Source organism: Oncorhynchus gorbuscha, linkage group LG15 (assembly GCF_021184085.1).
Source record: "Oncorhynchus gorbuscha isolate QuinsamMale2020 ecotype Even-year linkage group LG15, OgorEven_v1.0, whole genome shotgun sequence".
Taxonomy (NCBI): Eukaryota; Metazoa; Chordata; class Actinopteri; order Salmoniformes; family Salmonidae; genus Oncorhynchus; species Oncorhynchus gorbuscha.
The window spans coordinates 32,389,980-32,534,158 of NC_060187.1; the positions used below are offsets into that span (position 1 = coordinate 32,389,980).

At 42.2% G+C, this 144,179-nt stretch overlaps 4 protein-coding genes across 8 annotated transcripts in view; 3 read left to right on the forward strand and 1 right to left on the reverse strand.

The window, feature by feature from the left end:
* LOC123997365 (RING finger protein 11) overlaps positions 1-2,339 on the forward strand; it is a 43,719-nt gene extending 41,380 nt beyond the window's left edge. The window contains exon 3 of the mRNA XM_046301509.1: positions 454-2,339. Within this exon, the coding sequence (XP_046157465.1) occupies positions 454-625 (172 nt within the window). The 3' untranslated portion in view covers positions 626-2,339. The remainder of the gene's footprint in view (positions 1-453) is intronic.
* Positions 2,340-11,909: 9,570 nt separating this feature from the next.
* cdkn2c (cyclin-dependent kinase inhibitor 2C (p18, inhibits CDK4)) lies at positions 11,910-16,611 on the reverse strand. Of its 5 annotated transcripts, none has more exons than XM_046300574.1 (3): positions 16,486-16,611; positions 14,943-15,069; positions 11,910-13,287 (listed from the first exon to the last, which is right to left on the reverse strand). In XM_046300574.1, the coding sequence occupies exons 2-3, from the start codon at positions 15,066-15,068 to the stop codon at positions 12,928-12,930; spliced, it is 486 nt and encodes a 161-aa protein (XP_046156530.1). In that variant the 5' UTR covers position 15,069; positions 16,486-16,611; the 3' UTR covers positions 11,910-12,927. The 5 variants fall into 5 exon arrangements, with proteins under 5 accessions (XP_046156530.1, XP_046156529.1, XP_046156528.1 ...); XM_046300573.1 differs by lacking the exon at positions 16,486-16,611 and adding an exon at positions 15,869-16,449; XM_046300572.1 differs by lacking the exon at positions 16,486-16,611 and adding an exon at positions 15,852-16,449.
* An 18,699-nt stretch (positions 16,612-35,310) lies between these two features.
* faf1 (Fas (TNFRSF6) associated factor 1) lies at positions 35,311-117,161 on the forward strand. Its single transcript, XM_046300831.1, has 19 exons — positions 35,311-35,597; positions 37,781-37,849; positions 43,719-43,765; positions 47,407-47,642; positions 48,253-48,344; positions 48,562-48,653; positions 53,016-53,121; positions 70,176-70,262; positions 76,795-76,890; positions 76,981-77,107; positions 77,201-77,264; positions 77,365-77,446; positions 91,668-91,822; positions 97,224-97,360; positions 97,551-97,639; positions 101,750-101,830; positions 102,123-102,200; positions 108,941-109,156; positions 116,316-117,161. The coding sequence occupies exons 1-19, from the start codon at positions 35,550-35,552 to the stop codon at positions 116,397-116,399; spliced, it is 1,986 nt and encodes a 661-aa protein (XP_046156787.1). The 5' UTR covers positions 35,311-35,549; the 3' UTR covers positions 116,400-117,161.
* Positions 117,162-124,644: 7,483 nt separating this feature from the next.
* dmrta2 (DMRT-like family A2) lies at positions 124,645-132,246 on the forward strand. The gene is made up of 4 exons (XM_046299762.1): positions 124,645-124,737; positions 127,434-127,551; positions 129,616-130,086; positions 130,416-132,246. Exons 3-4 carry the CDS (start codon positions 129,639-129,641, stop codon positions 131,258-131,260), a joined length of 1,293 nt encoding a protein of 430 aa, XP_046155718.1. The 5' UTR covers positions 124,645-124,737; positions 127,434-127,551; positions 129,616-129,638; the 3' UTR covers positions 131,261-132,246.
* The last annotated feature ends 11,933 nt before the right edge of the window (positions 132,247-144,179 follow it).

Consider the following 144,179-nt stretch of genomic DNA (forward strand, 5'->3'; position numbering starts at 1 on the left):
AATGTAGTTCAAAGCCCAAAATATATTTTTTCTAACTTTTTCTAACCCCATTCTATCTGCAGACATATTTGAATCTTAATTCGGGCATATTTTTAAGAGTTTTTGTAAAAACATGGTCGCTTAAAAACATGAGGGAGATTTTACCGTAATTCTGTTACCAAAGTTGGCACCTGTACATTTCTTCCACAAAATTTGTTTTTGTAAAATATTCTACGGAAATTGATCAACGTAGTTGTATGGTTTGTTAAACTTTGAAATATTTTTTGTTTGTTTGTCATACATTTTAAAGTGAAAAAACTGGTAACGTAATTCTGTTACGGTGGAATTGCCCGATACATTACTGGTGCTGAATGTCAATTTGTAATAAATGAAAATACTGCATAGGATAAGTAGGTAGATACAACTTCTTTCTAAATCCCACATGATACAGACGTTGTCTCCCCATCTGTGCAGGTGTGTGATTTGCATGATGGACTTTGTGTATGGAGACCCCATCCGGTTCCTGCCCTGCATGCACATCTACCACATGGACTGTATAGATGACTGGCTGATGCGCTCCTTCACCTGCCCCTCCTGCATGGAGCCAGTGGATGCTGCGCTGCTCTCCTCCTACGAGACCAACTGAGACACAACAGCACCACCGCTACCACCCCCGCACACTGTTTTGACTTACTCCGGCATTCCACCTATGTGGCCCCCTCCAGCATCCCCATGACCCACAGACAGCACCTCCAACATGGGGGAGGGTCACAGCCTCTGGGAGCAGTTGAGGGCTGTGTGGTGGTGTTGAAGGGTGCTGTGGATGGCTAACACAGAGAGGGGGCCTCTACCTTCTGGCCTGGCCTGCTGGACAGGAAAGCACAGGCTGGGGGAGGACTGTGGATACTGGTGACCAAGACTGTCTCTTACTGTCATATATCACCCTCTGTCCACAGCCAACATTTTTAACGCGTTAAAACTCTCTAGAAATACAGATATATGCAAAGATCTCTTGCAAGGAGGTGATTCACTGGCTTTCCTCTCCTTAACATTGTGTTCAAGTCGGAAGCTCTGTTCTACCAGTTCTCTTAAGGGCTCATTGGATTAGTTTTACTAATACAGAGGAGCAAACTATAAATGCACATGTACACAAATCAGAAGAACTTCCACTTATTTTCTAGCCCCAGTGGAAGAGTTCAGCATATGCTTACAAAATATTTGAATAGAAACACTTAATTTTCTCATATTCAGTAACCGCAACATGATTGTTTCAACCCAATGGTAAGGTTTGTTTTCCTGAGGTTGACACTCTATCCTTATTTGGTGAGTTTCTTAGACTAATGATCAGTCAAAAACTGATCATATTGGTCTGCTAGGGGTTGGTCGCAAGGTGTGTTCAATCAAAATACTCTTGTTTAGCACAGTCTTTCTAGACTGCACATCAAATCAAATCAAATGTATTTATATAGCCCTTCGGACATCCGCTAATATCTCAAAGTGCTGTACAGAAACCCAGCCTAAAGCCCCAAACAGCAAGCAATGCAGGTGTAGAAGCACGGAATAAATTAAAAATACTCACGTTTCATACCAGAGATATTCAACCTTCAATTCACCCCATTCAGAACAAGTGTCTTTGTCATATTACCAAGACCATATGATTTATCCTGTGTTTTGGTTAATCATGTCACATGACCTGGATTTTAACCTTTTCTTTTTAGCCTTTTCCAGAATTTAGATTAAATATGATAGCAATTGTCTAAGGATGGAGATGATACATCTTACATAAAAAGTTTGATGAAAAAGCTTTAAATAATGGTTGAAATCCAGGTCATGTGACATGATTAACCAAAACACAGGGCCCTAGTTCATAATGCATACACACAAGTCATTCAGTTAATTTCAATGAATTAAGTTACGTGCCCTAGTGTTTATTTATTAGTTCAACATATGAATCATCAGGTTGTTGTGCAAGGGGTTTGGAAATGAGTGTGCTAACCACCCCAAACCTTTAGATTTGTGTGTTCGTCTGCATCTGTCTGAGCACGTGTGTTTCCTCATCCTACTTGTAAATAATGTTGTTTTTCCAAGACTTTCCTGATTTTCATACTTAAACATAGAAAAAATCTCTAATGTATTATAATAACATGCTGGAACCTTTTAACAACTATTCAATCAGCACAGTTCGCTGTAACCAATAGTTAATCAATAATGGGTGTGGTTTTGATCATGTTATGTTGCTGTATTTTGACTGGCTCGAATTAAATGCAAATGTTTATTTACATTTTATTTTAAATGGGAGCAAAGTATCTTTCATGTTAAGTGATCATTTTGCGACATTTAATAAAAGTATTTTAGATGTACTTTGTTAATTGAAAACCTGTTCTCTCATAGTTGGGAAAAATATGCAAATGTTCCATAAATTACTATGAAAGCATAAAATGTTGATCCATTTTGTTAGTTCGAAGTTTTTGGATGTGAAGAGCGGTATATTATCTATTTTACAAAGGAAGTCATGTCGTAACTTGTTATCACTGTTTTCTCCTCATCCCAGACTGAATTCACCACCGCCAGCTCTCTTTGGCATTCAGAGTTCTCGTCACATTCGTAATAATTTACAGATCTTTGATTTTCTCAGTGGAGGTAGAAAACATGCCTTGAGTGATCATTAGTCCACTGTTGATACAGTCCCAAAAGGTTTTCAAGATATTGGACTTCACCAGAAGTCACCAGAAGATAGTGTTTGTGTGGATTTTTCCTTAAATCTTTTAGTGTTATTTTGATCTCCATTCAATGTGGAGTTCCATTCCCTTGGTCTTATGAGATGGAGGTTGATTAGCTCCCAGTCTGGCATGGGACCCACATTATCTCAAAGAGATGAGGGGAGTGAACATGGATCCCAGACATGGCTTAGGAATGGCCTGGTCGTTGCCGATAAGTTTTAAGGACACTAGAGATGGTGGGAATACTGAAAGATGAAGCAACAATGAGATTGTGTACTTGAAATTATCCACAGCCCCCAACAGCATAAATTACAGGAATGCACTGCAAGACTAGAAGATATACAGTCAAAAGTTTTAGAACACCAACTCAATCTAGGATTTTTAATAATATTTTCTACATTGTAGAATAATAGTGAAGAGATCAAAACTATGAAATAACACATATGGAATCGTGTAGTAACCAAAAAAGTGTTTAACAAATCAAAATATATTTTATATTTGAGATTCTTCAATGTAGCCACCCTTTGCCTTACATTTACATTAAAGTCATTTAGCAGACGCTCTTATCCAGAGCGACTTACAAATTGGTGCATTCACCTTATGACATCCAGTGGAACAGCCACTTTACAATAGTGCATCTAAATCTTTTAAGGGGGGGGTGAGAAGGATTACTTTATCCTATCCTAGGTATTCCTTAAAGAGGTGGGGTTTCAGGTGTCTCCGGAAGGTGGTGATTGACTCCGCTGTCCTGGCGTCGTGAGGGAGTTTGTTCCACCATTGGGGAGCCAGAGCAGCGAACAGTTTTGACTGGGCTGAGCGGGAACTGTACTTCCTCAGTGGTAGGGAGGCGAGCAGGCCAGAGGTGGATGAACGCAGTGCCCTTATTTGGGTGTAGGGTCTGATCAGAGCCTGGAGGTACTGAGGTGCCGTTCCCCTCACAGCTCCGTAGGCAAGCACCATGGTCTTGTAGCGGATGCGAGCTTCAACTGGAAGCCAGTGGAGAGAGCGGAGGAGCGGGGTGACGTGAGAGAACTTGGGAAGGTTGAACACTAGACGGGCTGCGGCGTTCTGGATGAGTTGTAGGGGTTTAATGGCACAGGCAGGGAGCCCAGCCAACAGCGAGTTGCAGTAATCCAGACGGGAGATGACAAGTGCCTGGATTAGGACCTGCGCCGCTTCCTGTGTGAGGCAGGGTCGTACTCTGCGGATGTTGTAGAGCATGAACCTACAGGAACGGGCCACTGCCTTGATGTTAGTTGAGAACGACAGGGTGTTGTCCAGGATCACGCCAAGGTTCTTAGCGCTCTGGGATGCCTTAGGCACTTATTCTTAGTGCCTTGATGACAGCTTTGCACACTTGGCATTCTCTCAACCAGCTTCATGAGGTAATCACCTGGAATGCATTTCAATTAACAGGTGTGCCTTGTTAAAAATTAATTTGTGGAATTTATTTCCTTCTCAATGCGTTTGAGCCAATCAGTTGTGTTGTGACAAGGTAGGGGGGGATACAGAAGATGGCCCTATTTGGTAAAAGACCAAGTCCATATATAGCAAGAAAACCTCAAATAAGCAAAAAGAAACGACAGTCCATCATTACTTAAAGACATGAAGGTCAGTCAATCTGGAAAATTTCAAGAACTTTGAACGTTTATTCAAGTGTAGTTGCAAACACCATCAAACGCTATGATGAAACTGGCTCTCATGAGGACCGCCACAGGAAAGGAAGACCCAGAGTTACCTCTGCTGCAGAGGATAAGTTCATTAGAGTTATCAGCCTCAGAAATTCCAGCCCAAATATTTTTATTTTTTATTTCACCTTTATTTAACCAGGTAGGCCAGTTGAGAACAAGTTCACATTTACAACTGCGACTTGGCCAAGATAAAGCAAAACAGTGTGATACAAACAACAACATAGAGTTACACATGGAATAAACAAACTTATAGTCAATAACACAATAGGTAAAAAATCTATATACAGTGTGTGCAAATGAGGTAAGATTATGGAGGTAAGGCAATAAATAGGCTGTAGTGGCGAAGTAATTACAATTTAGCAAACAAACACTGGAGTGATAGATGTACAGAAGATGAATGTGCAAGTAGAGATACTGGGGTGCAAAGGAGCAATAATAAATAAATAACAATATGGGGATGAGGTAGTTGGATGGTCTATTTACAGATGTGCTATGTACAGGTGCAGTGATCTGTGAGCTGCTCTGACAGCTGATGCTTAAAGTTAGTGAGGGAGATATGAGTCTCCAGCTTCAGTGATTTTTGCAATTGGTTCCAGTCATTGGCGGCAGAGAACTGGAAGGAAAGGCGGCCAAAGGAGAAAAAGGCTTTGGGGGTGACTAGTGAAATATACTTGCTGGAGCGTGTGCTACGGGTGGGAGCTGCTATGGTGACCAGTGAGCTGAGATGGTCCTTCTGTAGCTCAGTTGGTAGAGCATGGCGCTTGTAACGCCAGGGTAGTGGGTTCGATTCCCGGGACCACCCATACGTAGAATGTATGCACACATGACTGTAAGTCGCTTTGGATAAAAGCATCTGCTAAATGGCATATAAATAAAAATAAAATTTAAGATAAGGCGGGGCTTTACCTAGCAAAGACTTATAAATGACCTGGAGCCAGTGGGTTTGGCGATGAATATGAAGTGAGGGCCAGCCAACGAGGGCATACAGGTCACAGTGGTGGGTAGTATATGGGGCTTTGGTGACAAAACGGATGACACTGTGATAGACTGCATCCAATTTGTTGAGTAGGGTGTTGGAGGCTATTTTGTAAATGACATCGCGCAAGTCAAAGATCTGTAAGATGGTCAGTTTACGAGGGTATGTTTGGCAGCATGAGTGAAGGATGCCTGGTTGCGAAATAGGAAGCCAATTCTAGATTTAACTTTAGATTGGAGATGTTTGATATGGGTCTGGAAGGAGAGTTTACAGTCTAACCAGACACCTAGGTATTTGTAGTTGTCCACATATTCTAAGTCAGAACCATCCAGAGTAGTGATGCTGGACGGGCGGGCAGGTGCAGGCAGCGATCGGGTGAAGAGCATGCATTTAGTTTTATTTGCATTTAAGAACAGTTGGAGGCAACGGAAGGAGAGTTGTATGGCATTGAAGCTCGTCTGGAGGTTAGTTATCACAGTGTCCAAAGAAGGGCCAGAAGTATACTAAATGGTGTTGTCTGCGTAGAGGTGGATCAGGGAATCACCAGCAGCAAGAGCAACATCATTGATGTATACAGAGAAAAGAGTCGACCTGAGAATTGAACCCTGTGGCACCCACATAGAGACTGCCAGAGGTCAGGACAACAGGCCCTCCGATTTGACACACTGAACTCTGTCTGAGAAGTAGTTGGTGGACCAGGCGAGGCAGTCATTTGAGAAACCAAGGCTGTTGAGTCTGCCGATAAGAAAATGCTTCACAGTGTTCAAGTAACACGGATCTCATTATCAACTGTTCAGAGGAGACTGCGTGAATCAGGCCTTCATGGTCAAATTGCTGCAAAGAAACCACTACTAAACTATACCAGTAAGAAGATGTGCTTGGGCCAAGAAACATGAGCAATGGCCATTAGACCAGTGTAAATCTGTCCTTTGGTCTGATGAGTCCACATTTTTTATTTTTGGTTCCAACCGCCGTGTCTTTGAGAGGCGCAGAGTAGGTGAACGGAGGATCTCACTTGTGGTTCCCACCGTGAAGCATTAAGGAGATGGTGTGATGGTGTGGGGTTGCTTAGCTGGTGACACTGTCTGTGATTTATTTATAATTCAAGGCACACTTAACCAGCATGGCTACCACAGCATTCTGCAGCAACACGCCATCCCACCTGGCTTGCAATTAGTGGGATTATCATTTGTTTTTCAACAGGACAATGACCCAACACACCTCCAGGCTGTGTAAGGGCTATTTGACCAAGAAGGAGAGGGATGGAGTGCTGCATCAGATGACCTGGCCTCCGCAATCACCCAACCTCAACCCAATTGAGATGGATTGGGATGAGTTGGACCGCAGAGTGAAGGAAAATCAGCCAACAAGTGCTCAGCATATGTGGGAACTCCTTCAAGACTGTTGGAAAAGCATTCCAGGTGAAGCTGGTTAAGAGAATGCCAAGAGTGTGTAAAGCTGTCATTTTAGTCCCATTCTCCCCTGGGTGTAAAAGAGACCAGGAGTTGCACCAGCAGTGTTAGGAGTGTGTAGATTTGATTTATTTATTTTATTTAAACTTTATTTAACCAGGTAGGCAAGTTGAGATCAAGTTCTCATTTACAACTGCGACCTGGCCAAGATAAAGCAAAGCAGTTCGACACATATTACAACATAGAGTTACACATGGAGTAAAACAAACATGCAGTCAATAATACAGTAGAAAAATAAGTATATACAATGTGAGCAAATGAGGTGAGATAAGGGAGGTAAAGGCAATAAATAGGCCAGGGTGGCAAAGTAAATACAATATAGCTATTAAAACACTGGAATGGTAGATTTGACAGTAGATGAGTGTGAAAAGTAGAAATACTGGGGTGCAAAGGTGCAAAATAAATAAATACAGTATGGGGAAGAGGTAGTTGTTTGGGCTATTTATAGATGGGCTATGTACAGGTTCAGTGATCTGTGAGCTGCTCTGACAGCTGGTGCTTAAAGCTAGTGAGGGGGATAAGTGTTTCCAGTTTCAGAGATTTTGTAGTTCGTTCCAGTCATTGTTAGCAGAGAACTGGAAGGAGAGGCGGCCAAAGGAGGAATTGGCTTTGGGGGTGACAAGTGAGATATACCTGCTGGAACGTGTGCTACGGGTGGGTCCTGCTATAGTGACCAACGAGCAGAGATAAGGCGGGACTTTACCTAGCAGGGTCTTGTAGATGACCTGGAGCCAGTGGGTTTGGCGACGAGTATGAAGCGAGGGCCAGCCAACGAGAGTGTACAGGTCGCAGTGGTGGGTAGTATATGGGGCTTTGGTGACAAAATGGGTGGCACTGTGATAGACTGCATTCAATTTGTTGAGTAGGGTGTTGGAGGTTATTTTGTAAATGACATCGCCAAAGTTAAGGATCGGTAAGATGGTCAGTTTACGAGGGTATGTTTGGCAGCATGAGTGAAGGATGCCTGGTTGCGAAATAGAAAGCCAATTCTAGATTTAACTTTGGATTGGAGATGTTTTATATGAGTCTGGAAGGAGAGTTTACAGTCTAACCAGACACCTAGGTATTTGTAGTTGTCCACATGTTCTAAGTCAGAACATGCGGAAAATGATGCTGGACGGGCGGGCAGGTGCAGGCAGCGATCGGGTGAAGAGCATGCATTTAATTTTACTTGTATTTAAGAGCAGTTGGAGGCCATGGAAGGAGTGTTGTATGGCATTGAAACTGGTCTGTAGGGTTGTTAACACAGTGTCCAAAGAAGGGCCAGAAGTATACAGAATGGTGTCGTCTGCGTAGAGGTGGATCAGAGACTTCACCAGCAGCAAGAGCGACATCATTGATGTATACAGAGAAGAGAGTCGGCCCAAGAATAGAACCCTGTGGCACCCCCATAGAGACTGCCAGAGGCCTGGACAACAGGCCCTCAGATTTGACACACTGAACTCTGTCGGAGAAGTAGTTGGTGAACCAGGCGAGGCAGTCATTTGAGAAACCAAACCAAGATACTTTGAAGAATCTCAAATATAAAATATAACTTGATTTGTTTAAACTTTTTTGGTTACTACATGATTACATGATTCCATGTGTTATTTCATAGTTTTGATGTCTTCACTATTATTCTACAATATAGAAAATAGAACAAATAAATAAAAAACATTGATGTTTTTAGTTAACCTTTATTTAACTAGGCAAATCAGTTAAGAACAATTTATTTTTTACTAAAACAGCCTTCCCCAGACAACTCTGGGCTAATTGTGTGTCCCCCTATGGGACTCACAATCACAGCCAGATGTGATAGCCTGGATTCAAACCAGGGACTTTAGTGACACCTCTTTTACTGAGATGTAGGTCCTTAGACCACTGTGCCACTCAGGAGCCTAATGAATGACTCGGTGTGTCCAAACTTTTGACTGGTACTGTATGTAAGGAGTGTTTGTACAGTATGTGTGTTTGTATGGGTGCCTGTGAGAATTTTCTTTGTAAAGTATACATTTGTATATGATATGTACTACAGGCAAATAATAAATATAAACTATGCTATGGGACATGTTTGTGTGTGATTTATTTCATGGTGTCTTAGAATAGAAACTGCTTGGTTTTAGCTAACAAATGTACTCTGGTTTGCAAACCCTTCAATCACGAGCAATGTGTGTTGTTTCTACAAAATGTTATCCTTACATTTCCGGAATTAACCAACCAACCAACAGTTGCACATTGTGAACTTGTAATTAAAAATATGTCCAGTAGAGGGACATGATATTAATTATAAACTTGCCTTCATTGTCAAAACACAACCAATATTTCGAACAGAGTATAAAAAAATATTTAAAAACTGAATAGAAAAACAACATTCACAATTGCTTTACACAAGACATTGACCTATTCGGTGCAGTGTCCAACTCAGAATTGTAGCACACTTTTATACGTAGACAGAGCCAAGTAGTAATCCTAAAGTAGTATTCAAGTAGAAAAACGATAATACATCTGTGTACGTGAGGATTTACATTTTCTACACAATCTGCTTACTGATCCTCCCTGCAGCCATGCGCCACACTGAGAAAGTCTTTGGGAGGAAGCTGCCTTTGATGAAGGCCCTCTTGTCACTCTCCCTAACCAGAATACACTGCTGAAAGAAATAGGAAGTATATATATATATATCTCCCTAACCCTGTTGTGGTTAGGTGTTCTTTGGCTGCAAACACTTTTTTCTGAATCATCTCTTGAGAACAAAAGGGAAATATATCTTTGCCATATCTATGAGAAAGGTAACACATTCAAATTCCAGTGTAGATAGAGGTCATGTTCCAAGAGTTGGGGATGACACAGAGGTCAAAGGCTCTCTGGACACTATTTTCATGTCAAAAAGGTTTTTAGTCCCCTACTCCCCTGGGTGTAAAGAGACCAGGAGTTGCACCAACAGTGTTAGGGGTGTGTAGCTGTTGATCAACTCGTAATGCAGTGGGCCACAGGGCAACTTAGTGAGACAATCCTGTTAGGAAATCAGACAGTAACAGAGGATGAGATCGTACATTGTCGCTTTCTCTCTTTCTCTCTCTCTTGTTCTTTCTTTTTTTCTCACTCTCCCCCACCACCCCTCTCTCTCTCTCTCTCTCTCTCTCTCTCTCTCTCTCTCTCTCTCTCTCTCTCTCTCTCTCTCTCTCTCTCTCTCTCTCTCTGGGATCTAGCTGATTGTGAAAAACATTCAGTGCCAGTTGAAATGTTTGTTGACTTTCGTCACCTTGAACCCTGGATAATGACTAGGCAGCCCACATCTTACTGGAACTAAATGTCTCCCTTGTAAAGACACTATATGTGTCTCAGTGGGCCTATTACTGGTTAAATAAAGGTTAATTAAATTAAATTGAATAAAATGATTGTTCCACTGCTTTGTGTTTGGATAGAATCGACTGACTCAGTTGCAGAGGCAATGAAACAGCTATAAAGGAAGGAGACATAAGGGGTGACACTTGTACGAGGGTGAGTGAGAGAATGGTCAAAATAAGGTACTGATAAGAACAATGAATCATAGTGAGGATGTCTAAAGATATGGGGAAAATAAACATTTTATTTATTAGTATTTATGATTAATCAGCCCATGTGGAATCTCAGTCTGGGTTATCAATGTATTTTCTATCCAAATCATGTTTAGGGCCATCACTTTTAGATGCGACTTCCTTCCAATGCCCACCAGAAGTTCTTTTAATACTGTATCATATTTCAATATTCGTTATGCGTCATACCCCCCCCCCCCTGCGCGCTCAAGTTGTGGAAAACTGTATGACAGTGCAGAATTGCCAGAAACCCAGGAGTATCTGAAAAACAGCCTATTTAAAATCCATAACCAATATACACGTTCTGACATCCTTTAATGGACAGGAATCCAACATTTGTCATTTCAAACCATATCAAATCTAGCCTACATCTGAACCGACTGCGCTGCAGGACAACGGTGAAGATTAACTGATAATTACATTCAATCGGATACCTACCTGACTACTTGTGTCTTAGTGACTGTATCCCGATTTATTAAAGTAGTCTCTTCGCTTTGCTTGCAATAATTATTAAACTTGTTTAAGCGACAACACGATGAGATGCACACAACCAGGAAGAAGCCAAATAAATAGTTATATTAGCTATTACATAGCCATTCACAGTTTGACTACACTGATATGTATGCAGTGTGTTTTCTTCTAATAAATATTGACGTTTTCTCGCTTTTGAAAGAAAAATAACATTGCCATTCAAAGCGCCAAAATTCGAAAATATGACCGTCGGACAAAAAAAGGACATGTTCCTCCTACTCACCTAACGGTTGTAGGCTATGCTTTTGCATTTCTCCATGTGGCATGCACAAGCGTGTGACTGTTTTAAGTTCGTGTTTTAATGTTCATTGCACTGTCCATTTGCAAAGGAATAACAATATATATTTTAAAAATATGTAAGAATCGCCTGTCTCAGTGGTGAGTGGCCTATACTTTCATGCAGATATTATTAGTGTTGGTTATATATCAAATAATGTTGTCTAACATGTCATAATCGCATCTGAAGTATCCTATAAGTATTACTGTAATTTAAGTGAGGCATGCCGAGATTATGTCCTGATTCAAAATCTGTTTGAATGTGAAATGAGGGTGGCCTATAGACAGACGTGTCTATAGATAGCTTGAATAGCCCCATAAAATAAAGCAACTCTATAGTCACAGCAAAACTAACATTATGTGATTTCATAATCACACTGATATTACTAGACACTCAATTCAGAAGTAACGGGGATGTCATATAGCCCATGTTTGGATATGAGTAACAATATTTGCAGCATTTTTCATTTTGAACACTATGTAGGCAATTTACGCTCCAGCTCAGATATTTAATTCCAATATATAGGCCTACTTTCAATAGCCTATATTTTCTTCTAATGACTGAGTAAAGGAAAGGCTATAGTGTAATGCAAAATGATTCATGTAGGTGCATTTATCACAACTGCAGTGCTGAGTAGCCTCGGCTATCATGAAAGCATGGGGATCTAGATACAAAGGTCAAATGTTAAAAGAAAAACGACAACAATCGAATAATCAGTGGACAACTGAATTTATTCGTCTCACAAATGACAACAGTGCAAAACATTGATTAGCAATATTCAAATAAAAGACAATACAGAAAAATGACGGCCGTCTACATTCTATTTCAACCTAATTTTGACCTGACACGCCAATCAGAAAATGAAACAAACAGGTTAAACAATGCAGACCTGTAGTCAGTTGCTGTCTTTGGTACAAAATAAAACGTCAATTTTAGCAAACGCATGCTTTCACAGTTCATTACAAAATGTACTTGTTTCCCTATTTACAAAGTGCAAATAAAATCGAAGAGAATCGCCATATCAGTCAGGCTACCATTAGATTGGTCATTTATTACCAATGGTATGCATGGAAAAGGAGAAGAAAGGTATAGGCTACAGCTTTTTAATCAAAATATCATGAGTTTAATTAACCGTTGCAAATGGGACAAAATAAGACATTTGCTATGGTGCATAAGAGTACAATGGATGAAGAGGGTCATATTTTTAAATTGTTACAGTCTAGAGAAGTTAAACGATACAATGTTGTTCCTCGTTTCATTTGAAATGGTCGGTATAGCCTACTAAACCCATCTCAAATTCAGTTATTATATTATTGGGATTGAATTGAAAGACAAATTCCTCTTCACTTTAACCAGCCATTATGCTTACATTAGGCAACATCCCAAAACGCAAGATCATGTTGCCGCTCGAGATGTTGAGTTGTTAAGGAAATGTTGTGGGCCTAAAAGTTTTTAATGGATTAAAATTATTGTTATAGTTCCAGTGGCATATAATCTTGTCACATTTGTTTCGCAATGGAGCAAACTGGAGTCAAAACCTATATGGAATGTGTTCTTATCAGGTTACAAGGAAACGTAACTCGACCTGAGTTCATGATAGTCTTTATGGTTGAAATTGAGGCTATCATGTCTGAAAACATCCAAACACATTGTAACAAAGGAGAGGTAGATTACATGTTTGCTACTCTCTCTCCACCTCTTTATCCCAGCCAGGATTGTCCCATGTATATTCATAAATTCATGTGCGCCTGAATGTATAGCGCAATGGATATTCTATTGTTCATAGTCGCCAAATCATAAGGTGTATGGCCTCCGGAGTTGTGCCTTGCGGCGTCCTTCGTACAACCAACAAGGAGCTGAACCACGTCAAGATAGCCTTCTCTTGCGGCTAGATGCAATGGAAGATTGCCGTCGTTGTCCAAGAGGTTGACGTCTGCGCCATGATCTATCAGGACGCGTAGGGTGTCCACGTATCCATCCCTTGCAGCATCATGAGTGATAGTGAGACCCCTGACATGGTCGCGCACATTTGGATTTGCGTTAGCCCTTAGCAGCGCCTCCGCGATGGCTGGGTTACCAAGTTTCATCACCTGTAAAATATAATGAAAGACAAAATGTACCCTATAGGAAGTAAAAGCTGCAGTTTTAATATAAAATATAAACCCTTTAGGGATATGTTGCAGAGACACAGGTCTAGATTTACACCTATGTTTTCAAAAGGAATGATCTAAAATAAATCGTACCCACAAAAAGATTTACCAGTCCTGGGATATAAATGATTATCTTCACCTTTTTAAAATTCTTCTTCAGACCTAAATGCTTCAGACCAATTACCGTCTGATAAACAGAGTACACTTAATGAAATCATAGAGCCTTAGTTGATCATCGGTATTTAAGTATGTTTCATGATAGGCCTATATATTTTTCATTTGGAAGAGAGGAGCGATACGAATAGCTCATTACAGTTTTGTGGCAGTTTTTTGTTTGACACAGTGTTGTGTCATAGGCCTACTTAGATTATATATTTTTTTAAATAAGGTCAAGCTTTGAGCGCTTTGAATAAAGTATGCCAATTTGTAAATTGTCATTATACACTCAACAGGTTAAAGCAACTTATCCCAAATCTCTCAAAAACGTGTGTTATGGTTCAGTCAAAAAACCATACTTGAAACACTTTTCTTTTAGCATTTTCATCTGTGCCCTGTGCCCTATGACATGGTAAGAGATTAGCCTATCTGAAAACCTATGCAATTTGGTCATATGAACAGGCTGTCCAAATCAACCAAGTCTTTCACAATCTGCAATGTGTTCGTTTTTCATATTAGTTTGATTGTGTAACTTGACAAAACAATAAACGGTAGTTACATTCCTATAGCAAACATAGCATGTTGGGACTCCCATGTGGTACAATGAAGTTATTCAAAGGTATCGGTCAAGGAGGTAACAATACAGCAAATCAATACCGTATAAGTTCTCAACCACCATAATTGAAGTATGAGATGAAAAAACATATCATTTTAACTATATTTCTATAAATCGAGAAATATTCTTGTTGAAAACTATTAACGTTTTCATAGGCCTATTTGAGTGTGCATGCGGGCCCAAAGTGCATGGGGTCATGCAGGGTCTTGATGTTTCTATCTTATTTTCTTATCACTACTGATCAATGATCTAAGGCACACATTATTCTTTAAAAAACAACATAATCACATTATTCAACGAGTTTTCATAGTGAACCAATGTGATTCACCATCTTCATTAAGAAATATAAAGCTGCTAAATTTTTAGCCTTCAAAATGTGTAAAACAGCAATATTACATTGCATTTAGAGTGTTGTATTCTGTATTTCACGTCTTTGGTAAATCATATATAAATCATTAATCTACATTGTTTTTTTAGTGGTTCAGATAGTGCTACTAAATTAAGGCCTATAAATCACTTTAAAGCCCTCTAATTCCACAAATCATACAATACAATTATGACATCCAACATAGTAGTCTATGCTTTATAAGGCCTTGAAAATCACTTGGATTTTTAAAAGTAAATCCAAGTTACAGAAATTGTATAGCCTCTTAATACCTTTACCACTTTGTCACCAAAGCACACCGTTCAGTCTATTTGACATGATGTCAATGCACAAATATGCTAATATGTTGTAGTTTAAGTTGAAATCGATCATATAACTTCTGAATAGACCGAATAATGAATTTATAGATTTAGGCTTCATATAAAATGCTTTACCAACCTGTAACGGTGTCCTGCCGAATACATTGTTTGCATTAACATCTGCTCCGTTCTGTAATAACATCTCAACTTCTGCCAAGTCTCCTCTCGCAGATGCACTGCTCAGTCTGTTTGCCTCTCCAGTCATTCTTGGTGGACGAAAACAATAAAGAGAATAGGGTTATATAATACAGGTTAAAAACCTTGATATAGGCCTCCTCTGTATGTGCTTGATTTTGGTTGTAAATCTTGGTTGTGACACAAGGCACTGCTAAAGTGTAGTAAATAGTCTGTAGCCCTCTGAAAGAAATTGGTAGGCTACACTGCCAGGGTCCGCCTCCCTTTTTAATGCCATCCCACTGTAACAACTCGCTTCGGCACGGAAAACAACAGGGATGTCACGCCATTTCTAACTCAAATTCATGGTCATCATCACCTTCCTTAAAAATATAGATTTTCATCACGTTGGATTGGTGTTTGGGATTTCCAATCAATAGTGGACCAAGACGCACGAAGTTGAAAAATGTCAAACTAATTCCAATCGCCCAGCTGCAGAGTTGACGTTCATACTTATTATTGAACCCCGTTCACGTGCAGTCGGTAACATTTGAGATTCTAAAATAAAGTTCATGGATATTCCCCATGTTTATCTATAGGCTAGACCGGTGTTATTCCAGATGATTTACCCAACTCTGCAGGTAGCATAGCCTACCCTCATTAGATTTTAACCTATAGCCTGATAATGTATTCTAAATGCAGAGAGAGGGGGTGGGGGGGTATGTCCATGAAATGATATCATCCAACAGTTACAACGCATTAGGCTACAACTCACATTCAATGTCCAATTCGACCTTGAGTAAAAACCCATTAAACTATTCTGTTTCATAGACAGCCTACTCCGTTCGATAGTCTACTTCACTCTGGGACTGACAATATAGGTTAGCCTACAGGTGCAACTCCCCAAAATGCTGGTCTGCTGCTCTCAAAAGCGTTGCTTTTGTCCTGCAACTGTATCCATGGCTGCCGTTTCGATAAGGGCTTGCAACTTTGTAGCGTCTGATTGCCGATTTGCTCTCTCACCAGTCCCGGATGAGAAAGAGAAGAAAAAATATTCTGACAACGTTAGGTTATCCAATGACATTTGGAGAGATGCTTGTTCAGACTTTTATGTAAACTTCCCGCCCATTTTCAAATGATGAAACTTGGTCTGGATATCGTCCTTCTTTTGGTTCATTAATAGTAAAGCGTTTGTTCAGACAGTGCGCGGGAACAGTTTCGTCATTTGATAAGCAACGTTCTCTTCTTCCACTTAGCACAATGTAGCAGTATAGGCGACCATCTGTTACAATTAAAATATTTAGACTACTAAACTTTTGTAAATGTGGGTAAATTAATAAAAAAATCAACCACACCACGGAGTTTACGGGATTTAGTAGCGTTTCAAGTTCAGCCTGCAATAGGCATATGCCGGGTAGGTGTAGCCTAGTCGTGTAGGAATATTAAACAGAAAAGCTTACACGATTTTCGATGTATAGCCTAGACTTGATATAACATCCCCTACTTACTAGATACAACACCTCAGCATCAGTTGTTGAATGAGTTCACTCATTCGATTGGTTGGCAGTCAATATTTAGATGGGAAAAAAACGCTGGTTTTGACATAACTTATTTTTGAAATACAGACCCATACGCCCACATAACAGTCGATGAGAGCAAGAGAAGGAGGGCGGGACAAAAAAAGACTGCAGTTGTGACGATAGCTTGGGCTTCTTTCCCGGTTGTAAAATAACATTTTCATAACCGAAAAATGCCACGACGTGTTGCTCTAGAACAGTTAATATTGCTTTCTGGTTAGTTTCGGTAGCGCTCTATGGGAAAGACAACAACGATAACCTAAATCATAAGCATTATTCTTTTGCTACGAGGTCCGTATGCCTAGATTATGTATTTGAAAGCCCAGTCTTTATCATTTCAACAACCCTTTGATAAAATGAGGGATGGAAAATATTCATAGGCAGAGCTAGGATGCAAGAATTGATATTCCATGAGATTGATAATTTGAACAATAATTTGAAATCTATTGCTTTTAACCTACATTGTTAAAAGGCTCAATTGACAATAAAAAACAACCGTACATTTTGCGTTACGATCGGGGGCAGCTGTAGGGCCTATCACACTAAGCACGGACCGACGCAGACGTCTTTTGGATGTATTTCTTTGGTCCTATCTAGACCGCCCGTCTTTTTTTATTTATTTTATTGGCGCGGTCCGAATCCGCCTTGATTTCAACTTTCATAAATTTCTATGTTTGCTTAATCTTTGGTCCGATTCGGACCGACCTATATTTACCGAGGTAAAGTTGGTTTATATTCACACATTCGGACATTCAACAGACATTCAACAGACAATTCAACAGACATTCAACAGACATTCAACAGACATTCGCCAAAATCCATAAAAAAATGTAAAAATCAATAACTAATTCACCGTTTGTCACGGAATCATCAAATTAGATATGATTTATTCTATAAATGTCTTGCATACTTTTACAATCTTTGTTTTGGGTAGAAATTCCAGTTTTGACTTGATAGAAATACATACAATCTAGAAAAATGCCATTTAATGCGGTATAAATCAATAACTAATTCACCGTTTGTCACAGAAACATCAAACTATGTATGATTGATTCTATAATGGTCTAGCATACTTTTACAACTTTTGTTTTGACTAAAAATTCCAGTTTGGATTTGATAGAAGGCATTTAGTCTGTCTAGGTCAAAGTTCTAACGAGTCTGTTATACCCTATTAGAAGGGGCCTGGCATGAACTTTTGCATCTTCAGTCATATTCAATTTGATTACAGGAAAAAACTATGGGATGAAGGGGTCAGGCCTGCCTAACCAAGAAGACAGGTGGACATGGACATTCCACAGGAGACATAAGGAAAACTAAGAGTGAACCATAACATACACTACCATTCAAAAGTTTGGGGTCACTTAGAAATGTCCTTGTTTTTGAAAGAAAAGCATTTATTTTGTCCATTAAAATAACATCAAATTGATCACAAATACAGTGCAGACATTGTTAATGTTGTAAATTACTATTGTAACTGGAATATCTACATAGGCGTACAGAGGCCCATTATCAAATCAAACTTTATTTGCCACATGCGCCGAATACAAGTGTTGACTTTACCGTGAAATGTTGATTTAGAAGCCCTTAACCAACAGTGCAGTTCAAGAAGAAGAAAATATTTTCCAAGTAGGTTAAAATAAAAAGTAATAATAAAAAGTAACACAATAAGAATAACAATAATGAGGCTATATACAGGGGCACCAGTACCGAGTCAGTGTGCAGGGGTACAGGCTAGTTGAGGTAATCTGTACATGTAGGTGGGGGCGAAGAAACTATGCATAGGTAACAAACAAACAGCGAGTAGCAGCAGTGTACAAGGGGGGGTGTCAATGTAAATTGTCCGGTGGCGATTTTTATGAATTGTTCAGCAGTCAAATGGCTTGGGGGTAGAAGCTGTTGAGGAGCCTTTTGTTCCTAGACTTGGCGCTCCGGTACCGCTTGCCATGCGGTAGCAGAGAAAACAGTCTATAACTCGGGTGACTGGAGTCTCTGACAATTTTATGGGCTTTCCTCTGACACCACCTATTATATAGGTCCTGGATGGCAGGAAGCTTGGCCCCAGTGATGTACTGGGATGTTCGCTCTACCCTCTGTACCGCCTTACGGTCAGATGCCAAGCAGTTGCCCTACCAGGTAGTGATGCAACCTTGTCAGGATGCTCTCGATGGTGCAGCTGTAGAAACTTTTGAGGATCTGGGGGCCCCTACCAAATCTTTTCAGTCTCTTGAGGGAGAGACTGTGCCCTCTTCACAACTATCTTGGTATGTTTGGACCATGATAGTTCATTGGTGATGTGGACATCAAGGAACTTGAAACTCTCGACCCGCTCCACTACAGCCCCGTTGATGTTAATGGGGGACTGTTCGGCCCGCCTTTTCCTGTAGTCCACGATCAGCTCCTTTGTCTTGGTCACATTGAGGGAGAGGTTGTTGTCCTGGCACCACACTGCCAGTTCTCTGACCTCCTCCCTATAGGCTGTCTCATCGTTGTCGGTGATCAGGCCTACCACTGTTGTGTTGTCAGCAAACTTAATGATGGTGTTGGAGTCGTGTTTGGCCACACAGTCATGGCTGAACAGGGAATACAGGAGGGGACTAAGTACACACCCCTGAGGGGCCCCAGTGTTAAGGATCAGCGTGGCAGGCTTGTTGTTGCCTACTCTTACCATCTGGGGGTCGCCCGTCAGGAAGTCCAGTCCAGGATCAGCAACCATCACTCCTGTGTTCCAATGGCACGTTGTGTTTGCCTCACAAGTCCTCAACTGGCAGCTTCATTAAATAGTATCCGCAAAGCACCAGTCTCAACATCAACAGTGCAGAGTTGCAAAGAAAAAGCCATATCTCAGACTGGCCAATAAAAATAAAATATTAAGATGGGCAAAAGAACACAGACACTGGACAGAGATATAGCTTTTTCTTTGCAACTCTGCCTAGAAGGACAGCATCCTGGAGTAGCCTCTTCACTGTTGATGTTGAGACTGGTGTTTTGCGGGTATTATTTAATGAAGCTGCCAGTTGAGGACTTGTGAGGCATCTGTTTCTCAAACTAGACACTCAAATGTACTTGTCCTCTCGCTCAGTTGTGCACCGGGGTCTCACACTCCTCTTTCTATCCTGGTTAGAGCAAGTTTGAGCTATTCTGTGAAGGGAGTAGTACAGTGTTGTACAAGATCTTCAGTTTCTTGGCAGTTTCACACATGGAATAGCCTTCATTTCTCAGAACAAGAATAGACTGACCAGTTTCAGAAAAAAGTTACTTGTTTCTGGACATTTTGAGCCTGTAATCGAACACACAAATGCTGATGCTCCAGATACTCAACGAGTCCAAAGAAGGCCAGTTTTATTGCTTCTGTAATCAGCACAACAGTTTTCAGCTGTGCTAACATAATTGTTAAATGGTTTTCTAATGATCAATTAGCCTTTTAAAATTAGCCTTTTAAAATGATGGGTTAACTTGGATTATCTAACACAACGTGCCATTGAAACACAGGAGTGATGGTTGCTGATAATGGGCCTCTGTATGTAACGGCGTTCGTCTGTTGAATGAAGAGAGTCAGACCGAAATGCAGCGTGTAGGTTACTCATGACTTTAATGAAAGTATCGCGGTACATGAAAAAACTGAACTAAATACAAAAACAACAGAACGTGAAACTAATTACAACCTATCTGGTGACTACTACACAGAGACAGGAACAAACACCCACAAAATACAAAGCGAAAGTCAGGCTGCCTAAATACGGTTCCCAATCAGAGACAACAACAAGCACCTGACTCTGATTGAGAATCGCCTCAGGCAGCCAAGCCTAACAACACTCCTAATCAGCCGCAATCCCAAATAATACAAACCCCAATACGAATACAACATATAAACCCATGTCACACCCTGGCCTACCCAAACATATAACAAAAACACAAAATACAATGACCAAGGCGTGACAGAACCCCCCCCTAAGGTGCGGACTCCCGGACGCACCTCAAGAGCATAGGGAGGGTCCGGGTGGGTGTCTGTCCATGGTGGAGGTTCTGGCTCGGGACGTGGACCCCACTCCATTAATGTCCTATTTCCTCCCCTTCGCGACCTGGGATAATCCACCTTCTTCGCCGACTAAGGCCTAATAGTCCTCACCCAGAACCCCACATAACTGAGGAGCAGCTCGGGACAGAGGGGCATCTCAGGACAGAGGGGCATCTCAGGACAGAGGGGCAGCTCGGGACAGAGGGGCATCTCAGGACAGAGGCAGCCCAGGACTGAGAGGAAGCCCGGGACTGAGGGGAAGCCCGGGACTGAGGGGAAGCCCGGGACTGAGGGGAAGCCCGGTACCGAGAGGAAGCAAGGTACTGAGAGGAAGCCCAGTACTGAGAGGAAGCCCAGTACTGAGATGAAGCTCAGGCAGGTAGTAGGCTCTGGTAAATCCTGGTTGTCGGGCAGATCTAGAAGAGACTGGTTGTCGGGGAGATCTGGAAGAGACTGGTTGTCTGGCGGCGCTGGGCTGACTGGCGGCGCTGGGCAGACTGGGAGCACTGGTGGCGCTGGGCAGACTGGGAGCACTGGCGGCGCTGGGCAGACTGGGAGCACTGGCGGCGCTGGGCAGACTGGGAGCACTGGCGGCGCTGGGCAGACGGGAGACTCCGGCAGCGCAGGAGAGGAGAAAGGCTCTGGCTGCGCTAAACAGGCGGGAGACTCCGACAGCGCAGGAGAGGAGAAAAGCGCTGGCTGCGCTGAACAGGCGAGGCGCACTGGAGGCCTGGTGCGTGGTGCTGGAACTGGTGGTACTGGATCTAGGACACTCATAGGAAGCCTGGTGCGGGGAGCTGCTACCGGAGGACTGGTGTGTAGAGGTGGCTCTGGATAGACCGGACCGTGCAGGCGCACTGGAGCTCTTGAGCACCGAGCCTGCCCAAGCTTACCTGGCTCGATGCCCACTCTAGCCCGGCCAATAGGAAGGGCTGGTATGTGCCGCACCTGGCTCTGCACCCACACTGGAAACACTGTGCGCTCCATAGCATAACACAGTGCCTGCCCGGTCTCTCTAGCCCAACGGTGAGCACAGGGAGTTTGCGCAGGTCTCCTACCTGGCATAACTATTCTCCCTTCTAGCTCCCCCCAATAATTTTTTGGGGCTGCTTCTCCGGCTTCCAACCACGTCGCCGTGCTGCCTCCTCATACCTGCGCCTCTCCGCTTTAACCGCTTCTATTTCTTCCTTGGGACGGCGATATTCTCCAGGCTGAGCCCAAGGTCCTTTACCGTCTAATTCCTCCTCCCATGTCCAATTCTCCAAGTGGTGCAGCCTCTCCCACTGCAACTGCTCTTCACGATTAACAGGGAGAGTAGGCTCAGGTCTGACTCCTGACTCAGCCACTCTCTCTCTGCGCTTTCCCCCAATAAATATTTGGGGGTTACTTTCGTTTTGCGCTCTGCGTCGCCGTGTTTTCCTTTTAGACTCCATTCGTCTATAGCACTCTTCGCATTGCTGCAGGGAATCCCAGGCGGGCTCCTGCACTCGCTCTGGGTCGGCCGCCCACCTGTCGATTTATTCCCACGTCGTATACTCCATGCTTCTGCTGTCCATAACGTCCTCCTTTAGCACCTGCCAGTTTACACACTGCTCGGTCTGTGAGTGGTGGGTGTTTCTGTAACTGCGTTCGTCTGTTGAATGAAGAGAGTCAGACCGAAATGCAGCGTGTAGGTTACTCATGACTTTAATGAAAGTATCGCGGTACATGAAATAACTGAACTAAATACAAAAACAACAGAACGGAACGTGAAACTAATTACAGCCTATCTGGTGACTACTACACAGAGACAGGAACAAACACCCACAAAATACAAAGCGAAAGTCAGGCTGCCTAAATACGGTTCCCAATCAGAGACAACAACAAGCACCTGACTCTGATTGAGAATCGCCTCAGGCAGCCAAGCCTAACAACACCCCTAATCAGCCGCAATCCCAAATAATACAAACCCCAATACGAATACAACATATAAACCCATGTCACACCCTGGCCTACCCAAACATAAAACAAAAACACAAAATACAATGACCAAGGCGTGACACTGTACACCTATGTAGATAATCCATTTAAAAAATCTGCTTTTTCCAGCTACAATAGTCAATTACAACATTAACAATGTCTACGCTGACCCCTTCATCCCATAGTTTTTTCCTGTAATCTAATTTAATATGACTGAAGATGCAGAAGTTTATGCCAGGCCCCTTCTAATAGGGTATAACAGACTTGTTAGAACTTTGACCACACGCCTTCTAGACGGACTACATGCCTTCTATCAAATCAAAACTGGAATATTTAGTCAAAACAAAGATTGTAAAATTATGCTGGACATTTATAGAATAAATAATACCTGGTTTGATGTTTCTGTGACAAACAGTGAATTAGTTATTGATTCATACTAAATGGCATTTTATAGATTTTATGTATTTCTATAAAATCAAAACTGGAATTTTTCCTCAAAACAAAGGTTGTAAAAGAATGCTAGACATTTCTAGAATAAATCGTATCTAGTTTGATGATTCTGTGACAAACGGTGCATTAGTTATTGATTTTTACATTTTTAAATGGCTTTTGGCAAAAATCTGTTGAATGTCTGAATGTGTGAATATAAAACCAACTTTACCTCGGTCCTATATTTGGCCCAAATACAGACATCTATAATTGGTTTAGATTTGGTGCGGGCCTTAATTTGGTCCAAACATAGACATCTATATTTCACAAGTTTGGACAGCACAGCACAGTACAGTAGAGCACAGCAGACTACAATACATTACATTACAGTAAACAAAAGTAGAGTATATTACAGTACAGTACAAAACAAAAGAGCACAATAGAGTACTGTAAAGTAAATAAAAGTATTGTTGAGTACAGTATAATGTACTGTATTGTACCCTACTCAAATTAAAATATACTCTACTGAACTAAACTGTACTCTACTGTACTATATGAAACTGTACTGTACTCTACTGAATTAAACACTACTGTACTCTACTGTAGTCTACTGTACTGTACGTGAAATTTCCTTTCGTAGGATAGCCGGAGGCAAAGTCATTATTATGTGTCGGGTGATTAGTTGACGCTTCTTGTGTGCTTGACATCACTCCGAGCCCTTACCAAAAAAACAAAACAATGGCAGACAATTTCTCTCACCTTGGATCTAAAACCTGTAGTAGCTAACCACCAACTTCAATGACAATTATCTTAAAATTAAAAGACACATCTAATATTCCCACTGTCACGGCTTCTAGGCATAGTGGGTGGAGGAGTCAGGCGCAGAGAGCAGAGTTAGTTCAAACGTGGGTCTTTATTCCAGGAACAGAGTAACGGTCACGCCAAACACACGGGCGCATAAATAACCAAGTCCAAGAAACAGAACAAAACCGTCCGGAAAAAGGAATCCACATAAATCCACACACATGAACAGAAAAACAAGCCCGCACAAAAGCAGGCGGGAATACCGGGTTTAAATAGCCCAAAACAAAACCCAAACAAGAAACAGGTGAAACTAATCAGACAAAACTAACTGAAACAGAAAAGGGGATCGGTGGCAGCTAGTAGGCCCGGCGACGACGACCGCTGAGCGCCGCCCGAACAGGAAGAGGAACCATCTTCGGCGGGATTCGTGACAGTACCCCCCCCTCCCCCAGTCCACAATGTTCTGCAGGCCCCTCACCCGGTGTCTCGAGTCCAGAATAGCTCGTACCGTGTACGCCGGGGACCCCTCGATGTCCAGAGGGGGCTGAGGGACCTCACCTTCTTGTAGGGGACCAGCTACCACCGGCCTGAGGAGAGACACATGAAACGAGGGGTTAATACGATAGTAAGAGGGGAGTTGTAACCTATAACATTTAGGATATAACGTTTATCCTCCTCAGGACTTTAAATGGCCCCACACACTGCGGCCCCAGCTTCCGGCAGGGCAGGCGGAGGGGCAGGTTTCGGGTCGAGAGCCAGACCCTGTCCCCTGGTGCGAACACAGGGGCCTCACTGCGGTGGCGGTCAGCACTCTTCTTCTGCCGTCCACCAGCCAGGGCTCCTTAGAGCGCTGCACCCACTCCTCCACCGCAGGAGCTTCGGTCTGACTCTGATGCCACGGAGCCAGGACCGGCTGGTAGCCCAGCACACATTGGAATGGTGACATGTTCGTGGAGGAGTGGCGGAGTGAGTTCTGTGCCACCTCTGCCCATGGGACGTACCTCGCCCATTCCCCTGGCCGGTCCTGGCAATACGATCGCAGAAACCTACCCACTTCCTGGTTCACTCTCTCCACCTCCCCATTACTCTCAGGGTGATAACCAGAGGTCAGACTGACCGAGACCCCAGACGTTCCATTAACGCCCTCCAAACTCGTGAACGTGAACTGGGGACCCCGATCAGATACAATGTCCTCCGGCACCCCGTAGTGCCGGAAGATGTGGGTAAATAGAGCCTCCGCAGTCTGTAGGGCCGTAGGGAGACCAGGCAATGGGAGGAGATGGCAGGACTTAGAGAACCGATCCACAATGACCAGAATGGTAGCGTCTCCCTGAGACGGGGGAAGATTGGTAAGGAAGTCCACCGACAGATGAGACCAGGGCCATTGTGGAACAGGGAGGGGCTGTAGCTTCCCTCTAGGCAGGTGCCTAGGAGCCTTACTCTGGGCGCACACCGAACAGGAGGAGACATAGAGCCTCACGTTCTTAGCTAAGGTGGGCCACCAGTATTTCCCCCTAAGACCCCGTACTGTCCTCGCAATACCCGGATGACCTGAAGAGGGTAGTGTGTGAGCCCACCGAATCAATTGATCACGGACACCAAGCGGCACGTACCTGAGACCGGTAGGATCATGTGAAGGCGCAGGTTCCAACCACAATGCCCGCTCGATGTCCGCATCGATCTCCCATACCACCAGTGCCACCAGCCTAGAAGCTGGAAGGATGGGAGTAGGATCGATGGACCGGTCCTCAGTGTCATAGAGACGGGACAGCGTGTCGGCCTTAGTGTTGAGGGAACCTGATCTATAGGAGATTGTGAATCTGAATCGGGTAAAGAACTTGGCCCACCTAGCCTGACGAGGATTCAGTCTCCTTGCCGCCCGGATATACTCCAGATTGCGGTGGTCAGTCCAGATGAGGAAAGGTTGCTTAGCCCCCTCAAGCCAGTGTCTCCACACCTTCAGGGCTTTCACCACAGCTAACAACTCCCGGTCCCCCACATCAAAGTTTCGCTATGAGAGCTTCGGCTCTCGCGTTCTGACTTTAGTTCCTTTGTTATGTATTTGTTTTAGTTTGGTCAGGGCGTAAGTTGGGGTGGGTAGTCTATGTTCTTTTTTCTATGTTGTGGTTTTGTGTTTGGCCTGGAATGGTTCTGTCACGTTCTGACCTTAATTTCCTTTGTTTTGTCTTTATTTAGTATGGTCAGGGCGTGAGTTGGGGTGGGCAGTCTATGTTTGTGTTTCTATGTTTTTTCTATTTCTGTGTTTGGCCCGATATGGTTCTCAATCAGATGCAGCTGTTTATCGTTGTCCCTGATTGAGAACCATATTTAGGTAGCCTGAGTTTCACTGTTGGTTTGTGGGTGTTTGTTTCTGTGTGTGTGTTTGTCAGCACACGGTACTGTTTCGGTTTGGTTATTTCACATATTTGTTTATTGTTTTTGTATTTCATAGTGTTCAGTGCTTTTCTTATTAAAATCGTCATGAACACTTACCACGCCGCATCTTAGTCCGACCGCTGAGCACCGCCCGAACAGGAAGAGGAACCATCTTAGGCTGGACTCGTGACACCCACACCACAATAACATTGTTGCCGAGGTGGGCTTGTTAGCTAGCTTCAGGGTTTGAGTCACCTCAGCCATTTTTTACCTTTATTTAAGTAGGCAAGTCAGCTAAACAAATTCTTATTTACAACGACAGCCTACCCCGGCCAAACCCGAACGATGCTGGGCCAATTGTGTGCTGCCCTATAGGACTCTCAATCACAGCCGGATGTGATACAGCCTGGATTCAAACCAGGAACTGTAGATGCTGTGCCTTAGGCCACTGTGTCACTCGGGAACCCATAGATATAGGCTTCAGGAGCTAGCTGGTTAGATATGATTCCACCACGGGCAACAACAACTGGCGACAAGTTCGTTTTCAGACAAATATGTTCAACTCATAGTGTATCCACTGACCACTACATTTAGAAGGATAGCTAAATTACTAAAATGTTACTGGCAAACTAATCGTGATTTCATATTCTTTGATACATTTGGTTTAACTTGCTCATATCGGGTAACAGACAGTTTGTGGAAAGGTAAAAATAACAATAAGTGGACTAGTTTTATGAATCGGACAGGGAAACTAAAATAGATATGTAGCTAGCTGGTGAGGGTTTCATTTATTCTCCAGTTAATTAAGCTGAAGCTGGGTTTCCCGAGTTGTTCGGTACTTCTATATCTGCATTGCTTGCTGTTTGGGGTTTTAGGCTGGGTTTCTGTATAGCACTTTTTGACATTGGCTGATGTAAAACAGGGCTTTATAAATAAATTTGATTGATTGACTTACTGCTTATGCTGGCAAGCAAGCTAAACAGACGGCTCTGCAGCATATCTGTGTGATGTCACACACCCTAGAAGGCTCAACCAATCACCCAACATAAGTCATGAATAATAATATTTTTATAGGAGTATTTTTGTCCGCTCTGCTGACCAGTATTTTTCTCCACTCACACAGGAGTAATAAAGGCCTAGTGCACTAATTTGGTGGCCCAAAAATGTTTTAAATATATTTTTTCAATATATATTTTATCATTTTGATTTATCAGGGTGCTGCATCACACTCAGCACTGCCTACTTCCCCGCGGCTATGCATTGGAAAGGAGGAAATTGCCTTTGTTAGCATCCCTATTTGTCAGACTTTTATGTAGGATTAATAACCTAGTTTACGTAATTCCAGTGGTGGAAAAGTACTCAATTGTTCAAGAAAAGATAGGAAAATGACTCAAGTAAAAGTGAAAGTCACCCAGTAAAATACTACTTGAACAAAAGTCTAAAAGTATGTGGTGGTGGAAAAGTACAACATTGTCATACTTCAGGTGAATTTAGAAAGAGCGGGACATCATATAAACTGGGACAGCTTAATCCTGACACGTTTATTTCTTGGTCTGACATAAAACATCTTGTTGTTTCTAAACCACATGACCAAAATTACATCCCTTCATCGGTGTGACATCATAGAGGGCCGGAAGCTCACCCGGCTCAGTGACAGCTGTTTTTCTGTTTTGATGTTAAGGTTATAAAACGGTAATAAATAATGCACTGTCCCAGATTGTGATGTAAATGTGCATACTATGAACTGGTCAATCAAAACACATAAAAGAGTTGCCAATATTAGGTTTCAATTTTGTCATTCTGTTTTTTTTTTTGTCATCCCACTTTACCATCCATAGTTAGCTAAAGTAAAAGAGCATGGAATAGCTAAAGTGGGACAGACTTACAGTATAAGCTTTTCCAGTTCACATTACCCTGTACTTAGGTTAGGCAGAACTCGGGTTCTTGTAGTACTATTCATGTATTTTTTGTACTGTTATTGTCACGGCTGGCTGAAGGACTGGACCGAGGTGCAGCATGGTAAGCGTACATTTGAACTTTATTTAAAAATGACTCCGACAAAATAAAGAACAAAAAAAACAACTGTGAAGCTTTGGGCTATGTGCCCTGAACAACTACAAAGTTAACATCCCACAAAACAGGTGGGGGGAAAAGGGTACCCAAGTATGGTTCTTAATCAGAGACAACGATAGACAGCTGTCCCTGATTGAGAACCATACCAGGCCAAGACATAGAAATACAAAACATAGAAACAAGGACATAGAATGCCCACCTTAGTCACACCCTGGCCTAACCAAAATAGAGAATAAAAAGCCTCTCTATGGCCAGGGCGTGACAGTTATTTGAGTGAATTCAGAAAAAGTGGGACACTTTTTGCGGGTCTGTCTTTTGTAACTTCTTCCGACATCTAGCCAACATATTAGCCCAACACATGATAGATTTCTGAAATTGTCAGATGTTTCCTAATAACACACAATTGAATTGAATGTTGTCCCAGTTGATCTAACCTGCTTGATCTAGTCTACCGGATGCAAACTGAAAATAGGATTTTGATTCAGTGTACACATGCCTCCTGTGAATATGATATCAACATTTACTTTGTGTATGATTAGGAAACATCTCGAGGATTTCAGAAATGTATCACGTGTTGGGCTAATATGTTGTATAATGTCGAAGGATGTTACAGAAGACTGAATTGCAAGAAGTGTCCCACTTATTCCGTATTCCCCCGACATCAAATTCTTTATATTAAGCAAACCAGACGGCACCATGTTATTATTCTTTAAATTACAGACAGCCAGTGGCACATTCCAACACTCAGACATGATTTACAAACGCAGTATTTGTGACCGCCAGATCAGAGGCAGTAGGAATGACAACGAGTTATATTGATACGTGTGAATTGGACCATATTACTGTCCTGCCTGAGCCTCCAGGTGTCAGGGAAAATGTATGGGAGTAAAAAGTACATATTTTCCTAACCTCTTAGGCAAAATTGGCAAAATAGACATACCCAAAAGTAACTGCTATTCATGTGTAATTGCATGATTCTGACATGCCAAAACTTGGTATATTTGGAAAGAAGATATCTGGGAGATTATGAGGAAATGATGAGAAGGTAGATATGCGTTACACAGTTCAGAATACACAAGATCAAGCACACACAAAGTAACCGTTTTTTTATTTTGAAAGTAATCTTTAATTGACAAGCTATCAGTGAATTATTGATGCCCAGAGCTGGAAACACATCAGATGGCTTCCACAACATGTGAACAATATCAGGAAAAAATGGGATTGATAGAATTAACAACTAGAAATGGGTAGTTGTTTTTCGTAAGTGGTGTCAGGTGTGGTCACAGGACGTTTCAAAGTGTCCCTAAACCTCTCCAAATCAAATTGAATCAAATGTTATTGGTCACATACACATATTTAAATCAAATCAAATGTATTTGTCACATACACATGGTTAGCAGATGTTAATGCGAGTGTAGCAAAATGCTTGTGCTTCTAGTTCCGACAATGCAGTAATAACCAACGAGTAATCTAACTAACAATTCCAAAACTACTACCTTATAGACACACAAGTGTAAAGGGATAAAGAATATGTACATAAAGATATATGAATGAGTGATGGTACAGAGTGGCATAGGCAAGATGCAGTAGATGGTATCGAGTACAGTATATACATATGAGATGAGTATGTAAACAAAGTGGCATAGTTTAAAGTGGCTAGTGATACATTTATTACATAAAGATGCAGTCCTTCTGTAGCTCAGTTGGTAGAGCATGGCGCTTGTAACGCCAGGGTAGTGGGTTCGATCCCCGGGACCACTCATACGTAGAATGTATGCACACATGACTGTAAGTCGCTTTGGATAAAAGTGTCTGCTAAATGGCATATATTATTATTATTATTATCAGTAGATGATATAGAGTACAGTATATACGTATACATATGAGATGAATAATGTAGGGTATGTAAACATTATATTAAGTAGCATTGTTTAAAGTGGCTAGTGATATATTTTACATCAATTCCCATCATTAAAGTTGCTGGAGTTGAGTCAGTGTGTTGGCAGCAGCCACTCAATGTTAGTGGTGGCTGTTTAACAGTCTGATGGCCTTGAGATAGAAGCTGTTTTTCAGTCTCTCGGTCCCAGCTTTGATGCACCTGTACTGACCTCGCCTTCTGGATGATAGCGGGGTGAACAGGCAGTGGCTCGGGTGGTTGATGTCCTTGATGATCTTTATGGTCTTCCAGTGACATCGGGTGGTGTAGGTGTCCTGGAGGGCAGGTAGTTTGCCCCCGGTGATGCATTGTGCAGACCTCACTACCCTCTGGAGAGCCTTACGGTTGTGGGCGGAGCAGTTGCCGTACCAGGCAACGTACAGCCCGACAGGATGCTCTCGAATGTGCATCTGTAGAAGTTTGTGAGTGCTTTTGGTGACAAGCCAAATTTCTTCAGCCTCCTGAGGTTGAAGAGGCGCTGTTGCGCCTTCTTCACGATGCTGTCTGTGTGGGTGGACCAATTCAGTTTGTCTGTGATGTGTACGCCGAGGAACTTAAAACTTACTACCCTCTCCACTACTGTCCAATCGATGTGGATAGGAGGGTGTTCCCTTTGCTGTTTCCTGAAGTCCACGTTCAGCTCCTTTGTTTTGTTGACATTGAGTGAGAGGTTGTTTTCCTGGCACCATACTCCCAGAGCCCTTACCTCCTCCCTGTAGGCTGTCTCATCATTGTTGGTGATCAAGCCTACCACTGTTGTGTCGTCCGCAAACTTGATGATTGAGTTGGAGGTGTGCGTGGTCATGCAGCAATGGGTGAACAGGGAGTACAGGAGGGGGCTGAGCAAGCACCCTTATGGGGCCCCAGTTTTGAGGATCAGCGAAGTGGAGGTGTTGTTTCCTACCTTCACCACCTGGGGGCGGCCCGTCAGGAAGTCCAGGACCCAGTTGCACGGGACGGGGTTCAGACCCAGGACCTCGAGTTTAATGATGAGCTTGGAGGTACTATGGTGTTGAATGCTGAGCTGTAGTCAATGAACAGCATTCTTACATAGGTATGCCTCTTGTCCAGATGGGATAGGGCATCATCTGTGGATCTATTGGGGCGGTAAGCAAATTGAAGTGGATCTAGGGTGTCGGGGTAAAGTAGAGGTGATATGATCCTTGACTAGTCTCTCAAATCACTTCATGACAAAAGTGAGTGCTATGGGGCGATAGTCATTTGGTTCAGTTACCTTTGCTTTATTGGGTACAGGAACAATGCTGGCTATCTTGAAGCATGTGGGGACAGCATACTGGGATAGTGAGAAATTGAATATGTCCGTAAACACTCCAGCCAGCTGGTCTGTGCATTTTCTGAGGACACAGCTAGGGATGGTGTCTGGACCGGCAGCCTTGCAAGGGTTACCACGCTTAAATATCTTTCTCACGTTGGCTACGGAGGAGAGCCCACAGTCCTTGGCAGCGGGCCGTGTCGTTGGCACTGTTATACTCAAAGCGGGCATCTCATGTCTCGTGTCTGAGCCGTTGAATTGCGACTCCACTTTGTCTCTATACTGATGTTTTGCCTGTTTGATTGCTTTACGGCAGGAATAACTACACTGTTTGTATTCGGCCATATTCCCAGTCACCTTGCCATTGTTAAATGCGGTGGTTCATGCTTTCAGCTTTGCGTGAATGCTGCCATCTATCCACGGTTTTTGGGTAGGGTAGCTTTTAATAGTCACAGTGGGAACAACATCTCCTATACACTTCCTGATAAACTCAGTCACTGTATCAGTGTATTTGTCGATGTTATTGTCGGAGGCTACCTGGAACATATCCCTCGTCCACTTAATTTAAAACAATCTTGAAGCATGGATTCCAATTGGTCAGACCAGCGTTGAATAGTCCTTAGCACGGGTACTTCCTGTTTGGGTTTCTGCCTATCGGAAGGGAGGAGCAAAATTGAGCCGTGGTCAGATTTGCCGAAGGAAGGGCGGGGGAGGGCCTTGTAGGCATCCCGGGAGTTGGAGTAGCAGTGGTCAAGTGTTTTAGCGCGAGTACTACAGTCTATGTGTTAATAGAACTTCGGTAGCATTTTCTTCAAATTTGCTTTGTTAAAATCCCCAGCTACAATAAATGCATCCTCAGGATATGTGATTTCCAGTTGACATAAAGTCCAGTGAAGTTATTTGAGGGTCGTTGTGGTATCGGCTTGGGGGGAATATACATGGCTGTGACTATAACCAAAGATAATTATTTTGGGAGGTAAATAGGTCGGCATTTGATTGTGAGGTAATCTCGGTCTGGTGAACAAATCACACCATTAGTAGTTCATCATAAAACATACACCCCAGCCATTCTTCTTCCCAGAGAGATATTTATTCCTGTCTGCACGATGAACTGAGAACCCAACTGGCTGTACGGACTCAAGACATATCCCAAGAGAGCCAAGTTTCCGTGAAACAGAGTATGTTACAATCCCTGATGTCTCATTGGAAGGAAATCCTCGCCCTCAGCTCGTCAACTTTATTACTCAGAGATTGAACATTAGCGAGTAATATACTCGGAAGCGGTGGGTGGTGTGAGCGCCTCCTGAGTCAGACTAGAAGTCCACTCTTCTCCGCCTCTGCCTCTGGATCAGTTCAATTGCACTGGGGGGTATGAACAAAGGATCCGATTTGGGAAAGTCGTATTCCTGGTCATAATACTGGTAAGTTGTCGCTGCTCTTATATCCAAAAGTTCTTCCCGGCTATATGTAATAACACCAAAAAATATCTGGCCTAGTAATGTAAGAAATAACACATTAAAAAAACTGTAAAGTTGTGTAGGGGCTAGAAGCACGACTGCCCTCTCTATAGGCATCCTTTTCAGTAAGTGGCATACGTCTGTAAATTAGATAATTGCTATTGTGCTTTTACATATTTGTAATCCATAAATTATATTTGTTCAGTATAAAAACACAATATATACCATATCAACCTCACTCAAACACTGTAGTGTTGTTATGGGGTATCCAGGGTACATTCAAGTGTCCTTTCAACCTCTCCAAAGTGTCCAAATGTGGTAATTGTACTGTTTTTGCACACTGGATGTGCCTTAAGTTATTGTTCACTATAAAAATGAATGTCTACAACACCAATCTCTCTCAAACATTGTGGTGGTGTAGGGGATATCCAAGTGTTTTCATCATATTTTTCATGCACAAAGATGAAGTCATACATCATCAGATAACATTGGCAGTAGGCTAGATTTGTTCCAACCTAAGCATTCATTTCATACACCCCATGTAGCTATAGGTCAAACACAGACCACATTTAAGATGTTTGCTGTTTGGTGAAAACGTTGTGTACAATAAACATTTTCACTCTCAGGGCTGCTGATCAATAACGGTAGGTCACAGCCAGACAAATAAGACATCCTCGTGATCTGTGGAGTCCTGGCTTTCGGTGTGAATCAACATATTCCGTGTTAATTTCGTTTATGCTTCACAGCGCTAACCGGAATGTAGGTAGCAGCCATCTTGGAATTAGGTCTGTATACGTGCATTTGTATGCCCATATATGGTAGTAAGTCACACCAAAGATTGTGCACAGATCAATAGCCAAGACACTCAGCTTTCCGCAGACACACTGCTTTTGCAAATAGGGACTACCGTTCACATACCAGACTGAATTGAAAATAAATAAATAAATAAATAGGATCCTCAAATATTGGGACATTACATTTAAGAGGTTTAGGGTTAAACTTTGTGCATACAGTGAAGGCGCAAAGTTACAATGTTGGAGATAGAGCCCTCTTGGATACTTTTTGTGCTTATATATTTCATTCCATCTGCAATATTCAGAACATTGTGACAAAATTAACCATATACATAGAAAATAAAAGAGGCTTCTAGAGGCCAAAAGGCCGTTTTTGCACGGGCAGCGCCATTGAGGACTTCCACTATGCTTCCACCATTTTAAAGTAGTCAAAGTAGACCCAGTCAATTTGGTGGGGATTCCAATGGATTGTAGCCTAAATGGCACTGTGCCCATGCTGTCACAGACACTATTGATGGGTTAGCTGACAACGTCACAAAAAGGATGTGCACGCTTCCTTGGGGAGTTGTTGTGATTCTGGATGGCCAGGTACCTACCAACAAATACAAGAAACTGCCATGTGGGGAATCATAAGTGACTCGTTGGAGCTAGTTTCATCTTGTTCTTGATACCATGTCTTGTTTTGAGGTGTTTTGGCTGATTTTATGTCAATGCTAATATGGTTCAAATTCGCTAGCTAGCTAACCAACAACTGTAATGATGTATTTGAGAGATAAACGCTCATTGTGTACATGTATTTATGTTCTCAATAAACATTGGAGACAAAATATAATTTACATGTTGTCAACAATATATATATTTTTAAAGTATTTTTTTATTTAACCAGGTTGGCCAGTTTAGAACAAGTTCTCATTTACAACTGCGACCTGGTCAAGATAAAGCAAAGAAGTGCAACACAAACAACAACACAGTTACACATGGAATAAACAAATGTACAGTCAATAACACAATAATAATCTAAGCCAACCCTGTCTGTTTTTCCCCATAGTTGCTCACGAGTCGGTTGTGTTGCTAAACATCCAACCCGTATATAATAGAGAAATAGTAATGGCGTCTTTTTGTAGGCACTAACTCCACTATGGTTCATTGAACAATCCCTATTGAGAAAATGAATGGCGTTTCAGTAGGGTTTTTGGATAAACACTGAAAATAAGGTCTGTGGTAGCCTAAACACTGGCTTAGGAGATCTTATATGTTTTGTTCTATGAGATAATGTTAATCAGCTAACATCAGTTTTTGTGAATTTTGAAGAATGTATGTTATTAAAAAAAAGCACATAGGCTTCATAATTATTCATAGTAATGTTAACTGGCTACTATTATCTCATAGAACAAAACGTATAAGATCTAAGCCTGTGTTAAATTAAGACATCATTTTCTGCGTTTATTGCAAAATCATATTCTTTCCCCATTGATTTTCCATATAGCGATAGCTGAAACAACCAGAGCAAACTATTTTCCGGGTTTTAGGACTACAAGTTGGCGAGCTCTATGGTACAGATATAAAGATGAGTCCTCTATCAATCTCTATTACGTTATCCCACTTTGTGATTGCCGTAAAGAGAAGACAAAGCCGTGAATACCAACCAGAAAAAAAGTGATGATAACAGAGAATTGAAATTCATTTAAGTCGTAAAACCCAACCCAAAGTGCGGCATTTGCAACTTACATAGCTACCGCATATATATATATATATATATATGTATTGAGTTTACTTAAGCAGATATTTACATGATATCGTACTCACCATTTGTTTGAGTGAGTGAGGCGAGAAAGCAAGCGATAGCTAGACGAAGAATCGCGTTTAAGCAGTCACTGCGATGGCCTCCGATAGCATGGACAGAGAAATGATTCTTGCTGACTTTCAGGTGGGTTCGGACTTTCCTTAGGATACAAAACTATCTAGATTGCTAGTTTAATTATGTTGAACCTTAACATTAAACAATATGCAGTGTTAACGTCAACAGCAATGTCTCGTCAGCTGACACGGCAAACACATTAGCTTACTAGCAAGCTAGCTAACACGATAGCTAGCGAACATTAGATGCGTTACTAATGAACGTTAACTAGCTAACGTTACGTCTAGACGCAGGAGCGAGTTTGCTACTAAATAATTGCATCGTTGCATAACATTTCGTAAAGCTGTCTACCCCAAAAGTATCTGAAGTCAGCAATATAATATACCAGTATGTCTGGTAGCTATCTAACAGTACTGTTAGACGTCATTTTAGCGAACCAACGTTAGTTGTTAGCTAAAAAGCTAGCTAGTTAGTAAAAGCTGGGATCATCGTAGCTAATTATAGAGGAATTTAAAAACGATATAGCTACCGTTAGCTTGCTTTGTCATTTCTCAGCGAAGATATATGCTGTAAGAATTGTAAATGTTCTCAACTGAGTTGGTTAGCTAGCTAACTTGTGTTTGCTTAACTCTCAAACTAACGTTAGGTAGCTAACTACTTGCTTGGTCACTATTGAGTTTAGCTAGCTAGCCTACTATCAAGTGACATCACTAGCGTGCATTTCTTGTGCATGTTTCCAAGCTCTGTAAATTTAACGTTCGTGTTGAACGCTTGAGCTCTTCATCCTGACAATTTACAGGTCTTTGAATAAATAATAGGGCCACAAAAAACTGAAGAACACAGTTTTAAGCTGTCAGTGCTACATGCACTGCTTTTTTAGCTCCTCGTTAATCACATTAGGCTACATGGAGGTAAATAGTAATTCTGGAAAAACTTTCTTTCAATGTAGCACTAATACTAGCTTGAGCATACTTGGTTGGTGCAATGTAAATACTTCTAGCCCACTGAAACATGTCGTTATACTGATAATGACCAGTAAGTCAAACCACCCAGTGATATACTGAGTGGAGGACCAGATTAATTTGGGTGGTTGATACCAGGTAAATTACAGTATCATTCAGTGTTATGGTATTGATAATAGCAATATATGCGAGCAGTGTACTTTCAGCTCACTGTCCATTTGGAATGGAACTTTTTGAAAGTCTGCTATAAACCCAATATCTTAATATCAATCATTCAAATGTATTTATAAAGCTCATTTTTACATCAGCAGATGTCACAAAGTGCTATACAGAAACCAGCCTAAAACCCCAAACAGCAAGCAATGAAGATGTATGGTGGTTAGGAAAAACTCCCTAGAAAGGCAGGAGCCTAGGAAGAAACCTAGAGGAACCAGGCTCTGAGGGGTGGCCGGTCCTCTTCTGGCTGTGCCGGGTGGATATTATTAGAGTATATGGCCATTAAGGCCAGATTGTTCTTCAATATGTTCAAATATTCATAGATAACCAGCAGGGTCAAATAATAATCTGTTTGTAGAGGGTGCAACAGGTCAGTACCTCAGGAGAAAATGTCAGTTGGCTTTTCATAGCCAAGCATTCAGAGGTCGAGACAGCAGGTGCGGTAGAAAGTCGAAAACAGCAGATCTGGTACAAGGTAGCGTGTCCGGGGGGGGATTAGAGAGAGAATAATACAATTCACACAGGACACCAGATAAGACAGGAGAATTACACCAGATATAAGACTGACCCTAGCTCCCTGGCACATAGACTATTGCAGCATAGATACTGGAGGCCGAGACAGGGAGGTCGTGGGACACTGTGGCCCCGTCCGACGATACCCCCAGACAGGGCCAACCAGGCAGGATATAACCCCAACCACTTTTCCAAAGCACAGCCCCCACACCAGTACAGGGATGTCAACAAACCACCAACTTACTACCCTGAGACGAGGCTGAGTATAGCCCACAAAGATCTCCTCCACCGCACGAGCCCAAGGGACAACAAACAAATCTGCTTAAACTCGTCAGTTTCTAAGAAGATGTCAAAGTTGGCCTTGGTTTATTTACCAGATGCTTTTATCCAAAGTGACTTAGGCTACAGAACTGGTCATAGTGGCAGATTCAGTATATGTTGCAGGATGCAAGAATCAAATCTATAATGCTGGTATTTTTGGTCAGCATCATAAATGCTCAATTACACTTTCTATTGGTTCTTGTGTTTTATGTACAATGACCTCTTCTGTTTTTCTCACAGGCTTGCACTGGCATTGACAACATTGCAGAGGCAATCACGCTCTTAGAACTCAATAATTGGGATTTAGTGGTAAGTTCACACATCAGTAGGTCATACGAACCTGACATTTTCTTATTTTAAATTGAAAATATATTATATACTTATTTTGCTATTAAAATTGTTAAACAACCTGGCCACTGTAGTGACTATAGCCTTTATCTCATTGGTCCCCAATCATAGCCGTGGGCCTATTTCTTTTTTTCCTTGAACAGATGATCGGGGGCCTGAACAGAAGCTAGTTTTCTAAGATTTCTATGCAAATGTTCTGAAATCCGCATTAAAAACAATTTTTTTCCCATCAGATGTTTCTCTCAAATGTACTTTTTGTGCAAAAAAAGGCTGTGTGATGACGCGGTGCACATAAAAATGTCTTTGGCAATTAAATTCCCATGTACCCAATTTAAAAATAAATAATAATAATTTTAATGTGTTTTCATTATGAACTCAGCACTAATGAACCCCTACGTACTCACCATCTTACTCTCTAGTCTAGGACTAGGTACAGTCCTCACCTTTGCCAGCTCCCACTGACTACTTGCATGAATAGGCCTAGAAATAAACACCCTCGCTATTATTCCAATTATAGTGCAACAACACCACCCCTGAGCAATTGAAGCAACAACCAAATATTTTTTGACACAAGCAACCGCCGCAGCAATAATCCTTTTTGCAGCAAACTTAACTTAAAATATTTGTATGAACATAAGAATCAACAACTGAGACATAAACTGAACACAGACATGTGACTAACAGAAAGGGGGAGGGGAGGGGGGGTTCAAAAGTAACATTCAGTGTCTGTGGTGTGGTGGTGTGGCCACCAGCTGCATTAAGTACTGCAGTGCATCTCCTCCTCATGGACTGCACCATATTTGCCAGTTCTTGCTGTGAGATGTTACCCCACTCTTCCACTAAGGCACATGCAAGTTCCCGGACGTTTCTGGGGGGGAATGGCCCTCACCCTCCAATCCAACAGGTCCCAGACATGCTCAATGGGATTGAGATCCAGGCTCTTTGCTGGCCATGGCAGAACACTGACATTCCTGTCTTTCAGGAAATCACGTACAGAACGAGCAGTATAGTTGGTGGCATTGTCATACTGGAGGGTCATGTCAGGATGAGCCTGCAGGAAGGGTACCACATGGAGGAGGAGGATGTCTTCGCTGTAACACACAGCGTTGAGATTGCCTGCAATGACAACAAGATCAGTCCGATGATGCTGTGACACACCGCGCCAGACCATGACGGACCCTCCACCTCCATATCGATCCCGCTCCAGAGTACAGGCCTCTGTGTAACGCTCATTCTTTCAACGATAAACAGGAATTCGACCATAACCCGGGGTGAGACAAAACCGTGACTCATCAGTGAAGATTTTTTGCCAGTCCTGTCTGGTCCAGCGACAGTGGGTTTGTGACGTTGTTGCCGGTGATGTCTGGTGAGGACCTGCCTTACAACAGGCCTAGAAGCCCTCAGTCCAGCCTCTCTCAGCCTATTGCGGACAGTCTGAGCACCGATGGAGGGATTGTGCGTTCCTGGTGTATCTTGGGCAGTTGTTGTTGCCATCCTGTACCTGTTCTGCAGATGTGATGTTCGGATGTACCGATCCTGTGCAGGTTTTGTTACAGGTGGTCTGCCACTGCGAGGATGATCATCTGTCCGTCCTGCCTCCCTGTAGCGCGGTCTTAGGCATCTCACACTACGGACATTGCAATTTATTGCCCTGGCCACATCTGTAGTCCTCATGCCTCCTTGCAGCATGCCTAAGGCACGTTCACACGCAGATGGCATGTGGGCTGTAGCCAACAGCTCGCAGATGCGGTGTGGGCATTGCCGAGATTATAGTCAAAAGAACAGGATTATTTTCAGTTGTCAAACTGCAGCCAAGCGTCAATCATCATGTCACCAGAGTAAGACCCTCAATTTATTGGAAAGTAGCAGCAAGTGATTCACCTTGCACTTTCACCACCCTGTGAAGTCTATCATAATTAATTTAATCTGTAACCAAATTACTGCATGCTTTCCCTGAGTTGTTGTTGTTGGAGGATCACACAACGTATCATCGTGAGACTCCAAGTTTACTATGATTTGATGGTTATTACAGTGCATTCGGAAAGTATTCAGACCCCTTGACGTTTTCCACATTTTGTTATGTTACAACCTTATTCTAAAATTGATTTAATAAAAGAAAATCCTCATCAATCTATGCGCAATACTCATTATGACAAAGTGAAAACAGTTGGAATTTTTTGCACCTTTTTTATAAAAAAACTCCTTTATTTACGTAATTATTTAGACCCTTTTGCTATTGGACTCGAAATTGAGCTCAGGTGCATCCTGCTTCCATTGATAATCTTTAAGATGTTTCTTTAACTTGATTGGAGTCCATCTGTGGTAAATTCTATTGATTGGACATGATTTGGAAAGGCACACACCTGTCTATACAAGGTCCCACAGTTGACAGCGCATGTCATCGCAAAAACCAAGCCATGAGGTCAAAGGTATTATCCTTAGAGCTCCGAGACATGATTGTGTCACGGCACAGATCTGGGGAAGTGTACCAAAACAATTCTGCAGCATTGAAGGTTCCAAAGAACACCATGGCCTGCATCATTCTTAAATGGAAGAAGTTTGGAACCACCAAGACTCTTCCTGGATTTGGCTGCCCGGCTAAACTGAGCAATCGGGGGAGAAGGGCCTTGGTCAGGGAGGTGACCAAGAATCCGATGATCACTGACAGAGCTCCAGAGTTCCTCTGTGGAGATGGGAGAACCTTCCAGAAGGACAACCATTTCTGCAACACTCTACAATCAGGCCTTTATTGTAGAGTTGCCAGATAGAAGCCACTCCTCAGTAAAAGCCTTGGAGCTTGCCAAAAGGCACATAAAGGACTCTCAGACCATGAGAAACAACATTCTCTGGTGTGATGAAACCAAGATTGAACTCTTTTACCTGAATGCCAAGCGTCACATCTGGAGGAAACTTGGCACCAGCTCTATGGTGAAGTGTGGTGGTGGCAGCATCATGCTGTGGGGATGTTTTTCAGCTGCAGGGACTGGGAGACTAGTCAGGATCGAGGGAAAGATGAATCCCGCAAAGTACAGAGAGATCATTAATGAAAACCTGCTCAGGACCTCAGACTGGGGTGAAGGTTCACCTTCCAACAGGACAATGACCCTGAGCACATATCCACTCCTGCATTGAGTTGGCTTCGGGACAAGTCTCAATGTCCTTGAGTGGCCCAGCCAGAGCCTGGACTTGAACCCGATCAAACATCTGGAGAGATCTGAAAATGGCTGTGCAGCTATGCTCCCCATCTAACTTGGCAGAGCTTGAGAGGATCTGCAGAGAAGAATGGGAGGAACTCTCAATATACAGGTGTTCCAAGCTTGTAGTGTCATATCCAAGAAGACACGAGGCTGTAATTGCTGCCGAAGGTGCTTCAACAAAGTACTGAGTAAAGGGTCTGAATACTTATGTAAATATCTTTCTTTTATTAGACATTTCTGCCGCCATTTCTCGCATAATGAATGTTTGACCCCTGAAGATCCCACGTTGTCTAGTCTGTTTTTTGTTGTTGCCATTTGCGAAGTTTACAGATGAATTTGCTATTTCCATCAGGCGTATCGTGATATTTTTGTACTTTACTCGCATAAATTGGTTGTGTGGAAACTTAGATTTCTAAATAAATTGTACACTGCAAATTTAATTGCAACCGTCCCAAATGGATATAATATTTGACAAAAACAGAATCAGACCTTGATTACATTGGAATACGATCACGTATGCCTCTATTTATGCATTTGAATACTTGAACAGATTTCCAAAATCAAAATCACTGAGTAGATTTCCTGTTGATATTATAGTCTTATGTCCAACAACAAAAATTATACGAAAGAAATTGTATATTAAAATATATTTTGCTCAACTTGGGGTGCCAATTAAAATCACCGGACCACCTATTTGGGACCTTGCTGCTTTACATTGTTGCACGTACTCTTGTGTAATGTGAGTTATAGATTTCCGTATGTGCTCTACGTTGAAAGTACTAATGTTGTTTCTAGAATATTATGTCTAACCATTTTATTTTAGCATGTAATGTCTATTGATACTCCAATTACTGTATTCTGAGATACATTTATCAAACGAAGACCCATTTATATAAATTCAAGGCCATGGGTCGGCCTAATTCACAACTCTCTACTCCTGTCATCCACCAAGGCTTAGTCTACATGGTGAACCTGACCAAATCATACTACAACTGTGAGCACTGGTGCTTGCTAGTTACTTCAACTTGTAAGCCAATTCAAATGACCAATTAAGCAAAAGGCATAGCTGCTAAAAGCACACAGTGTGTGATTTCATTACCTATTTCAGTTTGCTTCCTATTTGAACTACAATGCTACACTTATTACTGAGATGTATCGTCACCTTGATTGTGACATTTCAATCAACAATGCACCATCATTGCCATGTGTCTCCGTTTATCAGTGAGACATAATTTGGGCTACCTACCACCCCTCTTTAATGGGCGTATAAAGAAAGTATTGTGTCAGCTTTGATTTCAAGTTTGAGATTCAAAGGAGCGGTATTAAACTGTTTTCACTTTATTCCCACAATGTAACCCTTTATCATAGTGTGTGTTGGATGGGGTGGTCTATATTTAGCCGAGAGCTGTTCTTGTGTTCTTGTGCAGCTTTTCAAAGCAAGCAAGTAGAGCCTAAGCAGTGGTTAAACGCACCTGTAAATGTGATGACTTGCAGTTCCTTTTCGGTGCTGTTAGGTTGAGCAAAATGTACAAAAGAAACCTGTGTGTTGGGACAGGACAGCGAACAAAATAAACCTGTGTGTTGGGACAGGACAGCGAACAAAAGAAACCCGTGTGTTGGGACAGGACAGCGAACAAAAGAAACCCGTGTGTTGGGACAGGACAGCGAACAAAAGAAACCTGTGTGTTGGGACAGGACAGCGAACAAAAGAAACCTGTGTGTTGGGACAGGACAGCGAACAAAAGAAACCTGTGTGTTGGGACAGGACAGCGAACAAAAGAAACCTGTGTGTTGGGACAGGACAGCGAACAAAAGAAACCTGTGTGTTGGGACAGGACAGCGAACAAGTGTTAAATACTCGGTGGCCCTTTTCTCATGGATTTGTGGCTTCACTAGTAGACCTACTTACAAACTTTTCTTAATACTTGCCAAGTTTTCACAATTACAATTTTCTCTGGTATTTTTGTCCATTTTAAAATATTTTCTGTTCATGTACTTTTTAGTTGATGGTACATTTTGCAATGTTTGGAAACACTGCTGGACATTTCCCAGTGTTCTAGAGCACTCATCTCAATAGGTCTCCTAACAATGGGCCAAAAATAAACTCATTGCGAGTATTGTCCTCTCGCTGCTCTGTGTACTCAACAGTTCCCCTAAATCAGTTTCACTGTTTAAAAAACTTTCTGAGGCCAACTACGTACTTCAACCTCCTTTCTCATCAATGATCTGTTCTCGTATGAATGTCATATCATCGTTTGGGCATCAGTGCCCCCTCATTTTCCTGCATTACGTTCCCTTTGCGTTTAGTCCAAATATCATAAAAATCTAATTGTTTTAACAGAAAAGAGTAGCCCATCAATACATGCCTATACCTAATGTGTCTGATTATCATCCTAGCTTAGTACACTAACATTCATTTCAGAATTATAGTTGCTGTAGAGAGACTCACAGCCACTCGTATGGCTACCAAAATTTGCCTTTGAAATTCAAATGACTAGTTCTATTGGCAAGAACTGGCAGTAGATGGTTATGGGAACGTTTACTGTTGATTATCAGTGTTTGAATATGCATGCTCTCAAGACTGTAATACTTTGCGACACATTTTATTCCATGGTCTTTTCTCTTTTTTACAGGCAGCCATCAATGGTGTGATGCCACAAGAGAATGGGATCTTGCAAAGGTAATATGCCAGAAATGACTGTTGCGTCTTCAGAAGTTAATCAAGTGTTCACTGTGCATTTTCTAAACATCCCCTCAAACTAATGTTTTGTCCATATTGCAAAAATGAATGTTAACCAAAATAGGAAGCACAACTTGTACACAGGAGGTAAGCATAAGGGAAGGGGGGAAACCTAGTCAGTTGTACATTTCAGTTGAATGCATTCAGTTGTATCTTCCGCATTTATCCCAACCCCTCTGAATCATATGGCACAGTGTCATATGCAAAAACGCGTCGCCGTCAATGTGATGCTCTACCTGCTACACAGAAACAAACCAAAATCAACTTTATTTGTCATTTCAATTCACAAGCTAGAATACAAAACTACCATAGCACATGCCCACACCTGTGCTTACATGAAGAGCAAGGCCAATAACCTTGTTTTGTTGACCTGAATATCAATCAAATGTATTTATAAAGCCCTTCTTACATCAGCTGATGTTACAAAGTGCTGTACAGAAACGCAGCCTAAAACCCTAAACGGCAAGCAATGCAGGTGTAGAAGCAGTACAAAATTTTGTATGCATTTCTGCTAGAGGTTATAGAAATGTACTGTCTAGAACTCTCAGTGAAAGCACATTTTGGAGCAATGGTGGTTACTTGTTCATGCAAAATATTTTTTTATCATTTTATAAAGTGCAGCTGTGGTCTCATCTGTGTAGGCCTGGATGTCAAGAGCTAGGTTTTATGTTTTAAAACGGCAATATTTTTTTATTTTTTTTATTCAACCTTTATGTAACCCGGAAGGACTCATAGGTGAAAATCTCTTTTTCAAGAGTGCCCTGGCCAATCGAATTGTAACCTTGTGGCCTGATGACGATTGAGGAGTTCAGAAGATTTAGGATACATGTAGTAATCAATGGCTACATCAGTCACTTGACCTCTTTAATATGTAGCAATCGTTTTTGTACAAAGCCTATTGAGTAGGCACAAACTGACATGATGGAAAAAATTGTGATCATTAGTGCAGGAAATTGAGGCTTTGGATCTCATTTCCCCCACAAAGCTCAGTGTCATGTAGTTATTCAGGCAAGATTTGAACACCAAATTAGGCGGAAATCAAACAACCAGATTTGTAGCCCATAGCTGGGCAATATCAAGTGAAATACTGTGGGGGTGGTTATAGTTTGAAGTGATATTACAAGTTGTAGGCTTGACATGGCTTTGAATTACTGCATTTCAGTGGTAGGCAGAAAAATAGAACTCATAGTATTTGGTATGCTCTTTGAGTATCAACAGAAACAAAGTGTTTTTATGTGAAAGAACATAGAGAGGAATATCTTCCCAAAAACTGGAATTAAAACTGCTACTGAGAAAAATGCCTCTGAGGCATTGTGGCTCACGTTTTTTCTCAACGGTCAGTCCGAACTCTATGAATACACTGGGCTGAAGAACAAATACATTGACTGGGCACATTCTGTTAAACGGTTCATTTTGCGAGTTTCTGAAGACTTTGGGCATGAGAACATGGTTTCTTAAGGGCACACATAATTATGAATGGAGCCTGGCTGTGTGACTTGCAGTCAGCCCGTATACTGGCTGGCACCAGGCTGCTCTCGTAGGATGGCACTCCTCCTCAGTAAACGGCTCCATTGAGGTGACCAGAGCCAGCTGGAGGCCTGCTCTTAGCCCAAGCCTGCCTCCTGACTAGGTGGAGAGCGACATCTAGATGTATGCCATGGAACAACCATTTGTATTATTTTTAACACTCACAATAGTCAACAATCCTCTGTATTAATGTGCCAAGTTTCAAATTGTAGCTTAGAATGCTTACAAAAACCTTCCATCACGTTGCAAGGGAAATGTATAGCCTACCGTCTAGGGTGAATTATGACTTTGCTTCTTTCATCCTGTTTAAGAAATTGCGTAGCATGTCCTCATTGTTAGACCATGTTATGGTTTCTTTGGTTGTCTACACCCCTGATGAGAGTACAACTCAAACACACTAACATCTTCTATGATGGATATGAATGACAATCAACCGTGTATAACAGTTTTGCACCAAGATACTGAAACTGAAATATCAGTGCACTCTAGTTTTCTCATTTGTGTAGGTACAGGAAGTGTTTATTTGCGGTATTGGCTGTTATTTCACTCACTGAATTTACTAGCTAATGGTGAGTTACCTCAAACTGTCAGTTTGTTTTCTGTGTATATGTAAATGCTTACTGCATAGCTGATTATGACTTGATCTAATTTTCCTAACATCCATGCTTGTAGACTTCTTATTCTGTGGTTCATAAGAGGTCATTATGCACCTGTGCAGATCTCTGTAGGACAGGTGTTTGTCCATGCAGACTTAGACGGTTAGACCTTTGTATATGTCCAACAACAAGCCTCTGCTCTCCCTGAAACGTCATTTCCACCTGCCTATGACGGTAGGCCTAATTCTTGGCTGTGGGTGAATCCAAGCCTCAAGTGGTTTCTGTGTACGGTATGTTGTTTTATGCCATTATCATGGAACATTGATCTCTAATGATTTCCTACGTGCCCTCAGAACCCCCAACGTCTTTAACCTTTTTGGTATTGTAATCAGGTTGGATAAATACAGCCTTTGTGCAAGACCCTGCTCTCCCTCCCAGCACGATATGTGCTGACCCACGAGGAAAAGAGAAGCGTCTTTGTCCGGGTTGGGAGAGAAAATACATTATTTACTGCCGTGTGGGACAGAGCCTCGAGGGAATTCAGGCCTTAGACATGGAGAGAGGCTGAGAAAAAAATATGTTTTGTGTCTCTGGCCTCTGCAGCAAAATACGACTGAATTTGCTCTGTGGCAGACAATTCAGCATCTGCCCATATTATCCACTAAAGCCTGTTTACACTAACTCTGAAACTGTTTGTATTGCTGCTGAGAGGCTCTTGTTGCTGCCTCAGAAGCGGGCTGTGGGTATTTTGTGGATTTTGAATATTTCTGTTCTGTGTTGCTTGTACCATTTGTGATAGGCAAGAAGCAAAAAGCATAAAATGACTTTCAAAAATCATTTTCAAGCTATTTCAAAGGTTTAGCCCAGGGTTTTCAATGAGGTTCAGAGGGCTGGCCTGAATGTGTTCTATAGTCTTTTACCCAAAACAAAACCTTTTTTTTTAATGCTCTCTCACTATCTAGCTTTCATTTCTGTGATTATTAGTTTGCTGGACACAGTCAAGAAACCTTATGAATGTAGGTCCTTTATCACTTCAGCACAGTTTCTATTTGGTTTTTAGTTTTTTTAAATGATGAGTTTTACTTTTTTGCTCAAACTACCCATGGGCTGGATTGAACCCCTGGTTTGACACCCCTGCTTTAGCCTATTTAAGTGGACAATACTTTTTTTCCTGCAGTGGACAAAGTATTCAGAAACCCAGTAAAATCTAAATAGGCTAAATGTTTGAGTTTATTGAAATATTTTTCTTTGTTTTTGCATTTCAATGGTGTTGAGTAAAATTCCACATGTAGGGTTTAGTCTGAGAATTACATTATTTTGGTGGTAGACTTTCTACTTTTATAGACACACTTAACTCTGTATACAATTCAATATGATATTGAACTGCACAACATGATGCTCCCTGTGTTGATGTTTTCTGAACCTCTGCTTACTGTCTGAACCCGCAAACTTTCCCAGCGAGGTGTCTCAGGCCAACATCTATGGGCCTCACAGCCAAGCAGCAACAGCAGAGGCAGCAGTGGCCCCACCAGCCACCTCATCGTCTTCCTCCTCTCCGCCATCCTCCTCCTCAGCCTTCTGCCCTGTCCTCCCCTCTCGACACATTGTGGAGCGCCAGCCGCGCATGCTCAACTTCCGGGTGGAGTACCGCCAGCGCACTGTGGAAGTGGTCGTAGAGGAGGGCAGCGCAGTTGGTGAGGAGATGCGCTCACCATACACTACTCTTCATACTATGGTTCCTACACTAATATTCCACTATGGGCCTACTCATCATTAATATGTTGTAGAAATATGTTGTGAATGTCTTGTAATAAAAAAATGTGTTACTGCCTTGATTTTGCTGGACCCCAGGAAGAGTAGCTGCTGCCTTGGCAGGAACTAATGGGGATCTGTTATAAATGCAATACATCACATCCTTACTGCTTACTCAGAGAAAATGTGGGTGTTACAGATGTGGTGTTACTGAGAATCCAAAATATTGTGTGTTTCTGGTAAAAGGAGTGATGTTGGTCAATACAATACCTAGGTATAGTGCTTTCGTTTTTAGACTTTGAACCCTTTCTCACAATCTACACACTTGTACACAGTGTTGAAACTATTTATGTTGTGAAGATAAGGTAGTGGAAGTGTGTATTACAAATGTAAATTGCTTGTAAAGGTGTAAACTTTCATTAATACACAATGAATTTTGTACTTTGCTTTGAAAACATGTTTTCTCATCTATTACTGCCATCTTATGGTGGGGATATGTCCAACTGCCAGTTCATAATTCTACAACTTGTTTCTTCCTTTTCTTGTTTGTAGGGGAAATCAAACATATTCTTGAGACAGAGCTTCAGGTCCCCATATCACAAATGCAGTTAAAGGGTTGGAAAAGTGGAGACGTATCTGACGTTGTGAGTATTTCTCAAAAACAATTGTTTTGGTTAATGGATTACCTCTTGAAATGAGCATGTTTAAAGTATCTCTTTGCCACCTTTTTTAGTTTTATCTTTTATTTTTCACATCGGATGAGGTTTGACAAATGTCACTCACACCCATCTAGTGGTGATGGATAAAGTACCACTTAGTATTATTTATTGGTCTGTTATTGGTCTGTCCCTGTGTCCTCAGACGGTTCTGCGAAGTTTACACTTACCCAAGAACAACAGCCTGTATGTGCTCACCCCAGATATCGCCCCCACTGCCAGCACCAGCCAAAACAGGTACCCAACTTGATTCCTTGAGTCACATTATCTTCAGCAAACAATTCCCAGCAGGTAACTGACACTGTTTACCCAATACCCTCCAGTACCTCAATATGCAGCTGCATTGATTGTTACACTGATTGTTACCCACATCAAAAGGACTGGTAAATCAACAGGACTGCACCACTTTGCCAACAAAGCCATTTTCATATGGGTTGAACACTAGGTGGCACTGTACACCTAGTAATTTAAAAAAAATAGTTTATGGAATATATGCCATGAATATTGTACAATAGCTTCCAATTTGAATATTTACAAAGATATTTGACCCTTGTGCACAGAAGTTATTTTGACATTTGAAGTGAAATCCTACTGAAATATTCTTTGTATAATGTAAATAATGCTCTTTATTGCTGTATTTGTTGCTATTTACAGTCTTTATTGTTGCTGAAAATATTATCTTCCTCTACAAATAGTAGAGCAGCCTTTTCACTTCTGTAATTTTGAGAGAAATTTGAAATTCAATGAGGAGGATCCATTAAGCCACTCTAGAAGGTCATTCTACCAAGTTTTATGAATCCAATGAGGCTTTAGCCACTTCTCCTTCTAAAATGTCATAATATTCATCATTGAGCTATAATCCTGTCACGAAGGCTGGTTTTGTCACTGATCTGATATTTAATCTGTATCAGCCAGGTAAAGTTCATACTAATAAGGAAATCTCACTCACTGTAATAATTCTCTCTGGTGCATCTGCTCACCAGCATGGCAACTCACCAATAAGGCTTGTCAATATTTGGTACGCTGTACACATGTTCAATCTTTATCTGAGCATACTTTAGCAACATCCTATTCAGATTTCTCCGAATGTAGAGCGAGAACGGTGTAAAAGGCACTAAGGCATTGCTCCTGTAATTGTTGATGAGCTGAAATGCTGTTGGAGTGTGTCTGTTGTCGGTTGTAACAGGAGGGGATGTGTCTGTGTAATTATCTGTGTTGATTAGGGAGGCTGTCAGGCCCAGAGGGGTTGCTGAAGAGAGAGACACGTGGCACTGCCATGCATTATGAAGAGTCACTCCGGTTCTACAGCAGTCGTTGTGCACCGACGTGTGTCGGACAGGAGCACAACAGTCAATACAGCTGGTCTCATGTTTCTTCCCCGTGTTCATCTCAGAACCCATTGAATCAAACACAGAGAAACGGACAGATACCAGCATGGGTCAAATATTGCAATGCCTTGTGTGGTTAGGGGTTCTATAATATCTCACAAATATGTAGGGTGTTGATTTCCAAAAAGAGAGAACGCTGCTGCTGCCATTGGCTGTGCTGCTTTGACAACCAGTAAGTAGAGGTTTGACTGTGTGTAGCAGGCAGCTAATGGCTATTTTCTGGCTAAATATGGCCACTGCAGTGTCTCTTAGTGGTACAATTATCTTAGTGCTATAGCTATCATTTTCAGTGTTAGGCGCTCATTATCCTCCATAAACTATTTTGGTAAGGGTGTGTGGCGACCCTGTTGTGATCTTTGCTGCTGGAAGAGGGTGACAGATCACACCGCTCAGAGGAGCAGGCCTCCTACAGGGAGGGCAGGCAAGCTGTTAGCATAGCGGCATTAAACTAAATAACCGCTGCAGTGCATTCACAGAGCTGAAAGTCAGCTGCTGTCAGAGAGCTGCCATCCCACCGTCCTGACAAACCCTGTACTAATACCCGCTGAAACAGGGCACTACTAGCAGGGCTAGCTTGGGTACCAGCTTTTTAAATCCCAGGGAACAACCAAAATGTACAGTAGCACTTCTGAGTTTTACTGAAGAGGGTGCATTCAAGCCTGCTTAACTCTAATTGAAATGAAACTTTGTAGTAGGCAGCAAGCTGAGAACATTAACAGTTTTTAATATTTATCTATTGCCTTCAGTTATGGAAGGCCATTACGTTTGAGGGCAATTTATTTATTCCAAAATAATCATATTGACTGCTTGCTGGAATAGACCTTCAGTATTTAGTACTTCACTAGGATGTTTGTGTGTATTACTATGCAGGGAGTACTTGTGTCCTTATGTAATATACTCATTGCTTGAGTTTAAAATAACATTTTACCTCTGATTTAGTTCCTATTCCTTTGTAATAATTGGGAGAAGTTTCTGAACATGGGACATAACTTAACAAATAAAAGCCACAGTAGGCAATTACTTCAAAAGCACATCTCTGCACACCTAAACCAAACAGACTAATCAAATAGTTATCCATATCACCAGGCCCACTCAGTCAATCCTCTGTTTGATTTGAAATAAATTGGGAGGCTTTGGAGATTTCAGACAAGCGCTCCATCCTCAAAGGTAGTTACCGAGATCCACTCCTGAGCCAAACAAACGTTTCCCAGTGTCTGTGTTGACTGACAGTTAATACAGGAGGGTATCTAGATGGAGCTAATCTCTTGCATAAATAATGTAGGGTGATTTTATATTTTAATGTGACTCATCTATTTCTGTTGCTTCCAGGAAGTGTTTTATTGAAGGTTATTTTAATTTGAACTCTGAATGTGAAATACAAATGGATTATTAGACGTTTGGTATTAATTTGCAGCGTCCCTCCCTCCCCAGTTTGTTATCCCCTCAGAGATACTGATGCCTCATGCTGGCTGGTGGAAATTATTAACAATTAGTATGCTGGTTGGTCTTGAGACAAAATTGCAGACCAAGACATACCAGATCATGGGAGATTGTGTATTTGCCTATTATGTTGCAGGTCCAGAATGTGGAGGTAGCATGGTTATACATGTCTGCCTGTAGTTTGGCCTCTTTAGATCATACATCACAGATGAGATGGTCAATGTGTGTGGTGTTCTAACGTAAAGGGAAAAGTGTGTGTGTCTCTCTGGTAGGGCTATTTTAATAAAGTCTGTGTCTGCTCTGTGCCTGGGGACCCTCCAAGGCTTATCTCAGAATGAAACCAATCTGTCGAGACTGCTCCTCCCCTGCAAAACGGTTTATTTTTTTGTCTATAAAGTTAATTGACATTTTACTCAGAACACCTCATGCCGTGTCAAGTACTCCTGAGAGGACACACACGGTGCCTCCATGTATAGAGGTCGCTGGCGCAAACAATCAGACGCAGGACAGCCTGATGGGAGTGTAGGGAGAACGTCATGAGAGGAGCTGAAAGGACCCCGGAAGCAAATATATTAATTATCCTCTATATATTTGCTTAGGTCTTTTATCTCAATACGACCAACTTGCTGGAAGCCAAATCGCTAAGTAACAGAGGAGACAAATGCCTCACAGTATGGGCCACATAGTCCGCTCACGTTCAGTCTTTACTGCGTAAAGCCATAAGTATTATTATTATTATTATTATTATTATTATTGCTGTCTTCACAATGGCTTATGGTAATGCTACAACACAGCTACCCACTTTTCCCCTATGCTGTTTCATCTGCCAGAATCAGTCGGGACTGTGTCTAAACAAATCATGCTGATATTAGCTGGCTCCCCTATGTGAGTCCCCATTCCTCCCTCTCCCCTGCCTGCCTCTCCCTGCTCAACCCATTACATATGCATCCAGTCCTTCCACACCACACATTTTCAATCTTCCCGGTTAGCTACAACAAACATTACATTTACATATTGATTTCGTAGTTTTAGTCAATGTAAATATGCTGTCATTACAGTAAATTTGAGCTTCTGTTAACATAAGCTCGTCCAGATCTGCGCAGATTAAGGCAGTGATTGCATAATTAATGTGTGCTACATATTAATTCCGACTATCCTTTTCCTCCTCGCTTCAAGTTGAGCTCTGATTAACTTCCTGGCTTGGACTAAGCTTCCGATTCATATTCACGAACACAGACTGAGCGTTTGCTCAAACCGCTACTTAACCTCAACGTTTATTATAAGTGAAGCGTCCAAAACTTTAATCTCTCTGTGAAGCACACAGTGTCTTCCTGTACTGTACACATCCTCAGTTATTGCTCATAGCTGCAAGCTAGGGCCTAGAACTATCCACTTGTCAGCCCTTAAAAACCACTCTGGCCCAATGTATAGGAGCAACTTTGAGAAAAATCAGTCTGACAAATCAATACATTGACTTGTCTGCCAGACGAGCAATGTTGAGGGGGCTGTGAACAGGTTGTGTAAGTGTGTGTGTGTGTGATGTCACTGCTGTGGCCCTGTGTCCTGACCACCACATGCGGTCTCAGGGAGCAGGCTAGCAGGCTGCTGAGCAGAAGAGGGACCCGGCACCAGGCCTGTCTGGACAGAGACTGAGGAGTGGGCACGAGCCCCAGGGGAGCCACAGGGAGCCATCTCACTGCAGGGATAAGTGTCTGACTAGTCTCAGCTTGTTCTCCACTTGACTCTGTTTTATTTGTTCCTCCTTCTCCAGCGTTCTTCAGGAGTCATTAAATCAGAACTTCCTGCTTGTCATCAGCCACCGTGAAGCCCAGAGAGACTACAACCTCAACTTCCCTGGCAGCAGAACCATACAGGAGGTGGGTCTCCCTCTCTCTTCACATAATGTCCTGTCAGTGCTGAAAGTTCTTCAAGATATGGCCTACTTCCAGTAGGATAGTTTGCTTGATATTACAGTTCTTATAAAACATAACTGCCATCACTGAGTAGGAACATTTTTAATATTTGAATTGACTATACAACTCTAATAACCGCTAACTGCAATCAAAGTTTTGCTGAGCCATTTTGCTACAATAGGAATTAATATCAATATTCTACATGAATGCTCAAATTTTACACACAGCTGTGGTGCACTGTTTGCTTACTAAAGGTTGAAAGTCATGCGTGAAAGTCATGCGTCCTCCGATACACAACCCGACCAAGCCGCACTGCTTCTTAACACAGCGCGCATCCAACCCGGAAGCCAGCCGCACCAATGTGTCGGAGAACACCATGCACCTGGCCACCTTGGTTAGCATGCACTGCGCCCGGCCCGCCACAGGAGTCGCTGGTGCGCGATGAGACAAGGACACCCCTACCGACCAAGCCCTCCCTAACCCGGTCTACGCTAGGCCAATTGTGCGTCGCCCCACGGACCTCCCGGTCGTGGCCGGTTACGACAGAGCCTGGGCGCGAACCCAGGGACTCTGATGGCACAGCTGCAGTACAGCGCCCTTAACCACTGCGCCACCCGGGAGGCTGCCAGTGACTTTCTAAATGTCCGAAAAGCTGTTTGAGGACAAATTGGCAAGCAACATTGGTAGTGGTGGTTGGGAACGGGTCATGCTCATTTTCTTTATCTGAAACCAAAACACTGGATTTGGTAGCAAATTTAAATATTCATACTGGCTTCCTATTTGCCCCTCTTTTTACTTATTATAGTCTCAGCTGCAGCTCGATCTGAGGGTTGAAGGTGGTTGGGTGGGTGGACTGCCATGTAGACAACACCATAATCTATTCAGTCAGTGCATCTCAGTTCAGTGGTTTCCCTATATGCATTTAGCAGTGGTGCATGTCTGAGCAAAAACCAAGCCTTGAGGTTGACGGAATTGTCTGTAGAGCTCCGAGACCGGATTATGTCGTGTCTCAGATCTGGGGGAAGGGTACCAAAACATTTCTGCAGCATTGAAGGTACCCAAGAACACAGTAACCTCCATTATTCTTGAATGGAAGAAGTTTGGAACCACCAAGACTTCCTTGAGCTGGCCTCCATGGCCAAACTGAGCAATCGAAGTAGGTCAGGGAGGTGACCAAGAACCCAATGGTCACTTGGCAGAGCTCCAGAGTTCCTCTGTGGAGATGGTTGTCCTTCTGGAAGGTTCTCCCATCTCTGCAGCACTCCACCAAACAGGCCTTTATGGTAGTGGCCAGACGGAAGCCACTCCTCAGTAAAAGGCATATGACAGCCCGCTTGGAGTTTGCCAAATGGCACCGAAAGGACACTCAGACCATGAGAAACAAGATTCTCTGGTCTGATGAAACCAAGATTGAACTCTTTGGCCTGAATACCAAGCGTCACGTCTGGAGGAAACCTAGCACCATCCCTACAGTGAAGCATGGTGGTGGTAGAATCATGCTGTGGGAATATTTTTCAGCAGCAGGGACTGGAAGACTAGTCAGGATTGAGGGAAAGATTAATGGAGCGAAGTACAGAGATCCTTGATGAAAACCTGCTCCAGAGTGCTCAGGACTTCAGACTGGGGTGAAGGTTCACCTTCCAACAGGACAATGACCCAAAGCACACAGGCAAGACAACGCAGGAGTGGCTTCGGGACATGTCCTTGAGTGGCCCAGCCAGAGCCCGGACTTGAACCTGATCGAACGTCTCTGGAGAGACCTGAAAATAGCTGGAGAGACCTGAAAATAGCTTTGCAGCGAGGCTCCCCATCCAACCTGACAGAGCTTGAGAGGATCTGCAGAGAAGAATGGGAGAAACTTCCAAAAATACAGGTGTGCCAAGCTTGTAGCATCATACCCAAAAATACTTGAGGCTGTAATCGCAGCCAATGGAGGTTCAACAAAGTACTGAGTAAAGGGTCTGAAGACATATGTAAATGTACTATTTCACTATTCAGTATTTCAGCAGTTCTTAACCTGTTTTTGCTTTGTTATTATGGGCTATTGCGTGTATATTGGGAGGGGAAAATAACAATTTAATCAATTTTAGAATAAGGTTGTATCTTAACAATGTGTAAAAAGTCAAGGGGTGTGAATAATTTCCGAATGCACTGAATTGGCTAGTAGAGCAGTGGCCTGAGGGTGCACACTTTTTAAAAATGTTTATTTTCCAATAACAAAAATAATAAATAAAAAAAGACAGATGCTAACATTGACCTCCATTGTACTGTTGCATGGGATGGCATATTTAGAGGCCAAAACTTAACTCAAGCATACAAAAAATAATCCTATTAGGTGTTATACACTGCTCACAAAAATAAAGGGAACACTAAAATAACACATCCTAGATCTGAATGAATTAAATATTCATATTAAATACTTTTTTCTTCACATAGTTGAATGTGCTGACAAAATCACACAAATGATCAATGGAAATCAAATGGATCAACCCATGTAGGTCTGGATTTGGAGTCACACTCCTGGAAAACCACACTACAGGCTGATCCAACTTTGATGTAATGTCCTTAAAACAAGTCAAAATGAGGCTCGGTAGTGTGTGTGGCCTCCATGTGCCTGTATGACCTCCCTACAACACCTGGGCATGCTCCTGATGAGGAGGAACCCAGGGTCAACCGCACCAGCATATGGTCTCACAAGGGGTCTGAGGATCTCATCTTGGTACCTAATGGCAGTCGGTCTACCTCTGGTGAGCACATGGAGAGCTGTGCGGCCCCCCAAAGAAATGCCACCCCACACCGTGACTGACCCACCGCCAAACCGGTCATGCTGGAGGATGTTGCAGGCAGCAGAACGTTCTCTGCGGCGTCTCCAGACTGTCACGTCTGTCACATGTGCTCAGTATGAACCTGCTTTCAGCTATGAAGAGCACAGGGCGCCAGGTGCGAACTTGCCAATCTTGGTGTTCTCTGGCAAATGCCAAATGTCCTGCCCGGTGTTGGGCTGTAAAGCAAACCCCCCACCTGTAGACGTTGTGCCCTCATACCACCCTCATGGAGTTTATTTCTGACACATGCACATTTGTGGCCTGCTGGAGGTCATTTTGCAGGGCTTTGGCAGTGCTCCTCTTGCTCAAAGGTGGAGAAAGCGGTCCTGCTGCTGGGTTGTTGCCCTCCTACGGCCTCCACGTCTCCTGATGTACTGGCCTGTCTCCTGGTAGCGCCTCCATGCTCTGGACACTACGCTGACAGACACCGCAAACCTTCTTGCCACAGCTCACATTGATGTGCCATCCTGGATGAGCTGCACTACCTGAACCACTTGTGTGGGTTGTAAGACTCCGTCTCATGCTACCACTAGAGTGAAAGCACCGCCAGCATTCAAAAGTGACCAAAACATCAGCCAGGAAGTATAGGAACTGAGAAGTGGTCTGTGGTCACCACCTGCAGAACCACTCCTTTATTGGGGGTGTCTTGCTAATTGCCTATACTTTCCACCTGTTATCTATTCCATTTGCACAACAGCATGTGACATTTATTGTCAATCAGTGTTGCTTCCTTAGTGGACAGTTTGATTTCACAGAAGTATAATTGACTTGGAGTTACATTGTGTTTAAGTGTTCTGTTCCCTTTAGTTTTTTTGAGCAGTGTATATTATTTGAAGATGGCATAGTCATTACAAGCAGTGTAGCTAAGCGACATTTAAAATTGCATGGAGTACTGCACAGGGTAGCAGCAGCTCATCAACCCAGTTATGAAGCTGGATTAGACCTTTTATCCTGTATAGGCTGCCATATTTTGTTTAACAGACTTCTATTGGAGGTATGGTATTGAATCTTTTCCATATTCATTACAGTATGTAAATCCTGTAACCACATTTCAAAGGTAGGTACAGTCTCCAATTTCCAAAATTGCATTATGAGCCTTTTGGCTAATAGACTTCAAAGATAGACAGCCTTCCCTTCCTTGTTATTCCAATCAACTGTACCAAACAGAGTGATCAATCGGTCTGGGGCTATAACTCTATCAAAGGCTTTAGATAAGTAATCAGAAATGAGAGCCCAGTAAACATGTATTTTAGGATGTCCAAAATAACTAGGTCAAAGTCCCCTCCTGCTTGCTCCTCTCACACAGTGGTGAGGAGGCTGGGAATATTTTATGCAGTTTCACATTTGAGTAATGTAACCTGTGTATCGCCTTAAACTGAACAAGGTTGTGCCTGGCATTCACAAAACTGTTTTATATTCCTGAGAGCTTCTACCCAGTCCTCATCTGAGATTTCTGAACCATGTTTCCCTTTTTAATAGTGTATGTAGATTTACATTTTACATTACATTTAAGTCATTTAGCAGACACTCTTATCCAGAGCGACTTACAAATTGTAGATACAGTTGAAGTTGGAAGTTTACATACACTTAGGTTGGAGTCATTTAAAACTCGTTTTCAACCACACCACAAATTTCTTGTTAACAGACTATAGTTTTGGCAAGTCTGTTAGGACATCTACTTTGTGCATGACACAAGTAATTTTTCCAACAGTTGTTTACAGACAGATTATTTCACTTATAATTCACTGTCACAATTCCAGTGGGTCAGAAGTTTACATACACAACGGTGACTTCACCTTTAAACAACTTGGAAAATTCCAGAATATTGTCATGGCTTTAGATGCTTTTGATAGGCTAATTGAAATCATTTCAGTCAATTGGAGGTGTACCTGTGGATGTATTTCACGGCCTACCTTCAAACTCTGTGCCTCTTTGCTTGGCATCATGGGAAAATCAGCCAAGACTTCAGAAAAAAATAGTAGACCACAAGTCTGGTTCATCCTTGGGAGCAATTTCCAAATTCCAAATTTGCAACTGCACATGTGGACAAAGAATGTACTTTTTTCTAGGAATGTGGCCAAACAAAACTGTTTGGCCATAATGACCATCGTTATGTTTGAAGGAAAAAGGGGGAGGCTTGCAAGCAGAAGAACACCATCCCAACCATGAAGCACTGGGGTGGCAGCATCATGTTGTGGGGGTGCTTTGCTCCAGGAGGGACTGGTGCACGTCACAAAAAAGATGGCATCATGAGACAGGAAAATTATGTGGAAATATTGAAGCAACATCTCAAGACATCAGTCAGGAAGTTAAAGCTTGGTCACATGGGTCTTCCAAATGGACAATGACACCAAGCATACTTCCAAAGTTGTGGCAAATGGCTTAAGGACAACAAAGTCAAGGTATTGGAGTGGCCATCACAAAGCCCTGACCACAATCCTATAGAAAATTTGTGGGCAGAGCTGAAAAAGCGTGTGCGAGCAAGGAGGCCTACAAACCTGGCTCAGTTACACCAGCTTTGTAAGTAGGAATGGGCCAAAATTCACCCAACTTATTGTGGGAAGCTTGTGGAAGGCTACCTGAAACGTTTGATCCGAGTTAAACAATTGAAAGGCAATACTACCAAATACTAATTGAGTGTATGTAAACTTCTGACCCACTGGGAATGTGATGAAAGAAATAAAAGCTGAAATAATTCTCTCTACTATTATTCTGACATTTCACACTTAGGATCACCACTTTATTATAACTGACACATGGAATTTTTACTAGGATTAAGTGTCAGGAATTGTGAAATGGAATTTAAATGTGTTTGGCTAAGGTGTATGTGAACTTCTGACTTAAACTACCTTTTTATGTGGGCAAATTCTAAAGTCTAGAGACTGACCCTTTTGAATGGGGTTTGATAAGGTTATCTAATGTAGGATTCTTTGGCTTAATGCCGTACTGTGGGATGTGTCCTTAAGAAATTCCGGATTTGGAGGTATCTGATAAAGTGTTGATTGGCATGTTAAACTTATTACCTTGTAATTGTTGAAATTAAGCTAAATGACCAATGTATAAGTTACCGATTTTGTTTTGATCCCCTTCTCTCTCCACTATGATAACACCATATTCTCCAATGCATGATTCAGGCAAATCGGGCTGTCAATGTATACAGTGGGTATGTTAAGAAAATACAGAATCTGTTTCCAGATCCCAAGAGTGTGACATGTCTGGGTTAGTCATATGCTGGGCTGTTAACAAGTGCAGGGAGTGAGGAACATTTGACCGGAGGTCTGCTCAATCAAAAGTCATGAAGGCATATCATTCTGTCAGATCCCAGTTCAACTTTCCCTCCAGAAATACACAATGTTCAGATTTAGCAGCCCAATGATAGTTTAAAGTGAGGAAGGCCAAACCCCCCCCCTTGTAACTTGTACTTTCTTAAATGCTTCTTTGAAATTCTGGAATTGTTATTGAATCCAGTTTCTTAAAATAGCTTTGGTATGAAATTGGGTAGATATTGGAAGAAGTAAAGAAACCTGGGTAGGACAACCATTTTGAGTGTTTAACCGAGGAGAAAGGCCTGAGTTCTCCAAAAATCTGTTTTTGTTTAAGCTGATCAATTTTCATATCCCAATTTGTTTTCAATAGCTGATTTAAGTTTTGTTACTGATGCCAAGGCTTGTGAACTTGTCCATCACTGTTCTAAATGGGGTAGATTGCAGAAATGGCATAATCACAGGCGATGATATTGGCATCAATTTGCTTTTTTGCCAGTGTATCTTGTAGCCAGAGAAGGAGCCAAATGTATTCATCAAGTTAAGGCGGAAACGTAAGTTTTAGGCTTGGATAAAAACAAAATAACAGTCTGCATTGAGGGAAATTTTGTTCTGCGTGTCTTATTTTAGCAGGAGCTATATCGGTATATACACGAATGAGAGTAGCAAGGGGTTCCACGGCTATAGTGAAGAGAGCAGGCAAAATTGGGCACCCCTGTCGGTAGCCTTTGAACAGGTGGAATGACTGCAACATCTCCTGATTGGTTACCACGGATGCCATTTGGGTGTGCATAAATAATTCTTATCCAATTAATACGTTCCTTTCCAAACCCAAAATGCTCCAGAACCGACATACTTCCGCTCAATCTGATCAAACGTCTTTTCTGCGGATATTTATTTCCATTTTCAGTGATCAGGTTTTCCTGCGCTATTCGATGAAACTCACGCTCTGTTAAAGTCACAGCCGTGATTTAACCAGTTTTAGAAACGTCAGTGTTTGCTATCCACACATACTAATCATATGCATATACTATATTCCTGGCATGAGTAGCAGGGCGCTGAAATGTTGCGCGATTTTTAACAGAATGTTCGAAAAGGTAGAGGGTCGACTTAACAGGTTAAACTGCACAAAACATTTGTTAATATCCTGTTACTATTTTACCATTGTCTCTTCTATTTTATAAATAGCTCTAGATGCCTGTACATGCCTTAGCTGTCCGGCTAATAATCGATGTTGTGTTTCACCCAGTTCAAAATAATCCCGAGCCCTTACGGGAGTTGTAGTGATGAGACACGATAGTAATTACTAACAACAATTGGATACCACAAAATTGGGGAGAAAAGGGGTAAAATGTATTTTATTTTTAAATTTTACCCCTTTTGGTATCCAATTGTTTTAGTAGCTACTATCTTGTCTCATCGCTACAACTCTCGTATGGGCTCGGGAGAGACTTAAGGTTGAAAGACATGCGTCCTCCGATACCCAACCAAGCCGCACTGCTTAACACAGCGCGCATCCAACCTGGAAGCGTCCAGTTACGACAGAGCCTGGGCGTGAACCCAGAGTCTCTGGTGGCACAGCTGGCGCTGCAGTACAGCGCCCTTAACCTGTAGTGACGCCCAGCCCGTGAACGGGACCGTTATCATTATCTGACACTAATTAGCATAGCGCAACAGACATAAATATTCCTATTCATGAAAATCACAAGTGAAATGTATTGGAACACAGCTTAGCCTTTTGTTAATCACCCTGTCATCTCAGATTTTCAAAATATGCTTTACAGCCCACGCTAGACAAGCATTTGTGTAAGTTTATCATAGCCTAGCATAGCATTATGCCTTGCTAGCAGCAGGCAAACTTGTCACGGAAATCAGAAAAGCAATCAAATTAAATAGTTTACCTTTGATTAACTTCAGATGTTTTCACTCACGAGACTCCCAGGTAGATGGCCAAAGTTCATTTTTCCCAAAATATTATTTTTGTAGGCGAAATAGCTCTGTTCTTCACGTTTGGTTGAGAAATCGCCCGGAAATTGCGGTCACCAAAACGCCGAAAAATATTCAAAATTAGCTCCATAATATCGACAGAAACATGGCAAACGTTGTTTAGAATCCATCCTCAATGTGTTTTTCTAATATCTATTCGATATTATATCCATCGGGACAATTCCTTTTTCTCTAGGACCGATTGGAGTAATGGCTACCTCTGCACTTTACGTGAGAATCTCTCTCGGAGCCACCATGTGACCACTTACGCAATGTGACCACTTACGGCTATTCTTCAACAGAAATGCGTAAAACTACGTCACAATGCAGTAGACACCTTGGGGAATACGTAGAAAGCGTAAGCTCGTTGATGGTACATTCACAGCCATATAGGGAGTCATTGGAACGCAGCGCTTTCAAAACCTGGGGCACTTCCGGATTGGATTTTTCTCAGGCTTTCGCCTGCGGCAGGGTAGCCTAGTGGTTAGTGTTGGACTAGTAACCGAAAGGTTGCAAGTTCAAATCCCCGAGTTGACAAGTTACAGATCTGCCCCTGAACAGGCAGTTAACCCACTGTTCCTAGGCCGTCATTGAAAATAAGAATTTGTTCTTAACTGACTTGCCTAGTTAAATAAAGGTTTAAAAAAAATAAAATAAAAAATTAAGTTCTGTTATACTCAGACAATATCTTTACAGTTTTGGAAACGTTTTCTATCAAATGCTGTCAATTATATGCATATTCTAGCATCTTTTCCTGACAAAATATCCCGTTTTAAAATGTATTTTTTTGTAAATAAATAAAATTGAGCGGTGCTCTAACAAAACACGTCTTTTCCATAGCTTGCTCTCTAGCGCCACTTAATGTCTTGCGAAAAGTGTTAGTTAATATTTTATATCTCAATGTTGCTGGACCCCAGGAAGAGTAGCTTCTGCTTGCGATTCTTAATAAATACAAATAGGATGGCCACCATTGCCCAGCCCCCCACCCCCCACTAACTTTACCGCCACTGCTGATAAAATCCTAGGGGAAACACTGCAGTTGCTCTCTTTTCATCCATTTCAGCTTTAGCCTCTAGTGTTTCCACTTAGTTTGCTCAGAGGACTAAAAAATGGTTATATTATAAGGACACACCTCATCCTCTTTCTCTTGTTTTAATAGCATATGCAGAGCAATCTGAAATGGCTCCATTAATTATTCACAGCAGGTAGTCTGGTCCACGTTAAGTGTAATAAGCTCCCCATGGACTGACGGTGTCGCTGAAATCCCTTTTCAATGTGAGCGATACTTTGGTATGAAACTCACTCGGGGAGTAGCCTCCATTTTGAAGTTTGAATCAAGTTTGTTGGGACCAAGTAATAATGTTGAGTCGGCAATGACCTCTGACAGTCCCAAGGCACAACAAGTTCTGATTGATAAAAAGCTGATGATGATACAAATGTATCACCTTTGTAGTAAAGTTGTTTTCATTTTATTCTGTTCATGTCAAAGGCAGCATTTCCACTACTGGTGACTCTAGCGACGCCAAACTGCCCGTGGTTATTGTTTCTGTCTCTCATAATTAGTCGGACTGCAGACAGACCGTTGTGTTTTGCTGGTGCATCGGTTAGATTGGTTTCCTGGGCCCCAGCGTCCCCTGCTCTTGGTGTTGCTGCCTGTATGGCGCTGGTGACCATTACTGTAATCAGCCTACTTTTCGTGTTTGTAATGGTGCTAATTGAAGAGATTAATACAGCAGCAGCGGCGTGAGGGTGTCCTCTCCCCTTCCTCAGGCAGATGGTTTTGATGAGCACCCACTGTGAACCTTAAGTGTTTCTGCTGGGATTACAAACACTGGGGAGGGGTCCCTGTTGTGAAGAGGGGGAAAAGAAAAGAGGAAGAGGGCTGGTAGCTTGTTGGGGGAGCAGGAGAGGGGACAAAGCAGAATCAAACAGTCCTCCATGTCCTCCCACATGCTTGTCTTTAGGCATTCTGTTCCCTCAAAAGAGAATATGAGGCCCAGCACCTTTACCACTGTACATTGATCTGTGTTTCACTGCGTGTTGGGCACATATTTACTGTTTGGTCATTGAGAGTTTTATTTTGTATTTTATTTTTTTGCACCAAAACGTGTAGAATATAATAAAAGATGCAGGTGATGTTTCATAAACGGGTGAAAAACTGCTATTTGTATTGTCAAGTGCCAGGCCTAAAGAACATCAGGGTTTTGGAATACTTCATAAAACTCTGAAATTCTTTGAATAAGTAGTGTGGGGAAATGTATAGTTGGCTGTCTATTAATTGACTTGCCAAGTACAAGTTCTAATGTAAAGGATTGTATTGCGGTCCTGGAGATCTGAATGATCAAATAAGAAGGCAACAAAGAAGCAACACCATATTCAAAGATGCAGCCCCCTTTCGTCCATTCTGTCCCCAACACCGCCACACAGGGAGCCCAGTGCAAACCATCTTTCTCATCCTCTTTTGTCTTAGTTGAAGACCAGCCGATGGTCTCTGCTTATGCATATCAATGGGGAGAGTCCTGTCCTCTTGTTTGTCTTTGCCAAAAGCTCTGGCTTTGCCTTGTGGCTCCCAGGGAACGGCTCCCTGCTCTCCTCGTTCACCACAGTTCGTCCTCGGGGGCTCTGATAGGCATTCACAGCCAAAATGTGGGGGTACGCTAAGCTGGAGTGCAAATGTTTGCCAGGAAAGTGGTGGGTAGAATAGTGATGGCCGATGGGTCTGGAGTGTCCGTGATCAGAAGAGTTGTCCTGGGGATTTCTCCAGCCCTTGCCGTTTCTACTCTGCAGCTGGAGAGAGGAACGGAGAACAGAAAAGAAAGGGGGGAGAGAGACTGAATGAAAGGCATCTGGTGCTGGAGAGCTTGTGACTGTTTAACGGCAACCTTTTCTTCTCTTTGATTTTGCTCCAACCAAGGATTACTAGTACTTGGCATTTAGAATGATTTGATCATTAATGTTTCTGTGTATGTTGCCCAAGCACTGTGATATTGAGTACATGCTGGTCTCAGCCTTAACAACAGGGAAGGGCTTTCTGTGTGTTGTAAATTCTGTTAAGTTATATATTAATGTGTTATTACAGTGGATAATTCATTTTCTATCTATATCCTTGTGTAAAATGACACTGCCTCAAAGCATTTGTCACAAACTCTTTCATTGTCTGCGTCTCAAACTGCTATTACCTTTTGTAGTCACAGCCCTTTTTGTTATTACTTAAACATTTACATTTTAACAGGGATATCCCATTGAGACCATGGCATCTTTTGCATAGGGAACCATGCATGTATACAAAATTTACAAATACTATGTAATATTAACATACAATATTTGCAAGCAATTTAAAAGCAATCCCAATCCTCAACAAGGAGGTCCTCCATTAACTACTACCCCACTCCAGAGCATCAAGGTGCGGAGCTCTTCAGAGAATTCTATCCACGGGTGCAAAAAAATAACCGAATGCAGATTTACTTAATTCCATAGAGATCAGTGGAACCTCTAGAATTTCTGTGGAATGTGGATTTGCACAAGGCTTTTGACAGGGTTGACCATAGTATCATTCACTACAAAATAAAAGCCCTTGGTCTTAACCGCAGGACCAAATGGTGGATGTTAAAGGAAAACATTCTAGTGCGAAAGGGATCAGCTGTGGAGTCCCGCAGAGGAGCATCCTTGGTCCACTTCTCTTCCTACTGTACATTTTAATGATAAAATCAGCCTGCTCTCGTAATTCTTTTTTTTTATTTTATGGGTAACTACTCTACTGGTGTCCCATAAGAACAAAGCCTCGGTCAAAGAACTCCTCAGTGCAGAGTTATCCAATATCAGTAAATGGCTTTCAGATAACAAGCTTTCTCTGCATCTTGGAAAAACAGAATCCATCTTATTTGGTTCCAGAGTAAAGCTTGCATGATCCCCTGATTTTAGTGCCAAAGGGGGGCAACTCGGTGGTTACACCAAAAACTTCAGTCAGTGACATTTGGTGTGAATTGGAAAAGTACTTGCCTGGTGAAACTATGACCCTAACGGTTTTAACAAAGATAAACCAAGGCATTTAATTCCTAGCTCAGACCTCAAAACATCTTGATAGTGACAAACTAAAGACTCTGGCAGGTGCGCTAGTTCAGTGACACTTTGATTATGCGTACACATACCTTTTTAAAGAATAAGCTACAGACCAGCTACAATACAAGCTGGTGAGTTGTACTTCAACTGTCCCCTTGTACTCATCTGAAGGTCAAGCATTTTAATCAGCTAGGCTGGCTATCTGTACAGAAGTGTAATATTAATTCAATTTAGTCTGGCCCATGTAATTTTGGACCAGACCAAGGTACCGTTTCAAGATTATTTTACTCATTAGATATGTCCACCAATACAACACTAAAGCCAAAGACTATTGCCTGTTTTAAATAGTTTTTTGTTTTAATTGTTGTATCTGGTAAGAAGACCTTTTCATATGTGTACTGTTTCACGCAACAGACTACCACAGCAACTCCAAGCCATGCCGACCAATTTAAAAATAATCTCAAAAGCTGGCTAACGATCGAGCAAAATAAAATGTTTCTGTATGTAATGCTCTAGGTTATGACAACCTTGTCCTTTTTGTTTTGTGTAACCAAAGTACGCGTAGTTTACCCTAGGCCTACTAAGTTTTGATGGCATGCGCAATTGGCATGCTGAATGCAGGAATGTCCACTAGAGATGTTTCCAGAGAATTTAATGTTAATTTCTCTTCCATAAGCTGCCTCAAACATCGTTTTAGAGAATTTGTCATTAAGTCCAACCGGCTTCACAACCATAGACCACATGTATGGCGTTGTGTGTGCGAGCGGTTTGCTCATGGCAACATTGTGAACAGTGCCCCATGCTGGGGTTATGGTGTGGGCAGGCATAAGCTACGGACAACAAACACAATTGAATTTCATCTATGGCAATTTGAATGCACAGAGGTAACGTGATGAGATCTTGAGGCCCCTGGTTGTGCCATTCACCCGCCGCCATCACCCCATGTTTCAGCATAATGCATGGCCCCATGTTGGAAGGATCTGTACACAATTCCTGGAAGCTGAAAATGCCCCAGTTCTTCCATGGCCTGCGTACTCACCAGACATGTCACCCATTGAGCATGTTTGTGATGCTCTGGATTGATGTGTACGACAGCATGTTCCAGTTCCAACCAATATCCAGCCACTTCGCATAGCCATTGAAGAGGAATGCGACAACATTCCACAGGTCACAATCAACAGCCTGATCAACTCTATGCGGAAGAAATGTGTTGTATAGCATGAGGCAAATGGTTACTAGATACTGACTCGTTTTCTGATCCAAGCCCTCTTTGTTTTAAGGCATCTGTGACCAACGGATGTATATCTGTATTCCCAGTCATGATTAGGGCCTAATGAATTTATTTGACTGATTGCCTTATGAACTGTAACTCTTTGAAATGTAAAATCTTTGAAATTGTCACATGTTGGGGTTTTATCATTTTTGTTCAGTATATTTATAGTTGGCTATCCATTTGATCTGGTTTGGTGACTCGTGTATCTGGAATTTAACAATGAACTAAGGTACTGCGGAAGTTAAGAGGGCTTTATAAACAAAGAGCGCAGTGTATCAATCTACGAGACTTAAGAGAGGGCCAGCCTGCTTTCTGATATAGGATGCAATGATGTGTACTCAACCTGTCCCCTGTAATAAAGGGAAATGTGCTGTGGTAAACTGCATCTAGTGGTTTGAGTGTAGTGGCAACTGCATTCATATAAATGATGTCACTATAGCCTAGCACTGGCAGGAAAGTTGACTGAATGATCTGTTTTCTCCTGTTCATGCAGAGGCACAGTCTATTTCTAAAGAAGCCCATTTTTATTCAACTTAACTCATTTATCCATATGCTTTTTAAAATAACTTCATCAATCTATATGCCCAGATATTTATTTATAATATAATAATCTGAGTACTTGTACCGTTTCTTAACATGTACCATTCTAAATATTCTACATAAAGGGGATTGGGCTACATGTTAAGAAATGGTACATTACATAAAAATCACAACTTGTATCTGGTGAAGTGAGACCCTAATCAAGCTGCTCTCAAAGTAAATACAGTTCTCTGGCAGACAGGGGGCAGCATTAGACAGCACTGTTATCACAGTATGTGTCTAACTGGCCTTACTAATGTGATGGGCTTTTTCGAAAAGTGAATTGTAATATCGCTTTTGCCAGCAGTGGTAATGGTAGGTTGCTTTGGTGAAAGCTGAGCTGGGCGATTGGCGTTTTAATGAGATTTGTAATTGGAATGCCTAGCAAAAGGCTGTAGTACATAGAGATTGCATAAAAACATCATGAATAGTTAATGCTGGTTCTATTTAGCCAGATATTGATAAAGGAATCCTGGTCTTATGTTGATATTGATTTTAGGGCAACTTCAGAGAGAATTGGACACGATGGTTGTTATAAGCAAACATAATTAGCCTAATTGCTCATTTAGTTCTTTCCAAATTAGGGATGGGCATGAGTACTTTAACGGACGTCAAATTTCCATCTTTAACCAGAAATACTGTTAACATTTTTGGTGCATGTGCGTTGTGGGTGCCCGAACAGGCAAGTGAAATTTTGTCTTGAATACCTAGTTAATTTTCTTTGACTCTAGTGTTCCATTTGTACATGTGGGTCACAAAAAAAATAAACCAAGCCAAGCATCACACAGTTCTTCTCCCTAAATTACTTTTCCCCCTCAGTCTCATTCACTCAATTGCCTTCCAACTGCTCCCTACACACACACACACACACACACACACACACACACACACACACACACACACACACACACACACACACACACACACACGTGTGCGGAGTGCGCCCACGAGCTCCAGTTAGGCTTACAGAAACAAATGCCTTTCAAAACACATTCTAAGTGGACTGGATTTATTAAGCATATGCCAAAGAAAATGTCAAAGAACAGACAGAATTTTCTAAATTGAACATCTGTATATCACCCCGTTTCAAATGATCATTCTTAACTGGTTTAACTGGTCCAGATGTGAAATGTGCATCAACTTTTTTTCATTTGGATAAATATTCTGTTTTGTTTGATTTAATTAATTAATTTTTTACAATGAGGGCTCAGGAAATATGGGTGTCTTTGTCTGCTAAATTTAACCTTATTTTGTTATGCCATTGCACATCTATAGGCTTCTACAAGCAAGCACCACTGCTGAGGTGACTGCCTTTTTGAAGATTGCGTTGCACCAGCTTATTTAACCAGTTGATATTACGGTTTCAATAAATTAATTTTATGGCACTTTTTTTATCGACTGACGTGTATACACTACATGACCAAAAGTATGTGCTCATCTAACATCTCATTTAAATATCATGGGCATAAATATGGAGTTGGTACCCCCTTTGCTGCTATAACAGCCTCCACTCCTCTGTGAAGACTTTCCACTAGATGTTGGAACATTGCTGCGGGGATTTGCTTCCATTCAGCCACGAGCATTAGTGAGGTCGGGGTTCCAATTTTCAAAATCAGTGTGTAAGAACTTGACTGGCCTGCACAGCCAATACTTCAACCCATCGAACAGCTTTAGGATGTTCAACGAGCAGGTTTCCACGTACCTTTGGTCATGTTGTGCATCTTACTTTTAGAAACTGTTCTCACAGTTCTGTCAACTTTCTTGTTGGTTTTGAGGCTCGCCTTCCTGTTCTGTCTGCTATGCACGTGTTAGAGGATGTGGATACGTTGTGGTAGGGAAAACCTTCATTAAAGCAGGCGATTGTAATGCGTCTCGTAAAATCTGAGATAATAAACGTATCGCTGCTCAGATAGAATAGGTTTGGTTAAGGTGCTGTTTCCAACTTGCAGCCACCAGGACCTCCTTTATGGGCATTAGTATGTTGTTTCTCTAAGGCTGCCTTAACCTTTGACTGGAGACGCTTAATTACAGCTGGGCGCTAGTGTTTATGCCTGCCTGTCGGTCAGCGCTAGGAGGAGAAATCCCTGTAGCCCTCTGGTCAAACACAGATATTACACTCTGTAATAACACTGGCCACCCGGCCTGACCCCACTCCACTTCATAAAGAAAGGCACTGTGCATGTGTGTGTTTGGGACTGGCGAGAGAATGAGGTTTGAATATCGTGATCCCATGTCAGCCACGCATTGTCTAAACCTTTACCAAGGCATTTTCAGGCCTGTCTGCTTCTTACCAAGTGAGACAGACCTCAACACAGACACTCGTCTGCAGAATTGTAGGCTTTTATTCAACATAAAAAAGCTCTCCATCTGTGGGCACGAGACTGCAGTCTCGGCAAGGATACATCTCTCCCTCTGAGTGTTGGAGGATTTGGCTGTGTGTGGAGGGAGCTTTCCACCACAATGGCCAGTTTGCTCAGCATCAGTATCTACCCCTGCAGGGTAGTGCATTCTGCAGGGGTAATGCGCTAGAATCCAGCACTCAGGCGACACTAGCTTTGATCAACCTCTCCTTGCGCACATCAGGCTGGTATTGTGCTTTAAACCATCAGGGCAAGGATGGCGGGAGCTTGGTGCTCGTGGGACGCTGCTAACGGTTTAAAAGCACGGAATGTTAAGTGCAGATACACTTAAAAGAATGGGAGAAGAGAAATACTGTTCATTTGAGTGTTTCTGTGCATTAAGCAAGGCATCTGTGGAATGCAGATGACACAGCTTTTTCTCTCTGTCCAATGCCCTGTGCCCTCCCTCCATCTTTGTTGTTCCTTTCCACACCTCCATGGGAGACAAAGCTATGCCATATCAAAGCTATGCCGACACACCAATGATGTTGTCTCTCATGATGTGTTTACTGTTATAGTTCGGTATAGGCTACTTACTGATATTTGCAGTTCTTCAGGATTTCCATTAAAAGTATTCATGTTTTAATCTGAAATGATAGATTTAATAATTACTTGCCATTGTCTTTCTTTCCAGGTGAAAAGGAATGTTTCCGACCTGACAAACATCCCAGTGCGACACCAACAATGGGAGGGCTGGCCTGCTGCGGCATCTGACGATTCGGTAAGGAACAAAAACACATGTCTCTCAGGCTTGGACTTGGGAACACCACTCCATTTCCATTTTGTCTTTGTACCTTGTAGCTGCTGTTCTCCAGCAGTCTTACATAAATTAGGAAAATATGTTACCCATGTTTTCATTTACTGAATATATTTTGATTTAAGACCTGGGTTAAAGTTTATTCCATGAAGGCTTTATAAAAGCCTATTTTACATGTGGAGAATCTCAGTTTGAGAGAAACTTATAAATGTTTTCAGTGCTGAAACCATCTGTCCAGTCTAAAAGTAAGAGGTAGAAACTAATTAAAATGTCAGGACAGTCTGCAGGGGTTTGCAGGGTCCTTCTATCTGTGGACATTAAAGCTCACGTCATTGAGTGTCACTGACCTCTCCCGCCTGGGGTCACCGTTCAGCCATTCAGCTAAATTTAGTCAAAATGATCAGACGCGGTCCTCACACGGACCCCTGAGGAACTCCGACCCCCCCCCCCCGCTTCTTTGACAGCTTGTATGTTCCCATGCTAATTTTATGGATGATTGTGCAACTGGGTTGTTCCATACACATTCTGTTAGCTCTTCAACTTTTATATTTCCTGTTGTTTTAAGATATTACCTCTTATTACATTATTTTGTGGCATTCTCTTTACTACCCTGAACTGAGTTTTCTTGCTCTGATCATGATTAAAATCTACAATGACATTTCTATTTTAGATGTAGTACAGGGTGTGGTCACCTGGTGAGAACCTGTTCTCTAAATGTTGTGTGGTTCTTATGGCAACCCTCTCTTTTCCCATCTACCATCTACATTCAAATATTCACTTTGGCAAATTGAATTAACAATATATTATATTATATATTATATATTAACAATCCCTGCATCTTTTGTTGTTTTGTTTTTAAGTGGAGCTTTTATGTCTCGTTTGGTTGCTCTCTTGTCAAAGCAAATACGTACATTGCAACCGTTTATTTTCCTGAAAGGCTGAGACAAAAGGTTATTTCTTTTTTGTTCTAAATTGTTTGCTCTTTGTGTGCCTTAATGTAAAGCGCAGTGGCCAAAGGCAGCCTCTCAAACCACAAACCCTATACAGCACTGATATGGATCTATTTAATTGTTATCTATCTCTTTCCTTAGACAGGCAATCTAGCCAAGATGTCAAGTCCAACCTGAAACCACAGTAAAGTGTACATTATCACGTCTCACCCACAGCCCTTTGTAACCCACAGTATTCCGGAATATGAGGTGGGCTGCTTTTCAATGAGTCTTGGCTCGACCAAAGCTCTAAGGTGGCTTGGGGATGAATAGAATGTGGCTTTAGGTCATAGCAATGTGCCTGGCCATAGCCTGGCTAAGACTGCTCACTGCTCCCATGTTTCTTGTGAGCAGATATTAAAAGCGTTGACTGCAATATTAGGCCTCTCCAGCCCAAACCCTTATTGAAATGTCTCTGAGCATTACAGAGAAAGCCCTTGCATGCCAGCCTGGCTCTTCCATTGCATATCTCATTAACCCCACCTCATCTCTGGGGATTTGTACCAATAAACATGGCAGGTCGGGTTTAAAAATACATTTTCAAGGAGTCAGAATCGGTGACTACTTTCTCATTATTTTTCAGCCTTTTTTCATTCAATGCACTCACTTAATATTTACTGGGGGAAAAGTCAGAATTATTTTTTAACGTGAATCATTTGTTGTTCAATTTAGGGATCAATATTGTTCAAACTTAGAGGTTTTATTGTCACCCGGCTGTGTTATAATTAAATACCCAATTTAAGCCACGTCAGAAATGGTTGTCTACGTTCAAGTGAATGGGAAAAATGTTTTTTTTTTTTCAGACAGATAAACACAAACATGCATACTGTTAGATAACAGGCTTTTATATTTGTGGTACACAGTTTTGTAAACTGCTGGAGCATCTCTGAAGTTAAAGATCAGTTCACAAGCTCAGCTGGGCACCACTTCTGCCAGCCACTCCAACACCCACTGCCTTTTGATAACCAATTACCCAGACTCATTTTTATTTAAAGACTTGCAGAGGTTGAAAATACAGTTTTCACATCCAAGGCTTAGATTTGTCTAATTAAACATGAGCTAATTGATTAACTTATTTACCTACTGCTTATTTTATAACTGTGCTTTACACTCAGAAATCGTCATCTTCAAAGATTGTTAGGTTGTTTCGCTTTTTTTGTACAAGAAGTCAAATGTGGTAGGAGCTTACCTGTGGAGAAACAAGTGATTGGTTTTGGTACTTCACCTCCCTGATTCTGTGCCTTTGTGTATTGATCTACAAAGTGTTAGCCTACATCAAATTTAAATTCGGAGCAGGAAGAAACACCTCTTGTTTTGGTTGGCTATATGATTCAGTGAGGTAATTTGATACTAGAAATGTAAAGGATGTGAAATATAAAAGGTGTTAAAGGGAACTGCAAGCAACCTGGCCACAGAAACAAGAGGGTAATGCTCATTTGGCAGTGTTAGCCTATATCCATGGTGCCTTAGATTATGATGAAGCTGACGCTTTAAAGTCCCCATGCAGTCTTGAAATTATTGTTTTTAAATCACTGTCATGTGTATTGAAAATAATAACTTTTTGTAATGGATGTCCCTGTGCCTCCTTTTACCATTTGACATGTTAAATAAAGGTTAAACTAGGCAAGTCAGTTAACAATTTCTTATTTACAATGACGGCCAATTGTGTGACGCCTCCGCCCTATGAGACTCCCACTCACGGCTGGTCGAACCAGGGTCTGTTGTGACATTTTTGCACTGAGATGCAGTGCCTTAGACCACTGTGCCACTCGGGAGCCCCTCCAGTGTCGCCATGTGTTTACATTAACAACCCTGAATGGCGGATAGGATTGTCTAGAATCTAGAGCAGGGCTCTCCAACCCTGTTCCTGGAGAGCTACTGTCCTGTAGGTTTTCACTCCAACCCTAATCTTCCACACCTGATATTGGAGACCCCTGCTCTAGAGCTTACCCCTTGAAAGTTGGAGGGTACATATGGAAATAAAAGATAACTGACCATTGGTCTAAATCAGATTTTGATGATCTGGGCCAAAAACATCTCACCTGAACAGACTGAAATTCCTGTATTTAAAAAAAAAAACAATAATAAATTAAATAAAAATTCAAATGACTCTTACATAAAAAGGGCATTACCATAATTTCACAATTTGAGTTTTTTTCTGACCTCTCTGTGGAAATATCATTAAAGAGGGGCAGTGCAGTCAAAAGTTTGGGGTTAGCTGAGTTGAAAAAACCAAACGCACATTGTGGAGAAACAGTTGTTGCTCGAGGTAATGGGCCATTGTCTGACTCCCTTGGTGTGAAAGATGATTGATCTGTTGTGAGACTTTCTTATTACCGCCACTTTCGTCTACTCCTTTGAGGAAACAAGCCGAGCCAAGCGGCAAGTATTCTGGCCATTCTGATTGACAGAGCGGTCCTGCACCTGTGGGAGTGATTGACAGACAGCGAGACATCCTTATTAGACTCTGCTTTTTTCTCTTCCGCCATAATTGCTGACATTTATCCAGTGTTTCATGGTGTTTGCTAATGTATTAATGCAGTCACTCTGAGGGCTCTGAGCCCGGCTCCTCTCTTCCCAGCTTTTAATGGCTTCTCTGGTTGACAGCCCCGTGCAGGCTTATTGGGGCCTGCTGGTTGCCGTAGCGACAGGGCTCAGTGATAAGCCGAGAAAGAGCCCCCTGTGTGATTGCTGTCTTCAGGTAACATTCAGTGGGGCCAGACTCAGTGAGGAGGACATGCGCTGCATGGAAGAGAGACTGTGTAGGCTCAGCCTCTATCCATCTCCCTCTGACCAAATGCATTTGCTACTTTGAGGGCTTTAATGCACAAGTCCCCCCCATCTCCAGAATGTTCCTCATTCGTTTGGTCACTTCTTGGATCCCCTGCTCTGTGAGCATAGTAGTGAAATGCCCCGCTGTTGATTTCAGCAGCATTTTCCTTCAACACTATGACTTTATGTGGTGAAGCTGGTGATCACAGTTGCCTGTGTGAACCTCAAACACTTGGTGCATGACCCCTGATCTTAATCAGGAATGACATACTGTAAACAGGCAAGGAGGAACCTATAAGAGACCAACAGGTGTTTAGGGTGGGGCTTCTTTTCTTCTGTCTTTATTTTCTCAGGCTCTGTTGTCCCCCTTTATCAAAGAGTTGTTGAACAAGGTGGTATTGGGGCTCTGGGTACTGTCAGTGCAGCTGTCAGTGATAATTATCTCACACTCACAGCCAGAGACCTAATCCAAACACTGCCCAGACAAAAAAGAAACAGAAAGAGAATGAGGGAGAGCGGGAAAGAGGCGGCAAGGGGGGCAGAGAGAGAATTCTTTCCTGGCATCGCTCCCCAATGCTTAGAAGCTTCAGTGCAAGTGTTAATTAAAAGAATCCAAAAAAGAGGAGCTTGTTCTTTGTGTTGGGATGGAGGAGAAGGTCAGTGGGGGGGGTTAACCTCTCCCCTGTGCCCCGCAGCGTTCCGCCACAGAGCTGGGAAGCTGCACTTATCCCGCAGCATCAGTGGAAGGCACGGGGTCAAAGCTTGGCTTGGATGACCGCTCAACTTTATTTTTCTGATTTTCAGCACATGTCGTCCCTCCCCTCAAAGTCCCCCATTGACAAGAGAAGTGATCAACTTTATTTATACACATATTAGGGCCTTGGAGGAAACCTTTTATTGTCAAGGGGGTCCACTTAGCCGCCATTAAGATTCTCACGTTTGATTGCCACTCGATTGGAGAGGCAAGAGAAAAGAGCAAGACATTCCTTCACATCTCAAAGCCCTCGTCTCTGTCCTGCTCAAGGGGTCAGCCTCTCAAACCACTGTGTCGATAATTTTTTAACAGCACTTGGATTTCTATGGAGCACTGTTTAAAAATGTTCTTTCAAACCAACAGTGTGGCAACCAGACTCAATTTACAGTCAAGGATATTTCCATCCAATTCCATTTGATTTAATAAGATCAATTTGGCTAATGAGAAAATAGGAATTGTACCGTTATACAATAATACTTAACCCGCTAAAGAATTAGTGTGAGAGTATTTTTGTTACATGAACCATGTCAGGCAATTCTGCTAAGTGTTCTTCCTAGGTGTTCCAGTGTTATTCAGTGTAAAGTGTTAATGCTTTTAATTAACACTTGCACTCAGCTGTCCCAGCCATGGCAGCCTAGTCCTGCCTCTTTATTAATACGTTTTATTTTAAAGTACATTTGCTTTAAGTTAGTTGTGAAAGACAAACACAATCTGTCGTGTGTGTGTGTGGGCAGCGGAACTAACGAGGCCAAATGGGAAGACCATGACAAGAAGATGGTCACATGACTTTACGGACTCTGCTGCACGGCTTTCCTGCATCTTCCCCTGGCACTGTGCTGCACAGCAGGGAAATAGCTATGGGCCACAGCAGGATATTGCTCATGCTTTATTTGTCCAGGGAATACTGTTTTTCTGCTGTTTTTCCTGTTGAGCAAGTGGGAATTTGACTTATTTCTTGCGCCAATAATTTAACAGTGGATTCAAATGAGAATGATGGCTCTCTCTATATTTGGATATGTTCTGTTTTTATCATCCAGCAAATCATGTGCCCAACGAGGACTAGTGGTTACTCTATTCTCTGGCTGAATTACTTTAAAAGAGACGTGGAAAACTCCAGCAGTCACTCTGCTTTTGAAACTCAATTGCCGTTACATGTAATCGGGTCCTGATTCAACAATTACCAACTGGTTTTGTTGGCTAGAGGACCTGACAATAGCAACGATTGCCACCCCCTGCTGTTGACGGACAGGGACTTTCCCTTTTGTCTGTCCGTGTCAATCACGGCATTAGTGTTAAACCTCCAGTTAATGCCACTATAGCACTTGTTTGCAATAAACATAAGGTTGTCTCAGGTAAATACATTTTTACTTTATTTGAACTGTAGTGGATGAGTTGGCTTGCTAACGTTGATTATGAACAGACTAAAATACTGTATTAATTAGAGATGATTTCTGCTAGGTTTTGACAATGATTTTATTAATTTTCCGCTTGGTTTCAGTGGGCCATGTAGGATGTTGTGGTCAGGTTCAGACCATCTGCCCCATACTTGAAATGAAAGCCTTTTAAGACTTGCATTATCGATTTAACACTGATAATTCCTTACACTCTCAGGGAGAGCAGGTTAGTGAGTAGCATAGTTAGAAAGATGGGTGCTGGGGCCCCATCACTTTCCATGGCACCTGCCTCTATCTTTACCCTATCCCATTGGGTTCAGCCATATAGACCGTCTTTAATGAGTCCCTCCAGTGCTGCGGTTGGTGACATTTCCAGTCTTTAATTAGATTGTCCATAAACCATGCCTGTACATTTTATTCTGGGCTTCCTTATAAGTCTGGATAAATGTTTTGTTCTAATCCTAACAAAGTCAGAATGGTTTATCTGTGAATGTGGAACTTGGATCTCTTTCTGCCTTTACACCTCCTTATAGAATGTTAATGCATTGTTCAGATTTTCTTGTAAAAAAATATGTTTCTGTCCCCAGATGACACTGGCTGCCTCTGGAATCAGCTACCCCTGCCATCACCTCAGTGTGTGTCGAAGGTCCTCACCAGCCAACAACCAGGAGCCCACAGAAGAGGTAGAGCAACACACAGTACATTTGGCTTTGTTTTACATTTTTCATTGTATTTGATAGGTCAACAATACTGAAGCGAATATGTTTGAACAGTGCGCAGATGTCCACATGGTAAGCGACAGCGAGGGGGATGACTTTGAGGATGCGTCTGAATTTGGAGTGGACGAATCAGAGATGTTCGGTATGGGGTCTTCTACAGGCTGTCGGAAAGCCGCTTTGAGTACGTACCTCACTTAGCATGATGCTACCACTCGATTCAAAAAGGTTGATTTGGTATTTAATTGTTATCAAGCTAATGTGTTTTTCTCTGCAGTGCCAGAGAATAGTGAGAATGAAAGTGATGCCTTACTGCACTTTACTGCTGAATTTTCAACAAGGTACGTATTTAGTATTGTTTTAAGGGGCCTGTGCTTCTCAAACGATGTGGAAGATCCATGCATTCTTTTTACGGGTCAATCTCCTATGTGTGTGTTGTAGGTACGGAGAATGTCATCCAGTGTTCTTCATTGGTACTTTGGAGGCAGCATCTCAAGAGGCCTTCTATGGCAAAGCCAGAGATGTAAGTAACAGTAGAGGAGCTGGTCTCAGTAGTATAATTTACAGGTTAAAAGGACATAATACTAGTGCCTTCAGAAAGTGTTCATACCCCTTGACTTAATCCACATTTTGTTGTAACAGCCTGAATTCAAAATGTATTAACCGCTTACAGCTACCCCGCTACTTTTTTCAATGCCTGAAGACATACCCAAATCTAACTGCCTGTAGCTCAGGCACAGAATCAAGGATATGCATATTCTTGGTTTCATTTGAAAGAAAACACTGAAGTTTGTGTAAATGTGAATTGAATGTCGGAGAATATAACACAATAGATCTGGTTTAGATAATACAATGATTTTTTATTGTTGTATCATATTTAAAATGAACAAGACAAAACAAACATTCAGATAGGATGATGGGGATAATTTCAGTGAAAAACATGAGGGCAACAGTACTTGTTTCAGAATGATAACATCCAAAATGAGTGTGCTACATGACATTTATCATGAAATCACTCAGGTGTCTATCAAGTAGCCCAAATGTACCCAAGTTGCCAAATTGGTGAAGTTATACATTTTGAATGGAATAACTATATACAAAATACCAAAATGGTATTCTACCCCCCCAGTCTTTGGAAGACCCTCAGTCCTCTACACAATATTGTGCTGCTGATACCAGGTGCCAAAGTAGTCTATTTCTGCTGTAAAGCAGAGGGTCACCAAGCATGTGGTGCAGGTGATGGGGGACTTGATTTGCAAAGAACAGTGATGCCTCCATGCTGTGCCCCTTTGGCCCTGAGGCACATCCATGCCTGCAGAAATTAATTTGGGCAGATGAACACCACTTGTGGCAGGAGCAGAAGGGACAGAGGTAGAGTGGCCTGAATGTGGTGCTGTGGTGCTGTAGCCAGCAAGCTCCTTGATGAGCAGCTCTCTGAAGGCTAGCTGTGAGATGGGGCAGCTTTCCACAGCTCTTAACCATTTCCTTGTGTAGGATGAATGCATTCACCACAGCAATGTCGATGAAATTATAGAAGGTCTTGTACCATTTCATCGTCTTATGGAGAACATTGTAATAGCCAATCTGCACATCTGACAGGTCCACACCTCCCATGCTCTTGTAGTAGTCCTTTATTGCAGTTGGGGAAGGGGGACATTTTTTGCGGTCCATGCCCCAGTAGCGCTGAGACAACAGGTGTCTGACTGGATGAACCAGCTTCAGTGGGGGATGGACACCTTGGCACTGGGGGCTCCCATTCGGAGTCAGTGTCACTGAAAGAAAATGTTCAGTTAGAATAGTTTCACATATGAGCCCAGTATCAACAGATATATACAGTGGGGCAAAAAAGTATTTAGTCAGCCACCAATTGTGCAAGTTCTCCCACTTAAAAAGATGAGAGGCCTGTAATTTTCATCATAGGTACACTTACTCTATGACAGACTAAATGAGAAATAAAAACCAGAAAATCACATTGTAGGATTTTTAATGAATTTATTTGCAAATTATGGTGGAAAATAAGTATTTGGTCACCTACAAACAAGCAAGATTTCTGGCTCTCACATACCTGTAACTTCTTCTTTAAGAGGCTCCTCTGTCCTCCACTCGTTACCTGTATTAATGGCACCTGTTTGAACTTGTTATCAGTATAACAGACACCTGTCCACATCCTCAAACAGTCACACTCCAAACTCCACTATGGCCAAGACCCAAAGAGCTGTCAAAATACACCAGAAACCAAATTGTAGACCTGCACCAGGCTGGGAAGACTGAATCTGCAATAGGTAAGCAGCTTATTTTGAAGAAATCAACTGTGGGAGCACTTACTAGGAAATGGAAGACATACAAGACCACTGATAATCTCCCTCGATCTGGGGCTCCACGCAAGATCTCACCCCGTGGGGTCAAAATGATCACAAGAACGGTGAGTAAAAATCCCAGAACCACACGGGGGAACCTAGTGAATGACCCGCAGAGATCTGGGACCAAAGTAACAAAGCCTACCATCAGTAACACACTACGCCGCCAGGGACTCAAATCCTGCAGTGCTAGACGTGTCCACCTGCTTAAGCCAGTATATGTCCAGGCCCGACTGAAGTTTGCTAGAGACCATTTGGATGATCCAGAAGAAGATAGGGAGAATGTCATATGGTCAGATGAAACCAAAATTATAACTTTTTGATAACTCAACTCGTCGTGTCTGGAGGACAAAGAATGCTGAGTTGTATCCAAAGAACCCCATACCTACTGTGAAGCATGGGGGTGGAAACATCATGCTTTGGGGCTGTTTTTCTGCAAAGGGACCAGGACGACGGATCCATGTAAAGGAAAGAATGAATGGGGCCATGTATCGTGAGATTTTGAGTGAAAACCTCCTTCCATCAGCAAGGGCATTGAAGATGAAATGTGGCTGGGTCTTTCAGCATGACAATGATCCCAAACACACCGCCCGGACAACAAAGGATTGGCTTCGTAAGAAGCATTTCAAGGTCCTGGAGTGGCCTAGCCAGTCTCCAGATCTCAACCCCATAGAAAATCTTTGGAGGGAGTTGAAAGTCCGTGTTGCCCAGCAACAGCCCCAAAACATCACTCCTCAAATTCTCACCAATTCCAGACCAGCTCAAGTGGTACATTTATGCCAATGAAGCAAAGTTGAAACATAGACAACTCTAGCACAGAGTTATATCTTTGACTCTCGTGCCCCAAAGCCCATTTTAGCATTGCCAGCGCCATTGAGGTGAGTATGCACCCTTTCAGTTTGTTTACTAACTCATAGAAGTAGTATAATAAGAAATTGACTACTTTAGAAGGGAGATAGCCTCAATGGCGCTTCCCCTGCTGTCCCAGACGCCATAATTGGACATATACAAAGATGATGTTTGTAGGTGACAAAATACTTATTTTCCACCATCATTTGCAAATAAATTCATAAAAAATCCTACAATGTGATTTTCTGGATTTTTTTTCTCATTTTGTCTGTCATTGTTGAAGTGTACCTATGATGAAAATTACAGGCCTCATCTTTTTAAGTGGGAGAACGTGCACAATTGGTGGCTGACTAAATACTTTTTTGCCCCACTGTATAGAGTACAGGGAACATAAGGTTGAATATATTATGACAGACCAGCTAGATCTACTGTCTGTTTTATATTATGACATTTCAGCTAGATCTACTGTCTCCATTTCACTTTGCCCATTTGTTGTGGGCCTGTCCTCCCCTCAACAGCCTCAAATAGGCTATTTCACGTGGGGGTGGGGTGGAGCGGCAGACTCGCATCTCAGCCATGCTCCCTCTAATCCACAATATGTATATATACACACACAAACCTAGGCTATGGGTCATACACATGCATACAAACACCCCCACCCACAATGTATAGCCAACGTGTACACATTTCATTACATTTGTATATATTGCTACTAAAATTGTAAATAATCACAAATAATATTGTGTATTATTCATTTCAAACAACTGCATTAGCATGAGAAGAACTTACCAGTCAAACGATGTCCCCTCCGTTCAAAAAATATTCCTCCATTTGGGAATCAAAGCTATGCTAGCTAAATGAATCACCCTCCAACAATCTCTCTCTTTCCCGATCAATTTCTTCTAAAATTGTGTACATCTGTATATCTAGATTTAGCTTTTGTGGTGTTTTAAGTGTTCCCTTTATTTTTTAGATTTGTTTTTAGCAGTATATATCAAGCAGTATGGCGACTAGTCACCATACTCCTTGATATACACTGCTCAAAAAAATAAAGGGAACAGAACACTTAAACACAATGTAACTCCAAGTCAATCATACTTCTGTGAAATCAAACTTTCCACTTAGGAAGCAACACTGATTGACAATAAATTGTCACATGCTGTTGTGCAAATGGAATAGACAACAGGTGGAAATTATAGGCAATTAGCAAGACACCCCCAATAAAGGAGTGGTTCTGCAGGTGGTGACCACAGACCACTTCTCAGTTCCTATGCTTCCTGGCTGTTTTGGTCACTTTTGAATGTTGGTGGTGCTTTCACTCTAGTGGTAGCATGACACTGAGTCTACAACCCACACAAGTGGCTCAGGTAGTGCAGCTCATCCAGGATGGGACATCAATGCGAGCTGTGGCAAGAAGGTTTGCTGTGTCTGTCAGCGTAGTGTCCAGAGCATGGAGGCGCTACCAGGAGACAGGCCAGTACATCAGGAGACGTGGAGGAGGCCGTTGGAGGGCAACAACCCAGCAGCAGGACCGCTACCTCCACCTTTGAGCAGGAGGAGCCCTGCCAGAGCCCTGCATAATGACCTCCAGCAGGCCACAAATGTGCATGTGTCTGCTCAAACGGTCAGAAACAGACACCATGAGGATGGTACGAGGGCCCGACGTCCACAGGTGGGGGTTGTGCTTACAGCCCAACACCGTGCAGGATGTTTGGCATTTGCCAGAGAACACCAAGATTGGCAAATTCGCCACTGGCGCCCTGTGCTCTTCACAGATGAAAGCAGGTTCACACTGAGCACATGACAGTCTGGAGACGCCGTGGAGAACGCTTTGCTGCCTGCAACATTCTCCAGCATGACCGTTTGGAGGTGGGTCAGTCATGGTGTGGGGTGGCATTTCTTTGGGGGGCCGCACAGCCCTCCATGTGCTCGCCAGAGGTAGCCTGACTGCCATTAGGTACCGAGATGAGATCCTCAGACCCCTTGTGAGACCATATGCTGGTGCGGTTGGCCCTGGGTTCCTCCTAATGCAAGACCATGCTAGACCTCATGTGGCTGGAGTGTGTCAGCAGTTCCTGCAAGAGGAAGGCATTGATGCTATGGACTGGCCCGCCCGTTCCCCAGACCTGAATCCAATTGAGCACATCTGGGACATCATGTCTTGCTCCATCCACCAACGCCACATTGCACCACAGACAGTCCAGGAGTTGGCGGATGCTTTAGTCCAGGTCTGGGAGGAGATCCCTCAGGAGACCATCCGCCACCTCATCAGGAGCATGCCCAGGCGTTGTAGGGAGGTCATACAGGCACGTGGATGCCACACACACATTACTGAGCCTCATTTGGACTTGTTTTAAGGACATTACATCAAAGTTGGATCAGCCTGTAGTGTGGTTTTCCACTTTAATTTTGAGTGTGATTCCAAATCCAGACCTACATGGGTTGTAAATTTGATTTCCATTGATAATTTGTGATTTTGTTGTCAGCACATTCAACTATGTAAAGAAAAAAGTATTTAATAAGAATATTTCATTCTTTCAGATCTAGGATGTGTTATTTTAGTGTTCCCTTTATTATTTTGAGCAGTGTATAAACAGCTGAAGATGCGCTTTACCAAAAAGGTCCTGTGCATAACATGCGCTTCTTCCAGTATGAATCTTCAATGGCGAATGACCCTCTTTACGCCGGAGTTTATTTTTACATATTGCCGTTTACCTCAGCTCATTGGCTGTCTACCCAGCTAGATTTCAAGACGATCAGTGGTCATTGGGTTAAAATACAGTCGATCAACGAAACAGCGGTCATATCATTGGTGCACAATGATGTCATTACTTGTCTTCAAAATGTTTTTTTTTTTTCAGTCAATACGTCCCGCGAAATGACCCATCAAGTTTGGTTGTGTTACAAACAAACCAGTTGATTGCAATGAAACCAAATATGACTGGAAAAGTCACGTTTAGTGTGTGTATTTACATCGAATGTGTCGTCAAATTGAATGAGACGGAATTCACGACACAAGCGGTTCACAAAATGTTTAGTGTTAGGCTATAAAAATGTATTTTATCGAACAAAAGATCATTAATTGTGTAACAATGAGCTTTGGGATTGCAAACAGAAAACGATCGTCAAAGGTAAACGATTTATTTTATTGCAATTTGTGATTTTGTTACATCTGTGCTGGTTGAAATAGTTTATTTTTATGGGGCACTGTCCTCGGACAATCGCATTGTATTCTTTCGAAGTAAATCCTTTTTTAAATCTGACAACGCAGTTGGATTAGCAAGATTCTAGGCTTTTGAAACGTGAGACACTTGTATTGTCATGATTGTTTTAATGTGACTGTTTTATGTAGCGATCACCGTATGTTGTCGAATTTAATCCCGCTAACGGGTTAGGTGCGCAAAGAGGTTAAAACATTTTTCACCCATCTACACAAAATGCCCCATAATAAAAGTGAAAACATGTTAAGACAATTTTGTGAATTTATTTCAAATTAAATGCTGAAATATTGCATTTACATAAATATTCACACAGTCAATACTTTTGGTGGCATTTAGTTGTTTTTAAACTTTTTTTTCTCACCAATTTTGTGATCTCCAGTTAGTCTTGTCCCATTGCTGCAACTCCCATACGGGCTAGTAGAGGCGAAGGTCGAGAGCCATGCGACCTCCGAAACATGATCTTGCCAAGCCGCAATGCTTGCTTAGCCCGGAAGCCAGTCGAGACCAGTATGTCAGAGGCGACCGAAGTCAGTGTGCTGCGCCCGGCCTGCCACAAGGAGATGCTAGAGCGCGATGGGACAAGGACATCCTGGCCGGCCGAACCCTTCCCTAACCTGGATGACGCTGGGCCAATTGTGTGCCACCTCATGGGTCTCCCGGTCACGGCCAGCTGCGACACAGCCTGGGATCGAATTTGGGTCTGTAGGGACTCCTCAAGCACTGCGGTGCAGTGCCTTAGTCCGCTGCGCCACTCGGGAGGCCGAGATTGCAGCTTTGGTCTTTAGTGTTTCTGAATCGGCTTTGCACATCTGGATTTGGGGTTTTTCTCCCATTCTTCCTTGCAGATTTTCTCAAGCTCTGTTAAGTTAGATGGTGAGTGCCGGTGAACAGCAATATTCAAGTCTTTCCACAGATTTTCAATGGTATTTAAGTCTGGGCTTTGTCTGGGACACACAAGGACATTCACATCCTTGTTCTGAAGGCATTCCAGCATTGCTTTGGCTGTATGCATTGTCCTGTTGTCTCCCCAGTCTAAGGTTGTTTGCACTCTGAAGCAGGTTCTCATCAAGGATCCATTGATTGTTCCCTCTATCCTTACCTCTCTGCCGCTGAAAAGCATCCTCACAGCATGATGCTGCCACCACCGTGCTTTACGGTAGGGATGTTGTTAAACGGGTGATGAGCTGCGTCTGATTTTCTCCAGACAGCGCTTTGTGTTCAGTTTGTCTTATCAGACCACAAAATCTTTTTTCTACTGATCTGAGTCTTTCACATGCATTTTTGCAAACGCCAGATGTGCTGTCATGTACCTTTTTTTTCAGCAGTGGCTTCCATCTTGGTCCCCTCCCTGACCAAGGTCCTTCTTGCCCGGTTGCTCAGTTTGGTCGGTCGGCCAGCTCTAGGCAGTCAGGATAGTTCCATATTTTGTAAGTTTATTTCACAATGGTGGGGGCCACTTTCAACACTCAAGTAATTGTTTTATACCCTTCCCCAGATATACAGTACCATTCTTTCTTTATTTTTACTATTTTCTACATTGTAGAATAATAGTGAAGACATCAAAACTATGAAATAACACACATGGAATCATATAGTAAGCACAAAAGTGTTGAACAAATCTAAATATATATTATATTTGAGATTCTTCAAAGTAGCCACCCTTTGCCTTGACAGCTTTGCACACTCTTGGCATTCTCTCAACGAGCTTCATGAGGTAGTCACCTGGAATGCATTTAAATTAACAGGTGTGCCTTGTTAAAAGTTAATTTGTGGAATTGATTTCCTTAATGCATTACAGCCAATCAGTTGTTGTGACAAGGTAGGGGTGGTATACAGAAGATGGCCCTATTTGGTAAAAGACCAAGTCCATATTATGGCAAGAATAGCTCAAATAAGCAAAGAGAAATGAAGGTTCAGTACTTTAAGACATGTAGGTCAGTCAGTCGTGATCATTTCAATGGCTACATTTCAAACTCATAACACACCCTTGTCCACTTACCCTCACCTTATGCCCTTGGGGGAATCCCTGCGGCCATATTTGTCATTTGTCCAAATGATTAGCCAAGCAAGGGAAGTTTGAAACGTGAGCCCCTCCGCCCTCTTTTTTTTTAATGGTGTTTGCGAGTGTACAATTTGAACTTCAGGGCCTGAAACTCCCCATAATTCAATTTGCAATGATTGTACATGCGACAAAACTGAAACCATCAATATGGAGCCAACACACAAACACGTCTCTTAAAAGTAATGTTTTTGTTTGATTGGCTTTTGGAAATTGTAGAAATAAAACATTTTCCTTCAGTTGTAGCTAGGCAGGCTAACATCAGTTAGCTAATTAATTTGCTAGCTATCAGAAAGTAGGGGTATAATAATAATTATATAGTTAGTAGACATGCAATCATAATTGACTGTATTGCATATAAGTAGCACCCACAAGCTACCAGTGGCTGAAAACAATTGTTGCGGGATGAACGAGTGACGAATTTCTGTGCAAGAGCGGTCCATTTATAAAATGAATTCCTTCCTCCCTCGCCCTGCATGTGTAAACTCGGGTCATGATGTGTCATCAAAAGTGTCTGGTGGGCTGAGGGTATAGGGTGTATCTTAAGTGTTTCTACTTGAATAAACTTTCAAAGTTATTGGCTGCATTCCAGTCACAAAAACCATCAAGCGTTATGATGAAACTGGCTCTCATGAGGACCACCACAGGAAAGGAAGACCCAGAGCCCTGTTGCAGAGCTAACAATTTCTTAGTTACCAGCCTCAGAAATTGGAGCCCAAATAAATGCTTCACATCTTTGGTCAGATGAGTCCAAATTGTAGATTTCTTTGTTGTTGTTCCAACTGCTGTGTCTTTGTGATGCAGAGTAGGTGAAAGGATGGTCCCTGCTCGTGTGGTTTCCACTGTGAAGCATGGAGGAGGTGGTGTGCGGGTGCTTTCCTAGTGACACTGTCTGTGATTTATTTAGAATTCAAGGCACACTTAACCAGCATAACTACCACAGCATTCTGCAGCGATACTCTATCCCATCTGGTTTGGGCGTCATGCCTCCAGGCTGTGTAAGGGCTATTTAACAGAGGAGGAGAGTGATGGAGTGCTGCATCAGATGACTTGGTCGCCACAATCACTCGACCTCAACCAATTAAGATGGTTTGGGATGAGTTGGACCGCAGAATGAAGGAAAAACAGCCAAAAACTACTCAGCATATGTGGGAACTCTTTCATGGTGGTTGGAAAAGCATTCCAGGTGAAGCTGGTTGAGAGAATGCGAAGAGTGTGCAAAGCTGTCATCAAGGCAAAGGGTGGCTACTTTTTAAATATATTTTTGTTTTTGGTTACATCAAATCAAATTTATTTATATAGCCCTTCGTGCATCAGCTGATATCTCAAAGTGCTGTACAGAAACCCAGCCTAAAACCCCAAACAGTAAGCAATGCAGGTGTAGAAGCACGGTGGCTAGGAAAAACTCTCTAGAAAGGCCAAAACCTAGGAAGAAACCTAGAGAGTAACCAGGCTATGTGGGGTGGCCAGTCATCTTCTGGCTGTGCCGGGTGGAGATTATAACAGAACATGGCCAAGATGTTCAAATATTCATAAATGATTCCATGTGTTATTTCATAGTTTTGATGTCTTCACTATTATTCTACAATGTAGAACATGGTAAAAATAAAAAACACTTAAATGAGTAGGTGTGTCAACTTTTAACTTGTACTGTATGCCTAATCATAATTATATCTCTGAGATCTACAGACATACTTGGATGTCATGGTATAGTTTCTGCTCTGAAATGTTCTGTCAAATGTGGGACCTTACATAGACAGGTGTTTCTTTTTTTTAAAATCATGTCCAAACAATTGAATTGGCCACAGGTGAACTCCAATCAAGTTATAGTGACATCTCAAGAATGATCAAGAAAATTGGATGCACAATTTGGAGTATCATATCAAAGGGGTATGAATACTTCTGTAAATGTATTTCTGTTTCATTTTCAATAAATTTACTAACATTTATAAAAACATTTTTTCACTTTGTCATTATGGGGTATTGTGTCGTCGAGCTGCATCACAGCAAAGGGGAATAAGGAGTGTGAACACTTTTTGAAGGCACTGTAAATTACCATTGTCTTTTCTTTTACATCTAAAGGTGGGAGTGCTTGTTCAAAAAGAGCCACCATTTGATTCCTCTCATAAACCTCATTACATTTTCATCATGACAGCTGTCACTTTTATTTTTAGCCCACAATTTTTCTTCATTTTTCTGCTTTGTCCTTCTTAAGGAGGGTTGTATCAACTGACAGCTTGTGTGGATTACTGTCTTATTAGAATGGGAGAACACAGCAAGATGTTTGGGGGGTTTTAGACCGTGAGGCAGAGGCTCGGCTTGCCTCCCAGCTGATATCTGTAGCTCAGTTGGTAGAGCATGGCGCTTGTAACGCCAGGGTAGTGGGTTCGATCCCCGGGTCCACCCATACGTAGAATGTATGCACACATGACTGTAAGTCGCTTTGGATAAAAGCGTCTGCTAAATGGCATATATTATTATTATATTATATCCTCTTCCCTAAGCCAGTTCAGTATGGCCCCCTCTCAGTTGAGCTCTCTGTGGTGCAGCTGGAGACTGTACATTGTGTCAATGAAAATAAACCAATATGAAGGGACACATGCAGCTGACCCCCTACACTCTCTCTGTAGCCTTAGGGGAGAAACACACATCTGACTCACTGTGACCATTGGGTGTCAACTCCCCAACCAGCACCACCTCCCTCTTGAAGAAATTGGTCTAAATCTCTCCTCTCTTGTCATCGCAACTAGCTGTTAATTTAGTGGATATTGGCGCCAGCTGTGCTATCAGAGATTCTGGGATCGCGCCCAGGCTCTGTCGTAACCGGCCGCGACCGGGAGGTCCGTGGGGCGACTCACAATTGGCCTAGCGTCGTCTGGGTTAGGGAGGGTTTGGCCGGTAGGGATATCCTTGTCTCATCGCGCACCAGCGACTCCTGTGGCGGGCCGGGCGCAGTGTGCGCTAACCAAGGTTGCCAGGTGCACGGTGTTTCCTCCGACACATTGGTGCGGCTGGCTTCCGGGTTGGATGCGCGCTGTGTTAAGAAGCAGTGCGGCTTGGTTGGGTTGTGTATCGGAGGACGCATGACTTTCAACCTTCGTCTCTCCCGAGCCCGTACGGGAGTTGTAGCGATGAGACAAGATAGTAGCTACTAAAACAATTGGATACCATGAAAAAGGGGTAAAATTAAATAAATAAATATATTTTTGTAGTGAATATTGGTATGATGCAGGTTTCAGGGGAAGGAGGGACCAGGGAGAGATTTTGCAGAGGAATCTGTCACACTCAATGTCTGATGGGCTAATCACTAAGTAAAACACTACATTTGATGAAGCGTTTCTGGAGGGAGAGATGCGCCTCAATCCAGCCTTAATGAAAATGCTTTGGGCCCCTGAGCCCTCCAGAGGATCAGCAGTAAGGCCCTTCAGACAGGCCACCCATCACTGCCAAGGCTCCCCTCAAATCCCCTTAACGGTGCAGTTAATCGGAGTAACCCTGCTCTCTCACTCACACAAAGACACACATCAAAATTCATAGCAGTGCCGGGGTGAGGGTTTTATCACACTCGAGTATCCGCTTAAATCCCCGTAGTTTAGCAAAAGAGCAATGAGAGGGAGAGAGGAGAAATCGATACCATGGATGAAAATGTGTTTATCCATTCCCTACCCATCTCTCCCTGCTCAGGTGAAAGTGATCTCATTTTAATGTTTTTATTTGTTCCTACTAGAACACTTCCAGTCAGATGAACTGATGCCCAGCTGAATATTTTGACTATTATAGTTTCATGTGTATAAAGACTGAGGTTTATTATGTTAAGGTGCAATATGTATAAATCGTTCTGCCATTACCTGGTTGCAAAAATTTGAATAGTTCGCCTAATTTCAGCTTATGTGACAAAACCATGTATAATGTTGAGATTGTTTTACCATCTAAACCACTGTCAAATATATTTTCAATAACCAAAAATATTTTATTTTCGGCTGTTTTTGAAGCTGATGTCCAAAAGTAAAAGATGCAAGACCAGGGATCATAGAATAGTGTACCTAGAGAAGATCTACTGCTTCTTAGACTCACAGGTCTATAACTCACATTTATATGTACATTTGGTTAGGTCGCCCACAAAGTTACATTGCAGCTTTACATTCAATTTGACATTTGTGTGCTATTTTGTCTCAACTAAAATTTGACAAGTTTATGGCACCTCAAAAAAAATGAAATCAGAACTGGTTACTATTAATACAAAATGTGTTTTTCAATCATTTCAATCATGTACCTACCAACTGTTAAAGCATTGATCCGAATGTGTGTTCTCAGTGTGTGTGTGTGGCAGGGGAGCAGTAATTTGAGTTCTTCATTTTGAAGTGTTTGTTTTTCTTTGGGCTACTGTGGATGATCACTTTCCCCCGGCTTCTTTGCTCCCCAACACTGGCTATAATTAAAAACGTTCTTCCACAACACAAATGCATAAACTGAATGAGACTAATGAAAACGGATGGCTGGCACAAATTACATATGGTAGTGTATTTATCAGGGGCCATGGTTATCAAGCAGGTGTATTTTCACAAACTTTTTGTCAAACAAAACAAATGCTTGTATTTTTCACGAGTCGTGCTGCATTATCACAACCTGTGTCTGAGTGGTGTGGTTGAAGATGAGATGAGTTCAACATTTCACTAACTTTGTGAGTCGTTTTATTCTGACTGGTCTACTGCATCTTTCGGTTGTCATTCTATTCATCCCCCCCAGTGGCACACCTGTGTAGAATTCCTGCTCATGTTGCAGATAATCATACGGTCCAGGCTAGACACAAAGACCATCCGGATGTGAGCTGAGCCCATTCTGCTCCTCCAGCTCCTGGCCAACGGCTACCTGTTTCACATGGCTCTAGTCTACACTAGGAGAGGGACAGACGGAGTGACAGGGTGCTGTGTGAAAATCACTACAGTCTTGCTCACAGAACAGATCGGTTTTCTCTAGTTTCTTTACACTCTCCCCTCTGTATGGTGAACAGGTGGGAGGATTCACACCAGAAAGAGGGCCTTTTGGGTCACTTTCTAGCCCAGGTTGAACCTAGTAAATTGGTTTTAGGGGATTTGTCCTTGCTAAGTATTAGGAAAGAAGATAGGGAACAGTTGGAGAAGAGAGGGAAAGACAGTTTAAGTAAAGTGAGGGAGTTGGTGTTTATTATAGGAGAGGGGTTGTTCCCTCTTTACAAAATGTATGTTTTTGAACCTACTGTTTGTAAAAATGTCCTTTTGGAGACTTAAAACAAGTTGCAGAGGAACGAATGTGTGTGCGTCTATGTGCATGTATGTGTATATGTAGGTATAAGATAATGAGTGCAAGGGTGTGTGCGTGTGTCTTATTTCATCTTTTTTTGAGAAGGGGGGGGGGCACTCTCAATGCTGCATTTGCTTGTCTTCTCAGCATGAGTGTTTAATCTTTTCAGGGCGTTCAATTGGGCCACTGAATGAGCCCCAAGCTCCTTCCCGCTAGGAACCGGGGAGCTTATTCTAAACCTCTAATCGCTGAGCAAACACAGCAGTGCTCTCCCACTCCTTTTTCGACACAGGCCACAATATAGCACAACTTTCTTTTAACTTTCCCTCACTTTTCTGCCTGTGCTTATTTTGCTTTTGGTATGTAGCTACAGCTCCTGAGAAATCACCCCCTTGAGTTTTGCAAGGAACGTAGGGGGTCAGAAAGAAATTTGTGAGTGTTATGTAATTTAGAGGGCTTTATTTCCTACACCATCCAAGAGAAGCTTTTCTGTTTGTAGGTGTTTGTTTTTGAAAAATGTATTAGTTGTCAGTGAGTTCTGAGAATCTGTCGATCATATGATGGTGTCGATATCCTTGGATTTTAGTGCTTCGTCAATATTTCCCACCCCTGCTGCTAACCTGAGAAGGCCAGTGGCATTTGGTGTAAAATAAATTAAGTGATTTGTCTGTTTTTATTTTCTCATCGGCCCCCTTAAAGGAAGTTTTATTTACTCCCTGTTCATTTGATTTTGTGTGTTTGCTTTTCATTGGTTTGGCCTTGCTGTCGGTGAAAGCAATCACTTTACTCACAGTCTCCTGTTGAGCGACGTGTGAAAGCTGTATAAAACCTCTCCCTTCAATAATTCAATTCTGAGCAAGGACCAGACTCTGCGCAATGACACTTCTCACCTTGTGTTTCAGAGTTTGGTTGGTCATTAGCTTCTCAATCTGCACACACCTCTGCTAATGAAAACCTCTCTGATGTCCATTTCCACAGAGAAAACTGCTGGCCATCTACCTCCACAATGACGAGAGTGTGCTCAGCAACGTCTTCTGCTCCCAGATGATGTGTGCAGACTCCATAGTGGCCTATCTGAGCCAGAACTTCATCACATGGGCATGGGATGTCACTAAAGAAGCTAACAAAGCCAGGTATGTATGAGTACTCTATGCCCTCATCACAACTCGGGAATCCACCGCTGTAGTCCTGACAACAAAATGAATATCAGAGATTGTCTGACAAGTGGATGCCATTTTAATAGCTGAGAATCATCCCCTGCTCCGCACCACTCTTTCTCTTTAACTCAAGCCCCTCTTCATCGGTGAGGGGAGGGGGATGTGTGCTAACAAAAGCAGTTGTGTTTGCCCAATTGGGGCCTCATGCTGCAATCTTCACTAATCTGCCTCAATGTTAGAAATGAAGGTCCCATGAAGTCTGCATTGCCTGGGAGAACTTCTCTATTTCCCCAAGGCTGAGGGCGCTCATGACATGGCAGCCTTATCAACCAAACTTCATCTTTCCTCCATAGCAATTCCCAATCCAATTCCATTATTTCCACCAATGTCCTGCCTGTCACAGTATGTGACTCCCTGCACTAGCAATACTCAACAATACTCTCAAGCCTTCAACTCCTGACCCCAAAGCCAGGCTTGACCCTCCCTGGCCATGCTCTACTCCCCTAGCCAAGGGCAAGAAAGGGACAGCGTCCCAGGTGTGATGTGGAGAATGGTAGAGAGGGCCGGTAACCAGGTTGAGGTTTGATTGGGGCCCAGCAGCAGCCTCTTGCTTCGGGGCAGGCCCTAGCTTTTCCTTCCACTAGACTTCAGGGCTAAGCCCACCCCCTGGTAGGAGGCGTTTAAGAAAGACTGGGGAAAGGCTCAGACACTGACTTTCCCTCATTCCGCACCCTTTCTCCCTTTTGGTTCTTGCTTTTTGCCCCAGCTGAGCCTTTTTATTGCAGATTAAAGGCAGGCAACTTCTGGAGCTTTTCATAATGTGCACTGCTACTTGCTCTAACGTATGTACGTACACACGTTTTTCCCACATTCTCACGCTCGTAGGTTGATCCTGAGTGACTGGTGATTGGCATGAGTCACAGTGGCTATAAAGAAGGTATTCTAACTCATAGGGCCTCAAAGCGTATCCTTTAGTTAAGTGAAAAATTATGCATAAAACCAGACCTGTCGAATACATGCCAATGTAATTGTTGCCTATGGCAAAATGTCTCTGAAAGACCAGACACTGAGCCTCATGCACAGCTACTATTGAACTGAATTATGAATAAATATACTCAAAACACTACATCTTTCAGATAGTTGTTGGCTTTTGATTCCATGCTTTTGCTTTTGACTGCATACTTTCATGCCACATCTCATCTATTTTAATTTATCATACGGTGCTGTACCGATCAATAATGGTATTGAACTCCTCGTAATTGAGCACATTACCAGTAAAAGTGTCATGCACTCATCTGACTTGTTCAGAAGCACTGTATTCAAAACGTGAGAATCGCCTGAGAAGTGCTATTTTCCATTCAAAACATGTCTGCGCAGAGTATCTGTGTTTTCTGTGTAGCATCCGGTTCCTATTCCACGTGATTGACTAAAGCACACCTGAGAGTTTGTTGTATGCTCACTGGAGTGTATGTGAAGTTGCAGCAGTCTCTCAACATCTCATGCATGACTTTGATGTAAAATAAGTGAACCTGACAGTCCAGGGAAACATTAACACTTTGCCATGTGGAGAGGAAGAGTGTGAGCAGAATTAGAAGCTTGTCACTCTCATTACCAAACCAACCATGACCTGATATTCAAGGACCAGGTGTTTCCAGTAGTTAGAAAAAAATAACTCCCTTAAGGATTTTGGGAGAAGCAAAGCTATACATTCTTTAAGATATGTTATGGCTGAAAGAGACTGCAGTGAACCGCTGACCTTATTCCTTGGTTTCATTTCTACTTCCTGTGCTTCAGATTTTCACCCTTCATTTGTGATGCTGTGTCAGTACTTGTTATTGTGCACCATATACAGGTTGATGTTTATTGTCATGAATCTTGCCCTGGAGGCAGAACTGAGTGATTCCCGCAAAATGGCCCAGATGCAATGTCAAAATTGTCTATCGTAAAAATGTGTGCAAATTAAAGGTTAGTGTTAGGCATTAGGGTTACTGTAGCAATGTGGTTAGGTTTAAAACCAGATTGACTGACTTTGTAGCTGTGCCAGCTAGTGACCACTATGCAGAGCAGCCTCCAGTATGAGTCATCCCAATAAATGCCGACCTGCGAGCCATTGATAGAACCATTTCTGCTTTTTAGGGTTACTCCGGAGTTAGTCAAAAGATTAAGCAGCAGTACACTATGTATGGTAGTTGTAAGAGAAAGGTGTTGGGTTGACTCCTAAGGTGTTTGATTGGAACCAAAGGAGGTTGTGTTTAATATGGGAATTAAGATTAGGTTTCTCTGAAGGCTGTGGCGATTGTTCCCAAGACCTTGGTGACAGGTTAGAATTACCTCTCTCCATTGTTTTGGCCTGGCTGTGTTGAGGCCTTTTCAGGGCCCCCTAGAGCAGGGACAAGGACGGGGCTTGGACATCCTCATTGTGTCATGGGGAGAACCCCTCCTTAACCACAGCTGGATGGTCAAAAGACTGATCAGCCACATTGTCAGAACCCATGATCAACTACAGTTGAAGTCAAAAGTTTACATACACTTAGGTTTGAATCATTAAAACTCGTTTTTCATCCACTCCACACATTTCTTGTTAACAAACTATAGTTTTGGCAAGTCGGTTAGGACATCTACTTTGTGCATGACACAAGTAATTTTTCCAACAATTGTTTACAGACAGATTATTTCACTTATAATTCACTGTATCACAATTCCAGTGGGTCAGAAGTTTACATACACTAAGTTGACTGTGCCTTTAAACAGCTTGAAAAATTCCAGAAAATGATGGCATGGCTTTAGAAGCTTCTGATAGGCTAATTGACATCATTTGAGTCAATTGGAGGTGTATCTGTGGATGTATTTCAAGGCCTACCTTCAAACTCAGTGCCTGTTTGCTTGACATCATGGGAAGACCTCAGACAAAAATGGTAGACCTTCACAAGTCTTGTTCATCCTTGAGAGCGATTTCCAAACGCCTGAAGGTACCACGTTCATCTATACAAACAATAGTACGCAAGTATAAACACCATGGGACCACGCAGCCGTCATACCGGGGGGGGGGTGCTTTGCTGCAGGAGGGACTTGTGCACTTCACAAAATAGATGGCGTCATGAGGAAGGAAAATTGTGGATATATTGAAGCAACATCTCAAGACATCGGTCAAAGTTAAAACTTGGTCGCAAAGGGTCTTCCAAATGGACAATGACACCAAGCATACTTCCAAAGTTGTGGCAAAATGGCTTAAGGACAACAAAGTCGAGGTATCAGAGTGGCCCTCACAAAGCCCTGACCTCAATCCTTTACAACATTTGTGTGGCAGAGCTGAAAAAGTGTGTGCGATCAAGGAGGCCTACAAACCTGACTCCGTTACACCAGCTCTGTCAGAAGGAATGGGCCAAAATTCACCCAACTTATTGTGGGAAGCTTGTGGAAGGCTACCTGAAACGTTTGATCCAAGTTAAACCATTTAAAAGCAATGCTACCAAATAGTAATTGAGTGCATGTAAACTTCTGACCCACTGGGAATGCTGAAAGAAATAAAAGCTGAAATCAGTATCTTTACTATTATTCTGACATTTCCCATTCTTATAATAAAGTGGTGATCCTAACTGACCTATGACAGGGAGTCTTTACTAGGATTAAATGACAGGAATTGTGAAAAACTGAGTTTAAATGTATTTGGCTAAGGGGTATGTAAACTTCCGACTTCAACTGTACATGAGCTATTTGGTGTAGATTTAGCGTAAAAGTTTATTTAAGCATCAGCTGTCAGAGCAGCTTACCGATCACTGTACCTATACACAGCCGATCTGTAAATAGCACACCCAACTACCTCATCCCCATATTATTATATATTTGTATTCTCTTTTGCACCCCTGTATCTACTTGCACATCATCTGTACATCTATCACTCTTTGTTAATGCTAAATTGTAATTATTTATTGCCTTACCTCCCTAATCTTACTACATTTGCAAACACTGTACATAGACTTTTTCCATTGCGTTATTGACTGTACGTTTGTTTAGCCCATTTTTGTTGCACTGCTTTGGTTTATTGTGGCCAGGTCGTAGTTCTAAATGAGTACCGTAATTGCTGGACTATTAAGCGCACCTGAATATAAACAGCACCCACTTAATTATTAAAAAATATGTATTTTGTACATAAATAAGCCGCACATGTTTATAAGCCGCAGGTGCCTACCGGTACATTGAAACAGATGAACTTTACACAGCCTTTAAACGAAACACGGCTTGTAACAAAAATTAAACCGTAGCCTACCAAGAAAGTCATTGGTCACCATCTTCCTCCTCCTGTGCACTGAAACCACTGAAGTCATCTCCTTCGGTGTCGGAGTTGAATAGCCTCAGAATTGCTTCATCCGATGTTGGATCGCTGCCCTCTTCAACACGCAGCAGTCCAGCCTTTAGAAACCCGTTGATGATGGTGGATTTTTTGACAATGCTCCACGCTGTCAGCAGCTCTATTTCCTTTTCCAACAGCCAGATCGATCGCCTTCAACTTGAAAGCTGCATCATATGCATTTCTCCGTGTCTTTGCCATGAGGGTGACAAAATTACTACCGTAATCAGAATGATGGGAAGTTTGAGCGTGCTCGATTTACGTCACATTATGTGACGGTGCTCAGTTTTTTGGCGGCATGAATCTTGTGAAAGCGGGAAAAATCCATAAATTAGCCGCGTCATTGTATAAACCTCGAGGTTCAACGCGTGGGAAAAAAGTAGCGGCTTATAGTCCGGAAATTACGGTACTTGTTCTCAACTGGCCTACCTGGTGAAATAAAAGAGTAAAGTTGTGGTTGAAATGACCTTGTTTCTCCTGGAATGCTGATTGAAGAATGGTGCTAATGCTTCCCATGGTTAAGTGTTGAGTCGATGCTGTTCCATCTCAAAGTTTGAAAAGTAATGCAACCTACACTCTCAACTTTGAATTCATGATTAATGAGTAGCACCCCCGACCAGACCAATCACTCCATCCCTCTGACCTCATTCTCCACCCATTTTATTACTCCTGTATTTTACTAGCCAGTTATTAAAGTGGATCTTATTAAAAGGCAGGCAAAAAAATATAATCTGTATTTGCATTCACTCTATAGCAATTAATTAATATTATGACATTTACAGTGAGCGCCAAGGGCCTGCCTGCTACCCTTTTCCTTCTAGTGAAATGTTCATTTAAAGTTCTGTCTTTGTAATGGAATAAGAAATCCGCTCTGCCCTATCAGTTCATCACCACTGGTGGGGAATACTAATTTGTCTACTAGGCCTATTTAGACAGGGACGTCTCCTGGTTTTAAAGTCCTGAATGGTATGAGCCGTGTACCTCTCATGTGAATGTGAAAAATGTCCGTCCTGTCTTTTCCTTTCCTAGACTACTCACCATTTGCACGAGGCATTTTGGCAGTGTGGTGGCACAGACTATTCGGACATACAAGACCGATCAGTTCCCCCTGCTCCTTATTGTCATGGGAAAGAGGACATCAAATGAAGTTTTAAATGTTATTCAAGGTAATGAATGTCAACAATATTTATGTTCTGGATAAAAGGAGGGGTTTATGAAGCTATACTTAACTATAGCTACAATTTAGCAATTTACTCTATGACCCTTCTGTAATGATAAAATAGTAAGTATTTAGGCGAATGAGGAAAAAAATGTTGTTGTTTTTTTAATGCCTTGTTTTTTATTATTCTTTTGAAGGCAATACAACAGTGGATGAGTTGATGATGAGGCTAATGGGTGCAATGGAAATCTTCTCAGCTCAGCAGCAAGAGGACATCAAGGATGAGGTACAGATGAGAGGAACTCTGAAAGCACATAGAAGAACAGAGTCTTTAAGGGGGAGTAGATGTTTGAAATGTAAGCCATGATTAGGCCATGGCCACTGAAATATACCATGATTTGTTTAATCAAAGGAGGCCAAGAGGGAGACAATTATTGTGCCATTTGAGCTGTTCTCATAGAATTATGCCATAGTTTGTCTCGGAGCTAAATGGGGACATGCGGAGACTAATCGGAATGCATTGTGACTGCCACCAGCTCCACTTAGGGCCAAGGCTAGGAACACACATCTGAGAGGCCCTTTGTCTGGGGCAGGGGGGCGAAGCACAATTAATTTCCCTCCCATTTGGTTTTAGTTAACTGTGCCTAAGGTCTTCACAATGGGAGCAGGATACAAACTGTTCTCTTTTTCACCATTCTCTGTCCATTGCTATTTTATAGAAACTCGACAAACAAATTCCAAGCTCCACTCTGAGAAGAAAGCAGCGAAACAGAAGCGGTATTCTTTCATGTGAGGACAGGAATCTTGGGACAGTGTGGCTGGAGTCCCTCTGTGGGGTCCCTCTGTCAGACATTTACCTGACCTCATGAATGCTGTCTTTTATGTGTTGAAATGGATGGATTTAATCGTTCTCCCGCTCTAGCAGATATTTACTCAACATCAAATAAACAAAGAACGGCATTCTAGTTTTGTCTGACCCTTTAAACAGGTAGTTCCCCTCAGCTGACTACACCAGACCCATGTTGTCTTTGGCATACAGTTCTTGTTGTTAGTGAATACAGAAGACTCAATGCCCTGTTTCTTTGTACTGTTTAAACCTCTCATTAATCAGCAGTCTGGAAGAGATGAAGTGGGAAGACGTGCCATCAGGCTCAGACCAATGTGCTCAATACTTAGCGTCAACTTGTCAGTGGGAGATTATTGACTACCAGTACACATTCTCTCTCACCGACATATCTTTAGACCTTTCACTCTTGTTGATGGGATAGAGGTTTAAAGAAAGAAATGGTCACAAAGTGGTTACTGTCTCTGAGATGAAAGGCATCTGCAGCAGCGTGTTGTAGTAGATGAAAACCTGAGATTGTCTCATGTTCCCCAGCACTAGGCCTGGCTGGTTGCCTGTCTGTCTTAGTCACATCATATGAGGAATGTGTTCGACTCCCACTGTGTTTACTTAACAATACTAGTTTAGTGACCTTTCAGTGTTTGATTAGTTTAGTTACAGCATATCATCATGGGAATTGTGAGACAGTTGTTTTGCGCACAGCCGGAGGGGTAACTGTAGGTGAGCCAATGAGTGTCTGCAACTGGGGTTCCCATTAGGTTCTTATTGGATGCCTACCCTTTCAGAAAAAATCATTAAGACCAATAAGCAACAAGAAGTGTGTGCACATGTCACTAAGCTGTATGTCGTGTGTGTGTGACCAGGCTTGGATGACACAGCACCAAGCTGTATGACGTGTGTGACCAGGCTGGATGATGGCACCAAGCTGTATGATGTGTGTGTGACCAGGCTGGATGATACAGCACCAAGCTGTGACCAGGCTGGATGATACAGCACCAAGCTGTATGTTGTGTGTGTGTGACTAGGCTGGATGATACAGCACCAAGATGTATGTCGTGTGTGTGAGACCAGGCTTGGATCATACAGCACCAAGCTGTATGTCGTGTGTGTGAGACCAGGCTTGGATCATACAGCACCAAGCTGTATGTCGTGTGTGTGACCAGGCTGGATGATACAGCACCAAGCTGTATGTCGTGTGTGTGACCAGGCTGGATGATACAGCACCAAGCTGTATGACGTGTGTGTGTGTGACCAGGCTGGATGATACAGCACCAAGCTGTATGTCGTGTGTGTGACCAGGCTGGATGATATAGCACCAAGCTGTGTGACCAGGCTGGATGATACAGCACCAAGCTGTGTGACCAGGCTGGATGATACAGCACCAAGCTGTGTGACCAGGCTGGATGATACAGCACCAAGCTGTGTGACCAGGCTGGATGATACAGCACCAAGCTGTGTGACCAGGCTGGATGATACAGCACCAAGCTGTGTGACCAGGCTGGATGATACAGCACCAAGCTGTGTGACCAGGCTGGATGATACAGCACCGTTTAGAAAAGTTGAGGGACAGGTTTTCATGGGTAGAAGCTTTGGTGGTTGCATTGCTGTTGTCTTCATAGATGCAAAGCGAATGACAGCTTTTGATGTCAACAGAAATACTGTTATTCACTTAACATATCATGCAATTTGGTTCTTAATGACTTTTCAATTTGATATATTTAGAATGTTTATAGTAGTATATTATTTTCTGGCACATTGACAAGCGATCTGGCTCCATAAAGGTCAATGGTTGTGTTAATTACACAGGCATGCCGGGATTGATGGAAATGTGAAGTGATAATGTCACAAATCAGGAGAACAAATGATCCTGAGTGGGTAATGTACCAGAGTGATTAATAACCGCAGGAATCTGGAACCACATCCTGTAAATGCCAGACCATATACATCTTCGCTGTGAAGTGAACTTGTCACTCCTTGAACTCGCCTACCGCCTTTCAATCATTGGAAAGAGTTATCATATTAGCTAAATCTCCTCATTACGTTTACAGTCATAGATATTTAAATACAATTGTTTGGCCCCTTGGCCCCCTTATCAGTTGAATGCCGTGGGTTAGATTTATGTACAGCATGTCAGTAATCAGTCATCATTTGGACTTGAGAGTTCAAGCAGAGGACTCCTAAGGCTAGGGGTGTTGGTGTACTTTGAGTCACCCTTCAGTACAGGTCACTCAGAAGAATTCAGGTTCACCCCAGGAAGACTAGCTGTCGCCATTGGCGTCGGCTAATGAGGATCCCCCAAAAAATCTAAACCTCAGTCCCTATATTTCGACCTGATGTTCTCCCATTGCCACAACCCCCGCTATCCCAGACTGCTCTGAGCTCACACCTACTCACTGTCTGAGGCTGTCCTGCTCTGCTGGCCCATTCCTCTGAGGACAGACTCAGACATCTGCCAACATCACACTCGCATTCCTCACTCACTGACTGACATGCCTGGGAGGTGGACAGACTGCAGCAGAGCCAAAAAGTTACTTTCACATAGATTTGAACGAACTTGACTTCACCAAACACACCTGGATTGTCTGTTTAGTTAGTTATGGACTGTGCGTCAACAGCAGGAAATACCTGGCTGTTAGAATCTGTTCCATACTTTTTTGTTTATTCCTTTAATATTTTTTAATACCAGATTAAGGCTACATAAGTAGTTGGAAATTGTATTGTGTAGTATCACTTCAATACCCAGTAAATGAAGAAAGGTACCTGTCCATAATGTGTGTTATGGGTAGTAAAGGCAACGTTTGTTTGTTTGTTTGTTTCATGATATTTTATTAAAGGGAATGAACACAATACGGAACATTATACTTTACAGTAACTGTTATTGCGTGACTGCTGGACAAATGCACTTTCGATAAGTGACCCTTTATTCTTTTGTCCTCAACCATGCTATTAAATGTCTATTCAGCGACCAATATCATTTAGGACAACAGAAAAATGTATCCTTTTCATTCTCAGGCTTGCAAGAATTGACCACTCCCCCTGCCATGTGCACAAACCCCACAAATCACAATGGCTTAACTTTTTCACGTCATTGGCACAAAGTCCAGGGTTCAGAAAAGAAAAGGTAGTCTCCCAGGCTCCAAAACAAATGCCATTGCTGACACAATGGAAACAGTTCTTTCTCCCTGCTTTAGAAAGCCTCTTACACACAGCCTGTAGAAAGGCAGTCGTCTGCCTCTGTACAAACAGGAACTCTGAGGGAAAAGAAAAGAGCCCTCAGGTCTGTTAAGGAAGTCGAGGCCCGGATGGATTCCCTTCTCCCACATGATACTCTTTCAAGCCTTGTCTGGCTAAACCACACAAAGCATTCAGTTCTCTCATTCTACTTCCTGCTGCTCAGCTGCCAGGTATCACAGCTATTCAACACAGGACAATATAACATGTGGCAGAGGAAGAAAGCTACTTTGTTTTTACTTTAACTACTTCTGTTATTGGTTACCTCATAACTTGAGGGTATTTGACTTCTCTTCTAACGTGGTCTCTTTCTCTATCCAGGATGAACGTGAAGCCAGGGAAATGGTGAAGAGGGAGCAGGATGAGGCCTACCAACTGTCATTAGAGGCTGACCGTAAAAAGGTTGGGCATCAACTACAACACAATGGCATGGATCCATTCTCATCAGATTAATGTTAGAGGGTTTTTAGCATGCATTTTAGCATTAAACTCAAGTGAAACATTATACAGAGCACAACTTTAAAGTGGATACCCTTCTATAATCATGTTATGATTGTGGCCATTACTATGTGTCGTTAATGGTTATTGTGAAACCACCCAGTAAACCTGTTAACAGTCGCATGGTTGATTGTTTGATCACTATTTGTAATGGTTTGATGTCGGATGAATTAATAAAAATATATTTCTGTTTCAGAGAGAAGCACAGGAGAAAGAGCAGGCAGAACAGCTTCGCCTGCAACAGATCCAGAAAGAAGCAGATGATGAGAAAGAGGTGAGAACATTAACCATAATGTTTAGAGTTAAACAATCATTTCCTACTTTGATAACTGAAAACACATGGTCACTTTGTTAGATAAAAAAAATATACATGATTTATACAGTACATGACCAAAAGTATGTGGACAGATACTCGTCAAACATCTCATTCCAAAATCATGAGCATTAATATGGAGTTGGTTCCATCTTTGTTGCTATAACAGCCTTCATATGACTGGGAAGGCTTTCCATGAGTTGTTGGAACATTGCTGCGGGTACTTGCTTCCATTCAGCAACGAGCATTAGGGAGGTGTGGCGCTGATGTTGGGTGAATAGGCCTGGCTCACAGTTGGTGTTCCAATTCATCCCAAAGGTGTTGAATGGGGTTGAGGTCAGGGCTCTGAGCTGGCCAGTCAAGTTCGTCCACACCGATCTCAGCAAACCATTTCTGTATGGACATTTCTTTGTGTACGGGGCATTGTCATGCTGAAACAGGAAAGGGCCTTCCCCAAACTGTTGCCACGAAGTTGGAAGCACAGAATCTTCTTGAATGTCATTGTAGGCTGTAGCATTAAGATTTCCCTTCACTGGAACTAAGGGGCCTAGCCGGAACCATGAAAAACAGCCCCAGACCATTATTCCTCCACCAAACTTTACTGTTGGCTATATGCATTGGGGCAGGTAGCGTTTCCTGGCATCTGCCAAACCCAGATTAATCCGTCAGACTACCAGATGGTGAAGCGTGATTCATCACTCCAGAGAACACGTTTCTACTGCTCCAGAGTCCAATGGCGGCGAGCTTTACACCACTCCAGCCGACACCTGGCATTGCGCATGGTGATCTTAGGCTCGGCCATGGAAACCTATTTCATGAAGCTCCCAACGAACAGTTCTTGTGCTGACGTTGCTTCCAGAGGCAGTTGGTAGTGATTGTTGACAGGGTTGTTTTACACGCTAAAGCACTTGGCGGTCCCGTTCTGTGAGTTTGTGTGGCTACCACTTCGCAGTTGAGAAGTTGTTGCTCCTTGGCGTTTCCACCTCACAATAACAGCACTTACAATGGACCAGGGCAGCTCTAGCAGGGCAGAAGTTTGACAAACCAACCTATGGCGGTGCCAGGTTGAAAGTCACGAAGCTCAGTAAGGCCATTCTACTGCCAATGTTTGTCTATGGAGATTGCAAGGCTGTGTGCTCAATTTTATACACCTGTCAGCAATGGGTGTGGCTGAAATAGCCGAATCCACTCATTTGAAGGGGTATCCACATACTTTTGTATAATATTTGAGTCTGTTTCGTGCTGCATGTCCATATATGTTGTTTGTGGAGTGTATGCTAACATATGATCCCCATGGTGGAGGCAGAGCGAGGGACATGTACTAATCTCTTGTGTGTACAGTAAGCCCTATCCCTGTTAAGCTTGTCATACAGAGATGTTATTGTCTTGTTTGAATTCCCTACAACACACAAGCTCATATTGAAACCAAGTGAACAAAAGGTGCAGCACAAAGCACGGTGGGACAAAGAAAAACAATTATGGCAGTGGGAACGCAGTGGTGGATGCTGTAGATATAGCTCCTTTTAGCCAGCTGATTGGCTATTTACTCAGCAGCAAACTCCACAGACAGCAGGGATCAGGTGAACCAGCTAGCTGAGATAATTTGTCACATTAGTTAAACAGCCCTGAACAAAAGCCCTTTCTGTCCAGTCTTAATTATATCACTGTAGTCCTCTAGCCCGTTGCCATGGTTTCCTCTCCACCAACCGACCCTGCTTGTATGCAACAGTGTAGATATTCAGAAACATGATACCCAACAATGGCCCCTCTGTTGTTTACATGCAGTCTATACCACATCCTTTACCTCAGACAGGCTTACCTTATTGTGGCCCTAAAGTCTAAAGCAGGGGAAAACACAATCTAGTCATTGACCTGACCTGTGTGTGACTGTATCAGGTGTATTTTCACCTGTCTGGTTGTGTGTCTGCCTGGTCAAGTGTGAGGCAGGCAGGAGGGCATGTGGTGTGTTTTTAGTAGGGTTTCACATTTTGGGGAATATTCAGAGGTGAACACTCCTCAGTTCGCAGCCTTATCCTCTTGGTGTTAGGGGGCAGTATTTTCATTTTTGGGAAAAAACCATTCCCGGTTTAAAATTGATATTTTTTCAGGAAATGATGCTAGAATATGCATATAATTGACAGATTTGGATAGAAAACACTAACATTTCCAAAACTGTAAAGATATTGTCTGTGAGTATAACAGAACTGATGTTGCAGGCGAAAGCCTGTGAAAAATCCAATCCGGAAGTGCCCCAGGTTTTGAAAGCGCTGCGTTCCAATGACTCCCTATATGGATGTGAATGTACAATCAATGAGCTTACGCTTTCTACGTATTCCCCATGGTGTCTAGAGCATTGTGACTTAGTTTTACACATTTCTGTTGAAGAATAGCCGTATGGGGGCACATTGCGTAAGTGGTCACATGGTGGCTCCGAGAGAGATTCTCGCGTAAAGTGCAGAGGTAGCCATTATTCCAATCGGTCCTAGAGAAAAAGGAATTGTCCCGACGATATATTATCAAATAGATATTAGAAAAACACCTTGAGGATGGATTCTAAACAACGTTTGCCAAGTTTCTGTCGATATTATGGAGCTAATATGGAATATTTTTCGGTGTTGTGGTGACCGCAATTTCCGGGCGATTTTTCAGCCAAACGTGAAGAACAAACAGAGCTATTTCGCCTACAAAAATAATCTTTTGGGAAAAAATTAACTTTGGCTGTCTACCTGGGAGTCTCGTGAGTGAAAACATCCGAAGTTCATTAAAGGTAAACGATTTAATTTGATTGCTTTTCTGATTTCCATGACAAGTTTGCCTGCTGCTAGCAAGGCATAATGCTATGATAAACTTACACAAATGCTTGTCTAGCGTTGGCTGTAAAGCATATTTTGAAAATCTGAGATGAAAGGGTGATTAACAAAAGGCTAAGCTGTGTTCCAATGTATTTCACTTGTGATTTTCATGAATAGGAAGATTTTCTAGGAAGATTTATGTCAGTTGCGTTATGCTAATTAGTGTCAGATGATTATAACGGTCCCGTTCACAGGCTGGGCGTCACTACAGGTTAAGCAAGCTAAACCCCAAATGGTAGCAGAAACTGTTAACAAGTTAGAAATGATTTAAACACACTTTGCTGTAGGCTACTATTTACTAGTTAACAATAAATAATTTGTCATATAAAATATATTCACCCCACCCAGTATTGTAATCAAAACTTACCAGAAGCTACTCATTAGTGTGCAAGATCTTGAATTAGCTGTACATGTGATGGAAGGATGCACTGCATGCGGAGGGTTGCAATTCCATTGAATTGGGGACATTTTAACAAAAATATTCCACAAGACCTAGAATTGCCTTGTGTGTATCCCACAAAAAAAGGTTCACTGTTATAAGCTTACTTTTTTGATGAATTGAAGCAAAATTCCTGGGCTTAACTTCCCATGGAAAATATTCAAGAAAATGTTTACTGGAAATTTACTGGAAAGTTTCCAACCCTAGTATTTAATGATGAGAGTGGAGACTGAGACACACTGTTGGATTCAGTAATGAAGCCTAAAGGACACTCCCCACAACAGGAGAGTGACACAAACAACCTGGAGGAAGACCAGGTTCATTCCACAACCATAATCATGTGTAGGGATGAGGTAAAGGGAGTTCTTTGTGTGTATGCCATTATTGTGTATGACAGGCTTTCACAGGTGGTACATCTTCATAGATTACTTCTAGATATACATCAAGTATTTGACATTCATTTTGTACCTATATCTGAACTTAATGACTCATCACACAACCGTAACTGGCACTGGAACCTCAGATGTACAATTGAAGTCTGGAGGACTCCTTAGGTTGGAGTTTTTCAACCACTCCACACATTTCTTGATAACAAACTATAGTTTTGGCAAGTCGGTTAGGACATCTACTTTGTATGACACAAGTCATTTTTCCAACAATTGTTTACAGACAGATTATTTCAAGTATACTTCACTGTATCACAATTCCCGTGGGTCAGAAGTTTACATATACACTAAGTTGACTGTGCCTTGAAACAGCTTGGAAAATTCCAGAAAATTATGTCATGGCTTTAGAAGCTTCTGATAGGCTAATTGACATAATTTGAGTCAATTGGAGGTGTATCTGTGGATGTATTTCAAGGCCTACCTTCACACTCAGTGCCTCTTTGCTTGACATCATGGGAAAATCGCAAGAAATCCTCAGACAATTGAAAAACAATTGTACACTTCCACAAGTCTGGTTCATCCTTGGGAGCCATTTCCAAATGCCTGAAGGTACCATGTTCATCTGTACAAACAATAGTACGCAAGTATAAACACCATGGGACCACGCAGCTGTCATACCGCTCAGGAATGAGACGCGTTCTGTCTCCTAGAGATGAACGTTCTTTGGTGCAAAAAGTGCAAATCAATCCCAGAACAACAGCAAATGACCTTGTTAAGATGCTGGAGGAAACGGGTACAAAAGTATCTATATCCACAGTAAAATGAGTCCTATATCGACATAACCTGAAAGGCCGCTCGTCAAGGAGAAGCCACTGCTCCAAATCTGCCATTAAAAAAGCCAGACTACGGTTTGTACTTTTTGGAAAAATTTCCTCTGGACTGATGAAACAAAAATATAACTGTTTGGCCATAATGGCCATTGTTATGTTTGGAGGAAAAAGGGGGATGCTTGCAAGCTAAAGAACCCCATCTCAACCGTGAAGCACGGGGGTTGCTGCATCATGTTGTGGGGGTACTTTGCTGCAAGAGGGACTGGTGCGCTTCACAAAATAGATGGCATCATGAGGTAGGAAAGTTATATGGATATATTGAAGCAACATCTCAAGACATCAGTCAGGAAGTCGAAGCTTGGTCGCAAATGGGTCTTCCACATGGACATAGGCTATAAGCATACTTCCAAAGTTGTGGCAAAATGGCTTAAGGACAACAAAGTCAAGGTATTGGAGTGGCCATCACAAAGCCCTGACCTCAATCCTATAGAAAATGTGTGGGCAGAACTGAAAAAGTGTGTGCGAGCAAGGAGGCCTACAAACCTCAGTTACACCAGCTCTGTCAGTAGGATTGGGCCAAAATTCACCAAACTTATTGTGGGAAGCTTGTGGAAGGCTACCCAAAATGTTTGACCCAAATTAAACAATTTAAAGGAAATGCTACCAAATACTAATTGAGTGTATGTAAACTTCTGACCCACTGGAAATGTGATGAAAGAAATAAAAGCTGAAATAAATAATTCTCTCTACTATTATTCTGACAATTTACATTCTTAAAATGAAGTGGTGATCCTAACTGACCTAAGACTGAATTTGTACTAGGATTAAATGTCAGGAATTGTGAAAAACAGTGTTTAAATGTATTTGGCCAAGGTGTATGCAAACTTCTGACTTCAACTGTATTTAAACAAGGCTCGAGTTCTAACCACAGACCTAGTTCCAGATTGTTTCGCTCGATCACCCACTACTACTGTTGTCGGTCATCAGGTAGAAGGTTGGGAGATAATAAGCGGAGCCAGTGTGTCTGTATAGTGTGTGGAGGAAGGACAACAGCTGTCCCAACCATTCAGAGTTGTGCTGCTTATCCCTGGCTGCTCCAATGCCTAATTTCTCTGACATTGTGTGTGAGTAAACAAGGCAGCATGGTGTCCCACACCTGGAGCCCAGCCAAACACCCACCCACTCAGCCGCCCGGGACTACACACTGTCTGTACCCACAGACCAGACCTCAAGTCTGCCTCACGTCTCCGGCTGTCTGCCCTGCACCACCCGTCACAATGCCCCGTCAGGGTAACAAACCGCTCAGTAGACCCATGAGTACAAGGGGAAATGCTTTCTGTGATTTTGTCTTTGTGTGGAGAGGGAGATGAAAGGATGAGAGGCAGGGGGGGAGTGGTGATGTCATTATTTACTGGTACCAGTGGCCTCATGGTGCTCCTGTCAGGTGCGCACACTTCCCCCTCCCACCCCTCCTGTGGTGGTGGTTGTTTTTTGCGTTGAGTGGTTATGCTCCTGTGTGTTCTTTGTGAGATGCAGGCCTTAAGTGAGGCGTGTGCTCTGTGGCTTTACAGACGCCACAGTTCAGTGTGCTGCTGGGGGGCCCTTTACCAGGCATGTACCTGGGGAGTGCCTCTGGCACGCTCCCACTCGAAGCCTGGAGCTGCTAATGAGCTACTGTTGTACACTTTTATGAAATATAATTGCATTATGGTTGGTAAATAAAGCTGCTGTGTGTTGTCACAGCATATGCTACCCTCTGTCAAAACAGGAACAACAAGCTGGAGGGAAAGAGCCCCGTGGGAGCAGCAGGTCCTGCTCTGTGACACTGGAGACCTGATTAATTTCCCTGCTGTTGATGAGGCGATCCTATTTGTTCTGGGCAGTTATCTAATCTACCCCGGCACGAGTTAGCGTTGTTCTGCATGTCTTTATTAATGAGACGCACCGACTAGCCTACACGTTTTGGAAGAAGAGGCCAGAGGATTTGATGCCTTGTGGATTCAGTGTAATTTATATGTTACCTCATAAATAGTCGTTTTAAAGTTTCCCTTTCTACCACAGTTTGTTCCATGAAACAAAGTGAATCTATGTCATTGTAAGCAAATTAATCACACTTAAGTCATTGTCCAACTGTGAATAATCACCCCCTTCCCTACCTAACTTTATGATCGATTTGTCCCTCCCCTTTGTTCAGGCCATCCGTCTCTCATTGGAACATGCCCTGCCGCCAGAGCCGGCGGAGGAGGGAGGAGAGCCAATTAGCAAGCTGCGTATACGAACTCCCAGTGGTGAGTTTCTGGTGCGGCGCTTCCTGGGCAGCACCAAGTTGCAGGTCCTCTTTGACTTTGTGGCCTCCAAGGGCTACCCCTGGGATGACTTCAAACTGCTCACCACCTTCCCCCGCAGAAACGTGAGTATTTACATTTTTAGTCTTATCCAAAGCGACTTATAGTAGTGGAATGCATACATTTTCATACATTTTCCGTACTGGTCTCCCGGTGGGAATCTTTCCCATAACCCTGGCATTGTAAGCGCCATGCTCTACAAACTGAGCCACACGGCACCACAGTGTGTTCATATTAGGAATGTAGCGATTCACCAATACGTATCGGTCCCCAATACAAATATTTAAGATACAAGTGCATCGAGCCACAAACCGATTGAAATGTAGCATGCGGCGATCAGAAAATATTTTATTTTATGTTCTTTCTAACTTCCAAAAAAATAACTCCTATTGTGACAACTGATGCATCCTCTCGTTTAGTGTGGAACTACATGTAGGCTTAACTGTGTTGAGTCATTGATCTACAAGTCATTTTGCATACAGAACAACTCCAGGCAATGTCAGTAGCCTAGTCAAACTGAGCTCTGTGCCCAGCTTCGCGCACTGACCAACGCGAGGTATGCGGTCTGTTCCTGATCTTGCTCATCTGCGCAGCACCTTCAGCATTCACATGCTTAAATGGCTTGCGTGATATTAGGCTTTTTTAGTTGAGTAACAACCGAGTAAATTACATAGGTTATCTATGTGCTGTTGAAAAAAGTGTTTTACGGGAATAAAAGTAAGATACTGGAGACAAAAAACAGGCTCCATTAAACACCCCTAATCTGATAGTGGTAGTGGGGTGGTAGAAGCCTGGTCTCCCTAGGAATTGTTATTATTAGGTGAGTGCTTACATTTGTCCTATTTCACACATTAGTGTATTATACAAGTGTGAATTAGTCATGTTATTTTTTTTTGCATATCCCACTCTCCCTGAGACACCCTCGGAGAGTGGGGCCAGGGATCAGCCATTGACTGCGACCCTGGAGGCTCTTTTTTTTCACCTAGTCGGCTCGGGGATTCAAACCAGCGACCTATTGGTTACTGGCCCAACGCTATTATGGCTTAACTCGGGTGCCTACATAGTCCATATGCCATAGACCTACACGGATTATACAAAACATTAACACCTGTTCTGTCCATGACTTAGACTGACAAGGTGAATCCAGATGAAAGCTATGATCTCTTATAGATGTCACCTGTTAAATCCACTTCTATCAGTGTAGATGAAGGGGGAAGACATTTTTTAGGCTTTGAGACATGGATTGTGTACATGTGCCATTGAGAGGGTCAATGGGCAAAACAAAAGATTGAAGTGCTTTTGGACGGGTATGGTAGTAGGTGCCAGGCTCACCGGTTTGTGTCAAGAACTGCAGCGCTGCTGGGTTTTTCAAGCTCTGTTTCCCATATGTATCAAGAATATACCACTCAAAGGACATCAACCAACATGACACAACTGTGGGAGGCATTGGAGTTGACATGTGGAAATGTTTTGACACCTTCTAGAGTCATACCCCAACAAATTGAGGCTGTTATGTGAGCAAAAAGGGGTGGGGGGGGTTGTGCGCAACTCAATATTAGGAAGGTGTTCCTAATATTTGGTATACTCTGTGTACAATCATTTACACACCAAACACAGAAGTCAGCTCAGACGGATCAAGCTCAGAGGCCTAGGTCATGAGCTCGAACAGCAACAACAAATGTTAGTGCATCGGATTGCGTTGAACCGAATCGTATCGATTTGTTCTCTAATCGCACCAAATCATTTAACTAAAACGTATCGTTCTTGTATCGAATCGTCTTGAACACATCCCTACTTTTAACAAGGTGGAACCAAAGTGTAATTAATGACCATTATTTAACTCTACAGTATGTTTATCTTTATTTGCTCAGTACCTTTGGCTGGCTAACTACAGGTACTAAGCAGTGATCAACACAGCAGCCTGTAATGTAACATCTCTGCAGGAGAAGTCCACAGTCATAATTGGCTCACCCCTGCATGTGGCTCCAGTTTGTTGCTCATCTCAATCCCTAGAGTCCGGAGAGTGTGACTGTTCAGATAGTTAGAGGATTTCTGTATAATTAAAAGCCATGGTGGGCTAATGAGAAATGTGTTTTTTCGTGTGCTTGCGTGAGTGTGTGTGACTTCTATCCACAAGTGCATTTATAATGTGTTGAATATTAATTAGCCAGTACGTATACACAGAAGAGCGCTGGCTACTTAGGATACAGTCAACAGTATTCTCCTCGGTTGGTTCCTCTGCATCCACGGTGCACGGCGCCGCACCGACTGGAGTTCTCCTCCCAGTAATTAGAGCTGTTGGCCACGCTCTGCTCTGTGCTGTGGCAGGTAGCTAATGAGCACCATTTTAACTCCCTGCTTAATTGGAGTGGTGGAAACAAAATGGGATTTCCATTAATCAAGGGAAGTGTGTGTGTGTGCAGGCCTGCCCAGACAGCCTGCCATCCAGGTCTGTAGGGAACATGGGGGTACAAACACTTCACTCTAGCTAACTCACCACACGCGCACACACTTATACACATGCGCACACTAGACTCATACAGTACACAAACATTGGCGCACATACAAATGCTCACACACTCAGGTGGGCACACATGCCTTCATCTATTCAAGCATATCCATGCCTTATTCACATCTTCTTAAATACGCTTTAAAATCGATGTGTTTTAGGCCAAGATAAAAATGTCTTCATCTCCAATGAAGTTCTAGTAGAGATGTGGTGCAGAGGACAGGAGAAAGAGAGCAGAGTTTATGGGTATGTCCAAAATGGTACCCTGTTCTCTATATGGTGCACTACCCTGTGGGCCCTGGTCAAAAGTAGTGCACTACCCTGTGGGCCCTACATAGAAAACAGGGTGCCATTGTGGACATCACCAAGCAGTGTGTGCCAGAGTGTTTGTGCATCTGAACAGTGCCCAGTCCGTCTAATCCTGCAGCTCTCCTCTCTAATTAAAAGGAGCCTCAATCTCCTCCAGACGCTTCCACTGTTGCTCTGCTCGGATTAGCCGATGTACCACTATTGCATTTGTAATACACCGCAAATGTTTAAACTTCTTCTCTCCTTCCCCTGCATGACAACTCAAGATAATTGCCAGCAATAAGAAAGCAATTAAGTGGAAGATGATGAAACAGAAATAAAATCAAATGCATCGCTGACTTTATACTTTTGTTTCTTTGACTGCTTGTTAGTTATTGGAGGAAGTTTCATGTTTTGCTCTTGGCGTCAACATGTTTCTTCACACTCACCAGAACTGTACTGTGTATGTGGTCTAGTTACTTAGTAGTTCCAGTCGTCGGTTAACTTAGCTAGTCTAGGTTTTAGACCCCAAACATTCTTCACAGGATATTTTTCTTCACGTTGTGATACTGTACTTTGTGCTGAGTTTAACCTTACCCTAATTGTTGTTCCAGGTTTCTGAAAATTAAATGTTTGAACAGTACCAATGTGTAGAATGATTTAGACAAAACTCTAGATTTAGGAAAAATAAACAGTGCTATGAAATGATCCTCGTGTCCAACTGAACTAGACATCACATCTGCACAACTTGGTTCATTTCAAGGAAGAACAATTGCAGTTTGTTGATTTAGTCCCAAAATTCCTACTCCTTCCCCAAAAGTATTTCCACAATATCCTCTCCCACATGTATGACTGCATGTGGGATATAGCTCCATGTAGGTTATAGCTCTGATTCCAGTCGCTCTTATCCAGAGCGACATACAGGCGCAATTAGGGTTTAGTGCCTTGCTCAAGGACACATCAACAGATTTTTCAGCTAGTCTGCTTGGGGATTTGAACCAGCGACCTTTCGGTTGCTGAGTCAAAGCTCTTAACCGCTAGGCTACCAGCTCCCCATAGTTCTGTACATGCATACTGTACTCAGTCTCACACTTTATGCATTGTGTGTGTGTGTGGGACTGGTGTTTGTGTTGGCTCCGCTCTAGACGGCATATAAGCGGACTTCTGAGAGCAGATTGCTTCCCTGTTCCAGAGAAGTTAAAAGCTCAGGGCCTGTTCCCCTGGGGAACTGCAGCCCCCCTTTTCACCCTCCTTCTCTCCAGGCCGTGCGGCGGCCCACTTTGAAGTGTGTTGTTCACGCCCTGGCTCTACGTGTTGTCATCGTTCCTGGAAGCACATAATGATCTCCCACTGCTTTTGTAATTGGCCAAATAAACACTTGACAACACAAGTTTTTAAAACAGACAAGTTATATGGTTTGAATTAACATAGAACCTAAATGGCTTCATAAAAAAATGTTATTTCAGCTGCACGTTTGATTGTTAGAAACTGACATCTTGAGACGGGTGTTTATTTTTTCACTCGTCTCAAGTTATCAAATGTTTTATTCATACTAATGAAGTGATTTGCAATATTTATTTTTACTTCAACTTAAGTGTTAATTATGTTAAGCACGATAATCATAACACCAAAGACAATGACATGGAGTTAATCCATTATTTTGTGAGATGTGATGGCAGATCCTCAAACGGATATAAAGAAATGTTCCTACTAGTCCTTTACTAGAGATTAAAGGTAAAGACCCAACATTCTCTCAAATAAAATCTAGAAATTCTACTGAGTGGGACATCCGAGGGTAGGCATAACATTTCTTGTGCGTTATTTTCTTGATACAACCCACATTGATGTTCACACTGAAACCTCCAAAGTCCTTGGGTAACTTGCATAAGTAGTGTACGTGAATGAGCCTGTTTTAGACCAACATTTGCCATTAGTTTTAATTTGATGGAAAACTGTTTTATATGACATCTTCAGAGGAATTAGACTATTTTGGCAGTAGTAGTGGGTCTCTCAAGGAAGGTGGCATCTTGTTTTGCTCCGTTTGTTTGGCCACTGTGAGCCTGTCAGGATGAGCGTGTGATCGAGTTAGATGATTATCCACCAACATTGTCAAGCACTTGAGAAAACACCGCTGCTACGGATTAAACCGCAACCTTCAAAACACTTCAAATGGCCCTCCACAGACTGATGCTAGACTTTCATGTTGTGTGCCAGACATCTAGTTGGTTTATCTACTACACTAAAATGTAATTACAAGTCCTACAGTACAGTTTAAATGCTTGTGTATTGCCTTTATCATAGAGCTGTTCGTTGATAAGATTGCTTTGTTGGCCATATCATGAATAATGTAGGCCTGTGTATGTTTGTGTCAGGCTCTGCCCGGCTGCTGTATGTGTCAGTCAGGGGAGAAGAGAATTCATCGGATATAGGGAGAGCCAGACAGTGAAAATATAGAGGGTATCGCGACGCAGAGTGGAGAGAAAAACAACAGCTTTGTTTGTTGACAGATGCCTCAATGCTTATGGTCTCTTAATTGGATAACAATGTAAACAATCACTGATGGCGCTTGTCTCCTGTGTCAGTGTGGCATCTTGTTTCTCTACTTTTTTTTTAGTCAGATGCTCCCCCCCCCCCCTGTCAACACACACAGCCGCACCTGCTCCTCCCTAAACCCTAATTTACTCATACCTGATGCTGTGGTGTCATAACAGCCTGTCAGGTTCATTAGCATAGCTGGCATTTGTGAAATACTGAGCAAAAGGTGGGGGGAAAAGGTGTTCAGTTCACCCGTTGGGATGTAATCTTTTAGCAGCACACCATCTTGCTTTCCCCTGGCTGCGGTGCGTTGTCGAGGTTGTCGTAGGTTGATGTGACACCCCTCCCTGTGCTGCCTTATGAGCTCAGGTCATGCTGGGGAGCGAGGAGCACTAATGACAGGAGAAATGAGTATGAGAACGTGATGTCAAAGAGCCTCCATTGGTGTGACATTTCCCTTTTCCTCTGGGAATAGCTGTGTTTGCTGATGAATTCTTGCTCCTCCCGGCATCACACCGTTGAAATTATGTAGCTCTATTGAAGGTTAGGTTTTGATGACTCAATGATCATTGGAAATATGACTCATTAGGAAAGACTACTCTTTATTTATATTGAGGGAAGATTAGTTTATTACCATATGTTTGTGGTAGAACAGAGGAACATGTCATATCAGGGAGTAGGATCAGCCTGTTGGCGGCATAACAGGCACAATACATCCAAATTCAACGGTGAACCGGGCAGGACAACTGACAACTGCAGGGATTACTTCCCCAGCCAGAGCAGAGGTTGAGAGAGCGATCTGTCAGGATAGTTACAGGGCAGTCTCTGACTCCATGGTGAAAGGGGAGTTGAGGTGGGTGTTTAACTTGATTTCAGCCTCAAAGGTCTTCCAGCTTTCACATCATCCAGCAGTGTTTCTCCACCTAATGTCGTTGTGAGGATGGTCTCATCAGTGTGAGGTGAACTCGGACCTTCTTGCGCTGGTTGTCTGATGCCTGCTAGTTAATTACCACCCCAGTGATCATAACAGGAGGTCTAATCAGAGGCTGTCACCACAGGCAACAGATAAGCCCTGGCCTGGCCCCCACGTCACAGTAGACAGAGGGCCCAGGTGTGGGGAAGGGGATGACGGGGGCCTATGTAACAGGAGACTCCCGGTGATTAACCCTCATAAGCTAGCAGGCTGGGTTGTCTCATGTTAAACAGCATAGGTTACCCGTGTGTCAACATGGCTGACGAAATTGGCTGCATTATGGGTGGCAATGCATTATTACCATCTTGCTCTGCCGATGCCCTCAACCTGGATTTGAATGATGAATATTTTGACACTTATTGATACTGTATGTCTTTTTTAATATTAGCATCTACCTTACGTCTTTTTGTTTGGTCATTCATTCAGTAGGTAAATGTTACTAGTTTAAGGTCGTAACACACATCGTTCAAGGCAGGTCCTTGTAGAAACCACAGCTGTTTAGTTTGGATGGAAGCCGTAGAAAACAGAAATGATCAATCTCTCTGGGGAAACGCAATGCTGGCCACCAAGACAGAGATGATCAGATTACTGTCTCACCGTCAACGGCTTTTCCACTTGATGATGTAGCTTAGAGACATACCCCAAGCAGAGGCCAAGTTAACACCTTTTCAGTACGTCTGTTTGCATGGTGTACTTTGGTACGTTCACATTTGTGTACATGTCCCAAGGTACACAGAAAAGTGTTCAATGATAAAAAGATGAAGAATTGGACTAGTTGATAGTTTGTACTTTTTACCAGGCACATGTGGTTAAATGCCACTTCCAACTGGAGCTAGAACAAGGACGTGTGTAATGACTGTCATGTGTCCTGTATGAATGTGTCCTCTTCTCATGCTTCTCTTGTTCTCTTTCTCTGCAGATCACCCAGCTAGACCCAGCCTCGTCTTTACTGGAGGCCAAGCTTTTCCCGCAGGAGACCCTGTTCCTGGAAGCTAAAGAGTAGGACAGCCTGGCCATGTGGTGGTGGGACTGGCTGGAAGAGTAGTGAAGAGTTCTAGCATGGTTTTAGTGGGTCTACAGAGACAGACCACCCTCTCACATGGAGGTGAACTCTCAAACATACACAACATATACAGTACACTATTCACACTCACAAACCCCCCCCCCCCCCCCCCACACACACACACACACACACATGCGTAAGCATCTCTGCTCTCGGCCTGTGCATCGTACATGAATGCCTAGTGTACACGTATGCACAAAGAAGCTACTACAAGCACACAGCCAAACACTCTCGCCCCTCACTTAATTGCAGTGTCATGGTTTTCTCTGTCCACACTTACAGTATGATAAAGGATATTAATAAGAAACTTTTGAGTAGAAGAACAGCATCACGGACAAGGACTTCCCACTACAGTACGGCTGCTTTTAAGTCATGTTTTGTTTGAATAAAATAAACAAGGAGACATTTCCTGGAGAACGCTGGACTATCTAATCTCCACCTGCAGTTGGCCGTACCCCCATTGCTCCCACCTGCCCCTCCATGCACCCAACCAGGGATGGACCCCCTCCTGCCCCCTTCCCACCCGCAGCCAGAGAGGCTCAATGTTCCTGATCTGCACCCCTCCTGCTCTGCCCAATCTGGTTTTAATTTCAAAATGCTCCACAACCAACTGTTACTACTTTATTTTTCTTGATCCTTTTTAAGTTTGATGCTGTATTAGTTTTAGTTTGATATACATTATATAAAATATATATGAACATGCATCCGTCTGAGCCAGCACTCTCTTGAAACGCGCACACACACATACATGTCATATGAATTTTGTATTATTGTGGCCTTTTGTGATTATTTTTTATTCCCCCCCCTAATTTAAGTGGTATCGTTAATACAGATTTGACCGTGAGTGTTTTGAGCTGTAGTGGAGAGATGGGTAGGCTATTAATTTTGTTAATCTGACTTGGAACATTTAGTATTTTAAGTGGCTATTAGGTTTTATTTAAATTTGGTTTATTCCTTTTCACCTTCTGAGTCATTATTTCTGGGTTTCTGTCATTGAGACCTCAGCAAACTTTCTACAAAACATTAAAGCTATTATATTATTTAAACCATTTATTGTCTATTTGGCCAGCAGGCTATGGGCTGTCCTTGTATGAAGGATCTGAAAATGAGTTTTTGTGTTTGACTCTGAAGTGTGTACGTCAGCATGCTGAACTCCATTAGCTAACATGGTAAGCTTCCTGTCAAGCCAGGCATGGGGAAAATACACCACATCTGGTCAGCGATGGGCTCTCTGGAGTAGCTGTGAAGACTACATGTCGATATGCAGCCTGAGTTTGCTTTAGACATTTGAGACATTTCTAAAAGCAATACGTTTGGATGAACTTCAGTGTACTGAGTGACTGAATTCCTGATGGACAATCAGTTATATTATCTAATATAAAAAATGTAACTAGTGATGGGTATCAGTGTATGATCATGCAGCAGTATTTGCTATTCAGTAACAATATACACTATACATACAAACGTATGTGGACTTAATAGGAACAGCAGTTAAAGTTTAAGTCGAAGTTTCCATACACTTAGGTTGGAGTCATTAAAACTAGTTTTTTTAACCACTCCACACATTTCTTGTTGACAAACTAGTTTTGGCAAGTCAGTCAGGACTTCTACCGTGTTCATGACACAAGTAATTTTTCCAACAATTGTTTAGATGATTTCACTTTTATAGTACACTGTCACAGTATTAGTGGGTCAGAAGTTTACATACACTAAGTTGACTGTGCCTTTAAACAGCTTGGAAAAAACTCAGAAAATTATGTCATGGCTTTAGAAGCAACTGATAGGCTAATTGACATAATTTGAGTCAATTGGAGGTGTACCTGTAGATGTATTTCAAGGCCTACCTTCAAACTCAGTGCCTCTGCTTGACATCATGGGAAAATCGCAATAAATCAGCCAAGACCTCAGAAAGAAAATTGTGGACCTCCAAGTTTGGTTCATCCTTGGGAGCAATTTCCAAATGCCTGAAGGTACCATGTTCATCTGTACAAACAATAGTACGCATGTATAAACACCATGGGACCACGCAGCTGTCATACTGCTCAGGAAGAAGACGTGTTCAGTCTCCTAGAGATTAACGTACTTCGGTGTGAAAAGTGCAAATCAATCCCAGAACAACAGCAAAGGACCTTGTGAAGATGCTGGAGGAAATGGGTACAGAAGTATCTATATCCACAGTAAAACAAATCCTATATCGACATAACCCGAAAGGTCGCTCCGCAAGGAAGAAGCCACTGCTCCAAAACCACCATTAAAAAAGCCAGACTACGGTTTGCAACTGCACATGGGGAAAAATCTGGAAATTTTGGGAGAAATGTCTGGTCTGGTCTGATGACACAAAAATATAACTGTTTGGCCATAATGACCATCGTTATGTTTGGATCAAAAAGGGGGAGGCTTGCAAGCCGAAGAACACTATCTCAACCGTGAAGCACGGGGGTGGCAGCATCATGTTGTGGAGGTGCTTTGCTGCTGGAGGGACTGGTACACTTCACAAAATAGATGGCGTCATGAGGAAGGGAAATGATGTTGCGTCAATATATTCACATCTCAAGACATCAGTCAGGAAGTCTACATACACTATATATACAAAAGTATGTGGGTACCCCTTCAAATTAGTGGATTTGGCTATTTCAGCCACACCCGTTGCTGAGCGGTGTATAAAAGCACATAGCCATGCAATCTCCATAGACAAACATTGACAGTAGAATGTCCTTGCCCAGTGACTTTCTACTTGGCATCATCATAGGATGCCACAATTCCAACAAGTCCTTTGGTTCAATTTCTTCCCTGCTAGAGCTGTCCTGATCAACAACTGTAAGTGCTGTTATTGTGAGGTGGAAAGGTCTAGGCGCAACAATGGCTCAGCCACGAAGTGGTAGGCCACACAAGCTCAAAGAATGGGACCGCCGAGTGATGAAGCGTGTAGCAGGTAAAAATAGTCTGTCCTCAGTTGCAACAGTCACTACCAAGTTCCAAAGTGCCCCTGGAAGCAAAGTCAGCACAAGAACTGTTCGTCGGGAGCTTCATGAAATGGGTTTCCATGACCGAGCAGCCGCACACAAGCCTAAGATCACCATGCGCAATGCCAGGCGTCGGCTGGAGTGGTGTTAAGCTCACCGCAATTGGACTCTGAAGCAGTGGAAACGTGTTTTTCTGTGGCAACTAAAGTTTATTAGAGGAAGAATAATGGTCTGGGGCTGTTTTTCATGGTTCGGGCTAGGCCCCTTAGTTCCAGTGAACATTCTAGACGTTTCTGTGCTTCCAACTTTGTGGCAACAGTTTTGGAAGTCCCTTTCCTGTTTCAGCATGACAATACCACCTTGCACAAAGTGAGGTCCATACAGAAATGGTTTGTCGAGATTGATGTGGAAGGACTTCCCAGAGCCCTGACCTCCTTTGAGATGGATTGGAATGCTGACTGTGAGCCAGGCTTAATCGCCCAACATCAGTGCCTGACCTCACGAATGCTCTTGTGGCTGAATGGAACCAAGGGTCTGCAGCAATGTTCCAACATCTAGAGGAAAGAGTGGAGGCTGTTATATCAGCAAAGGGGGGACTAACTCCATATTAATGGCCATGATTTTGGAATGAGATGTTCGACAAGTAGGTGTCCATATACTTTTGGTCATGTCATGTATCATGGTAGAGACTAGCTTGCTTTTCGTTAAAAAAAGTAATTTGCATTATTTTATTGGTTTAGAGCAATATTTTCCAGACATCTCTTGGTATTATCTGCCACAAAGGCAAAAAAAAATATCACTTCCACGACAAGCTTATAAGCTTATCTCTCCATCTGAAATGGCCTTCTTTTAACAGCAAAAAGCAACGTTTGAGCCGGCACAGTGGGCCCAACAGTAGAGCCCTCCTGTTCACTGAGGACTTTTCCTTTTATCAAAGAGGCAGGTTTTGGGAATCAGGATTAGTGCTCTCAATGCATGCCTCTAATGAAATGACCAGAATAGATTTAGTTATTTCTGGCATTCTTATTTATTCTTTGGGTGGAGGGTCAGTCATTAAGTTGGAACAGGAGCTCATGCAGTGTGTTTCAGAGCAGGAGTCTGACATTCATTGGGTCATTGGTTAAGACAGGTGGTGAGCAAATAAGAAAATCTAGAAATTCATAATCTTCTTGTCAGATTGTGTTCATATGACCTCTTTAAGTGGAGAGGAAAGAATCTCTCCATCCTTGAGGCGAATTCATCCCTCTGCAACATACCCACCTCTTTCTTGGTTCTCACGCAAGGAATTTGAATGTTTAATGTGTTCATTCAGTCAGACTTCCCCAGGCTGCTGTGTGTGTGCCTGGTGAGACCGAGCAGAGCATGTGTCAGTCGGTCCCCTTCACAACCTGACATGACACACCATGTCAGTAACATACTGCTCACAGCATTTAAATCCTCATTTGAATTATCCAGGATTATACGTAGATGATACCCTGGCCGAAACAAATAACTGTCAGTGACAAATTTCCCTCATGCTTTCCCATTTTAAACTCCCACAACTCTGACTTGTTTAAATACATTTACATTTAAGTCATTTAGCAGACGCTCTTATCCAGAGCGACTTACAAATAGGTAAGATTATGATTTTAAATGTAAGGAGCTTGCTGCACGTCCAGTTACAGAGCTACCTGTTTTGGCCCAGAGTTGACATCATGGTTGTAAAAATAAGGAATCCAGAACAGAGCTTAAGGCAGAGGAGAGGTCACTGGAAGGTCAGGATTTCATTGAACATATACTAGGTGCACTTAATCAAGAGACAGGTGCATAATCCTTGTCAGGCCTTCTTCCCCAGGGAACTATGTGGATTGTGCAACTCCTGGTGTGTGATATTACTGTTTCAATCATTGAATGGTTCACTAATGCACTTGGGCATCTCTTTTGTACAGCTGCAACTAATGATGATGATTCAGTCAGAAATGCCTATTGGATATTATGATATTTCTCTCAACTTGATCCAACTTGTCACCTGATTTTTTTAAATATATTTTTTTAAGGCCAGTATATGTTAACTGTGCCATGCTAAAACAACATTTTACTGTACTAGAATTGCAATTTGTCCTGTTAAAGATTTCTCTTCCAGAGAATTGGTTGGGTATTGATGTCTACACGGTTATTCAAAACCACTTTATCGCTAAATAATATGTCCGTAAAGGCCTGTTTTTAAAATATTGTTGAAGTTTGTAGGAGTCCTCATATTCCCCAGGAAAACCGTTCTCAGGCATAATGTTGCAGTAAACAGTGGGTGAGGTGAGTCTCAATGACTTGATCATTCAGAATTGTAAAACTTGCTTTCTTCCAAAAATATTCGACTTCACTGTCCCACTTCCATGTATGGATATGATGCTTAGTATAAATATTGTTTTATGTTGTTGACTGAGATTTTCCACCATCTCTCTTAGACTGGACCATAATTATAACAAGGTAAGTGTTGTGTAGGCCCATGTTCATATGGATATTAGAAAGCAGGTAGCTGTTATTATGCATGTACAAATCAAGTCAATGTGGCTTGACTATTTGGTGACGCCAGCTTGAACTCCCAGGACACCTATTTTGTTGGGGGGTTCTTGGTCAACCTTTGGATGTCAGTGTCTTAAATATGGTGGCTGTCACTCAGGTTCTGATCTTGTAATGCCACCACCGTTAAATCCCACAATTTGAGAATGTGGTGGTGTGACAATGGACTTATTCTCTGGCTTCCTATGACACAGATTCACTGGTGGCAACATCAGGTGGTGACTTTCTTCTTCCCTAACTAAAGGGAAGTGTTCAATAATGTTTAACCAGTCTTCCAGGGTCAAGAATGTTGGCCCCTGGTGAGGGAACAGAATTCCTGATGCAAGTCATCTCTCCTTTTGAAGTAAGATGTGATCCCACAGCATCCTGCTTTTTAAATCCACTCACCAAGTGATGGAGGGATCCCAGACTAAACTAACCTGGAGGGTCACTCTAAGTTTACTTTCTCAGACGTTGGCACTCATTGAGTGCCAAAGAAACAGAATCTATGCAGCTTAAACTGTTGGGCACAAAAGGGGGCTCATTTCTCTCTGGGTTTCTTGTTCAATAAGAGGGAGTGTGGTGGTGGGGGTAGAGCAAGCGAGAGTCTGGATGTGTTCATGGTCGATGGACAGTGAGTAGGGGAGGTGGAAGAGTCAAAAACGTTCATCTGAAGCCACAACTTTTTCCAAATTAATGCATATTAATTGTACCTCCCTTCACAACGTAGCATCGGAAGATATGATTCATTAGGTTTAACAGCCTTATGATGAGCCTTGTCATTATTGCCTAATACCCCACCCCTAAAGTCAATTTAGCTTTGGATGATGCAATGATGATAGTAAACGTATTATTTAGTAGAAATAAACGTGTAGAAACACACTCTATAGGTAAAGTAGCTATGTGGAACACTAATCAGTAACCTGCATATGTTATATGGTGTAAATCTATAAGCTTACATGTATACTCTACATTGGACCGTTAAATACTGATTACAGTGAGTCCCCCTAGTAATAAAACTCAACTGTTTTTCGATTGAAATTAGGATTTATGGCATATGAAAAATGTATCAATTATGTTAGGTCTTTCTCGCATTATTGTTGGTCTGTCTTTTATTCAATTTGTAGAAGTAAATAAAGTTCAGGACTTAATTAAACCTCTTGAAGCCTACAAAAATAAATGCCTTATAGAATTGTATCCTTTATGTAAATTTAAACGGAATAAGAACTGTTTAGGATAACGCAGACCATTTTATACTATTTTTCATGCAATTGCCCACAAACATTGGCACAGCTACAGTACGTTTAAAATAATGCTTGTTTCATGTAGTTCATAGGGACTGTAAGCCATTTAAAAAAGATATATATTATTATTTCACCATTATTTAACCAGGTAGGACAGTTGAACAAGTTCTCATTTACAACTGCGACCTGGCCAAGATGAAGCAAAGCAGTGCGACAAAACAAAACACAACACCGAGTTACACATGGAGTAAACAAACGTACAGTCCAGTAACACAATAGAAGAAAAAAAACGTATCTATGTTCCATTTTTAGGCCGTTTTATTTTGATAGAATATAATTACAGCCTCCGTAGGCCTACACTTATAAATGATGTATTGTAAACAGCATTTTAATCAACAGCTATTATGAGGCTAATCAGGGCAAAAGCGATGCAGTTACGTTTCGCTGCGTGCTTAGAGGACCAATTAGCATACAAAAATATTTTTTTCCATTTATGAAATTGTTTAACTTTGCCTCATTCGTTGCCCTACGGAGTTGTAGCTTTTACGATTTGTTATTTTTCCGTTTTTTTGTATTCCTCACTAAAAACATGAGATAGTGAGTTGATATGCGGAGTGCGATTTTTATAAACCTATTTCTGACTGCATGAATAGCCAACCACAAATAAACTAAAGGCGCAAAAGAAAAATAAGCCAATATGTTTGTTTCCCGACCCTCATGTAAATTGCATGACAATCTAAATGCTGTGTGACATAGCTGTTCAGTTATTACAAGATCTGAAATACTGACAACTGTGAACTCGTGTCAGTAATTTCAGCTCTTGTAAAAACACAAGGAAGAAATATTATCAATGCCATCATGCCAATTGGTGATGTTTGTTGTTTTGTAATTCTAGTAAATTGGTAATCGATTAAACTCAAATTGACGCTTAATTGACTGTAGTTGTGTTTTTATTATGGGCCTAACATCCGGGTAAACTTTAGGCCTGAGCGAAAAGCTATAATTCAGCAGGCTGGTATTGCAACGACATGGAACATTAATTTATTTAACGAGTCCCAAATCAATTTATATGCAAAAAAATATATACGCCAAATTAAATCTGTTGCTTTCGGATTATCATGCCCTGGAATAAAGCATTAAGCATAGCTAAAGGGAGTTGAATGGGAGCAGTGGCGTGCGAAGTGAAGCAGAGTAGGCTAATTATTGCTTCATAATTGTGTTATTTTTCTTTTTGAGCACGGTCTTGAGGCGAGCATTCAGGAGGTGACATTTAGGAGGCAAGCCTTTGTACTGAACACTTCAAGTTTAAAAAACAAGGCCAATTGAAGCGGCAGAGCTCAAAGCCCAGCCCATTGTAGGACAACACATTGAGTTTTGATTGGGGACAATGGTGTTTCTCAAATTTCGAGCAAAAACCCATACTCCATCTGTGATCTCAATGAACGCCCATTCATGGTCTACCTTTTCTGTGCCATTCGTTTGCAAAGGAGGCAGATGTGGAAGGATAACGTCTGCATTTTAATTGGCTGTGCGGACGTAAGTAACACACACACATTTAGGCTACTCTAAAACTGTTTAACATTTTAGAATTGGAGGCGTGGAATGGCTGTATATTAATAGCTTGATTACTTTTGTTGACGTAGTTATATGCACACTGTTGTCATTATTGTATGGGTGGGTCTAAGGCTAAGTAGCCTAATACAGTATGACATTATCAAATTAATCTCCTTATGGATAAATTTATTTTAACCCCCACTATGTAAAGTGAGGGATGATACCTCTGCCGCACTGCCTCTTGGGCAGAAGAAACGGCCGGCTTCAAAAAGAGTGCGTGCGTGCGTGGTGCGTGTACTGCCACTGAACGGTGGGGAAAGGTTTGTCAAAAAGACCCATAAAATGTGATGTCGGGGTTATCCCACATTTAGAAATGCGTGTTCCATCGGTCAAGAGTGGGGAAGAAGGGCTCAAGTGTTTGTTTTTTTGAGGGACTTTGACCTTCCACGTATTCTCAGAGAAATATACAGCAATGCCAGTGTCTCGCCTTGAGCCTATGGGACTCATTATTTGAAGAGTAATCCATGAGTTATGGGTAGAGTAAATTAGGCCTACTAAATACGACCAAGCGTAGTCTATTTTTACTGGGGTGGCCTGTGAGGTTCAATATAGCTCAACTAGTTCATGGCCTAAATTGTGGGTCACAGCAACAAAGGGGTATTTTTATGCAGTTATTTTAAGGTTTAGATCTAAAATGTCTTTAGGGAAATGCCACCATTCGCTTAAACTCAACATCGCCAGAGCCTCATTTGAACTAGAGGTTAGCAACCTAATGAGCACTTGGTGAACAGATGAAGCGTGTAAAATGCGCAGTGGTTTTTCCACCAAACCCGGTGCCGCTTACACTTTGTATAACTGCTACTCTCACCTCGGTCTCGTTTAATAAACTATGCCAGTTCAGCGGAAGACCCCAGGAGGCAATCCTGGTTCAGCCGTGCTCAGGCAGGGCGGCAGCAGCGAAAGTGTTCGCTCGAATACTTTACCAGGGTGCTGCGGTTGCAGAAACATGCTGCTACATATGTTGTGTCAAGCATTCCTTTTGTGGCTGTCTAAAAAGGTGTAAACTCAGTCACCTAGCGCCTCTCGTAAAGAAATGAAAGCCTCACATGTTTTTTTATGCATAGGCTTAATGAACAGTTCATAGAATGTTGAATTTGTTTAAGTACCCACAGTCACTTAACTGCGCTGGGGCATTTCATTGGAAACCATGAGAGAACCCAGATAAGAATGTTGTATGGTACTAGGCCTATTGAATTCTTATTGAACTAATATTTTAAAGGAAAATGCCACCCCAAAATTATATTTTGGTATTTCTTTCATTAGTCCATTGTTGATATAATCCCAAAAAATATTGTGCATGTTTTAAAGATATATAACTTTACAATGACAGAAATACAGCCAGTATGATGCATCATACTGTATGTATTTTGTAAGTTATATCTTTAAAACTTCATTGCTGACATGCAAAACAATTTGGGACTATATCAACAATGGACTAATGAAACAACAAAATATAGTTTCTGGGTGGACTCTGTCAAGGCTATTATATTTTCAACTTTAACCGATATTGTTAGATGAATGCTTAGTGCCACACAGCCCTCAACGGATTTGTGTGCTTGTGTTTAATTAGCATGTTGATGTTTATCGTCAAAATATTAATCAACAAATTTGTTCAACATTTACTACAGGTTAAAAAACTACACCTTTTTAAAAATAAAATATCACATATTAACCCACACCGTGATTTATAGTGAACGCAATGAACCCCTCTTTTTTTCATGCGTGTGAGATCACTGCCGACATTACTTGAATGTAAAAATAAATAAAAAATATGTATTTAATATATTCTATTAGGTAGGCTAATTAAAGGTGCAGATGACAGCTGCATGGAAAACAAGATGTCATTTGCTTACTGTGATTCTGTAGGTAATCAATCAGTGGCAGTTCCGCGTGCTGGGATACGCAGCGCGCGAAACAGAGTGGGGCATACACCTCCAGTGGAGGAGCCCAGAAAAGCCCTATACCAAATGTGGAAAGGTGCTCAGGGTTATAAAGGTACAGGTTATGATGTTTTGGTTTGCTTTTGTGAAGTTACTCATGCAGCCCTATCCAGTCAATATAGCCTAAACCCACATTCATTAGAATACAATTATTGCAGTGTCCCCATGTAGGCCTACAAGTGAAATGTTTAACCGACCTGTATTACTAAAGGTTACTGGAGAGGGGACATGGGTAATGTTGGTTTTTCTGCGGTCCATCAATATCACTGTGAAATTAGAGAATTGGAGGTCCTATGTTTGTTACGTTTTACTTGCACCAAATTAACTAACACTCAACATTGCATGATCCACCAGGATCGAAACACGAAGGCCTACATACCCATTTGCTCTTGATATTTGCGTTTGTTTACTGGTAGTAATTGTGCCATTTTAAAATGGTTATTGGAGTCGACTAAATTAATCAAAATATTCTTATTGAATTGATCCACTCGAATTGACATTTCTCACCCGTTTATATTTTATAATAGCTCATTATCGTTAATTATTTGCCTCATTATTCAAATGGTTTGTACAAAGTGAAAAATTAAGGTCTACGGTTGAAAATTGACCCAGTAGAGCATCGGCGAAGTTTCATCCAATTTATCAACCATACCCACGTCGTTTACAATTTGATTGTAGGCATAGGTCATCGAGGGCAGGGATCCAAGGCACCACCAGGATCCCAAGTTCATCCTGGAGTGACATGAACGATTGCAACATCATCCCCTGGTGTCCATGGCGGGCCAGCAACCTTCAAGTTAGTATCACCTGCAATCTGGTCGTCCAAAAGTACAAATTAAATATCCTGTGATTTATTTTTTTATTTTTTACAATTCAATGTACACTTAGGCTGCAAGTTTAATAATGGTTCATATACAGGCTAAGTTGGAATATATTTGTCATAATTCAATATGAAACTTTCAACATTTGCTAGTGATATAATTGTTAATTTGTGTAAATAATTACCTACTGATTCTCACGTTGGCAGTCAATGCCTTTTTAAATGATTGTCTTAAGATGAAATAAATTAAGCTAAACCATAAACACTTATGAACATCGATTTATTAATAGAAAATAATACAATTATAAACTTTATTGTAGGAAAATGTAGACTTTGTCTATGGAGTAATTTAAGAATTTTGCCTGTTTTTTTTCCTTGGGGTGCTGCATACAGGCTTTGACTACTGTTTGCACTTGACTTGAGGTATTGCCTACTGACAAAAGCCAACGTGACAAGCAGCAATTATTTCAAGATGGTTATTCTCAAAAATAATTCCAGGCAAAAGACCAGTCTGTCAAGTACGAGGTTGTTTGATTTTATATTTTCTCACGACCTCAAATGCTGTTTACTGTAATTGCAAAACATGCGGTCTTTAAATTTCCGGCTCACTCACAGTAAATTATTTGTTTAGGCTATAGCCTATCGACTCATAAGGTTACTCGTTTTTTTAACCATTTGATTCATGCATGTTGAAGGTATTTGGTAGCTATGTGCTTGAATTGAAATATTGTACCCCAAAAAAATTGAATGGAAGGATAGTTGTTGGCTCACTGTTTGCTGACGACGTAAATAATATGTAGGCTACTTTTCGATATGCCAATTCTATTCCTAAACTTAACCGCACTGAAACGTTTTATTATTATTGTCAGTGCACAATAGGCTACTTATCTTACGTAGGCTATGTATCAAAGGGTCCGGCTTGGCTCAATCGAATCGCATAATGAATGTCCATGAGTAGCATTAAAATCGTGTAATAATGGTGCTATCATTGTACAATAAAAACACGTAAATTACTATGACAAAGTTGTATTTTTATTTATCTTAAGACATGTAGAATGCACAACATTCTACCAGCTCTTGCACTGCATAGGCTAGTCTATTTGAATCAATATGTAAATGTACTTACCTTGTGATTTGACGGAATTAAAGGACAGTGACGTCAGTGAGCCTTTAAACATTGTCTTAATAAAAAAAAGCGTAAATGAAAGGATCAATAAAGGCGTTTTATACAGGAAAGACACGTGACTATACATCAAGCAATATAATCAAGTAAAGCAATACAGATCAACTTCAAAAATCGAATTATTGCCTGTCTCGATAATTGCATTTAATATGAGCTTTGGAATCTTAGCATAATATTCAATTTTTGTATAAATATTATTTGATTTGATATGTAGTTTTCTTTTTGCTTTTGAATTGAAGATGAAAATTATATTTTAGCTCTTCAGGATCCCCTTCAGATTCTAAACACTTGTTATTTGAGAAAGAACTCAGGTGGACACAGTTGAAAAAGTGACAGGCCAATCAGATTGCACCTTCCCCCTTTGGCCAATGATAGGCGCCACATTGTTGTCAAATTTGTCTAATGAAAACGTAGGAGTAACAATGGAGAGAGGAGGATCTGTATCTAGTGGCAATCTCTTGAGTAAGTTAGTGTCTCACGCTGGTGCGAGTATAGCAACCTCGGCTCCTTTTAGGTGATATTAAGTTAAAACAGGGCACTACTTTCTGCAAGTCTCTTGGATTTCTCCTCGTACATAACACGTTAAAAGTTCATTTTTCAGTACAGATTGTTGCAGAGTTAATCAACTCTTGGCAGGTTGCATGGCGTTTTATACCTTACTCGTGCAAGTTGACAATCGGTATTTTATCTAGTTGCGGCTAAGTATCGTTATCTTCAATGGACAGAACACCAGTAGATTAACCTACTTTAGAAGTTGTGCAGGGATGTTGACAACTGTTCGACTGGTGTGAACAATTTACTCCTCAGCATCAATACAAACTACGCTGCATCATCACGTTACTTTTTCCGATTGATAGTAGATATTGATCAGCAATAGGACATGGATCTGAGACCAGAGCTCTCCACCGCACCGTCAGGATCCCAGGTCCACCCTGGAGCCGGAGCGTCTGTCAACATCCCCGTCTCCATGGCCAGTAGCCTCTTGCGGGGTCCAATGCTATATCGCGCAACGGAGAAGTATCCTCGCACCCCGAAGTGTGCTCGCTGCAGGAATCATGGCGTGGTATCTGCGCTGAAAGGCCATAAACGCTATTGCCGCTGGAAGGACTGTATGTGCGCCAAATGCACCCTAATCGCTGAGAGACAGCGCGTAATGGCCGCACAAGTGGCTCTCCGTCGACAGCAAGCTCAGGAGGAGAACGAAGCCCGGGAGCTGCAGCTCCTGTACGGGACAGCAGAAGGGCTAGCTTTGGCGGCCGCCAACGGCATCATACCACCTCGTCAGAGTTATGAGGTCTTCGGTTCTGTCAACAACGAAAGTAACTCCGGTAAGTGGATTTATATATTATCCTGCTCAGAGTAGCCTGCTCATAAACACTGATAGGCCGACGTAATGATATTGGCACAATGTAGGTCAGATTGTTTTGTGCGTAAGCGTGTTTTCCGCATTGTTTTTCGTAACTTTGAAGAGTAACGTAAAGGACCCTGATGGAGAAATTTGAGGTGACGCATATTTCCAGATGACAAGCTGGCATTTTAATTGACCAAACTGTCAAGTGATAGTGAGCATCTTGGTAAAACAATCAAACGGAGCGTATTGGTCGTCTTTGTTATTTGACTGACATCTCATCGTTTTTTAAATGTATCTATTTCACAGATTCAAGCATGCAGAAGTTTGAATTGTTTCCGAAGTCCCAAATGTCAGTATCAGTGACCAAGCAGCAGACTGTGGGCAAATCGGTTTCCACTGACAGTGAACCAGGGATCTCATCCCCAGACGGGCGTCATGGCTCGGGCTCCGAGAATGGAGACGGGGAGTCGTTCATTAGCTCTCCTGTCTCAAAGGCAATGAAAGACGGAGAGGACACCCCGGGTTCGATTAGCCCCTTAGGATCTGACTCGGGTTCGGAAACCGACAAAGATGATCAAGAACCATCGGCCGCCTCCAGGCAAATGAACCCCATCGACATATTGACCAGAGTGTTCCCCAGCCACAAGCGAAGTGTTCTCGAACTGGTTCTACAGGGCTGCGGGAAAGACGTGGTGCAGGCCATCGAGCAAATTCTCAACAACAGTGGACAAGCCAAGGCCCCGGAGCAGGTGTGGACAGCAGAACGCATGCTCCAGAGCGCACAGCCGCACCTTTCTTCCACTCCAAGGCCCATGTTACCGGGAGCAATAACGCTGAGCAACCGCTCCGCCTTCTCCCCTCTGCAGCCAAATGCGCCACACTTTGGCGCGGATCCCAGCACCTACCCCCTGAGCACCCATCTGGGACTAAACCCCTTGCGGCTGGCCTACTCGGCCCACAGCAGAGGGCTCACCTTCATGACACCCTACTCCACCACGGGGTTGATGCCAACTCTGGGCTTCAGGCCACCAATGGACTACTCATTCAGTGACCTCATACGGGACAGGACACTCTTGCACAAAGACCAAGGGTACACCAATGGCCTGTACGGGCCCCTCGTCAACAATAACCCAGACAAACCGTTAGACTGAGAAGGTGCAATGTTTCATTAACTCAGTCGTGTTGGGGCTAAGGTTCAAGTGGACACGCTCAGAGAGGAACAGTGTATTTGTAGCCACAAGTGTTGAATGTTATGAAGAAATAAGTAATGTTTGATACTCCACTGCTGTACATAATGCTTTGTTTTTAGTCCCATGCGAACCTAAGCTCACTTATGTAACTTTGTTTTCTCAGAGAGAGCCTATTATTCCATGGGCATATACACAATTGTTGCTTTAAGTCTCCCTCCAATCATAGTGTGTAACTTGAAAATATCTCGCCAATGAAAGTATTTTATCTGAAACATTACTAAAGGGGTTGCAATTCCAGAAAAACTGACAGACAAATTATTCATCACACCATAATGTATGCAGTAGCATAATACCGAAGTACATATACGAAGCACATCCAAATGATAAATTCGATATGGTTCCTGTAAATTGTAGGGTTTTGTGAGATTGAAAAAAAGTGGTGCAACCCAATTTCACTTTTTGAAATATTTGGGTTGTTGTGTTTTGTGAACCTGGTGCAATTGTTACTTTTTATTTTTACTACAAAAAAAAGAGATCTGGAGGAAACATCCAACCTTAGTTACTAAGGAATTATTGCTCACTTAAATGTTTTTTTAGGACAGCCAGGCTTTAAAAAAAAACGTTCAAGTGGGATCAAGTTATTTCCATAACGTTTAGGTTACTGACGTTGAAAATTGCAATCGAAAGTTTAATTGTTAAAACGAATGATGTATTGGCATTATTTTTCTGACTTTTTATCCAACAGTACATTGTATATTGCATTTGATTATATAAGATTGATTATATTATAATTGACTTTACCTGTGTACTTTATCCAGCATTTTATCAACTACACTACAACATTTTCTGTTTTGTGAAATTGCATTTGTTTGCAAGTCTATTGCTCCTCTGTCACAAGCTGTAGTGTCACGTGAAATTACTGGAAATAAATGTTATTTTATACAAAATGGTTGCCAATTATTTCTAGACGCCACACAAACAATTTACTGATATTATTTGTATTATTCCTATAAGGCTATTATTTGCAGTAATTATCATATAGTGCTTATACAAATATTATGTAACCTTTGCCAACTTTTATGTTTCAGAAATTTGTCTCGTCTTGTACCCCACAAATCTGATGGGGCACAAAGTATGTGAGGGTGGTCCGGAGGGGGTCATTTTTCTAACACCTGAAAACGCTTTTTCCTGCAATCTACAGCCATAATCATTATGGTTCATTCTATGTAAAAAAATATGTTTTTCTGCATTTCTAAAAATACGTCTTGAGCTGTCTATATACTCTTGACTGTTGGTTCTTTAAAAAAAAATAATAAAGAAACGAAATATACATCACTGCTAAAAATCGGGGTAAAGAAATTAGTCTTCAGTACATTTAGTAAGTGGTTGTTTTTCTTAAGTCTACCAACCTTGGCAGCAGAGCATGCCAGCAAAGATAGTTTGACAAGCCAGCTACTCTAACTTGATTTCTAGCCTGAAATGGCTTCTTGATAGCTAGTTATAAAGTTGGGAGATTGGGAACCTAGCTGGGCTAGCTAAAGCCAACTTCATGAAATTGTTAGGTGGCTTGTAATATTACAGGCAAACAAGATTTATATATACACACACACACAGTACCAGTCAAAAGTTTGGACACATCTACTTATTCAAGGGTTTTTCTTTTATTTGTACTATTTCCTACATTGTAGAATAATAGTAAAGACATCAGAATTATAAAATAACACATGGAATCATGTAGTAACCAAAACAGTGTGAAACAAATCAAAATATATTTTACATTATTCAAAGTAGCCACCCTTTGCCTTGATGACAGCTTTGCAAATGCTTGTCATTCCCTTAACCAGCTTCACCTGGAATGCTTTTCCAACAGTCTAGAAGGAATTCCAGATATGCTGAGCAATTGTTTGCTGCTTTTCCTTCACTTTGCGGTCCAACTCATCCCAAACCATCTTAATTGTGGAGGCCAGGTCATCTGATGCAACACTCCATCTCTTTGGTCAATTAGCCCTGACACAGCCTGGAAGTGTTTTGTGTCATTACCCTGTTGAAAAACAAATGCGAAAACCAGATGGCATGGTGTATCACTGCAGAATGCTGTGGTAGCCATGCTGGTTAAGTGTGCCTTGAATTCTAAATAAATCACTGATGGTGTCACCAGCAAAACAACCCCACACCATCACACCACCACCTCCATGCTTCACGGTGGGAACCACAAGTGAGATCATTCGTTCACCTACTCTGTGTCTCACAAAGACATGGCGATCGGAACCAACAATCTCAAATTTGCACTCATCAGACCAAAGGACAGATTCCCACTGGTCTAATGTCCATTGCTGGTGTTTTTTGGCCCAAGCAAGTCTCTTCTTATTATCGGGGTCCTTTAGTAGTGAAGCTGGTTGAGAGAATGCCAAGAGTGTGCAAAGCTGTCATCAAGGCAAAGGGTGGCTACTTTAAAGAATCTCAAATATAAAATATATTTGGATTTGTTTAATACTTTTCTGGTTACTACATGATTCCATATGTGTTATTTCGTAGTTTTGTTGTCTTCACTATTATTCTACATTGTAGAAAAAAGTTCAAATAAAGAAAAGCCATGGAATGAGTAGGTGTCAACTTTGGACTGGTACTGTGTAAATCTTTTTTACAGGACAAATCTGAAGGGGCGCGTGCCCGTGTGGGCATGACGCCTCTGTCTCATGACAATATTTGTATTCCTTTGTATGCATTTTTTAAAAACGTATAGTAATCGTATAGACTTTCCAGCTATAGACCGGGTCGCATACCTTTTGAGAGGGAAAACAGAAACACAATGGGGAAGTGGCAAAGAGCACATTCATTTCAAAATTCAAATTTCACTACTCTTGAAATATGCCGTGGAAACCTCATCTCTCTTGCTCAGTGGAATTGAAGTGTTCACTCTCACCTTCCAAATAACAATGTAAACAAAGTCATTGACAGGGTGCCTTCATAATGACAAACGGAAAACGAAACCCAACACTTACTGAGAGGCCCATTATTACACATTTCATAAAGTGTATTTGTTGTAATAACTTCAGAGCCTTACATTAAATGACCTGCCACAAGGAATGATAATAAATCTGGTTTTCGAATTGAGCAATCCTTGTAGTATCTGGACATTCAAACCTTGCGGTATAATCGTCTCTTTTATACTATGATTGTCCTTTGGACCAAGTAATTGTCAGTCAGCCGCATACATCACATGTTCATAGTAAGGTGATATTCGATAGGAATGGGATAGAGATCATTTGATGGCTTTAATTTAACTGGAAATACATGTTCTCTGTTATTCGATTCATATCTTTAATGTAAAAAAAATGTATAAATTGTTTTTGATTAGTTTTTCCACATCAAAACGCAACACAAAAACCAAACGCCCACTATATAACACCTTCCCCGGTGATCAAAAATAAAATAACATTTTATTTGTCACAGCGCGGAATACAACCGGTGTAGACCTTACAGAGAAATGCTTACTTACAAGCCCTTAACCAACAGTGCAGCTTTAAGAAAAATACATATGGTTTCCAAATTTTGTCAAACACTTCCGGTTTTTGTTTACCTTTTATAATATACAAAATCCAACGGTACGTAGCTAGATAGTTTGAGGGTGAAAATGAGGCTTTCCAACTGATGGCTCTACATTTGTTTTGCAGCAGAAATTAGACCTAGATTACAAAACTTTGATTGATATTGAGAACCAATATTTACATTTCCCAACAGACATAATCGTGGAGATGGATGGGTATAAATTCCTAAACACAATGAAATTATAGCACATACATTATCCCAAAATCGTATCAGTTTATCACAGGACCACAGCATATGTAATAGGGTTCCAACAGAGATCTGATATTTCTGAGTGCATTCAATGCATTCTGGCAGGAGTGCAACCTGGTCAGAGCATTTTGGATCATTCTGTACATAAATCCGAGACTCCATTTAGTATGATACGTGTTCAATTTCGTATGGTATTTATTAATTTGTGGATGTCCATCACACATTTCGTATGACATGTTACGAAATACAATTCGTATTTATATGTTACATATTTGCAAAACGTACAATATGTTACGAATGAGCTAAATGCATATGTTGCAAATTCTAGCTAACTTTAGCTAGCCTAGGGGTTAGGGTTAAGTTAGGGGAAGGGTTAGTGAAAAGGGTTTAGGGTTAGCTAACATGCCAAGTAGTTGCAAAGTAGGAAATAGTTGAAATGTTGCAAATTAGTTAAATTGCTAAAGTTGTGCATGATGGAATTTGAACTCGCAACCTTTGGGTTGCTTTATGTTCAGGTTATACACCCACACATCCACCCTTCAACCATTTAAGCCTAAAGTAACCATATGTCTTATGTAACCATACCAAAAATAACACAACATACTAAATTGAGTATCTCGGATTTAGTATATAGTAATATGAAATGCTCTGAGACCAGGTTGAGGAGTGTAGTAACTCCTATGAATCATCTTAAATTACAGTAGTTTGTCTTAGATTTTAGGAGCAAGTATGAACATTTTCACATATCTGTGATCAATGGTTCTCCTCAATTTCTTCCTTTAGATCTGTTTCCCATTTTTCCCTTATACACCCCCCCTTGGCATTTTTCATATTTTGTTGCCTTACAACCTGGAATTAAAATATATATACTATTTGATTTACACAACATGCCTACCACTTCGAAGATGCAAAATCATTTTTATTATGAAACAAACAAGAAATAAGACAAAAAAATAGAACTTCAGCGTGTGTAACTATTCACCCCCCCCCCCCCCCCCCAGTCAATTTCTTTGTAGAGCCACCTTTTGCAGCAATTACAGCTACAAATATTTTGGAGTATGTCTTTGTAAACTCGGCACATCTAGCCACTGGGATTTTTTCCCATTCTTCAAGGCAAAACTGCTCCAGCTCCTTAAAGTTGGATGGGTTCCGCTGGTGTACAGCAATCTTTAAGTCATACCACAGATTCTCAATTGGATTGAGGTCTGGGCTTTGACTAGGCCATTCCAAGACATTTAAATGTTTCCCATTAAACCACTCGAGTGTTGCTTTAGCAGTATGCCTAGGGTCATTGTCCTGCTGGAAAGTGAACCTCTGTCCCAGTCTTAAATCTCTGGAAGACTGAAACAGGTTTCCCTCAAGAATTTCCCTGTATTTAGCGCCATCCATCATTCCTTCAATTCTGACCAGTTTCCCAGTCCCTGCTGATGAAAACATCCCCACAGCATGATGCTGCCACCACCATGCTTCACTGTGGGGGTGGTGTTCTCGGGATGATGAGAGGTGTTGGGTTTGCGCCAGACATATCGTTTTCCTTTGTGGCCAAAAAGCTTAATTTTAAGCTTAAGTCTCATCAGACCAGAGTACCTTAATTTTAAGCTTAAGTCTCATCAGACCAGAGTACCGTCTTCCATATGTTTGGGGAGTCTTCCACATGCCTCTTGGCAAACACCAAACGTGTTTGCTTATTTTTTTCTTTAAGCAACAACCTTTTTTCTGGCCACTCTTCCGTAAAGCCCAGCTCTGTGGAGTGTACGGCTTAAAGTGGTCCTATGGACAGATACTCCAATCTCCGCTGTGGAACATTGAAGCTCCTCAATCCAATCCAAGATGGCGTAGCAGTCAGACGTCCTTGGCCCTTGTATATATCGTTTTACATATTTTTCGTCGCATATCCTTTAAAATATCTTGCTAAACCTCAACATCTAAATACTCTCCTACAACCCGCCTCACCCAATGTGGCGTGCATCTGCTTTTTTTTCTAAAGTATTTATATTTACTTCGGATCTGGAATCCCTCAACTGAAGCTAGCCAGCTAACTACCAGCTATCAGTCAGCAAACCATTGCCAGCGGTCATCAGCTAACCAAAAGCTCTCGTCAGTTCGAACAACGTGACTCTAACCAGAGCATAACGGACCTGTTATTTTTATCCCCGGATTCCTACCACAAACTGAACATTTTCATCTGGATCTTCACAACTAGCTAACCGCAATCCCGGATGACTACTCCTGGCTAGCGTTTCCATCCCAGAGCAAGCACAAATTAGCTTGAAGCTAGCCCGGCCAGGGCTCCTGTGCTACCACCGAAGTATACTCCTGGGCTAACCACCAAAGTATACTCCTGGGCTACAATATCCGGACCCCTTCTACAGCCGGTATGGGGCATGGAACCCCGCAGATCCCCTACGACTGGAATACCAACATAATCTGCCCGAGGACTCCCAACAGGCCCCTCAGGTGCGACATCCGCTGAAGGCCCATTATGCTAACCAGCTAGGCCTGCTAGCTACCTAGAGCTACTTGGAACCGTACTAATTCCACGACTGGTCTATCGACGTCACTGCACAAAGAGGCAAAAACAGACTTACCCCCATCGCGACGTCCCCCAAAGGCTAACTTTCTTGCCCCTGCTATCTGCTTGCTTGCTAACCCGGTCTGCTAACTGCTAGCTTGCCTGCCCGGTCTGCTAACTGTTAGCCCCTGCTAACTGCTTGCTCACCCAGCCTGCTAACTGCTAGCTTGCCCCAGTCTACTAACTGCTAGTTTCCGGCCCCGGCCTGCTAACTGCTAGCTTACCTGCCCGGTCTGTAACTGCTAGCCCATGCTAACTGCTATCTTGCCCCGGTCTACTAGCTGCTAGCTTGTTTAGCCCCGGCCTACTAACTGTTAGCTTGTTAGTATCGGCCTGCTAACTGTCTGCAGCCAGCCCAAACACTCACTGGACCCATATGTTCACTTGGCTACACATGCCTCTCTCTAATATCAATATGCCTTGTCCATTACTGTCCTGGTTAGTGATTACTGTCTTATTTCACTATAGAGCATCTAGCCCTGCTCAATATGCCATAACCAACCATGTTGTTCCACCTCCTACATCTGCAATGACATCACCTGATTTAAACATCTCTAGAGACTATATCTCTCTCTTCATTACTCAATGCCTAGGTTTACCTCCAATGTACTCATATCCTACCATACCTTTGTCTGTACACTATGCCTTGAATCTATGCTATCGTGCCCAGAAACCTGCTCCTTTCATTCTCTGTTCTGAACGTGCTAGACGGCCAGTTCGTATAGTCTTTGCCGTACCCTTATCCTACTTCTCCTCTGTTCCTCTGGTGATGTGGAGGTTAATCCAGGTCCTGCATTGCCTAGCTCCTCTCCCACCCCACAGGTGCTCTCATTTGTTGACTTCTGTAAACGTAAAAGCCTTGGTTTCATGCATGTTAACATTAGAAGCCTACCCCCTAAGTTTGTTTTACTCACTGCTTTAGCACACTCTGCCAACCCAGATGTCTTAGCCGTGTCTGAATCCTGGCTTAGGAAAACCACCAAAAACCTTGAAATTTCCATTCCTAACTATAACATTTTCGCCAAGATAGAACTGCCAAAGGGGGCGGTGTTGCAATCTACTGCAGAGATAGCCTGCAGAGTTCTGTATTACTATCTAAGTCTGTACCCAAACAATTTGAGCTTCTACTTCTAAAAATTCCCCTTTCCAGAAACAAGTCTCTCACTGTTGCCGCTTGCTATAGACTTCCCTCTGCCCCCAGCTGTGCCCTCGATACCATATGTGAATTGATTGCCCCTCATCTATCTTCTGAGCTTGTGCTACTAGGTGACCTAAACTGGGATATGCTTACCACCCCGGTCTTCCTACAAACTAAGCTTGATGCCCTCAATCTCACACAAATGATCAATGAACCTACCAGGTACAACCCCAAATCAGTAAACATGGGCACCTTCATAGATGTCATCCTAACTAACTCGCCCTCCAAAATACACCTCTGCTGTTTTCAATCAAGATATCAGCGATCACTGCCTCATTGACTGCATCTGCAATGGGTCTGCAACCAAACGACCACCCCTCATCACTGTCAAACGCTCCCTGAAACATTTTTGCGAGCAGGCCTTTCAAATCGACCTGGCCGGGGTATCCTGGAATGACATTGACCTCATCCCGTCAGTAGATGATGCCTGGCTATTCTTTAAAAGTGCCTTCCTCACCATCTTAAATAAGCATGCCCCTCTAAAAAAATGTAGAACTAGGAATAGATATAGTCCTTGGTTCACTCCAGACCTGTCTTCCCTTGACCAGCAAAAACCATCCTGTGGCGTTCTGCATTAGCATCGAATAGCCCCCGTGATAAACTTTTCAGGGAAGTTAGGAACAAATATACACAGGCAGTTAGAAAAGCTAAGGCAAGCTTTTTCAAACAGAAATTTGCATCCTGGAGTACTAACTCAAAAAAAGTTCTGGGACACTGTAAAGTCCATGGAGAATAAGAGCACCTCATCCCAGCTGCCCACTGCTCTGAGGCTAGGAAACACTGTCACCACCGATAAATCCACTATAATTGAGAATTTCAATAAGCATTTCTCTACGGCTGGCCATGCTTTCCACTTGGCTACCCCTACCCCGGTCAACTGCCCGGCACCCTCCACAGCATCCCACCAAAGCCCCCACCATTTCTCCTTTACCCAAATCCAGATAGCTGATGTTCTGAAAGAGCTGCAAAATCTGGACCCCTACAAATCAGCCGGGCTAGACAATCTGGACCCTCCCTTTCTAAAAATATCTGCCGAAATTGTTGCAACCCCTATTACTAGCCTGTTCAACCTCTCTTCCGTATCATCTGAGATTCCCAAAGATTGGAAAGTTGCCACTGTCATCCCCCTCTTCAAAGGGGGTGACACTCTAGACCCAAACTGCTACAGACCTATATCTATCCTACCCTGTCTCTCTAAGGTCTTCGAAAGCCAAGTTAACAAACAGATTGCTGACCATTTCGAATTCCACCATACCTTCTCCGCTATGCAGTCTGGTTTCAGAGCTGGTCATGGGTGCACCTCAGCCATGCTCAAGGTTCTAAACAACATCATAACCGCCATCGATAAGAGACATTACAGTGCAGCCGTATTCATCGACCTGGCCAAAGCTTTCGACTCTGTCAATCACAACATTCTTATTGGCAGACTCGACAGCCTTGGTTTCTCAAATGATTGCCTCGCCTGGTTTACCAACTACTTCTCTGATAGAGTTCAGTGTGTCAAATCGGAGGGACTGTTGTCCGGTCCTCTGACAGTCTCTATGGGCGTGCCACAGGGTTCCATTCTCGGGCCGACTCTCTTTTCTGTATACATCAATGAAAATGTAAATGTAATGATGTTGCCTTTGCTGCTGGTGATTCTCTGATCCACCTCTACGCAGACGACACCATTCTGTATACTTCTGGCCACTCCTTGGACACTGTGTTAACTAACCTCCAGACGAGCTTCAATGCCATACATCTCTCCTTCCGTGGCCTCCAACTGCTCTTAAATGCAAGTAAAACTAAATGCATGCTATTCAATCGATCACTGCCCGCACCTGCACGCCCGTCCAGCATCACTACTCAGGACGGCTCTGAATTATAATACTTGGACAACAACAAATACCTCGGTGTCTGGTTAGACTGTAAACTCTCCTTCCAGACTCACATTAAGCATCTTCAATCCAAAATTAAATCTAGAATCGGCTTCCTATATCGCAAAAAAGCATCCTTCACTCATGCTTCCAAACATACCCTTGTAAAACTGACCATCCTACCGATCCTCGACTTCGGTGATGTCATCTATAAAATAGCCTCCAACACTCTACTCAACAAACTGGATGCAGTCTATCACAGTGCCATCCGTTTTGTCATACACTACCCACCATTGCGACCTGTACGCTCTCGTTGGTTGGCCCTCGCTTCATACTCGTTGCCAAATTCACTGGCTACAGGTTATCTACAAGTCTCTGCTAGGTAAAGCACCGCCTTATCTCAGCTCACTGGTCACCATAGCAGCACCCACTCGTAGCACGCGCTCCAGCAGATATATCTCACTTGTCACCCCCAAAGCCAATTCTTCCTTTGGTCGTCTTTCCTTCCAGTTCTCTGCTGCCCATGACTGGAACGAATTGCAAAAATCTCTGAAGCTGGAGACTCACATCTCCCTCACTAGCTTTAAGCACCAGCTGTCAGAGCAGTTTACAGATCACTGCACCTGTACATAGCCCATCTGTAAACAGCCCATCTATCTCCCTACCTCATCCCCATACGGGTATTTATTTATTTATTTTGCTCCTTTGCACCCCAGTATCTCTACTTGCACATTCATCTTCTGCCAATCTACCATTCCAGTGTTTAATTGCTATATTGTAATTACTTCGCCACCATGACCTATTTATTTCCTTAACTTTCCTAATTTGCACTCACTGTATATAGAGTTTTTGTTTTATTTTGTTCTACTGTATTATTGACTGTATGTTTTGTTTATTCCATGTGTAACTCTGTGTTGTTGTATGTGTCGAATTGCTACGCTTTATCTTTTATCCAGGCCGCAGTTGCAAATGAGAACTTGTTCTCAACTAGCCTACCTGGTTAAATAAAACAAATAATTTTAAATAATTTTACATTTTAAATTTTAAAAAGCTCCTTCAGGGTTATCTTTGGTCTCTTTGTTGCCTCTGATTAATGCCCTCCTTGTCTGGTCCATGAGTTTTGGTGGGCGGCCCTCTCTTGGAAGGTTTGTTGTGGTGCCATATTCTTCCCATTTTTTAATAATGGATTTAATGGTGCTCTGTGAGATGTTCAAAGTTTCAGATAATTTTTTATAACCCAACCCTGATCTGTACTTCTTCACAACTTTGTCCCTGACCTGTTTGGAGAGCTCCTTAGTCTTCATGGTGACCCTTGCTTAGTTGTGTTGCATACTCTGGGGCCTTTCAGAACAGGTGTATATATACTGAGATCATGTGACACTTAGATTGGACACAGGTAGACTTTATTTAACAAAGTATTCGGCCCCCTTGAACTTTGCGACCTTTTGCCACCACATTTCAGGCTTCAAACATAAAGATATAAAACTGTATTTTTTTGTGAAGAATCAACAACAAGTGGGACACAATCATGAAGTGGAACGACATTTATTGGAAATTTCAAACTTTTTTAACAAATCAAAAACTGAAAAATTAGGCCATTATCTATGGATTTCACATGACTGGGAATACAGATATGCATCTGTTGTTCACAGACACCTGGGCTTCACAATAAGTCTCAGGATCTCCTCACAGTATTTTTGTGCATTCAAATTGCCATTGATGAAATGCAATTGTGTTTGTTGTCCGTAGATTATGCCTGCCTATACCATAACCCCACTGCCACCATGGGGCACTTCACAACGTTAACATCAGCAAACCGCTTGCCCACACAACGCCATACATGTGGTCTTTGGTTGTGAGGCCGGTTGGACATACTGCCAAATTCTCTAAAAAGACGTTGGAGGCGGCTTATGGTAGAGAAATGAACGTTCAATCCTCTGGCAACAGCTCTGGTGGACATTCCTGCAGTCAGCATGCCAATTGCACGCTCCCTCAAAACTTGAGACATCTGTGGCATTGTGTAATGTGACAACTGCACATTTTAGTGTGGCCTTTCTTTTTCCCCAGTACAAAGTGCATCTGTGTAATGATCATGCTGTTTAATCAGATTCTTGATATGCCACACCTGTCAACTGAATGGATAATCTTGGCAAAGGAGAAATGTAGGAGGATGTAAACAAATTTGTGTACAACATTTGAGAGAAATAAGCTTTTTGTACGTATGGAACATTTCTGGGATCTTTTATTTCAGCTCATGAAACATGGGACCTACACTTTACGTGTTTCATTTATATATTTTTTGAATGTATAATCATTTTGATTATGCTGACCCTACCTAACATAGAAATAGGGAGTTATCTCAATCTCTGAATATCAGATTCAATCTAATCTATTAAAGGAAAATAATAGTTTTGATATGCCTCCTCCAGATTGTATGGTATCAGGCACAAGTATTTCATGTGTCTTTGGCCATTTCCACGCACATTTACTTTCTAAGCTTGAGAAGTCATAACTTGAATAATGGACATTTAACATTTTCTCCCAATTCACTTTGAATCATGATACAGCACCATGTGTCCAACAATGACAAACAATTCCATGATATACCATGGGCCTACACCTTGACCCAATTTAAGTTCTCTTTTTTATTTGCTATAACCCAGAAATGAATGGAACTAGCTATCTATTTCTGTTAATTTAACCACGGCCCTTTTATACAATGTACAATGTTTAAAGTGCATACACTGATACTCTGTATCAAAGCATAGCCATACCTCAAACAGCAATTACGTAAACAGTGTAGACTATAGTTTTATTATAGACATGGCTTAATTATATCTGATCATCTTTAGCCAAAGCTGAAAGCATCATGAAACAGCCTTTCAGACTAAGGCCACAACAGTTATGCTACAATGGTTAAACTAAGCCCTGTTTTCATAGGCAGGCTATACTCCAGAGGTGACTCTGGACATGTGAACTGTCAACCACGTTACATTCTGAATGTCAGTGACAGACAGTTGAGTATGTCCATAGCCAGTTGACAGTAAATAGTAACTGTTTTTTTGGTTAATCTCCTATTCCTCAATATGTAAATATTTTGCCCTGAAAGCTTTTAGGGTGATGGCTTGGCAAACCTTACATACTCTATTAGTGTAAAGGGAAGATATCTCTCAGTTCAAGTATATGAGAGACCACTTTGTAATTTAGGCAGCCACATGACTCCATATCTGGGCCCATATTCAATAGGTAACTGCATACCTTTTCCCTGCCACTGTTGAATCACTCCCTTCGATGGGATAGGATTTGATACAGGTGTAAGCTCCTGGTTGGTAAGCCCTATGTCAGACACTCAACCTGGCCTTCTAGCTAGCTTAGGTGGAGCTACTACCATATTGCTCAAACACTTCCAATCCTTTCAGATCAGCAAGGGGTACTCAACAAGGGCAGAGAAAATGG

Coding starts and splice junctions, on each gene's coding strand:
- cdkn2c (XM_046300574.1), bottom strand. CDS start 15,068: ATGACTGGAGAGGCAAACAGACTGAGCAGTGCATCTGCGAGAGGAGAC. Junction 13,288..14,942: donor TCGGCAGGACACCGTTACAG/GTTGGTAAAGCA, acceptor TATATTTTACAG/GTGATGAAACTTGGTAACCC.
- faf1 (XM_046300831.1), top strand. CDS start 35,550: ATGGCCTCCGATAGCATGGACAGAGAAATGATTCTTGCTGACTTTCAG. Junction 97,361..97,550: donor AGTTTTAAATGTTATTCAAG/GTAATGAATGTC, acceptor ATTCTTTTGAAG/GCAATACAACAGTGGATGAG. Junction 97,640..101,749: donor AAGAGGACATCAAGGATGAG/GTACAGATGAGA, acceptor TTCTCTATCCAG/GATGAACGTGAAGCCAGGGA.
- dmrta2 (XM_046299762.1), top strand. CDS start 129,639: ATGGATCTGAGACCAGAGCTCTCCACCGCACCGTCAGGATCCCAGGTC. Junction 130,087..130,415: donor CAACAACGAAAGTAACTCCG/GTAAGTGGATTT, acceptor TCTATTTCACAG/ATTCAAGCATGCAGAAGTTT.